The sequence below is a fragment of the Homo sapiens genome, chromosome Y (genome assembly GCF_000001405.40).
Source record: "Homo sapiens chromosome Y, GRCh38.p14 Primary Assembly".
NCBI classification, from domain to species: Eukaryota; Metazoa; Chordata; class Mammalia; order Primates; family Hominidae; genus Homo; species Homo sapiens.
Window position 1 is genome coordinate 6,378,337 of NC_000024.10, and position 144,179 is coordinate 6,522,515.

Below are 144,179 nucleotides of genomic sequence, written 5' to 3' on the forward strand. Positions count from 1 at the left end.
ATAGAGTTGGAAGCACCTTCTGTATTATCAGTGTTTTTTATTATTATTATTATTTGCAGGTGAAGTTGAGAGACCCCTTCCACCTCACACCAGATTGTATCCTCATGTCTATCTAACCTTACTACTCATCACACTCTATGTCCCCAGATAAAATTCCAAGATGACGGAGGACTGCCACCTCATGACGTGAAACACCTGCTCCTCTGGGAACCAAATTTTAGGTAAATTCAAGGTGCACTGCCCACAGGACTGCTTGTGCCTCTCCCTGTGTTGACCATAGGGATATGAAACACAGGGTGATGCCTGCTTTTTTGATGTGGTGTGCTCCTCTTATTTCTTTTTTTTTTTATTATACTTTAAGTTTTAGGGTACATGTGCACAATGTGCAGGTTAGTTACATGTGTATACACGTGCCATGCTGGTGTGCTGCACCCATTAACTCGTCATTTAGCATTAGGTATATCTCCTAATGTTATCCCTCCACCTCCCCCCACCCCACAATATTCCCCAGAGTGTGATACTCCCCTTCCTGTGTCCATGTGTTCTTATTGTTCAATTCCCGCCTATGAGTGAGAACATGCGGTGTTTGGTTTTCTGTCCTTGCAATATTTTACTGAGAATAATGATTTCCAGTTTCATCCATGTCCCTACAAAGGACATGAACTCATCATTTTTTTTTCTTTTTTTGAGACGGAGTCTCGCTCTGTTGCCCAGGCTGGAGTGCAGTGGAGCGATCTTGGCTCACTGCAAGCTCCATCTCCTGGGTTCATGCCATTCTTCTGCCTCAGCCTCCTGAGTAGCTGGGACTGCAGGTGCCCACCACCACGCCTGGCTAATTTTTTTTGTATTTTTTAGTGGAGACGGGGTTTCACCGTCTTAGGCAGGATGGTCTTGATATCCTGACCTCATGATCCACCTGCCTCGGCCTCCCAAAGTGCTGGGATTACAGGTGTGAGCCACAGCATTTTTTATGGCTGCATAGCATTCCGTGGTGTATATGTGACAGATTTTCTTTATCCAGTCTATCATTGTTGGACATTTGGGTTGGTTCCAAGTATTTGCTATTGCGAATAGTGCTGCAATAAACATACGTGTGCACAAAAATTAATTCAAGATGGATTAAAGACTTAAACATTAGACCTAAAACCATAAAAACCCTAGAAGAAAACCTAGGCATTACCATTCAGGACATAGGCATGGGCAAGGACTTCAAGTCTAAAACACCAAAAGCAATGGCAACAAAAGCCAAAATTGACAAATGAGATCTAATTAAACTAAAGAACTTCTGCACAGCAAAAGAAACTACAATCAGAGTGAACTGGCAACCTATAAAATGGGAGAAAATTTTTGCAACCTACTCATCTGACAAAGGGCTCCCCTTATTTGTAAAACAGTGACTTTTTTTGCAGAGGTGGTTGATTTGGATGCCGGCGGTTCCCAGCCCACCTCCAAATTCACTGGGGATTTATTATACACATAAAAATAAAGAACATGGAGCCTTGCCATCCATGCAGAGCCACATAGACCACCAAAAGGTGGAGAGACACAATAAAAAGAAGCACTGGAGTGCGTTAGCCACATTCCTTTAAGCAGACTCCACTTACAGGAACACACACACACACAAAGACAGAAACACACAATACCTCACACATCAAACATTCACAACATTCTCACAGAAACACTTCACCTGGCGTCTCCTGACACTGTGTGGTTCTGCAGGAAGACCCACCTGGGAAAGAACAACCCTGAGAAACACAGGCAGGCAGTCCCTAGAAATCACAGTAGGACAATTTTCAAAAAGACTTACTCCTACAACGTCTAGTGAGGCCTGAGGAATCCTGCAGATTTTCTTGGATCCATAGGGATTTTGCATTTTATTCCTAGGGTTCTGCTTGATGTTTCTTCATGCTGGCTCATGTCTGGCCTTTCCTAGGACAATGAAATAATCCAGTGGATCCCACCTAGAAGACAGGTGAGAGTCCACTGCTGACCCATCTCCACGGAGGTCTCTATGTCTGCAAAGCCACAGGGACTTTTTGCTAGGCAATGATGACATTCATTGTGACACTAGTGAGAGCTCATCATCAGGCCAGGTGCTCTGAGACTAGCACATGCACATTTGTGAGGCAGGCTATGGCCCCTGGCTGTCATATTGGTCAGCCTGCCTAAGCAGAGGAAATTGGCACAGTCAGATCTGGCCGAATGTCGCGAAATAGGCTGCCTATGAAAACCCACTGTGGGACACTAAAATCTAGACCTCAGGTCCCCTTCAGATCATCTCCATGATCAGGCCCCTATGGAGGAGGAGATGTTTTGAGGCTATGAGTTTGTCACTAGAAACTGCTTTTCTGACTCCATTCCAGAAAGAGGCTGTGTGCAAGAATCGGGTCCCTTGTGGATTGAAATACAGTTTGTTGTATTGTAGAGGGTTCTTTGGGTGATAGAATCATACCTGAGACCCCAGAGGTGGGTTTCAGCAAATGATGGCTGGGCTCTTGACCTCAATGCCTTCCTTGATCCTGGACTTCACAGGGGCTATCTGAAAAAAGCAGAAACCAAGACAAATGCAAGTCCAATGTGGAGCAGTGATCTCACAAGTTAAACTGGCCTTTTACAGATGCAAATGAGCGTGAGTGTCTCAGAGTCCATTTGTGACCGTGGCAAGCCTGAAAAGCATGTCCAATAGTACTGTTGAGGAGTACTGTGGATTCCCCATGAAAGCAAACAAAACTCAAGACTCACCTGACAGAATGAGGTACGTTTTTCTGTAGTCCAAGCAATGTTCAATGATTACTGTTACAGGACCCAAAATTATCTTGCAAAGTTAAAACCACCACAGCCCCTACAAGGAGAAAATGACCCATAACCTGGAATGCAGCCAGCCTACACAGAGTCTCTTTTGCTTTCTGAAATTCCTGACAGCTAAATAATCTGTTGCTGGAGGCAGTCCTATCGAGCAACATCTCAATGAAAGAGCTCCTCCACAATGAGATGGCCATGCAGATGCAGTGATACAGAGGCTAGATTACCAGAAAAAAAGTGAGACATGGCTGCCTTCTTCTCATCCTCCAAGAATCATGCAGCCCTTCAATAGAAATGGGAGACAAAGTTTCATTGTTTGTGGGTCTAATGGGTATTAACAGTTTTAAAAGTAACAAAACTGCCCAGTCATTAAAATATGACAGTGTTTACAAGGAAACACTCAGGCAATGGATTCCCTTGAGGGTCGTTCCACATTAACTGGATAACATTTATTGTGGAAGTCATTGAGCCAGAACCAGAAAACCCTAGGATGATAAGAATCATGAAAATCAGGAAAAGAAGAGGCAAGTCTGTAGGCCACATCCCGCCAAGCCTCAATCCCTTCAACTCCCATTTGGCTATGGGTATGAAAGCCCTCAAATCGGGAGTTTGCCAGGATGGCCCCAGTTTGCACTCCTAATATCCACAGCATGTTGGAGCACTCTCACCTGGACCCCTGGCCATGGTGTGGACTGCTTCTGCAATTAAGGATTTACCGGGATGGAATTGAAAGCACCTTCTGTGTTACCTGTCTTCATTTGTTTTGCAGGTGAAGTTTGGGATTCCATCCACCCCTCACCAGATTTTATCCTCACCCTTATCTGAACTTATTCCTTCTCACACTCTATGTCCCAGGATTAAATCTCAAGATGATGAAGGAATACCCCCTCATGACATGAAGCACCTGCTCATCTGGGAAGCTAATTCAATGTAAATTCAAGGGGACCTAAGAACAGGACTGCTAGTGTCTCCATGGTTAGGCTGCAGGACAATGAAACACTAGATGTCATTTTTTTTTTTGGTGTGGTGTGCTTCTCTTCTTTCTAGAAGAATGGCTTTCTTTTTTTTTCTCTCCTTTTTTTTTTTCTTTTTTTGCAGAGGGACATGATTTAAACTATGGCAGGTATCAGCCCACCTCCCAATTCACTGTGGATTCATGATCCACAGAAAAATAGAAAACCTGGACCCCGCAGTCCAAGCAAAGCCACACAGACAGGGCACATAAAGGTTTGGTGACTCAAAAAAAAGAAGCAATGAAGTGCATTATCCACAGTCATTTAAGCAGACTCCACTTACAGGCACACACACATACACACACACACAAAACCACACAATGTCTCACACACACACACACAGACATCCAACATTTACAACACTCCCACAGAAACACACAGCGTGGGAACTCCTAAGGCTGCCTGGTACTGCAGGACATTTGAGTGTGGGAGAGAGCCCCTCTCCCCGCCCCGCCCTGGGGAACACAGGCGTGATGTACCTATAAATCACAGTGGGGCAAGTTTCAAAATGACTCACAACTACAATGCCTAGGCAGGCTTGAAGAATCCTACAGATTTCTTTGCATCCTTTGGGATTTCAGAATTTATTTCTGGAATTGTGCTTGATGTTTCTACAGACTCTCACATCTGCCCTCTCTTGGGATCATGGGACTGTCCTGTCTGTCTTACAGAGAAGACAAGTGGGAGTCCATGGGCAACAAAACTGTATAGAGGTGCCCTTCTTCTCCAATTCACAGGGACTTGGCATTAGGCAACAATGACATTAATTGTCACTCTACTGAAAGGTCACAGTCAGGCCTGGTGCTGTGAGACTAGCGCATGCACATTTGTGAGGCAGGCTCCGCCATCAGTCAGTCTGAGCTGTCAGCCTGCCTATGCAGTAAAAAATGGTACAGGCAGGGCAAGCCTGGTATCAAGAAAAAGGCAGCCTGGAAAAACCCAGAGCAGGACACTAAAATTCTCAAACTCAGGGCGCCTTTAGACAGTTTTTGTGGTTGGGTCTTGCTGGAGGAGGAAGGGTTTTGAGACTCTGAGGTGGTCACAGCAAACTGTTCTTCTGACTTCATTCCCAAAAGATGTTCTTTGCGACAGTCTGGTACCATAGGGATTGCAATATAGTATGGTGTGTTAAGGGTTCTTTGTTGATAGAATCATACCTAAGACCCTAAGGGCAGAGGTCAGTGAAAGATGGCTGGGTTCTTGACCTCACAGCTTCCCTTAATGCTGTGCCTCACAGAGGCTTTCTGGGAAATACAGGAAGCAACACAAAGGCAAATCCAATATGAAGCAATGGTCTCACATCCGTATTGTCACCTCTTGGGTGCAGATAAGGTTTAGACAGTGTCTCAGACACCATCTGCAGTCATGGCAAGCCTGAAAAGGGTGTCCAAAAAAAAGTCTCACCTGAGAGAACAAGCTTCCTTGTGCTGGAATCCAAGCAATGTTCAATGATTCCTGTCAGGAGACCCAAAACACCCTACAAAGTGCAAACAACCTCAGCCCCCACAATGAGACAACGACCCACAATGTGGAGTGCAGGCAGCCTATTGAAAGTCATTTTGCTGTCTGAAATCACTGGCAGATTCATAATCTGTGGTGAAAGGCAGTTCCATCCAGCAACAGTTCAATGAAAGTGCCCGTCCAAAATAAGAAAGTTGTGCAGATGATGAAACAGACTCTAGATTACCAGGAAAAACTTGACACACAAGCCTGCTTCTCATCCTACAGGAGTCATGGGCCCCTCCAATAGATGTGAGAGAACAAGTTTTCTTTTGGCAGCTGTAACATCAATATATATTTTTAAAAGTATCAAATCTTCCCAGTCCTTAGTACATGACGCTGTTTAGAAGGAAACATTCACACAATGGATTCCCATGAGAGTCATTCTCCATGAACTGGGAAACATTTAGTGTGGTAGTCACTAGGCCAGACCCAGGAAACCCTAAAACAATGAGAATCATGGAAGTCATGAAACAAAGAGGCATGTCTGGAAGCCCCATCCAACCAGCATCAATCCATTCCACCCACATTTGACTTTGGGTATTAAAGCCCACAAATCGGCAGTTTGCCAGGATGGTCCCAATTTGCACTCCAAATGTTCCTTGCACATTGGAATACTCATACCTGAACACTGAGCCATTGTCTGGACTGCTTTTGCAATTAAGGTAAAGCAGGCATGGAGTTGGAAGAAACTTCTTTGTCATCTGTCTTTATTCTTTTTTTGCAGGTAAAGTTGTGGGACCCCATCCACTTTTCACCACATTGTATTCTCACCCCATCTGACTTTATTGCTGCTCACACTCTATATCCCAGGATAAAATCACAAGACAATGGAGGTGTGCCTCCTTAGGACTTGAAGCACCTGCTCAATTCAGAACAGAATTTGAGGTAAAATTAAGGGGCCCTGCCGACAGAACTGCTAGTGTCTTTTCCTGTGTTGGCCATAGGAATATGAAACACAGGGAGATGTCTATCTTTTGGTGTGGTGTGCTTTTCTTTTTTTCTAGAACAGTGGCTTTTCTTGCAGAGGGAGTTGTTTTGGACACCAGCAGTTCCCTGCCCACATACCAATTCACTGTGGATTTTGGATCCACATAATAATAAAGAACACGGTGCCCCACTGCCCAAGCAGAAACACACAGACAGGTGACCATAAGGTGGGGAGACTTAAAAAAAAGCGCTGAAGTGCATTAGCCACATTTCTTTAAGATAACTCCACTTACATTCATACACACATAGACAGCCAGAAACACACCATGCCTCACATGCACACATATCCGATATTCCCAACACTTTCACAGAAACACACAACCCAGCAGTGCCTGACACTATGTCGTTCTTCAGGAAGCCTTACCTGGGAGACAGCAACCTTGAAAAACCCTGGTGGGCTGTACCAAGAAGTCACAGCAGAACAAGTTTCAAAAAGACTCACCCCTACAATGTCTAGGCCAGCCTGAGGAATCCTGCAGGTCATCTTGGAAACTTAGGGATTTTGCAATTTATTCCTGGGGCTCTGTTTGATGTTTCTTGAGGTTGGCTCAAGTCTGCCCTCTCCTAGGATCATGGAACAATCCCACAGAGGAGACAGTTGAGTCAACTGCTGATGCACCTCCTCAGAGGTCTCCTTCTCAACCAAGCTGCAGGGACTTTTCTCTAGGCAATGATAACATTCATTGTGATGGTAGCCAACTCTCACAATCAGGCCTGGTCCCCTCAAACTAGTGCATGCATATCTGTAGGCAACATCTTGTTCCAGGCTGTCAGAGCTGTCAGCCTGCCTAAGCAGAGGGAAATTGTACAGACAGAGCCATCCTGGTATTATGAAAAAGCTGCCTATGAACACCCACTGTGGGACCCTTTGATCCCAATATACTCCCTTTGATCCCAATAGCCCTCAATATCAGCACATGATTAACATGGCTTTAGTTACTTAAAGTATAGAAGACATTAGAAGACAATGGCAGAAACAGACTGGGTTTGCAGGCATGAATAATTCACAGTATTGGAGATAGCCCACCAGAAGTTTGTAAATAGAGATGCAGTAAGCTGCAGAGGGAACCTCAGAGAGAGTGAATGCCGAGCCTGGTGAAACGTTGACCTTCTAGCTGCGGCTATTAGAGGGGCCCCCCCAAAGTGGTGAGAGAAGGGGGGCCCTAGGAAAAATACCCAGTCTGGTCATCCATGCTTGCTGTGTAACCAGTGTCCTTGCTGTAAGGAAATAGGGCATTGGAAGGACAAGTGCCCCAGATTGAAAGGGAAATAAGGTGACTCTGAGCAGGAGTCCTCAGACAAAGATGAAGGGGACTTATTCAATCTAGCAGAAGTGTTATTGGACTGTGGGGGTCCGGGCTGATGTGCAGTAGTAACCATCCTGGTCGCCCTCTTTTCCACAAAGACTAGTAATATAATCAGATACACAGGGGTCCTGACAAAGTAAGCTTTCTGTTTGCCCTAGACCTGCACTTTAGGGGATGGGGGGGTCATTAAGTGATTCACCACTTCCTGTACATGCTTGACTGCCCCTTGCCTTTGGTAGGAAGGACTTACTTAGCAAGCTGAGAGCCACCATCTCTTTTACAAAACACAGCTCTTTACAGTTAAAGTTACTTGGAAGGAGAGTCATCATGGCCCTTATTGTTCCTAGCGAGAAGGAATGGAGATGCCTCTTAATTCAGTTAAGCTAAGATGTAAGACCAGCTCTGGCTAAGTGATGGCCAAAAGTGTGGGCAGAAAAGAACCCTCCAGGATTGGCAATTAACTAGGCCCTCTTACTCATAGGAGATAAGCCTATGGCCCAGCCAGCCAGGAAAAAACAGTCCCTAGTCCCCAGAGAAGCTCTTGAAGGTACCCAGGTCCATCTCAAGCACCTGAGGGCCCTTGGAATTATAGTCCCTTGTTAGTATCCATGGAACACTCCCTGCCTGTCTGTTCCAAAGCCAGGGATCAAGGACTACAGGCCAGTACTGGAGTTGTATTCAGTCATCCAAGCTACAGTGACTTTGCCCCAGTTGTACCTAACTCCTACAAATTGTTGGGGTTGCTGCCAGCTGAGGACAGCTGAAGGATGCCTTCATTAGCATCAGCCTAGCCCTTGAGAACCAGAAACTCTTTGCCTTTGAGTGGGAAGATGCGGGGCCAGGTGTCACCACTCAGTACACTTGGACCTTGCTTCCCCAAGGGTTCAATAACTCCCCCACTATCTTTGGGAAGGTACTGGCTCGGGACTTCCAGAAGTTTCCCACAGAGACCTAGACTGTTTTTTGCTCCAGTCTGTTGATGACCTCCTGCAGGGACACCCAACAGTAATCGGGTGCCCCAAGGGAATGGATACCCTGCTCTGGCACCTGGGGGACTGCGGGTATGAGGTGTCCAAAGAAAGCTCAGATCTGCTGACAGCATTTATGTTATCTGGGATTTACTATCCTACAATGGAGCACAGCCTAGGATCAGAAAGAAAGCAGGTCATTTGCAACCTACTGGAGACTAAAACCAGAAGGCAGATGAGAGAATTCTTAGGAGCTGTATTTTCAGTACTGTAGGAAGTCACAAAGGGAGGTAACAGAGAGAATTTTGAATGGGAGTCCCAACAGTAATGAGCTTTTCATGAATTAAAAGAGAAACTTACATCAGCCCCAGCTCTGGGGCTGCCTGACCTCACAAAGCCATTTACACTATATGTGTCAGAGAGAGAAAAATGGTAGCTGGAGTTTTTACCCACACAGTGTGCCCTGGCCAAGATTGGTAGCCTACTTCTCCAAACAGCTAGATGGAGTTTCTAAAGGTTGGCCCCCATGTTTGAAGGCCTTGGCAGCAACTGCCCTGCTAGCACAAGAAGTGGATAAACTAACTCTTGGGCAAAACCTGAACATAAAGTCTCCCCATGCTGTGGTGTTATTAATGAATACCAAAGGACATCATTGGCTAATGAATGCAAGGGTAAGTAGCTACCAAAGCTTGCTCTGTGAAAATCCCCACATAATCATTGAAGTCTGCAACACCTTGAACTCCACCACCTTACATACACCTTACTGGTGTCAGAGAGCCCAGGTGAACATAACTGTGTAGAGGTGTTGGACACAGTTTATTTTAGCAGACTCCCCATTGAGACCATTCTTGGGCATCAGTAGATTTGGAGCTGTACATGGATGGGAGTAGCTTGTCAATCTACAAGAAAAGCAGTCATACACTGCAGAGGAAACAAGCAAACTTCCACTCGATTGCCTTGGAGAACTCCCGAGCTGACTCAGAGTCTCGGAAAGCAGCATCCACCCACTATGGGGCATCAGTCACAATCCTGTTGCTCCATCAGGTACCTGACCTTGTACCTATTTATTCTAAAGAAAAGAAAGACTTTCTCCAAGCAGAGGGAGGGCATGTGATAGAAGAGGGAAAGATTCTGTTATTTGATGGAAGAATAGCCATGTCACAACTACTAGTAGCCACAGTGGTACTGGCTGTGCATGAGACCACCCACCTAGACCAAAACTCAGTGTGTCACCTTTCCACAGAAAAATGCTAGGCAAGGTCTAACCGTCTTGCCCAACATACAAGCTTATGGATTAGCCCGCTTTGAAAACATCCAAGTAGACTTCACCAAGATATCCAAATGTAGAGGTAACAAGTATTTGCTAGTTCTAGTGTGTACATACTCTGGGTGGGTGGTGGCCTATCCAACAAAAACTTAGAAAGCTCGTGAAGTACACTATGTGCTTCTCCAAGATGTCATCCCTAGGTTTAGACTGCCCTTATGAATGAGCTCAGACAACATGCCATCATTTGTTGCTGACTTGGTACAAAAGGCAGCAAAGGTATTGGAAATGACATGGAAACTACATACTGCTTATTGACCGTAGAGTTGCGGAAAGGTGAAGCAGATGAACTGGACTATCAAAAATAGTTTAGAAAAAGTGTGTCAAGAAAGAGGATTAAAGCCGGCACAAGCTCTCCCTAAGGTATTGTTTAAGATTAAATGTATTCCTTCTAAAAGAACAGGATATTCACCTTATGAAATATTATATCATAGGCCCCCTCCCATACTACGGGGACTCCTAGGCACTCATTGAGAGCTAGGTAAAATTGAGTTACAGCAACAATTACAGGCTCTAGGGAAAATTACAGAAACAATTTCAGCCAGGGTAAATGACTTTCTTCCCAGATGATCGGGTGTGGATCCCGGATCGGAAAGTAGCCCCCTTGTGGCCACAGGTGGAAAGGACACCAGGCCTTCGTCTTGACCACTCCCACAGCCACAAATGTAGAGAAAATTCTAGCGTGGATCCATCATAGCCACCTAAAACTGCAGCACCTGAGACCTGGGAGGAGAGACCAAGCCCAGATAACACCTCCAAGGTGACTTTGAAGAAGATGACAAGCCCTACTCCAGTCATACCCAGGAGCTGACTGGTCCACGCATGGCCAAAACATGAGGAAACTCATTGTAGGACTCACTTTTCTTAAATTTTGGATGTGTACAGTAAGGACTTCAACTGACCTTCCTCAGACTGAGGACTGTTCAAGTTACTGAGGTAGGGAAAAAAGTTAAAGCAGTCTTTTTGTTTTATAGTTATTATGAATGTATTGCAACTTTAAAAGGGATGACTTTGTATAACGCCACCCTGCACAAGGTATGCAGCCCAGGAAGTAACCAGCCTGATGTGGGAAAACCCATTATAACTACTTGATCCCTGTCGGAAAACAGGAGAGTATGTAATTCTAAGAATCAATGGAAATGGACTGGATCCCCAAGTAAATATTTTAGTCTAAGGGAAGGTCCACAGGCACTCTCCCAAGCCAGTGTTTACTCCCTGTATGGTACCTGTACTTTTACCACCTTAGTTCATCAAAAGACCACAGCACAAGTGCATTACATAAATCACTATCAATCTGTTTTGCAGAAAGACCTGGGTAATGAAGATGAGAAAGAGAACTCTCACTAGTGAGTGCAGCTCTCAAAGAGGGGGATGAGGAGGAAGGCTATTTCTCTTACTGTCCCCTGTTCTCTGAATAGAAGGAGGAAGTAAAAGCTGAAAAACATCAGGAATGAAATCATTGACAAGACCAGCTGGTGCCACTAATGAACAGGCCTGAGGTTAAAAGTTTAACCCACCACTCTAACCACACGTGCTATCTCTAGATCTCAATCTATTACAACCCTTTCACGTGTAACCCCTTAAAGTTGTAAGCACTTAAAAGGGACAGGAACTGTTTCTTCCAGGAGCTCAGTTCCTGAGACAGGAGTCTGCCAACACTCCCAGCTGAATAAAGCCACTTTCTTCTTTAATCCAGTGTCTGAGGGGTTTTGTTCATGGCTTGTCCTGCTACAAAGGAATGCAGCAATGGGGTTGACTGGTTCTGCAAGAAGCCCCCACCTGGGAGACAGCAACCCCAGGGAAAACAGCCTGGCTCTACCTAGAAATCACAGTGGGGTAAGTTTCAAAAAGGCTCACCCCTACAATGTCTAGGTTGAATGAGGAATCCTGAAGATCATTTTTTATTATTAGGGATTTCATGGTTTATTGCTGGAACTTTACTTGAGGTTTCTTCAGGCTGGCTCACATCTGCCCTCTCCTAGGATCATGGAACAATACCATGGATCCCACAGTGAAGACAGGTGAGAGTCCACCTTTGACACAACTCCACGGAGGTCTTCTTCTCCACCAAGCCACAGGAACTTGTTGCTAGGCAATGGTTACACTCATTGTGATGCTAGCCAGAGCTCACAATCAGGCCTGGTGCCCTGAGAGTAGTGCATGCCCATTCCTGTGGCAGCCTATGTTTCCTGTCTGTCAGAGCTGTCAGCCTGCTTAAGCAGAGTAAAATGGTACAGGCAGTGCAGCCTGGTAGCGAGAAAAAAGGCTGCCTGTGAAATCCCACTGTGGGACCATAAGTGGGGACCTCAGGGCCCCTTCATGGCATCTCCATGGCCATGTCATGCTGGAGAAGGAGGCGTTTCAAGAATGTGAGCTGATCGCTGGAAACTGCTCATCTGACTCCAGTCTCAAAAGAGGCTATGTGCAAGAATCGGGTATGATGGGGATGCAAATATAGTTTGCTGTGTTGTTGAGGGTTATTTGGATGATAGAATCATACCTGAGACCCCAGAAGCTGGGGTCAGTGAAAGATAGTTGGGCCCTTGACCTCACTTCCTCCCTTCATTTTGGGCCTCACAGGGGCTCTCTGGGAAAGTCTGGACCTAAGACAAAGGCAAGTCCAAGGTGGAGCACTGTTCTCACACCTTGGACTGACCACTCATGGGTGCAGATGAGGTTGAGACAGTGTGTCAAAGGCCATTTATGGCATGGCAAGGATAAAAAGTTGTGTCAGTACTGCTGTTTAGGGGTACTGTAGATTCCCCATGAAAGCAAAGAAAAATAAAACCTCATCTCTCTAGAATGAGCTGCCTTGTGCTGGAGTCCAAGCAATGTTCAATGATTCCTGTCAGAGGATCCAAATGCCTCCTGTAAAGTGGAAGGAACTTCAGCCCCCCAAATGAGACAATGACCCAGAACCTGGAGTGCAGCCAGCCTACCTGAAGTCCCTTTTCCTCTCTGAAATCCTGGTAACTAAATTATCTGTGTAGAGAGGCAGTCCTACTGAAAAACAGCTGAATGAAAGAGCCCCTCCACAATAAGGAAACCAGGCAGATGAAATGAAACAGAAGATAGACTACCAGACAAAAGCCAGACATGAATGCCTGCTTCTCACCCTGCAGAAGTCATGCAGCCCTTTGATAGGAGTGGGAGAGGAAGAGTTTGCTTTTTGGTGGCTGTAACAGGAATTTACTGTTTTAAAAGTATCAAAGCAGCTCAGTCATTAAAACGTGATGGTGTTTAGAAGGAAACACTCACACAGTGGATCACCGTGAGGGTTGTTCTTTGTGAACTGGGAAATGTTCTGTGTTGGAAGTCATTGAACCAGACCCAGGAAACTGTAGGCCAGTGAGGAACATGGAAGTCAGGAAAAGATGAGGCAAGTGTGGAGGCCACATTCCACCTAGCATGAATTTATTCCACTTCCATTTTGTTCCGGGTATGAAAGCCCTCAAATCGGAAGTTTGCCAGGATGGCCCCAGCTTGTACACTCACCTGAACACTGAGCCATGGTGTGGACTGCTTCTTCAACTAAGGGAATGTGGGGATGGTGTTGGAAGTACCTTCTGAGTCACCTGTCTTCAGGTGACAACCTTCACCTGATTGAATTCTCACCCCTATCCGATGTTATGGCTGCTTATACTCTGTGTCCCAAAATAAAATCCCAAAATGATGGAGGAGTGCCCCCTCAGGACGTGAAGCACTTGCTAAGCTGGGGACTGAATTTCAGGTAAATTGAAGGGGCCCTGAAAACAAGACTGCTACTGTCTCTGTCTGGGTTGGCCACATAACAATGAAACACTAAAGATATCTATGTTTTTGTGTGGTGTGCTCCTCTTGTTTCTAGAAGAATGGCTTTGTGCTTTGTAGGGGGAGATTATTTGGACATGGGTGGGTTATGGCCTGCCTCTCAATTCACTGAGACTTATGATGTGGCTCAAGCAGAGCCAAAAGGGTTGGAGACTCAAAAAACTAGCCCTGAATTGTGTTAGCCACATTCATTTAAGCACTCTCCACTTACAGACACACACACACAAACACACACACACACAAAATGCCACACACATGCAGGCCTCCAACACTCACAACACTCCAACAGAAACACACAGGCTGGCAGCTCCTGAGGCTTCGTGGTTGTGCAAGAAACTTACCCTGGCAGAGAGCAACCCCAGGGCATACTGGCAGGCTTTACCTGGGAAGCACGGTGGGGCAAGTTTCAGAAAGACTAACCAATACAGCATCTAGCCAGTCCTAAAAAATCCTGCAGTTCCTTTTGGATCCTTAGCAATTTTGTGGTTTATTCCTGGGGCTATGCCTGATGTTTCTTTAGGCTGGTTCATGTCTGCCCTCTCCTAGGATCGTGGGACTATCCCGAGGCTTCCACAGGGAATAAAAGTGAGAGTCCACTGCTGATGCACCTCCACAAAGGTATCCTCCTCAGCCAAGTCACAGGGACTTGTCGCTGGGCAAATGTGACATTCATTGTGACTCTAACCAGAGCTCAGATCTAAGCCCTAGTGTCCTGAGACTAGCATTAAAATTCTCTACCTTAGAACCCCTTTGGGATGTCTGCATCTTTGGGTACCACTGGAGGAGGACGCGTTTCAAGACTGTGAGGTGGTTGCTTAGGAGAGCTCTTCTGACTCCATTCCTGAAAGAGCCTTTGTGCAAGAATCAGGACCCATCTAAATTGGAATATAGTCTGGTGAGTTGTTAAAGGATTTTTGTGTAATGGAATTATACCTGAGACACCAAAAATGAGTGTCAGTAAAATATAGCCAGTCCCTTGATCTCATTGCTTCCCTTCATCATGGTCCTCACAGGGGCTCTCTGCAAAAGGCAGGAAACATGAAAAAGGTAGGTCCAATATCAAGAAGTTCTTACACCGAACTGGAGTGTCATGGGTGCAGTTGATACTGTGAAATTGTCTCAGAGGCCGTTTTTGGCAATTGCAAGCCTGAAAATGGTGGCCAGTATTTCTGCTGAGGGGCAATGTGGGCCCAGCATGAAAGCAAAGAAAAATCAAGGCTCACCTGTGAGAATGAGTGGACTTGTCCTGGATTTCCAGAAATGTTCAAAGATTTCTGCCAGAGGAACCAAAAGCCTCCCACAAAGTGCAAACAACCTCAGATTTTACAACAAGCCCATGACACAAAACCTGGAACACCACCAGCCGACCAAAGTCTTTTTGCTCCCTGAAATTCTGCTTGCCAAAAGAACCATTGTGAGTGGCAGTCCCATACAGCAAAAGCTCAATGAAAGAGTCTGTTTACAATGAGAAAGGAAGTGCAGATGAAGTGAAACACAGCCTTGGTTACTAGGTGAATCCAAACACGGCTCCCTGCTTCTCATCCTACGGGAGTCAAGCAGCCTTCCAATAAAAGTGGGAGAACGAAAGTTTCCTTGTTGGCAGCTGTAATGGGAATTGATGCTTTAAAAATAAATACAGCTGCCCATTCATTAAAATGTGACAGTGATTAGAAGGAAACACTCATGCAATGGATTCCAATTAGTTCGACCTCCATGAAGTGGGAAAGGTTTAGTGTTGAAGATTTTGAGCCACATGCAGCATGCCATAGGCCATAGAGGAACATGGAAGACATGAAAAAAACAGGCAAGTGTGGAGGCCATATTTCACCCAGAACTAGTCCATCCCACTCCCATTTGGCTTTGCCTATGAAAGCGCTCAAATCTGGAGTTTGCCAGGATGTCCCCAGTTTGCACTCCAAATGTTCTCTGCATGTTGGAGTACTCCCACCTCAACAATGGGCCATGGTGTGGACTACTTGTGCAAATAGTGGAATGTAGGGATTCAGTTGGAAGCATCTTCTGTGTCATTTGTCTTCACCTTATTTGCAGGTGAAGTTGTGAGACCCCATCCACCCCTCACAAGATTGTATCCCCACCCTGTCTGACCTTACTGCTGCTCAAACTATCTGTCCAAGGATGAAAACCCAGGACAAAGGAGGAGTAACCCTCATGATGTGAAGCACGTGTTCACCTGTGAATATAACCTGAGGTAAATTCAAGGGTTGTTGTAGACAGGATTGCTATTGTCTCTCCCTGGGTTGGCCACATGACAATGAAAACCTGGGAGATGTCTGCTCTTGGGTGTGGTTTGACTCTCTTCTACCTAGAAGAGTTGCTTTTTTTGCAGGGCATGGTGACTTGGACAGCAGCATGTCTCGGCCAGCCTCCCAACTCACTGCAGATTCATGATTCACAAAAAAATAAAGAACATGGAGTTCTATGTCCCAAACAGAGGCGTACAGGAAGACAACAAAAGGTTGGAGACTCAACAAAATGAAGTGCTGCAGTGTGTTAGCCACATTCCTTTAAGCAGACTCCATTTACAGGCACACACACACACACACACACAAATGTACAAAGTCAAACACACAGGCAGACATCCAACACTTGCAGCACTCCCACAGAAACACACAGCCTATCAGCTCCTGAGGCAGTTTGGTTCTGCAGGAAGCCACACCTAGGAGGGAGCAACACCAAGGAACACAGGAGGGCTGTACCTATACATCACAGTGGGGCAAGTGTCAAAAGCACTCACCCCTCACTCACTCACAGGGGTGAGGATACAGTGCCTAGGCAGGCCTGAAGCATCTTGCAGACCCTTTTGGATCCTTCTGGAATTCATGGTTTATTCCTGGTGCTCTTATTGACATTATTTCAGGCTGGCTCATATTTGCCCTCTCCTAAAATCAGGAGACTATACAGTAATTCCCACAGAGAAAACAGGTGAGAGTCCACCACCGACAGCACCTGTAAAAAGGTCTTCTTCTCCGCCAACCTGCAGGAACTTGTCTCTAGGAAATGGTGGCATTCACTGTGACGCTAATCAAAACTCACAGCTCAGTCTTTGTGCCTTGAGACCAGTGCCTTCGCATTCAAGAGGCATGTTCTGGGGCCTGGCTGTCAGAGCTGTTAGCCTGACCAAAAAGAGGAACAAAGAAAAGGCACTGTGATAAACCACTGCTGGACCCAAAAAGTCTAGGCCATAGGGCCCTTTTGGGCAGTCTCTGAGGTCGAGTTCCACTGAAGGAGAACTCATTTTGAGACTGTGAAGTGGTCGCTGCAATCAGATACTCTGCCTCCATTCTGGAAAGAGGCTGTGTGCAAGAGGCAGTTCCTATGGGGATTGTAATACAGTCTGGTGAGTTACCGGGCCTCACAGGGGCTCTCGGGAAAAGGTAAGAACCACGACAAAAGAAAGTCCAAGATAAAGCATTGTTCTCACACCTTAAACTGGCTGTTCTCACACCTTAAAATGGGTGCAGGTGAGGTGGAAACAGTTTCTCAGTGGCTGTCTGTGGTGAAAGCAAGCCAGAAAAGGGTGTCCAGTAGTGCTGATGAGGGGCAATGTGGAACCCTCATGAAAGCAAAGAAAAATGAAGGCTCATCTGAGCAAATAAGCTGACTTGTGCAGGAGTCCAAATAATGTTCAAAGATTTTTGTCAGAGGACCCAAAAGCCTCCTACAAAGAGCAAACAACATCAGCCTCCACAAGGAGAAAAAGACCCAAAATCTGGAGTATAGCCAGCATACGCAAAGTCCTATAGGCTTCCTGAAGTTCCTGGCAGCCAAAAGATCTGTAGGGAGGAGGCAGTCCCATCCAGCAAAAGCCAATGAAATATCCACTCCACAGAGAGAAAGGACTTGCAGATGAAGTGAAACAGAGCTAAGATTACCAGGCAAATGCAGACATGGCTGCCTGCTTCTCATCCTAAAGGAATCATGCAGTCTTCCAATAAAAGTGGGAAAACAAGAGTTTCTATGTTGGTGGATGTAATGGGAATTTATGCTTTTAAAAGTATCACAGCTGCCCAGTCATTAAAATGTGGCAGAGTTTAGAAAGAATCCCTCATGTAATGAATTCCCAAGAGAGTCATCCTCTGTGAACTGGGAAACTTTTAGTGTGGAATACGTGTAGCCATACCCAGGAAAACTTAGGCCAAAGAAGATCATGAAAGTCAGGAAAAGAAGAGGCAAGTGTGGCAGCCACATTCCATCCAGCATCAATCCATCACCCTCTCCTTTGCCTTTGGGTATGAAAGCCCTCACATTGGGAGTTTGCCAGGATGGCCCCAGTGTGTACTCAAAATTTTCCCCATACATTGGAGTACTTCCACCTGAACACCAGGCTGTTTAGCTGGAAACAATCTCTGTGTCGTCTGTCATCCTTTTTCTTTTTTTTTTTTTTTTACAGGTGCAGTTGGGGTATCCCATGCACCTCCCCAGATTTCATCTTTACTCCTATCTGACATCATTGCTGTTGACACTCTATGCACCAGGATGAAATCCAAAGATGATATTTGAGAGCCCCCCGACCTAAGACATGAATTATTGGCTTGGCTGGGAATCGAATTCAAGGTGAATTCAATGTGCCCTGTGCACAGGACTGCTAGCATCTCTCCCTGGGTTGGCTGCAAGACAATGAAACACTGAGATGTCTCATTTTTGGTGTGGTGTGCTCCTTTTCTTTCTAGAAGAGTGGCTTTTCTCACACACACAATGCCACACACACACTCAGACATCCAACATTCACAACACTCCCACAGAAACATACAAACCAGTTACTACTCAGACTGTGCTGTTGTGCAGGTAGCACCAACTGGGTCTGCAGGTAGCCCAAGCAGACCCACACAGAAAAGCCACCAAAAGGTTGGGAGATGTACATACAGCAAACACTGAAGTGCATTAGCAATATTCCTTAGGCAGACTGCACTTACAGTCTCTCACACACACACACATACAAACACACAATGCCACCCACATGCATGTAGACATCCAACACTCACAGCACTCCACCAGAAAGGTTGGCAGACTAAAGAAGAAGTGCTGAAGTGTGTTAGGCACATTATTTTAAGCACACTCCACTTACAGACACATAAACACGCACATACACAAACACACAATGCTACACACACACACACAGCCATCCATCACATGCAAGACTCTCATAGAAAAGCAAAGACTGGCAGCCCCTGAGGCAGTGTTGTTCGGAAGGAATCCCAACCTGGGAGACAGCAACCCCAAGAAACACAAGGGAACTGTACCTAGAAATCACGGTGGTGCAAGTTTGAAAGAGACTCAACCCTACAAACTTCTGGGTAGTCCTGAGAAATCCTGTATATCCTTTTGCATCCTAAGGGATTCTGCAGTTTATTCCTGGAGGTGTACTTGACTTTTCTTCAGGCTGGCTCATGCCTGCCCTTTTCTAGGATCATGGGACAATCCCATGAACACCACAGAGAAGTCAGGTGAGAGTCCACGGCCGATGCATCTCCAAGGAGGTCTCCTCTGCCAAGCCACAGGGCATTGTCACAAGGCAGCAGTGACATTCATTGTGATGCTAGCCAGCACTCACACTCAGGCCTGGTGCTCTGAGACTAGCACATGTGCATTTCTGAGGCAGGCTCAGGCACTCATCAGAGCTGTCAGCCTGCCTAAGCAGAGGAAAATGGTACAGGCAGAGCCTGCCTGGTATAGGGAAAAATGCTGCCTGCAATAACCCACCACTGGACATAAAAATATAGATGACAGGGCCCTTTCAGGCAGTCTCCAAGGTTGGGTTCTGCAGAAGGAGAAGTCACTTTGAGACTGTGAAAGGGTCGCTGCAATCTGCACCTCTGCCTCCATTCCCAAAAGAAGATGTGTGCAAGAGTTAATTCCCATGGGGATTGAAATACCATCTGGTGAGTTTTTGAGGCATCTCTGGGTGATGGAATCATCATTGAGACCCAAGAGGTGGGTGTCAGTGAAAGATGGTTAGGCCCTTGACCTCACTGCCTCCCTTCATCCTGGGCCTCACAGGAGCTCTCTGGGAAATACAGGAACCACAACAAAAGCAAGTCCCAGATAAAGCATTGTTCTCATATCTCAAACTGGCCTTTCACAGATGCAGATGTGGTTGACAGAGTATGTCTGAGGTGGTCCATGGCAATTGCAAGACAGAAAATGGTGTCCAGTACTGCTAATGAGGGGCAATGTGGACTCCCCTTGAAAGCAAAGAAAAATGAAGGCTTATCTGAGCAAACAAGCTGACTTGTGTGGGAGTACAAGCAAAGTTCAAAGATTCCCATCAGAGGACCCAAAAGCCTCCTGCAAAGCGCAAACAACATCAGCCCCCACAAGGACACCATGATCCACATCCTGGCATGTAGCCACCATATGCAAAGTCCTTTTGGCTTCCTGAAATTCCTGGCAGTGAAAAGATCTATAGCAAGAGGCAGTCCCATCCAGCAAGAGCCAATGAAAGATCCACTCCACAGCAGGGAATGACATGCAGATGAAGTGAAACAGAGCCAAGATTAGCAGGAAAATGCAGAACACAGCTGCCTGCTTCTCCTCCTACAGGAATCATGCAGCTCTTTGATAAAAGGAGAATAAAAATTTCTGTATTGGCAGTTGTAACGGGAATTTATGCTTTTAAAAGTCTCATATTGCCCAGTCATCAAAATGTGACAGAGTCTAGGAAGAAACACTGATGCAATGGATTCACATGAGAGTGGTCCTCTGTGAACTGGGAAACTTCTAGTGTAGAAGATGTGGAACCAGACCCAGAAAACCCTAGGCCAAAAAGGAACATGAAGACACAAGTGTGGTGGCCACATCCCACCCAGCATCAATCCATCACACTTTCATGTGGCTCTGGGTATGAAAGCCCTCACATTGAGAGTTTGCCAGGATGGCCCCAATTTGTTCTCAAAATGTTCTCTGCATGTCCACCTGAACACCAGGCTATTTACTTGGAAGCAGCTTCTGTGTCATCCATCTTTATTTTATTTTTTTCAGGTGATATTGCAAAACCTTATACACCCTTCACCAGATTTTGTCCTTACTGCTATTTGACTTTATTCCTGCTCATACTGTATGTTCCAGGATGAAATCAAAAGATGATGGAGAAGTGCCCCCCGCCACAAGATGTGAATCACTTGCTCAGCTGGGAACTGAATTCAAGATTAATTCAAAGTGCCCAGTGGACAGGACTGCCAGTGTCTATGCCTGGGTTGGCCTCATGACAATGACACACTAGGAGATACCTCTTTTTGGCATGGTGTGCTCCTCTTCTTTTTAGAAGAGTGGCTTTTTTTGAACACACAATGCCACACACACGCTCAGACATCCTACACTCAAAATACTCCCACAGAAATACACAGCCCAGCAGCTACTGAGGCTGCATTGTTGTGCAGGAAGCACTACCTGGAGAAAGTCCCACATCCCAAGCAGAGAAACACAGGCCACCAAAATGTTGGAAGACTCAAAAACAGAAAGCACTGAAGTGCATAAGTAATATTCCTTTAAGCAGACTCCATTTATAGTCACACACACACACACAATGCCACACAAAGATGCAGACATCCAACACTCGAAATCCTCCACCAGAAAGGTTGGGAGACTAAAAAAAAAAAAAAAAAAAGAGAAAGACAAAGGGCTGAAGTGGGTTAGCCACATAATTTCAAGCACACTCCACTGACAGGTGCACACACACACCCAATGCCACACACAGATGCAGACATCCAACACTCGCAACACTCCCACAGGAAAACACAGCTCAGCAGCTCCAGAGGCTATGTGATTCTGCAGGAATCCCAACCTGGGAGAGAGCAAGCACAAGAAACCCTGGTTGGCTACACCTAGAAATCACAGTTAGGCAAGTTTCAAAAGACTCATGCTTACAACATCTAGGGTGGCCTGAAAAATCCTGCAGAGGTTTTTGCCTGTGTGTAAGCAAGGTGGCATCCTAAGCAGAGAAAAATGGTACAGGCAGAGTAGGCCTGTTTTTAATAAAAAGGCAGTGTGTGAAAACCCACTGTGGGACCCTAAATGTCTCGACCTGAAGGCCCCTTTGGGCTGTCTCCATGGTCAGGTCCCACTGCCGGAGGAAATATTTTGAGATAGTAACCTGTTCGCTGGAAACTGCCCTTCTGACTCCATTTTTGAAACAGGCTGTGAGCCATAATCTGGTCCCATAAGAATTGGAATATAATCTGTTGTGTTGTTGAGGGTTGTTTGGGTGACAGAATCATACCTGAGAACTTAGAGGTGGGTGTCAGTGAAAGAAGGTTGGGCTCTTGACCTCACTGCATCCCTTCATCCTGGGTCTCTCAGAAGCTCTCTGGGGAAGGTAGAAACCACAACAGTGGCAAATCCAATGTAGAGGAGTGTTCTCATACCTTGGACTGGTCTTTCACTGTGCAGTTGAGGTTATTCTTACACCTCAGACTGGCCTTGGACTGTGCAGATAAGGTTGAGACAGTGAAACACTGCGAGATGTCTGTTTCTGGTGTGGTGTGCTCCTCTTCTTTCTAGAAGAGTGGCTTTTTTTGTGGGGGGAGTTGATTTGGACAATTGTGTGTCTTGGCCCACCTCCCAATGCAATGCAGATTCATGATCCACAGAAAAATAAAGAACATGGAGCCCCAAAGCACAAGCAGAGCAACAGGCAGGCCAACAAAGATTGAAACATACAAAAAAAAAAAAAAAAGCAGCAGCACTGAAGTGCGTTAGCCATATTATTTAAGCAGACTCCACTTACAGCCACAAACACATTCTCAAACACGCAATGACACACACACACACATATCCAACAGTTGCAACACTCCCACAGAAGAACATAGCCCAGCAGCACCCGAGGCTGCATAGCTCTGCAGGAATTCCCACCTGGGAGAGAGCAATCCCAGGGAACATAGACAGGCTGTACCTAGAAACCACAGTGGGGCAAGTTTCAAAAAGACTCACCCCTACAATATCTAGGCAGGCCTACAAAATCTTGCAGATCTTTTTGGATGTTTAAGGATTTTGCGGTTTATTTCTGTAGCTAAGCTTGATGTTCCTTCACGCTGGCTAACGTCTGCCCTCTCCTAGGATCATGAGACTATCTGTGGATTTCACAGAGAAGACAGACGAGAAGACACCGCTGACACTTCTCCACGGAGGTCTCCTTTTCCACCAAGATGCAGATGCTTCTTGCAAGGCAATGGTGACATTTATTGTGATGCTAGACAGAGCTCACAATCAGACCAGGTGCGCTGAGACTAGCGCAAGTGCATTTGTGAGGCAGACTCAAGTCAGGTTGTCAGAGCTGTCAGCCTGCCTCTGCAGTGGATAATGGTACAGGCAGAGCTGGCTTGGTATTGGGAAAAAGGCTGACTATAAAAACCCGCTGCAGGACCCTGAAAGTCTTGACCTCAGGGACCCTGCTAGCCATTTCCTTGTTCAGGTCGCGCTGGAGGAAGAGGTGTTTCGCGACTGTGAGGTGGTCGCTGGAAACTGCTCTTCTAACTCCATTAGCGAAAGAGGGTGTGTGCAATAATTGGGTCCCAAGGGGATTGGAATATAATCTGGTGTGTCGTTGAGTGTTCTTTGGGTGACAGAAACATACCTGAGACACCAGAAGTGGATGTCAGCAAAAGATGATTGGGCTTTTGAACTCAATGGCTCCCTTCATTCTGAGCCTTGCAGGGGCTATCTATGAAAGGCAAGAACCATGACAAAGGCAAGTCTAATGTGGAGCAGTGTTCTCACATCTTGGAATGGCCTCTCACTTGTGCAGATGTAGTTGAGACAGTGTCTCAGAGGCCATCTGTGGTGATGGCAAGCTTGAAAATGGTGTGCAGTGCTGCTGTTGGGGGGCACTATGGATTCCCCAAGAAAACAAAGAAAAACCAAGGTTCACCTAAGAATGAGCTGCCTTTGCTGGAGTCCAGGCAATGTTCAAGATTCCTGTCAGAAACCAAAAGCCTCCTGCAAAGTGCAAACAACTGCAGCCTCTACGATGAGACAATGATCCACAATATGGAGTGCAGCCAGTTTATCAAAGTCCCTTTTACTCTCTGAAATCCCTGGCAGCAAAATAATCTGTGGCAAGTGGCAGTCCTAGCCAGCAATAGCCCAGTGAAAGGGCCCCTCCACAATGAGAAGTCCATGCAGATGAGATGAAACAGGGGCTAGATTATCAGGCTAAAGCCAGACGTGGCTGCCTCCTTCTCATCCTAGAGTAAACATGCAACCCTGTGATAGAAGTGGGAAAAAAAACAGATTCCTTGTTGGTGGGTGTAACAAGAATTTACCGTTTTAAAACTATCAAAGCTTCCCAGTCTTTAAAAGGTGACAATGTTTAGAAGGAAACACTCATGCAATGGATTCCCAGGAGGGTTGTTCTCTATGAATTGGGAAACATTTAGTGTGGAAGTCATTGAGCCAGAAAGAGGAAACCCTAGGTTGATGAAAAACATAGAAGTCAGGGGGAAAAAGGCAAGTACGGAGGCCACATCCAACCCAGCATCAATCAATACTCCTCCCATTTGGCTCATGTATGAAGGCTCTTAAATTGGGAGTTTGCAAAAATGGCCCCAATTTGCCCTCCAAATATTCCTTGCAGATTAAAGTACTCCCACCAGAACACCGAGCCATGGTGTGGACTGCTTGTGCAATTAAGGGGATGCAGAGATGAAGTTGGAAGCACTTTCTGTGTTATCTGTCTTTATGTTTTGCTGGTGAAGTTGGGAGACCACTTTCACCCCTCACCAGATTGTATCCTCACCCCATCTGACCTTATTTCTGCTCACAATCTATGTCCCCGAATGAAATCCAAGATGATGGACAAGATCTTCCTCATGACATGAAGCATCTGCTCAGCTGGAGACTGAATTTGATGTAAATTCAAGGGGCCATGCACACAGGTCTGTGAGTGTCACTTTCTGGTTTGGACTCAGGTCAATAAAACACTGGGAGATCTCTTTTTTTTGGTGTGGTATGCTCATCTTCTTTCTAGAAGAGTGGCTTTTGTTGCAGGGGAGGTGATTTGGATGCTTGTGTGTCTCGGCCCACCTCCCAATTCACTGCAGATTCATGATCCACAGACAAATAAAGAACATGAATCCCGGCAACCCAAGCCGAGCCACACAGACAGGCCACTATAAGGATAAGAGACTCAAAAATAAAAGAAATGCTGCAGTGCATTAGCCACATTCCTTTAAGCAGACTCCACTTACAGGCACGCAAACACACACACAAATACACAATGCCACACCTACCCACAAAGACAACCAACACTTGCAACATTCCCACGGAAACTCACTGCCTGGCAGCTACTGAGGCTGTGTGGCTCATCAGAAATCCCCACCTGGGAGAGAGCAACCCCGGGTAACACATGCATGTTGTACCTAGAAATCACATTGGGACAGGTTTCTAAAAGACTCACCCCTACAACCTCTAGGCAGGCCTGAGGAATCCTTCCAAATCCTTTTGGATCCCTAGGCAGTTTGCCATTTATTCCTGGGGCTCTTCTTGACCTTTCCTCAGTCTGGCTCTCATCTGCCCTTTTCTAGGACTATCCTGTGAATCCCACAGAGAAGACAGGTGTGGTTCCAATGCCGGTGCACCTCCAGGGAATTCTCCTTTTCTACCAAGCTCCAGGCCTTCTGCCATGATCATGAGACTATTTGTGGATTTCACAGAGAAGATAGGTGAGAGTGTACCACTGACACACCTCCACAGAGGTCTCCGTCTCCAGCAAGAGGCAGGGACTTGTCACTAGGCAATGGTGACCTTTTTTGTAACTTTTGCCGAAGCTCACAATCAGCCCTGATACCTTGAGACTAGCACATGTGCATTCATGAGGGTGGCTCAGGCGCCTGACTGTTGGAGCTGTCAGCTTGCCTAAGCAGAGGAAAATAGTACAAGCAGAGATGGCCTGGTATCAGGACAAAGTCTGCCTGCGAAAACCAACGGCTGGACTGTAAAATTTGCAAAGTCAGGGCCCCTTCAGTTCATCTCCATGATTGGTTCCCGCTGGAGAAGAAGGCATTTCAAGATGGTGACATGGTCTCTGGAAACTGCTCTTCAGACTCCATTTCTGAAAAAGTCTATGTGCAAGTATCGGGTTTCATGGGGATTGGAGTATAGTCTGGTGAGTTGTTGAGGATTCTTTGGGTGATACAATCATACCTGAGACCCCAAAGGTGGGTGTCAGAGAAAGATGGCCGGTCTCTTGGCCTCACTGCCTCCCTTTATTTTGGACCTCGCAGGAGCTCTCTGGGAAAGGCAGCAACCTCAAAAAGGCAAGTCCAAGAAGGAGCAGTGTTCTCACATCGTGGACTGTCTTCTCACAGGTGCAGATGAGGTTGAGACAGTGTCTCCAAGGCTGTCTGTGGCCATGGCAAACCTGAAAAGTGTCAAGTACTGCTGTTGATGGGCACTATGCATACCTTATGAAAGCAAAGAAAAATCAATGCTCACCTGAAAGAACAATCTGCCTTGTGCTGCAGTCCAAGCAATGTTCAAAGATTCCTGTCAGAGGACCGAAAAGCCTCCTGTAAAGTGCAAACAACCTCAGCCCCCACGTTGACACCATGGCTCACAACCTGGATTTTGGTGAGCCTACCCAAAGTGTCTTTTGCTCCCTGAAATCCCTGGCAGCCAAAAGATCTGTGATGAGAGGTAGTACCATCCAGCAACAGTCCAGTGAAAGATCCCTTCCACAATGAGAAACGACATGCAGATGAAATGGAACAGTGCCTAGAATGTCAGCCAAAAGTGAGATATGACTGCCTGCTTCTCACCCCAGAGATCTTGCAGCCCCTGATAGAAGTGGTAGAACAAGAGTTTCCTTAATGGCAGCTGTAACAGGAAATCATGGTTTTAAAAGTATCACAGCTGCCAAGTAATTAAAATGTGACATTGTTAATATGAAATACGCACACAATGGATTCTCATAAGGGTCATAATCACTGTATGGGGAAATGTTTAGTGTCGAAGACGTTGAGCCAGACCCAGGAAACCCTAGGCTGATGAGGAGCATGGAAGTCAGGAAAAAAAGAGGCAAGTGTAGACGCCACATCCCAGCCAGGATAAATTCATGGTACTCCCATTTGGCTTTAGTATGAAAGCCCTTAAATTGGCAGTTTGCAGGATGGCTTCAGTTTGCACTCCAAATGTTCCCTGCACCTTGTAGTACTCCCACCTGAACACCGGGCCATGGTGTGGACTACTGTGTCATTAAGGGAATGCAGGGATGCAGTGTGAAGCACTTTCTGTCTTCTGTCTTCACCTTTTTTGCATGTTAAGGTGCAGGTCCTCATCCACCCCTCACCACATTGTATCTTCATCTCTCTGTGACCTTATTGCTACTGATATTCTCTGTTCCAGAATGAAATTCCAAGATGATGGAGGGGTTCTCCTTCACGATGTGAAGCACCAGCTTGGCTGGGAACTAAATTCGAGGTACATTTAAAAAGCCCTGCAGACAGGACTGCTGCTGTCTCTCCCTGGGTTGGCTGAAGGACAATAAAACACTGGGAGATGTCTGTTCTTGAGGGTGGTATGGCCTTCTTCTTTCTAGGAAAGTGGTTTTTTTTGGGAGAAGGAGGTGTTTTGTTACCTGGCGGGTCTCATCCTGCCTTAGACTTCATTGCAGATTCATAATCCATAGAAAAAGAAAGAATACAAAGCCCCGCAGCCTGAGACAATCCACTAAAAAGTTGGAAGACTTAAAAAAAAGGGGGCTGCAGTGCTTTAGCAACATTACTTTAAGCAGACTCCCCTTACAGACACCACACACACACACACACACACACATAGACACAGCCATACATACACGCAAACATCCAACACTCACAACACTCTCACAGAAACACAAAGTCTGGCAGCTTCTCAGGCTTTGTGGTCCTGCAGGAAGCCCCACCTGGGAGACAGCCACCCCAGGAACACAGGTGGGCTTTACCTAGAAATCACAGTGGGGCAAGTTTCACAATGACTCACCCCTGCAACATCTAGGCAGGCATTAGAAATTCTACACATATTTTAAATCATTAGGAATGCTTCAGTTTATTCCTGAGGCTGCCCTTGAGGTTTCTTGAGGCTGGCTTCTGTCTGCCCTCTCCTAGCATCATGGGACTGTCCCATGCATTTTACTTAGAAGACAGGTGAGAGTCCACTACCAATGCCCCTACATGGAGGTTTCCTCCCTCAATCCACAGGGACTTGTCACTAGGCAATGGCGGCATTTATTGTGACACTAGTCAGAACTCCCAAACAGGCCTTTTGCACTGAGAGTAGAGCATGCACATTTGCCAGGTAGATTCGGGCCCCTGGCTGTCAGAGTTGTCAGCCTGCCTAAGCAGAGGAAAATGATATAGACAGAGATGGCATGCTATCATGAAAAAGTCTGTCTGTGATAACCAAGTGCAGTACCGTAAAATTATTGACCATGGAGCCCCTTCACGATGACTCCATGGCTGGGAACCACTGAAGGAGGAGGCTTTTCCAAACTGAGGTGGTCTCTGAAGACTGCTCTTCTGACTCCATTCCTGAAAGAGGCTGTGTGCAAGAATCAGGTTCCATGGAGATTGGAATATAGTCTGGTGAGTTGTTGAGGGGATTTTATGTGATGGAATTATACCCGAGACCCCAGAGTCAGCTTTCAATGAATGGGGCTCGGCCCTTGACTTCATTGCCTCCTATCATCCTGGGCCTGGCAGGGGATCTATGAGAAAGGCAGGAACCACGACAAAGGCAGGTCCAAAGTCAAGCAGTATTCTTACATGTCGAACGGGTCTCTCACTCATGTAGATGATGTTGAAAAATGTTCACAGAAGGTGTCTGCGGAAATTGCAAGTCTGACAATCATGTCCACTAATGCTGTTGAGGGGCAATGTGGACCCAGCCTGAAAGGAAAGAAAAATCAAGGCTTGCTTGAGAGAAGGAGCTGGCTTGAGCTGGAGTATAAGAAACTTTCAAAGGTTCCTGTCAGAGGAACCAAAAGCCTCCTGAGAACTGCAAACAACCTCAGCTCTCACAATGAGACCACGAACCACAAGCTGGAAGGCAGCCAGCCTATGCAAAGTCATTTTTGCTTTCTGAAATCAGTGGCAGCAAAATCTGTATTTAGAGACATTCCCATCTAGCAACATTCAATGCTATATGCCCTCCACAATGAGACAAGACTTGCAGATGAAATAAAACAGAACATAGATTACCAGAAAAAAAGCTAGATACGTCTGTCTGCTTCTCATCCTACTGGAATTATGCAGCCTTTTGATAGAAATGGGAGAAGAACTGTTTCCCAAGGGCCAGACATGGTGGCTCATGCCTGTAATCCTAGAACTTTAGGAGGCTGAGGTGGGAGGATCATGAGGTCAGGAGATTGAGACCATCCTGGCTAAAATGGTGAAACCCCATCTCTACTAAAAATATAAAAAATTAGCCAGGAATGGTGGAAGGCTCCTGTAGTCCCAGATACTCGGGAGGCTGAGGCAGGAGAATGGTGTGAACCCAGAAGGCAGAGCTTGCAGTGACTGGAGATCATGCCACTGCACTGCAGCCTGGGCAACAGAATGAGACTCTGTCTAAGGAAAAAAAGAAAAAGAATTTATTTGTTGGTGGCTGTAATGGGAATTTATGGTTTTAAAAGTATCACAACAGCTCTGCCATTAAAATGTGACAGTGTTTAGAAGGAAGCACTGATGAAATACATTCCCATGAGGGTCATCCTCTGTGAACCAGGAAACGTTTATTGTGAAAGACATTTAGCCAGACCCAGGAAATTCTGGGCCAATGAAGAACACGAAAGTGAGGAAAAGAAGAGGCAAGTGTGGAGACCATATCCCACACAGCATCATTCCATCCCACTCCCCCTTGGCTCCCTGTACAAAAGCCCTCCAATAGGGAATGTGCCAGCATTGCCAAAGTTTGCACTAACATTGTTTCCTGCCACTTGGAGTAGTCACACCAGAACACAGGGCCATGGTGTGGAATCCTTTTGCAATTAAGGGAATGCTTAAATGCAGTTGGAAGCACCTTCTGTGTCATCTGTTTTTACCATTTCTGCAGGTGAAGGTGTGGGACCCCATCCACCCTTCACCAGATTGCATCCTCACCCGCATCTTACCTTATTGCTGCTCAAACTCTGTGTCCCAGAATGAAATCCCAGGATGATGGAGGATTGCCCCCTCACAACGTGAAGCAGCTGCTCAGCTGGAAACTGAATTCAAGGTTAATTCAAGGAGCTCTGCAACATGACTGGTAGTGTTGATTTTTGGGTTGACTTCAGGACAATAAAACATTCTCCAGGAATCATGCAGCTTTTCTATAGAAGTGAGAGAACAAGAGTTTCCTTGTTTGTGGCTGTTGCATGAATTTACAGTTTTAAAAGTATCACAGCTGCCCAGTCATTAAAACATGGCAGTGTTTAGGGGGAAATACTCACACAATAGAATCCCATGAGGATCATTTTCCATGAACTGGGGAATGTTGAGTTTAGAAGACGTTGAGCCAGACCAAGGAAACTACGCCAATGACGAACAAAGAAGTCAGGAAAAGATGAGGCAATTGTGGAAGCTGCATCCCACCCAGTATCAATCCATCCCACTCACATTTGGCTCTGCGTTTGAAAGCCCTCAAATTGAGAGTTTGCCAGGATGGCCCCAGTTTGCACTCCAAATGTTCCCTGTGTGTTAGAGTACTCCCACATGAAAATGGGGCCATAGTGTGGACAGCTTGTGATATTAAGGGAATACAAGGACAAGGATATAGTTGGAAATAACTTCTTTGTCATTTGTCTTCACCTTTTTTCAGGTGAAGGTGTAGGACCCCATCCACCCCTCACCAGATTGTATCCTCACCCCTATCTGACCTCACTGCTGCTCACACTCTCTGACCCAAAGTGAAACCCCAAGACAATGGATTAGTGCCTCCGTACAAGGTGAAGCACCTACTCAGGTGGGAATCAAATTTGAGGTAAATTCAAGGGGCCCTGTGAACAGTGCTACTGTCTATCACTGGGTTGGCTGCAGGATTAAAACACACTGGAAGATGTCTGTTCTTGAATGTGGTGTGCTCCTCTTCTTTGTAGAAGAGAGACTGTTTTTACAGGGAAAGGTGATTTGGACCTCTGCCAGCATCCCAATTCACAATAGATTCATTATCTACAGAAAAATAGAGAACATTGAGCCCTGCAGCCAAAACAGTGACACCAACAGGCCACCAAAATGTTAGGAGACTTGAAAAATGAAGTGCCACAGTGCGTTAGCCAGATTTTTTTTAAGCAGACTCCATGTACAGGCACACACACACAAACAAAAAAACACCGAAAGCCACACACACACAAGCAGACATCCAGCACTCCCAATGCTCCCATAGCAACACTCAGCCCTGCAGCTTCTGGGTTGTGTGGTTCTGCAGGAAGCTCCACCTGGGAGAGGGCAGCCATGGGGAAAACAGGCTCTACATAGAAATCAGAGTAGGGCAAGTTTCCAAAAGACTCACCCCTACAACGTCTAGGCAGGCCTAAGGCATTCTGCAGATATTTTTGGATCCTTAGGGATTTCAGGGCTTATTCCTGGCTCTGATTGATGTTTTTTTTTCAGTTTGGTTCACCTCTGCCCTCTCCTGGGATCATGGGACTATACTGTGAATCCCACAGAGATGGCAGGCGAAATTCCAACACCAATACCCACCCCCCGCCCCCACGAAATTCTCCTTTTCCGCCAAGCCATAGGGACTTGTCAGTAGTCAATGGTGGCATTGACTGTGACGCTAGCCATAGTGCACATCTCATGCCTGGTGCCCTGATACTAGCACATATCCCTTCATGAGGCAGGTTGTTGTGCCTGGCTCTAGGAGATGTCAGCCTGCCTAAACAGAGGAAAATGGTACAGACAGAGCTGATCTGGTGTCAGAAATAATGCTGCCTGTGATAATTCACTGTGGGACTCTAAACTTTTGAGCTTAGGGCATCTTTGGGCCATCTCTGGGTCGTTCCCTCTGGAGGAGGAGACATTTTGATACTGTGAGGTAGTCGCTGGAAAGTGCCCTTCTGACTCCATTCTTAAAAAAGGCTGTGTGCAGGAATCGTGTCCCATGGGTATTGAAATATAGTCTGGGGAATTGTTGAGAGGTCTTTGCATGATGGAATCATACCTGAGACCCCAGAGGCAGATGTCAGTGACAGACTACCAGGGCCTTGGCCTCACTGCCTCCCTTCATTTTGGGCCTCACAAGGTCTCTCTGGGAAAGGTAGGAACCACGACAAAGACAAATCCAGTGTGGAGCAGTGTTCTCACACATCGCACTGGCCTTTCATAGGTGCAGATGATGTTGGGACAGTGTCTCAAAGGTTGTCTGTGGTGATTGTAAGCCTGTAAAGAATGTCTATTAGCACTGTTGAGGAGAACTGTGGACCCCCCATGAAATGAAAGAAAAATCAAGACTCCCCTGATTGAATGAGGTTACTTGCCCTGGCATCCAGGCAATGTTCAAATATTCCTGTCAGAGAACCCAAAGCCTTCTACAAAGTGAAAACCACCTGAGCCTCCACAATGAGAAAACAACCCACAACCTGGAGTGTAGCCAGCCTACCTGAAGTTTCTATTTTTCCCTGTAATCCCTGGCAACCAATAGATATTTGGCAAGAGGCACTCCCACCCAGCTATAGCACAGTGAAAGAAACCCTCCACAATGAGAAAGGATGGGCAGATCTAATAAAACAGATCCTAGATTACCAGAAAAAGCCACACAGGGCTGCCTCCTTCTCATCCTACAGGAATCATGCAGCTCTCCGATAGAAGTGGGAGAAACAGAGTTTCCTTCTTGGCCACTGGAATGTGAATTTATTGTTTTAAAATTATCACAGCTGCCCAGACATTAAACTGAGACAGTGCTTAGAAAGAAATAATCACACAATGGATCCCCATGAGATCATCCTTGTGAAGTGGAAATGCTTGTTATGGAAAACTTAGATCCAGACCCAGGAAACCTTAGGTCGATGAGGAACATGGAAGTCAGAATGCAAAGATGAAAGTGTGGAGGCCACATGCCACCAGCATCAATCCCTCCCAGTCCCATTTGGTTCTGGGTATGAAAGCCCTCAAATATGGAGTTAGCCAACTTGGCCCCAGTTTGTACTCCAAATGTCCCCTGCACGTTGGAGTACTCCCGCGTGAACACAGGGCCATGGTATGTGCGGCTTGTGCAACTAAGAGAATGCTGGGATGCAGTTGGAAGCAACTTCTGTGTTATCTGTCTTCTTTTTTTTTTTTCTTTTTTTGCAGGTGAAGGTACAGCATGGCATCCACCCCTCACCAGAGGGGTATCCCCACCCCTATCTGACCTTATTACCTTATTGCTGTTCAAAGTCTCTATCCCAGACTGAAATCCCAAGACAATGGAGAAGTTCCCCCTGATGATGTGAAGCACCAACTCCTCTGGGAATCAAATTCGAGGTAAATTTAATAGGCCCGGTAGAGATGAATGATAGTGTCTCTCCTTGGATTGGCTGAAAGACAATTAAACACTGGTATATTTCTGTTCTTGGTTGTGGTGTTCTTCTGTTCTTTCTAGAAGAGTGGCTTTTTTGGCAAAGGAAGGTGATTTGGACAGTGGTGTTTCTCAGCCAGCTTGCCAATTCACTGCAGATTCATGATCCTCAGAAAAATAAAGAATATGGATCCCAGCAGCCCAAGTAGACCCACACATACAGGCCACTACAATGTTTGGAGACTCAAAAAAAAAAAAAGAAAAAAGAATCACTGCAGTGCATTAGCCACATTCCTTTAAGCAGACTCCACTTAACAGGCACACACACACTCAATCACACATACACACTACCACATACATGCAGATTTCCAACATTTGCAACACTCTCACAAAAACACACAGCCCAGCAGCTTCTTAGGCTTCTTGGTTCTGCAGGAAGCCCTGCCTTTGAAAGAGCAACCCCAGGGAACACAGGCAGCCTGTGCCTAGAAATTACAGTATGGTAAGTTTTAAAAAGACTCATCCCGACAAAGTCTGGGAGGCTTGAGGCATCCTGCAGATTCTTTTGGATCTGTACGGATTTTGTGGCTTATTCCTGGGGCTGTGCTTGACTTTTCTTCAGGCTGACTCACCTGCTCCCTCTCCTTAGGCCCATGGGACTATCGTGGGAATCCCACAGGGAAGATAGGCGAGAGTCCACCGCTGACTCACCTCCACGGAGTTCTTATCCACAAAGTCACAGGGACTTATCCCTAGGCAATGGTGGCCTTCATTGTGATGCTAGCTGGAGCCCATAGCTCAGTCCTTGTGTCTAAGAGTATGCAGGCTTTCGTGATGGGCTGTCAGACCTGTCAGCCAGCCTAAAAAAAAAAGAAAAAAAAAGATACAGGAAGAGCCGGCACGGTATTGAAAAAAATGCTGCCTACAATAACTCAATGAGGGACCATAAATGTCTCAACTGTAGTGCCTCTACAAGTCATTCCTGTGGCCAGGTCCCACTGGAGAAGGAGGTGATTCGAGACTACGAGGTGGTCTTTGGAAAGTGTTACTCTGATTCCATTCCTGAAAGGCTGTGTGCAAGAGTCTGGACAGATGGAGGTTAGAATATATTCTGGTGAGTTGTTGAGGGCTCTTTGGGTGGTGGAATCATACCTGAGAGACCAGAGGTGGGTGTCATCAAAAGATGGCTGGGCTCTTGACCTCACTGCCTCCCTTCATGCTGGGCCTTGCAGAGGCCCTCTGGGAAAGGAAGGAACCACGAAAAAAGCAAGTCCAAGGCAGAGCAGTGTTCTCTGACCTCGAGCTGACCCCTAACGGATTCAGATGAGGTTGAGACAGTGTCTCAGAGCCCGTCTGTGATGAATGCAAGCCTAAAAAGGGTTTCCAGTAATGCTGTTGAGGGGCACTGTGGACCCAAGATGAAAGCAAAGAAAATTCAAGGCCTGCCTGAGAGAACCACCTGACTTGTGCTGGAGTCCAAGTAACATTCAAAGATTTCTGTCACAGGACCCTAAATCCTCCTGCAAATTGCAAACAGCCTCAGCTGCAACAATGAGACCATGACCCACAAGCTGGAGCTCAGCCAGCCTGCCTAAATTCCCTTTTGCTTTCAGAAATCCCTGGCAGCCAAAAGATTTGTGGTGAGTGGCACCCCCATCCAGAAACAGCCCAATGAAAGATCCCCTCCACAATAAGAAAGGACATATAGATGAAATGAAATAGAGTCTAGATTTCCAGGCAAAAGACAGAAATGCCTGCCTGTTTCTCATCCTAGAGAAACTGTGTAGCCCTCTGATAGAAGTGGGAGAACAAGAGTTTCCTTGTTGGTGGCTGCAACGGGAATTTACAGTTCTAAAAGTATCACAACTCTCCAGTCATTAAAACGTGACAGTGTTTAGAAGGAAACATTCACTCAATGAATTCCCATGAGGGTCGTCCTCCATGAACTGGGAACATTTAGTTTGGAAGAAATTGAGCCAGACCAAGGAAACCCTATGCTGAAAAGGAACACGGAAGTCAAGAAAACAAGAGGCAAGTGTGGAGGCCACATGCCACCCAGTATCTATCGATTGCCCTCCCATTATGCTTCAGATATAAAAGCCCTCAAATTGGGAGATTGTGAGGATGGCCCCAGTTTGCACTCCAAATATTCCCTGAACGTTGGAGTACTCCCACCTGAACAATGGGGATTGTGTGGACTGCTTTTGCAACTAAAGGAATTTGGCAATGCAGTTGGAAACACCTTCTGTGTCATCTGTTTTAAACTTTTTTGCAAGCTAAGGTGTGGGACCCCATACACCCCTCAGCAGATTGTATCCTCACCCCTAACTGTTCTTTTTGCTGCTCACACTCTCTGTTCCAGAAAAAAAATCCCAAAACGATGGAGGAGTTGCCCCTCATGACATGTAGAACCTGCTCTCCTGGGAACCAAATTCTAGGTAAATTCAAAGGGTCTTGTGAACAACACTGCTATTGTCTCTCCCTGGGATGGCCACAGAACAATGAAAAACATTGTGATGTCTATTCTTAGGTGTGGTTTTCTCCTGTTCTTTCCTGAAGAGTGACACTTTTGCAGGTGGAGGGGACTTGGACCCTAGCAGGTCATAGCCAGCCTCTCAATTAACTGCATTCATGATCCACAGAAAAATAAAGAACACACATACCAAGTAAAACAGCAGAGACAAGTCACCAAAATTTTTGGAGACTCAAAAAAAATGCTATAGTGCAATAGCTACATTCCTTTAAGCAGACTCCACTTACAGACACACACATGCACACACACACAAACACACAATGCCACAAACACACATGCAGATTTTGAACATTTGCAACACTCCCACAGAAACATACAGCCTGGTCTCGCCTGAAGCTGTGTGGTTCTGCAGGAAACCCCACATGGCATAGAGCAACAATGCACAACACAAGGGGGGCTGTAACTAGAAATCACAGTGGGGCAAGTTTCAAAAACACACCCCTACAATGTCTAGGCAGGCCTGAGGAATCCACTTCTGCCCTCTCCTAGGATTGTGGGACTATGCCATGGATTTCACAGAGAATAAAAGCAGAGTCCACTGCAGATGCACCCCCATGAAGGTCTCCTTTTTCCACCAAGCCTCAGGGCCTTGTTGCTAGGCAATGATAACATTCATTGTGATGCTCAAAAGAGCTCACAATCAGGTCTGGTGCCCCAAGACTAGTGCAAACACATTCATGAGTTAGGTTCACTTACCTGGCTGTCAGAGCTGTTAGCCTGCCTAACCAAGGAAAATGGTACAGCAGAACCTGCCTGGTATCAGAAAAAAAGCAGCCTGTGAAAACCCATTGCTGGACCCAAAAAAGTCTCCATCTCTGGGCCCCTTCGTCCGTCTCTGTGATCGGGTCCCATTGGAGGAGAAGGCATTTTGAGATTGTGAGGTGGTCTCTGGAAACTGCTGTTCTGACTCCATTCCCAAAAGAGAATGTGTGTCAGAATCAGGTCCCATGGAAATTGGTTTATAGTCTGGCGTGCTGTTGAGGGGTTTTTGGGTGATAGAATCAGACTTTGTTGAGGGTTTTTTGGGTAAAAGAATCATACTTGAAACCCCAGAGGCGGCACTTGACCTGTTCTTACACCTCAGACTGGCCTCTCAAGGGCACAGATGACATTGAAACAGTGTCTCAGATGTCATCTGTGGTGATGGCAAGGGTGAACAGTATGTGCAGTAGTGCAGTTGGGGGACACTGTGGATCCCCCATGAAAGCAAAGAAAAATCTAGGCTCGCATGAGAGAACAAGCTGCCTTGTGCTGGAGTACAGGCAATGTTCAACGATTCCTGTCTGAGGACGCAAAAGCCTCCCACAAAGTGCAAAGAACCTCAGCCCCCAGAACGAGACAACAATCACAACATGGAGCCCATCCAGCATACACAAAGTCCCTTTTGCTGTCTAAAATTCCTGGCAGTTAATTAAACTGTAGAGAGAGGGAGTCCCATCCAGGAACAGCCCAAAGAAACAGCCCTCCCACAATGAGAAGGCCGTGAAGATGAAATAAAATAGAGACTAGATTACCAGGCAAAAGCTAGACATGTTTGCCTGCTTCTTATCCTTCAGAAATCGTGCAGCTTTCTGATGCAAGTGGGAGAACAAGGGTTTCTTTGTTGGTGACTGTAATACAAATTTACAGTTTTAAAAATATTAAAGCTGTGCAGTCATTAAAATGTGACAATGCTTAGAAACCAACACTCACACAATGGATTCCAGTGAGGGTCATTCTTCATGAACTGGGAAATGTTTAGTGTGGAAGTTGTTGAGCCAGACCCAGGAAACCCTAGGCCAATGAGGCGCATGGAAGAAAGGAAAAGAAGAGGCAAGTGTGAAGGCCACATGCCACCCAGCATCAATACATTGCACTCCCATTTGCCTCCGTGTATGAAAGACCTCAAATCCAGAGTTTGCCAGGATGGTCCCAACTGGCACTTCCAATATTCCTTGCACATTGCAGAACTCCCACCTGAACATTGGGGCCATGGTGTGGACTGTTTGTGCAATTAATTAAATGTGAGTACAGACGTAGAATCACCTCCTGCATCAATTGTCTTCATTTTTATTGCATGGGAAGTTGTGGGACCCCTTCCACCCCTCATCTAATTGTATCCTCACTCCAGTCTCACCTTATTCCTTCTCACACTCAATGTCCCAGAATGAAAACCTAAGACAATGGAGAAGGGACCCTTCATGATTTGAAGCACCTGCATGGCTGGAAACTGAATTTGTGGTAAATTCAAGGGCACCTGCAGACAGGACTTTAATTGCCTCTCCCTGGGTTGGAAGCAGGGCAATGAAATGTGGCAGATGTCAATTTTTCCACTTTTTGTGGTGTGGTGTGTCCTTCTTCTTTCTAGAAAAGTGGACTTTTTTTTCAGGAGGAGGTGATTTGGATGCCAGTGGATCCTTGCCCGCCTCCCAATTCACTGCGGATTCACGATACACAGAAAATTTAAAAACATGGAGCCCCGCAAGCCAAGCAGAGCCACACATAAAGGCCAAACAGAAGGTTTGGAGACACAGAAAAAGAAGCAGTGAAGTGTGATAGCCACATTTCTTTAAGCAGACTGCACATACAAGCACAAACACAGAGACACACAATCACACAATGCCACACACATACACAGACTTTCAACACTCACAACACTCCCACAGAAACACACAGTCTGGCAGCCTCTGAGGTTGTGTGGTTCTGCAGGAAGCCACACCTGGCATAGAGCAACCCTGGGGAACACAGGCGAGCTGTAACTAGAAATCACATGGGGGCAAGTTTCAAAAAAACTCACACCTACATCTAGGCAGGCCTGAGGTAAACAGCAGATCCTTTTGGATTCCTAAAGATTTTGCAGTTTATTCCTGGGACTATGCTTTCATTTCCTCACACTGTCTCTCATCTGAAATCTCCTAGGATCATGGGACTATCCCGCGGATTCTGCAGAGAAGACAGGTGACAGTTCACCATGGACAAACCTCTACGGAGGTCTCCTTCTCTGACAGGAGGCAGGGACTTGTGGCTAGGCAGTGGTGATATTTTTGGGATGCTAGCCAGAGCTCACAGTCTGACCTGGAGAATAGTGCATGTGCATTCATGAAGCAGGCTCGGGCACCCAGCTCTTACAGCTGTCAGTCTGACTAGCAGAGAAAAATGGTAGAGGCAGAGCTGGCATACTATCAGAAAAAATGCTGCCTGTGAAAACCCACTGTGGGTCCCCAAAAGTCTCAACCTCAGGGCCCCTTCAGGCAGCCTCTGTGGTCGGGTCCCACTGGAGGAGGATGCATTTCAAGACTGTGAGGTTGTCACTGGAATCCACTCTTCCAGCTTCATTCCCATAGGAGGCTGTGTGCCAGAATCGAATACGATGGGGTGTCAGTGAAAGATGGCCAGGCTTTTGACCTCACTGTCTCCCTTCATCCTGGGCCTTGCAGGGATTCTTTGAGAAAGGAAGGAACCATGAAAAAGCCAAGTCCAATGTGAAACAGTACTTTGGACTGGCCTCTCATGGGTGCAGATAAAATTGAGACCATGTCTCAGAGGTTGTCTGTGGCAATGGCAAGCCTGAGAAGAGTGTCCAGTGGTGCTATTGAGGGGCACTGTGGATTCAACATGAAAACAAAGAAAAATCAATGCTCACCAGAGAGAATGGGCTGCCTTGTGATGGAGCCCAGAAATTTTCAATATTTCCTGTCAGAGGACCCAAAACCCTGCTGCAAAGTGCTAACAACCTCAGTCACCACAATGAGAAAATGACCCAAAACCTATAGTGCAGCCAGCCTACCCAAAGACCTTTTTGCTTTATGAAATCCCTGGCAGCTAAATAATTTGTGGTGAAAAGCAGTCCAATCCAGCAGCAGCCCAATAAAAAATCACTTCCACAATCAGAAGGTGGTGCAGATGAGATGAAACAAATGCTGGATTACTGGGCAAAAGCCAGACATGGCTGCCTGATTTTCATTCTTCAGGAATCATGCAGCCCTCCAATAGAAGAGGGAGAACAGGAGTTTTCTTGCTGGCAGCTGTAATGGGAATTTATTGTTTTAAAAGTATCTAAGATGCCCAGTCATTAAAACATGACTGTTTAGAAGGAAACACTCATGCAATGGATTCCCATGAGGGTGATTCTCTGTGAACTGGGAAATGTTTAGTGTGGAAGTCATCGAGCCAGTCACAGTAAACCCTCAGCCAATGATGGACATGGAAGTCAGGAAAAGAAGAGGCAAGTTTAGGGGTCACATTGCACACAGCATTAATGCATTCCACCCCCATTTGGCTGAGATATGAAAGCTCTCATGTGAGAAGTTTGCCAGAATGGCCCCAATTTGTATACCAAGTGTCCCTTGAAGGTTGAAGTAATTCCACCTGAAACCAGGACATGGTGTGGACAATTCCTTTGCAGGTGAAATTGTGGGACTCTATCCACCCCTCAGTAGATTATATACTCACCTCTATCTGACCTTATTGCTGCTCACATTCTATTTCACAGGATGAAATCCCAAGACAATAGAAGTGTGTCCCTTCATGATGTGAAGCATCTGATTGAATTCGAGGTAAATTCAAGGGGCCTTGAAGACAGGATGACTAGTGTCTCTCCCTGATTTGGCCACAGGATGAGAAAACACTGGGATATGTTTGTTTGTGTGTGTGTGTGGTGTGCTCCTCTTCTTTCTAGAGAGGGCCTTTTTTTATTTCAAGGGGAGGTAATTTGGATGCCGGGGGGTCTCAGGCCACCTCCCAGTTCACCATGGATTCATGATCAACAGAAAAATAGAGAACATGGAGCCCTGCAGCTCCAGCAGAGCCACACAAGCCAACAAAAGATAGGAGTCTCAAAAAAAAAAGAAATGCTGGAGTGTGTTAGCCCCATTCCTTTAAGCTGACTCCACTTACAGGCACACACACACAAACACACACAGACACAAACACACATGCAGACATCCAACACTTGCAACACTCCTACAGAAACACACAGCCCAGCAGCTCTAGAGGCTGTGTGGTTCTTCATGAAACCCCACCTGGGAGACATCAATCCTGGGGAACAACTGGGGGCTGTATCTAGAAATCACAGTGGGGCAGTTTCTGGAAGACTAATTTCTACAATATCTTGGTGGAACTGAGAAATCCTGCAAATACTTTTGGATCTTTGGGGATTTCACAGTTTATTCCTTGGGCTATGCTTGAATTTTTTCAGGCTGGCTCATGCCTGCCCTCTCCTAGGATCATGTGTCTATCCCATGGATCCCACAGAGAAAACAAGCAAGAGTACAACACCACTGCACCTTCACAGAGGCCTGTTTCTCAGCTAAGTAGCAGGGACTTGTCACTAGGCCACGGTGACATTTAATGTGATGCTAGCCAAAGCTCACAATCAGGCCTGGTGCCCTGAGACAAGCATGTGCATATTCGTGATGTCAGCGTAGGAACTTGTCTGTCAGAGCTGTCAGCCTGCCTTAGCAGAAAAAAATGGTACAGGCAGAGCCAGGTTGGTATCATGAAAAAGGCTGCTGGCAAAAATCCACTGTGGGATATTAAGAGTCTCAACCTCAGGAATGCTTTGGGCCATCTCCGTTGTCAGGTTTCTCTGGAGAAGGAGGTGTTTCATGACTGTGAGTGAGTCTCTGGAAACTGCCCTTCTGACTCCATTCTGAAAAGAGGCTGTGTAAGAATCAGGTCGCTTGGGGATTGGAATATAGTCTGGTATGTTGTTGAGGGTTATTTTGGTGATAGGAACTTACCTGAGAACCCAGAAGTGGGTGTCAGTGAAAGATGGCTGGGCTCTTGACCTCACTGTCTCCCTTCATCCTGGTCCTTGCAGGGCCTCTCTGCAAAAGGCAGGAACCACGACAAAGGATAGTCCACAGTAAAGCAGTGTGCTGACACCTGGGGCTCACAACTCACAGGTGCAGATGAGGTTGAGACAGTGTCTAAGAGGCTGTTTGTGGTGATGGTAAGCCTGAAAATGGTGTCCAGTACTACTGTTGAGGGGCAATGTGGATTCCCCATGAAAGCAAAGAAAAATCAATGCTCACCTGAAAGAATGAGCTACCTTGTGATGGAGTCCAAGCAATGTTCAATGACTCATATCAGAGGGCTCAAAAGCCTCTGACAAAGTGCAAACAATCTCAGTCCCCACAACAGGACAATGACACACAACCTGGACTCAGCCAGCCTACCTGAGGTCACTTTGGTTCTCAGAAATCTTTGGCAACCAAATAATCTGTGGCAAGAGGCCGTTCCATCCAGCAACAGCCCAATGAAAGAGCCCCTCCGCAATGAGACTGCAGTGCAGAAGAAATAAAACAGAGGCTAGATTACCAGACAAAAGCCAGAAATGGCTGCCTGCTTCTCATCCTACAGGAATCCTGTAACCCTCTGGTAGAAGTGGGAGAAACAAGAGTTTCCTTATTGGTGGCAGTAATGGGAATTTATGGTTTTAAAAGTATCAAAGCTCCCCAGTCATTACAACCTGATAGTGTTTAGAAGGAAACATTCATGCAATGAATTCTCATGGGGGTTGTTCTTCATGAACTGGGAAATGTTTAGTGTGGAAGTCGTTGAGCCAGACCCAGGAAACCATATGCTCATGAGAAACATGAAAGTCAGGAAAAGAAGAGGCAAGTCTGGAGGCCACATCCCACCCAGCATCAATCCATTCCACCTCCATTTGACTCCAGGTAAGAAAGCCCTCAAATCTGGAGTTTGCCAGGACGGCCTCAATTTGCACTCCAAATGGTCTTTTACTGTGGAGTACTCCCAACTGAACAGTGGGCCATGGTGTGGAATGCTGGTGCTTAAAGTAATGTGGAAATGGAGTTGAAAGCTCCTTGTTTGTCATCAGTATTCATATTTTTTTACAGGTGGGGTTGCAGAACCCCATCCAACCCTTACTAGATTGTATCCACACCCCTATCTGACTTTATTTCTGCTTACACTCTATTTCTCAGGATGAAATCCCAAGATGATGGAGGCTTTCCCCCTTATGACATGAAGCACCTGCTTGGCTGACAACTGAATTCGAGGTTAATTCAAGGGGCCCTGTGGACAGGACTGACAGTGTCTCTCCTTGGGTTTGCCTCAAGATAATGAAAAACTAGGAGTTGTCTGTTTTTGGTGTGGTTTGCTCCTCTTCTTTCTAGAAGAGTGGCTTTTTTCACAGGGGTGGTGATTTGGATGCCGGGGTATCTCAGCTGCCATTGAATTCACTGTGGATTCATGATCCACAGGAAAATGAAGAACATGGAGCCCCAAACCCCAAGCAGAGCCACATAGACTGGCCACAAAAAGGTTGGAAAACTAAAAAAAAAGAAGCACTGATGTGTGTTAGCCATATTCCTTTAAGCAGACTGCACTTAAAAGCACACACACACAGACACACACCAACAAGCACACAATGCCACACACACATGCAGACATCCAACACTTGCAACAGTCCCACAGAAACACACAGCCTGGCAGCTCCTGATGCTCAGTGGTTCTGTAGGAAGCCCCACCTTGGAGTGAGCAACCTCGGAGAACAGAAGAAGGATGTACCTAAAAATCACCTAGGGGCACTTTTCAAAAATTCTCACCCCTACAGCATTTAGGCAGGCCTAATGAATCCTGCATATCATTTTGGATTATTAGGGATTTTGCAGTTTATTTCTGGGGCTCTGCTTGAGGTTTCTTCAGGCTGAATCATGTCTGCCCTTTCCTACATTCATGGGACTATTACATGTTGCTGGCAATGGTGACGTTCATTATGGTGCTAGCCAAAGCTCACTTTCAGGCCTGGTGCTCTGAGAGTGGTGCTTGCTTGTTCATGAGACAGGTTGGGCACCAGGCTGTCAGAGCTGTCAGCCTGCCTAAGCAGAGGAAAAGGTTACAGGCAGAGATGGCCTATTGTCAGGAAAAAGGCTGCATATGAAAACCCTCTGCAGGACTGTTAATGTCTTGACCCCAGGGCCTCTTCCAGCTGTATCAGTGGTTTGGTCCTGCTGGAGGAGGAGGCAATTTGAGATTGTGATGGGGTCTTTGGAAACTGCTCTCTGACTCAATTTTCAAAAGAGGCTGTGTGGAAGAATCAGATAGCTATGGGGACTGGAAGATAGTCTGCAGATGAAGGGAAACAGAGCCTAGATTACAAGGCAAAAGCCAGACATGGCTGCCTGGTTCTCCTCCTTCACGAACCCTGCAGCCCTCTGATAACGGTGGGAGAACAAAAGTTTCCCTGTTGCTGGTTGTAATAGTAGTTTATGATTTTAAAAGTATCACAGAAACTCAGTCATTAAATCGTGACAGTGTTTACAAGTAAATACTCACACAATGCATTTTTATGATGGTCTTCTGTGAACAGGGAAGAGTTTAGTGTGGAAGATGTTGAGCCAGATCCAGGAAGCCCTACACCAATGAGGACAATGGAAGTCAGTAAAAGAGGACACAAATGTGGAGGCCACAACCCACCCAGCATCAATCTATTCCACTTCCATTTGACTACAGGTATTAAAACCCTCAAACCAGGAGTTTTCCAGATTGGCCACAATTTGCACTCCAAATTTTTCCTGCAGGTTGGAGTACTCCCACCTAAACACCAGGCCATGTTGTTGACTGATTTTGCAATTATGGGAATGTGGGGATGGAGTTGGAAGCACATTCTGTGTCATCTATTTTCACCCTTTTTGCTGGTGAAGGTACGGGACCCCATCCACCCTTCACCAGGTTGTATACTCACCCCTATCTGACCTTATTGCTGTCACACTCTCTGTACCAGCATGAAATCTCAAGATGATGGAGGATTGCACCCTCAGGACATGAAGCACCTACTTGGCTGGGAACTGAATTCTAGGTAAATTAAAGGGGCTATGCAGACCAGAGTGCTAGTGTCTGTGGGTTGGCTGCTTTATAATGCAACACTGGGAGATGTCTGTTCTTGGGTGTGGTGCTCTCCTCTTCTTTGTAGAAGAGTACCTGTTTTTTTGGCAGGGGCAGACGATGGGGAACCCGGCTGGTCACAGACAGCTTAACTAGTCATTGCTGATTCCTGATCCACAGAATTCATTTACATACACACACACAGACACATACACAAACACACAAAGCCACACACACATGCTGACATCCAACACTCGCAACACTCCCACAGTAACACACAGCCCAGTAGCTTCTGAGGCTGTGTCATTCTGCAGAAAGCCCCACCTGGGAGAGAGAAACTGCTGGGAACACAGGAAGGCTGAAGTTGGAAATTACAGTGGGACACATTTCAATAAGACTAACCCCTACAATGTCTAGGCAGGCCTGACAAATTCTGCAGATCCTTTTGGATCTGTAGTGATTTTGTGCTTCATTCCTGGGGCTCTGCTTGACATTTCTTCAGGCTGGCTCACATCTACCCTCTCCTAGGATCATGGAACTGTCCCATGGATCCCACAGAGAAGACAGGTGACAGTGCACCACCATTGTACCTCCACAGAGGTCTCCTTCTCTACCAAGCCAAAGGGAATTGTTACTAGCAAAGCTGGCATTCATTGTGACACTAGCTACAGCTCACAGCTCAGGTCCATTGCCCTAAGACTAGCACATCCACATATAGTGACTCAAACTGGAGCACCAGGGTGTCAGGGCTGTCAGCCTGCCTAAGCAGAGGAAAATGGTACAGGCAGAGCTGGCTTGGTATCAGGATAAAGGCTGCCTGTGATAACGCATTGCAGTACCCTAAAAGTCTCAAACTTAGGGCCCTTATATGCCATCTCCATGGTCAGATCACATGGGAGGCAGAGCCGTTTCAAGACTGTGAGGTTGTCTCTGGAAACTACTCTTCTGACTCCATTCCTGAAAGGGGTTTTGTGAAAGAATCATGCCCCATGAGGATTGAAATATATTCTGGTGAGATGTTGAGCAGTCTTTGGATGATGGACTTATACCTGAAATACCAGAAAAGGGTGTCAGCAAAAGATGGCCTGGCACTTGACCTCTCTGCACTCATTCATCCTGGGTTGGGTAGGTGCTATCTGGGAAAAGCAGGAACCAAGACAAAGGCAAGTCCAAATTGAAACAGTGTTCTCATACCTCAAACTGGCCTCTCACAGGTGCAGATGTGGTTCAAACAGTGTCTCAGAGGCCATCTGTGGTGATGGCAAGCCTGAAAAGTGTATCCAGTAGTGTGGTTGAGTGGCAATGTGAATCCCCCATGAAAGCCAAGAAACATCAAGCATCATCTGAAAGAACGAGCTGACTTGTGCTAGAGTCCAAGCAATGTACCAATATTCCTGTCACAGAAATAAAAAGCCTCTTTCAAAATGCAAACAACCTCAGACCCCACAACAAGACAATGACCTAAAACCCGATGTGCAGCCAGTCTACTCTATAACCATTTTGCTTCCTGAAATCCCTGGCAGCCAAAATATCTGTGGCAAGAGGCATACCCATCCATTAACAGCCCAATGAAAGAACCCATTCACAATGAGAAGGAGGAGCAGATGAAATGAAGCAGAGGCTAGATTACCAGGCAAAATCTAGACACAGCTACATGCTTCTCATAATACAAGAATCATGCAGCCCTCTGAGAGCAGAGGGAAAAGAAGAGTTTCATTGTTGGTGGCTGTAATGGGAATTTAGTTTTAAAAGCATCAAAGCTGCCCAGTTATTAAAACGTGACAGTGTTTAGAAGAAAACACTCACTCAGTGGATTCCCATGAGGGATGTTCTCCATGAACTCAGAAATGTTTAGTGTAACAGTTGTTCAGCCAAACCCAGGAAACCCCAGGCCAATGAGGAACATGCAAGTGAGGAAAAGAAGAGGCAAGTTTGGAGGCCACATCCCACCCAACATCAATTCATTCCACTCCCATTTGGCTCCGGGTTTGAAAGCCTTCAAATCAGAAGTTTGACAGGATGGGCCGGATTTGCACTCCAAATGTTCCTTTCACATTGCAGTGCTCCAACTTGAACCCACATTATGGTGTGGACTACTTGTGTAATTAAGGGAATGTGGGGGTTGAGTTGGAAGCACCTTCTGTGTCATCTGTCTTCATGTTTTTTTTGCAGGTGAAGTTGTGGGGCTTCATCCAACCTTCACCAGATTGTATCCTCACTCCTACCTGACCCTATTCCTGCTCACCCTGTATGTCCCAGGATAAATGCCCAGACGATGGAGGAGTGCCGTCTCATGACCAGAAGAACCTGCTTGGCAGTGAACTGAATTCTTGGTAAATTCAAGGGGCCATGAGGACAGGACTGACAGTGTCTCTTTCTTGGTTGGCCACAGGACAATGAAACACTGGCAGATGCCTGTTTTTTTTTTTCTTTTTTTTTTTTTTTGTTTTGTTTTGTTTTGGTGTGGTGTGCTCCTCTTCATTCTAGAAGAGTGGCTTTTTTTGCTGTGGTAGGTGACTTGGATGCTGGTAGGTCTCAGCCCGGCCCCCAATTCACTGTGGATTCATGAGCCACAGGAAAATAAAGAACATGGAGCCCTGCGGCCCAAGCAGAGCCACACAGACAGGCCACCAAATTTGTGAGACTCAATTAAAAAAAGAAGCACCAAAGTGTGGTAGCCACATTCCTTAAGCAGACTCCACTTACAGGCACACACAAACACACACACAAAAAAAACAAAGCCACACACCCATGCCAACATCCAACTCTCACAACACTCTTTCAGAAACAGTTTGTCAGCTCCTGTGGCTGTGTGGTTTTGCAAGAAGCTAATGTGGCATAGAGCAACCCCAGGCAATACAGGTGGCCTGCTCCTAGAAATCACAGTACTGCAAGTTTCAAAAAGACTCACACCTACAAAGTCTAGGCAGGCCTAAGGAATCCTTCCGATTTTTTTGGATCCTTAGGGATTTTGAGGTTTATTCCTAGTGCTGTGGTCGATGTTTCTTCAGGCTGGCTCTCATTTGCCCTCTCCTAGGCTCATGGGACTATCCTGTGGTTTCCACAGAGAAGACAGGCAAGAGTTCACCAACCACGCAGCTCCACGTAGGCCTTTTTCTCTGCAAAGATGAAGGGACTTGTTGCTAGGCAACAATGACATTCATTGGGATGCTCACTAAAGCTCAATATCAGTCCTGGTGCCCTGAGACTTGTGCATGCACATTCGTGAGGCAGGCCCAGGTGCCTGGCCATCAGACCTGTCAGTCTGCCCAAGCAGAGGAAAATAATACAGGCAGAGCCAGACTGGTATTGGGAAAAATGCTGCCTGTGAAAACCCACTGCAGGATCCTAAAACTCTCAACCTAAGGCCGCCCCTTTCTGGCCACCTCTCTGGTCAGGTCCTACTGGAGGGAGAGGCATTTCCAGACTGTGAGGTGGTCACTGGAAACTGCTCTTCTGAATCCATTCCCAAAAGAGGCTGTGTGCCAGAAATGGGTCCCATGGTGATTGGAAAATTGTCTGGTGTGTCGTTGAGGGTTCTTTAAGTGATAGAATCATACCTGAGACCCCAGGTGTGAATGTCAAAGAAAGACAGCCTGGCTCTTGACCTCATTGCCTCCCTTTATTTTGGGCCTTGCAGGGGCCCTCTGGGAAAAGCAGGAACAACAACAAAGGCAAGTCCAAGGTAGAGCAGTGTTCTCATAGCTCATACTGGCCTCTCACAGGTGCTGATGAGATTCAGTGTCTCAGAGGACATCTGCAGTGATGGCGAGTCTAAAAAGGGTGTCCATTAGTGCTGTTGAGGGGCACTGTTGAATCCCAGTGAAAGCAAAAAAAAAATAAAAAATAAAAATATGAAGGCTTGCCTGAGAGAACAAGCTGCTTTGTGCAGGAGTTCAAGCTTTGTTGAATAATTCCTGTCAGAGGACCCAAAATCCTCCTGGAAAATGCAAACAACCTCAGCTCCCACTATGAGACAAGCATCACAACCTGGAGTGCAGCCAGCCTAACCAAAGTCCCTTTTGCTCTCTGAAATCCCTGGCAGCCAAACAGAGGCTAGATTACAAGACCAAGGCAGACACGGCTGTCAGCTTCTCACTTTTCAGGTATCATGCATCTCTCTGATAGTAGTGGGTGAACACGAGTTTCCTTATGGCAGCTGTAACAGGAATTTATCGTTTTAACAAATTCAAAGCCATGCAGTCATTAACACATGACAGCGTTTAGAAAGAAAAATTAATGCAATGGATTTTCATAAGTCCCATTCTCCATGAATTCTGAAATGTTTAATGTGGAAGTCGTTGAGCCAGACCCAGGAAACCCTAGGCCTATAAGGAACATGGAAGTCAGGAAAAGAAGAGGCCATTGTGGAAGCCACATCCCAGACATCATCAATCTATTCTACTCACATTTGACTCTGGGTATAAAAGGCCTCAAATCCAGAGTTTGCCAAGATGGCCCCAATTTGCAGTCCAAATGTTTTTTGCACATTAGAGTACTCCCACCTGAACACTGGGCCAAGGTGCAGACAGATTGTGCAATTAAGAAAATGAGGGGATGGAGTTTGAAGAACTATCTTTGTTACCTGTCTTCATTATTTTTTTTTTTTGCAGATGAAGTTGCAGAACCCCATCCACTCCTCACCAGATTTTATCCTCACCCCTATCTGAACTTTTCCCTGTTCACATTCTAGGTCCAAGGATGATATCCCAAGATGATAGAGGAGTTCCCCATCATGACATGAAGCACATGCTCAGCTGGGAGCCAAATTCTATGTAAATTCAAGGGGTCCTGCATACAGGACTGCTAGTGTTTCTTTCTGGGTTGGCCACAGAACACTGAAACACTGGGAGATGTCTGTTTTTTGGTGTGGTGTGCTTCTCTTCTTTCTAGAAGTGTGTTGTTTTTTTTTGTGTGTGTGTTTTTTTGTTTGTTTGTTTTTGCAGGGGGAGGTGATTTGGACATTGGCGGGTCCCAGCCCACATCCTAATTTACTGCAGATTCATGATCCACAGAAAAAAAATAACACAAAGCCTCGCAGCCGAAGCAGAGCCACAGAGACAGGCCAACAAAAGGTTGGGAGATCCAAAAAAATGAAGCTCTGGAGTGTGTTTGCCACATTCCTTTAAGTAGACTCAACTTACAGGCACACATAGACACACACAAACACACTCATACACAAATACACAATACCAAACACACACAGACATCCAACACTTGCAACACTCCTGAAGAAACACAGCACTTGGTAGCTTCTGAGGCTGCATGGTTTTGCTGGAATCCCCATTTGGGTGAAAGCAACCCGGGGGAACATGTGGGCTGTAACTAGAAATCATAGTGAAACAAGTTTCAAGAAAACTCACCCTTACATCATCTAGGCAGGCCTGAGGAATCTTGCGATCTTTTGGATCCTTAGGGGTTTTGCCGTTTATTCCTGGGGCTCTGTTTGATGTTTCTTTCAGCTGGCTCATGTCTGCCCTCTTGTAGGATCATGAGACTGTCCCAAGTATCCCACAGAGAAGACAGGCAAGAGTCCACAGCTGACATGCCTACAGCGAGGTCTCCTTCTCCCTCAAGAGGCAGGAACTTGTCTCTAGGCAATGCTGACATTCATTGTGATGCTAGCCAGAGTTCACAATGAGAACTGGTACCCTGAGACTAGTGCATATGCATTCCCGGGGCAGGTACAAGTGCATGGCTGTCAGAGCTGTCAGCCTGCCTAAGCAGAGAAAAAATGGTACAGGTAAAACCGGTCTGGTGTTGTGAAAATGTTGCCTGCTAGAAGCCATGGTCAGACTCTACAGTCTCGACCTCAGGGCCCCTTCAGGCCATCTGCATGGTTGAGACCGGCTGGAGGAGGAGGCATTTTGAGACTGTGAGGTGGTGGCTGGAAACTGCTCTTCCTACTCCATTCCCAAAGGATGCTTTTTGCAAGAATCGGGTCTCATGGGAATTGGAATTTGGTCTGGTGTGTTGCTGAGGGTTCTTTGGGTGAGAGAATTATACGTGAGACCCCAGAGATGGGTGCCAATGAAAGATGGCTGGGCTATTTACCTCACTGTCTCTCTTCAGCCTGGGCCTTGATGGGGCCCTCTGCAAAAGGCAAAAACCATGACAAAGAGAAGTCCAACATGGGTCAGTGTTCTCACTTCGGTCTGGTCTCTCACGGGTGCAGATGAGGTTGAGACAATGTATCAGATGCCCTCTGTGGTGATAGCAAGCCTGAAACTGACCAGCAGTGCATTTGTAGGGTACTGTGGATTCTCTATGAAAGAAAAGAAACATCAAAGCTCACCTCAGAGAATGACCTGTTTTGTGCTGGAGTCCAAGCAATGTTCAATGTTTCCAGGCAGAGTACCCAAAAGCCTCCTGAAAAGTGCAAACAACCTCAGTACTCACAATGAGACCAAAAACCACAACCCGGAGGGAGTCAGCCTACCTGAAGTTCTTTTCATCCTTGAAATCCCTGGCAGCCAATAGATCTGTGGTGAGAGGCAGTCCCATCCAGCAACAGCCCAGTGAAAGACCTTGTATACAAAGAGAAAGGACTTGCATATGCAATGAAACAGAGGCTAGATTTCCAGGCAAAAGCCCAACATAGTTGCCTGCTTTTTATGCTACAGGAATCATGCATCCCTCCAGTAAAAGTGAGAGAATAAGAATTTCTTTGTTGGTGGCTGTAATGAAAATTTACAGTGTTAAAATCATCACATCTGCCCAGCCTTTAAAACGTGACAGTGTTTAGAAGAAAACACTCATGCATTGGATTCCCATGAAGGTCGTCCTCCATGAACTGTGAATTGCTTAGTGTGGAAAGTGTGAAGCCAGACCCAGGAAATCCTAGGCCATGAGGAACATGGAAGTCAGGAAAAGAAGAGACAAGTGTGCAGGGCACATCCCACCTACCATCAATACATCCCACTCTCATTTGGCTCAGGGTATGAGAGCTCTCAAATTGGGAGTTTGTTAGAATGCCCTCAACTTGCACTCCAAATGTTCCCTGAACATTGTATTACTCCCACCTGAACACCGGGCCATAATGTGAACTGCTTCTGCAATTAAAGGAATGTGGGGATGCAATAGGAAGCAGCTTCTGCGTCATCAGTCTTCACGTTTTTTTTGCGGGAGAAAGTGCGGGAGTCTATTTACGCCTCACCAGATTGTATCCTCACCCATATTTTACCTTCTTTCTGCTCATACTCTCTGTCCTAGAATGAAATCACAAGTTGATGGAGGAGTGCCACATGACGACATGAAGCCTCTGCTTGTCTGGGAACCAAATTCAAAGTAAATTCAAAGGGCCCTTCAGATAGTTCTGCTAGTTTCTCTCCCTGGGTCTGCCGCAGGACAATGAAACACAGAGATATTTGCTTTGGAGTGTGATGCGCTGTCTCCTAATTCACTGAGAATTCATACTCCACGGAAAAATAACGGAGATGGAGCCCTGCAACCCAAGCAGAGCTACACCAACAGGCCACCAAAAGGTTTGGAGATTCAAAAAGAGGAAGTGTTGCCGTGCGTTATCCACATTCCATTAAGCAGACTCCACTTACAGCCACACACAAACACATAAACACACACACACACACACACAAACACACAAAGCCACGCAGATATGCAGACATCCAACACTTTCAACATTTCCACAGAAACACACAGCACGGCAGCTTCTGAGTTTGCGTGCTTCTGCAGGAAGCCCTAACTGAAAGAGAGGAACTTTGGGGAACACAGGTGGGCTGTACCTAGAAATCACAGTGGGGTAAGTTTCTTTTTTTTATTGTACTTTAAGTTTAAGGTACATGTGCACAATGTGCAGGTTTGTTACATATGTATACATGTGCCATATTGGTGTGCTGCACCCATTAATTCATCATTTACCATTAGGTATATCTCCTAATGCTATCCCTCCCGCCTCTCCCCACCCCACAATTCCCAGTATGTGATGTTACCCTTCCTGTGTCCACGTGTTCTCATTGTTCAATTCCCACCTATGAGTGAGAAAATGCGGTGTTTGGTTTTTTGTCCTTGTGATAGTTTGCTGAGAATGATGGTTTCCAGCTTCATCCATGTCCCTACAAAGGACATGAACTCATCATTTTTTATGGCTGCATAGTATTCCGTGGTGTAAATATGCCACATTTTCTTAATCCAGTCTATCATTGTTGGATATTTGGTTTGGTTCCAAGTCTTTGGTATTGTGAATAGTGCCGCAGTAAACAAACGTGTGCATGTGTCTTTATAGCAGCATGATTTACAATCCTTTGGGTATATACACAGTAAAGGGATGGCTGGGTCAAATGGTATTTCTAGATCTAGATCCCTGAGGAATCGCCACACTGACTTCCACAATGGTTGAACTGTTTACAGTCCCACCAACAGTGTAAAAGTGTTCCTATTTCTCCACATCCTCTCCAGCACCTGTTGTTTCCTGACTTTTTAATGATCCCCATTCTAAATGGTGTGAGATGGTATCTCATTGTGGTTTTGATTTGCATTTCTCGGATGGCCAGTGATGGTGAGTATTTTTTCATGTGTTTTTTGGCTGCATAAATGTGTTCTTTTGAGAAGTGTCTGTTCATATCCTTTGCCCACTGGTTGATGGTGTTGTTTGTTTTTTTTCTTGTAAATTTGTTTCAGTTCATTGTAGATTCTGGATATTAGCCCTTTGTCAGATGAGTAGGTTGCAAAAATTTTCTCCCATTCTGTAGGTTGCCTGTTCATGCTTATGGCAGTTTATTTTGCTGTGCAGAAGCTCTTTAGTTTAATTAGATCCCATTTGTCAATTTTGGCTTTTGTTGCCATTGCTTTTGGTGTTTTAGACATGAAGTCCTTGCCCATGCCAATGTCCTGAATGGTATTTCCTAGGTTTTCTTCTAGAGCTTTTATGGTTTTCATCTAATGTGTAAGTCTTTAATCCATCTTGAATTAATTTTTGTATAAGGTGTAAGGAAGGGATTCAGTTTCAGCTTTCTACATATGGCTAGCCAGTTTTCCCAGCACCATTTGTTAAATAGGGAATCCTTTCCCCATTTCTTGTTTTTGTCAGGTTTGTCAAAGGTCAGATAGTTGTAGATATGCGGCATTATTTCTGAGGGCGCTGTTCTGTTCCATTGGTCTATACCTCTGTTTTGGTACCAGTACCATGCTGTTTTGGTGACTGTAGCCTTGTAGTATAGTTTGAAGTCAGGTAGCGTGATGCCTCCAGCTTTGTTCTTTTGGCTTAGGATTGACTTGACTATGCAGGCTCTTTTTTGGTTCCATATGAACTTTAAAGTATTTTTTTTTCCAATTCTGTGAAGAAAGTCATTGGTAGCTTGATGGGGATGGCATTGAATCTATAAATTACCTTGGGCAGTATGGCCATTTTCATGATATTGATTCTTCCTACCCATGAGCATGGAATGTTCTTCCATTTGTTGGTATCCTCTTTAATTTCATTGAGCAATGGTTTGTAGTTCTCCTTGAGGACATCCTTCACATCCATTGTAAGTTGGATTCCTAGGTATTTTATTTTCTTTGAAGCAATTGTGAATGGGAGTTCACTCATGATTTGGCTGTTTGTCTGTTATTGGTGTATAAGAATGTTTGTGATTTTTGCAAGTTGATTTTGTATCCTGAGACTTTGCTGAAGTTGCTTATCCACTTAAGGAGATTTTGGGCTGACATTATAGGGTTCTCTAGATATACAATCATGTCATCTGCAAACAGGGACAATTTGACTTCCTCTTTTCCTAATTGAATGCCCTTTATTTCCTTCTCCTTCCTGATTGCCCTGGCCAGAATTTCCAACACTGTGTTGAATAGGAGTGGTGAGAGATGGCATCCCTGTCTTGTGCCAGTTTTCAAAGGGAATACTTCCAGTTTTTGTGCATTCAGTATGATATTGGCTGTGGGTTTGTCATAGATAGCTCTTATTATTTTGAGATATGTCCCATCGATACCTAATTTATTGAGAGTTTTTAGCATGAAGGGTTGTTGAATTTTGTCAAAGGGCTTTTCTGCATCTATTGAGATAACCATGTGGTTTTTGTCTTTGGTTCTGTTTATATGCTGGATTACATTTATTGATTTTCATATGTTGAACCAGCCTTGCATCCCAGGGATGAAGCCCACTTGATCATGGTGGATAAGCTTTTTCATGTGTTGCAGGATTCGGTTTGCCAGTATTTTATTGAGGATTTTTGCATCAATGTTCATCAAGGATATTGGTCTAAAATTCTCTTTTTTGTTGTGTCTCTGCCAGGCTTTGGTATCAGTATGATGCTGGCCTCATAAAATGAGTTAGGCATGATTCCCTCTTCTTCTATTGATTGGAATAGTTTCAGAAGGAATGGTATCAGTTCCTCCTTGTACCTCTGGTAGAATTTGGCTGTGAATCCATCTGGTCCTGGACTTTTTTTGGTTGGTAAGCTATTAATTATTACCTCAATTTCAGAGCCTGTTATTGATCTATTCGGAGATTCAACTTCTTCCTGGTTTAGTCTTGGGAGAGTATATGTGTTGAGGAATTTATCCATTTCTTCTAGATTTTCTAGTTTATTTTTGTAGAGGTGTTCATAGTATTCTCTGATGGTAGTTTGTATTTCTGTGGAATCAGTGGTGATATCCCCTTTATCATTTTTTATTGCATCTATTTGATTCTTCTCTCTTTTCTTCTTTATTAGTCTTGCTAGCAGTCTATCAATTTTGTTGACCTTTTCAAAAAACCAGCTCCTGGATTCAAAGCAGTGTGTAGAGGGAAATTTATAGCACTAAATGCCCACAAGAGAAAGCAGGAAAGATCTACAATTGACACCCTAACATCACAATTAAACGAACTACAGAAGCAAGAGCAAACACATTCAGAAGCTAGTAGAAGGCAAGAAATAACTAAGATCAGAGCAGAACTGAAGGAAATAGACACACAAAAAACCCTTCAAAAAACAGTGGGGTATAGGCTTCAAAAGGCTCACCCCTACAACATCTAGGCATGCCTGAGTCATCCTGCAGATCCTTTTAGATCCTTATGGATTTCATGGTTTATTGCTGAAGCTCTGCTTGATGTTTCTTCAGGCTTGTTCACATCTGCCCTCTTCTAGGATCATGGGACTATCTCGAGGATCCACACCTCCACAGAAGTCTCCTTCTCAGCTGCCAAGATGCAGAGACTTAGGCAACTATGACATTCATGGTGATGCTAGCCAGAGCTCAAAGCTAAGGCCTTGTGCCCCTGACACTAGCGAATATGCATTTGCGAGGATGGCTCATGCACACAGCTCTCAGACCTGTTAGCCTAGGCAGAGGAAAATGGTACAAGTAGAGCCAGCTTTGTATTTAGAAAAAGGCTGCCTGAGATAACACACTGCGGTACTCTAAATGTCTTCAACTTAGGACCACGTCTTGTGATCTACATGGTCGGGTCCCACTGGAGTATGAAGCATTCCAGGACTGTGAAGTGGTGGCTGGAAACTGCTCTTCTGACTTCATTTCCAAAAGAAACTGTATGCAAGAATCTGGTCCCAAGGGGATTGGAATATAGTACGGTGAGTTTCCTTGTTGGCGGCAGTAATGGCAATTTACAATTTTAAAAATATCAAACCTGCCGAGTCATTAAAACATAACTGTGTTTAGAAGGAAACACTCATGCAATGGATTCCTAAGAGGGTTATTCTCCATGCAGGGGGAAACCTTTAGTGTGCAAGTGATTAAGCCAGACTCAGGAAACTGTAGGCTGACAAGGAACATGGAAGTCAGGAAAAGAAGAGAAAAGTGGCCACATCCCATTCAACATCAATCCTTTCCACTCCCATTTGGTTCTGGGTATGAAAACCCTCAAATTGGGAGTTTGCCAAAACAGCCCCAATTTGCAGTCCAACTTTTCCTGAAATATTGGAGGACTCCATCTGAACACTGGGTCATTTTATGGACTGCTTGTGCAATTAAAAGAATGTGGGAATGGTGTTGGAAACACCTTCTGTGTCATGTAATTTTTTTTGCAGGTGAAGTTGCAGAACCCCATTTACTCCTCATCAGATTGTATCTTCCCTCCTATCTGACTTTATTGCTGCTCACACTCTATGTCCCAGAAGGAAATCCCAAAATGATGGAGGAGTGTTTCCTCATGATGTGAAGTGCCTGCTGGGCTGGGAATTTCAAGGTATATTCAAGGGGACCTGCAGACAGGACTGCTAGTGTCTCTCTGTGTGTTGGCCACAGGAAAATAAAACACTGGGAGATGTCTCTTTTTTGGTGTGGTGTGCCCTCTTCTTTCTAGAAGAGTCAATTTTCTTGCAGGGTGAGCTGACTTGGATGCCTGCAGGTATCAGCCCACCTTCCAATTCACTGTGGATTAATAATCCATAGAACACGGAGCTCTGGACCCCAAGCAGAGACACACAGAAAGGCCACCAAAAGGTTTTGAGTCCCCCACCAAAAAAGTGCTGAAATTCATTAGCCATACTTCTTTAAGCAGACTCCACTAACAGGCACACACACACACAGGCATGCATGCAAACACACACACACCAAGCCACAAACACAGAAAGACATCTAACACTTGCAGAAAACACTCCCATGGAAACACAGCCTGGCAGCTTCTGATGCTGCCTGGTTCTGCAGGAAGCCCCCACTGGGAGAGAGCAAACCTAGGGAACATAGTTGGGCTGTAACTAGAAATCACAATGGGACAAGTTTCAAAAAGATTGACCCTACAATCTCTAGGCAAGCCTGTGGCATTGTGCAGATTTTTTTTTTTTTGTATGCATAGGGATTTCTTGGTTTATTTCCAGCGCTCTTCTTGACATTTCTTCAGGCTGGCTCACATCTGCCCTCTCAAAGCATCATGGGACTATTCCTTGGATCCCACAGGGAAGACAGGGGAAAATCCACAGCCAAAGCATCTCCACGAAGGTCTCCGTTTCTGCCAAGCTGCAGGGAGTTGTCACTAGGTAAAGGTGGCATTCACTGTGACTCTAGCCAGAGACCACAGCTCAGGCCTGGTGCCCTGAGACAAGCACATGGGCATTCACGAAGCCAACTCTCAAAGCTGTCAGACTGCCTAAGCAGAGGAAAATGATACAGGCAGAGAATGTTTGGTATCGGGAAAAAGGCTGCCTATTATAAGCTACTGTGGGATCCTAAAAGTCTCCACCTGAGGGCTGCCTTCAGGCTGAGGCATTTCCAGACTCTGAGGTGGTTACTGAAAACTACTCTTCTGACTCCATTTTTGAAAGAGTCTGTGTGCAAGAATCGGGTCCCATGGGGATTGGAATATAGTCTGGTGTGTTGTTGAGGGGTCTTTAGCTGACAAAATCAAACCTGAGACATCAGAGGTGGGTGTCAGTGAAAGATGACTGGGTTCTTAACCTCACTTCCTCCCTTCACCCTGGGCCTCACTGCCGCTCTCTGGGAAAGCCAGGAACAACAACAAAGGAAAGTCCAAGGTGGAGCAGCATTCTCACACCTCGAAAGGCCAATCATGCATTCAGATGATGCTAAGAGAATGTCTCAAATGCCCTCTGTGGTGATTGCCAGCCTGAAAAAAGTACTCAGTACTGCTGTTAAGGGACACAGTGAACCACACATGAAAGGAATGAAAAATCAAGGCTCTCCTGAGAGAATGAGCCGATTTGTGCTGGAGTCCTAGCAATGTTTCAAGATTCCCATCAGAGGACCCAAATCCTCCTGCAAAATTCAAACAACGTCAGCGTCCACATACAGACCATGACCCATAACCTGGAGCACAGAAGCCTATGCAAATTCCCTTTTGCTCCCTGAAATCTCTGGCTGCCAAAAGATCTGTGGCAAGAGGCAGTCCCATCCAGCAACAACCCAATGAAAGACACCCTCCACAATGAGAAAGTACGTGCAAATGAAATGAAACAGATCGTAGTTTACCAGTTAAAAGCCAGACACGATGGCCTGCTTGTCATCCTACAGGAATCATGCAGCCCTCCAATAGAAGTGGGAGAAAAAGACTTTCCTTGTTGGTGGCTGTAATGGGAATTTATGGTGTTAAAATATCACAGCTGCCCAGTCATTAAAATGTGACAGTGTTTAGAAGGAAACACTAGGGATTCCCATGAGGGTTGTCCTCCATGAAGTGAAAACATTTAGCGTGAAAGACTTGGAGCCAGACCCAGGAAAACCTAGGCCCACGAGAAACATGGAAGTCAGAAAAAGAAGAGGCAAGTGTGGAGGCCACATCCCACCCACCTTCAATCCATCTCACTCCCACTTGGCTGTGGAGATGAAAGCCCTCAAATCTGGAGTTTGCCAAGATATCCCCAGTTGCAGTCCAAATGTTCCCTGAACTTTGGAGTACTTCCAACTGAACACCATGCCATGAGGTTGAAAGCACCTTTTGTGTCATCTGTCTTCATTTCTCTTGCAGGTAAAGTTGTGTCACCCATGCACCCCTCACCAGATTGTATCATCACCCCTATTTGACCTTATTGCTCTCCACACTCTATGTCCCAGGATGAAATCCCAAAATGATAAAAAAATGTGCCCACCCCCCACAACATATGAATCACCTGTTCGGCTGGGATGCGAATTCGAGGTTAATTTAAGAGGCCCTGTGGACTGGAATGCTAGTGTCTCTCCTGGGTTGGCCAAAAGACAATAAAACACTGAAAGATATCTCTTTCTTGTGTAGTGTGCTCCTCTTCTTTCTGGAAGGGTGGTTTATGGCACACACAATGCCACATACAGACTCAGACATCCAACATTCGCAACACTCCCACAGAAACACCCAACCCAACAACTACTCAGGATGCATTGTTGTGCAGGAAACACCATGTGGGAGAGAGCCCCACAGCCCAAGCAGAGTCACACAGACAAGCCAACAAAAGTTTGGGAGACACAAAAAAAGGAAGTGCTGAAGTGCATTACCAACATTCCTTTAAGCAGACTGCACTTACAATCACACACACACATACATGCAAACACAAAATGTCACACACACACACACACAGACATCCAACACCCACAACACTCCACCAGAAATGTTTGGAGGCAAAAAAAAAAAAAAGAAGAAGCACTGAGTACATTAGTCACATTATTTTAAGCACACTCCACTTACAGGCACACAAACACACACAATGCCACAGACACATGCAGACATCCAAGACTTGCAACACTCCTGCAAAATAAGTAAATAAATAAATAAATGTTGGGCAGCTCCTGTCGCTGTGTGGTTCTGCAGGAATCCTAATCTGCAAGAGACCAACACCAAGAAACACAGGGGAACTGTACCTAGAAATTACAGTGGGACAAGTTTCAAAAAGACTCACGCCTACAATGCCAGACCTGAGGATTCCTGTGTATACTTTTGGATCCTTTGGGATTTCACAGTATATTCCTGGAGCTGTGGTTGATGTTTCTCCAGGCTAGGATCATGGGACAATCCCATGGATACCACGGAGACTAGTGCCTGTGCATTCATGAGGAAGGATCAGGCACCTGTCTCTCAGAGCTGTCAGCCTGCTTAAGCAGAGGAAAATGGTACAGGCAGAGCTGGCCTGGCATGGCCAGAAAAACTGCCTGTGATAACCCACGGCCAGACCCAAAAAGTCTAGACCATAGGACTGTTTTGGGCAGTCTCCGGGGTCAAGTTCTGCTGAAGGAGTTGTTTTGAGACTGTGAACTGTCTTTGCAACCTGCACCTCTGCCTTCATTCCCCAGAGAGGCTGTGTGCAAGATTCCATTCCCATGGGGATTGGAATATGTCTGGTTAGTTTTTGATGGGTCCTTTGGTGATGGAACCATAACTGAGACCCAAGAGGCAGATGTCAGCAAAAGATGGCCAGCCCCTTGATTTCACTGCCTCCCTTCATCCTGGACCTCACAGAGACTCTTGGGGAGAGATAGGAACCACAACAAAATCAAGTCCAAGATAAAGTGTTTGCACACCTCAAACTGGCCTCTCACAGGTGCAAATGAGGTTGAGACACCATATCAGAGGCCGTCTGTGGCAACTGCAAGCCAGAAAAATTGTGTCCAGTAGGGCTGATGCAGAGCAATGTGGGCCTCCCATGAAAGCAAACATAAATGAAGGCTCACCTGAGAGAACAAGCTGACTTGTGCGGGAGTCTAAGCAATGTTGAAAGATTTTTGCCAGAGGATTTAAAAGCCTCCTGCAAATGCCAAAAAACATCAGCCCCCACAAGGAGACCATGGCCCACAACCTACAGCATAGTCAGCATAGAAAAAATCCTTTTTGGTTCCTGAAGTTTTTGGCAGCCAAATGATTTGTAGCAAGAAGCAGTCCCATTCAGCAAGAGCCAATGAAAGATCCACTCCACATCGTGGAAGGACTTGCAGATGAAGTAAAACAGAGCCAAGATTACCAGGCAAATACATACATGGCTGCCTGCTTCTTATCCTACAGGAATCATGTAGCCCTTTGATAAAAGTGGGAGAACAAGGTTTTTCATGTTGGCGGCTGTATCGGGAATTTACGCTTTAAAAATATCACAGCTGCCCGGTCATTAAAACGTAACAGAGTTTAGAAAGAAACACTCAAGCAATGGATTCCCATGAGGGTTGTCCTCCATGAACTGGGAAATTTTAGTGTGGAAGACATGGAGGAAGACCCAGGAAACCATTGGCTGAAAAGGAACATGGAAGTCAGGAAAAGAAGAGGCAAGTGTGGAGGCCACAGACCACCCAGCATCAATCAATCACACTCTCATTTGGCTCCAGGTATGAAAGCCCTCACATTGAGGGTTTGCCAGAATGGGCCCAGTTTGTAATGTTCCCTGAACATTGGAGTACTTTCACCTGAACTCTGGGCTAAGGAGTTGAAGGCACGTTCCATGCCATTTTTCTTCATTTTATTTGCAGGTGATGTTGCAGAACCCCATGTACCCCTCACCAGAATGTATCCTCACGCCTAAATGACCTTATTGCTGCTCACAATTTATGTCCCAGGTTGAGATCCCAAAATGATGGCGAATTGCCCCCCAAAGATGTGAATCACCTGATCGGCTAGGAACAAAACTCAAGGTAAATTCAAGTGGCCCTTTGGACAGGACTGCTTGTGTTTCTCCCTGGGTTGGCCACAGGACAATGAAACATTTGGAGATGTCTCTTTTCTAGAAAAGCTCCTCTTCTTTCTAGAAGAGTGGCTTTTTTGGCACACACAGTGCCGCGCACACACACACACACACACTCAGATATCCTAGACTACAACACTCCCACAGAAACACACAGCCCAGCAGCCACTGAAGTTGTGTTGTTGTGCAGGCAGCACCACCTGGAAGAGAGCCCTATAGCCCAAGCAGAGCCAAACGGACATGCCACCAAGGGTTGGGAGACTCAAAAAAATAAAAAAAAGGAAGTGCTAAAGTGCATTAGCAACATTCCTTTAAGTAGACTCCACTTACAGTCACACACACACAAACACACAATCGTACACACATAGTTATCCACCAGAAAGGTTTGGAGACTAAAAAAAGAAAAAAAGATGAAGAAGTGCTGAAGTGTTTTAGCCTCATTATTTTAAGTACACTCCACTTACAGGAACACACATACAGAAATACACAATACCACACACAAAGGCAGACAAGCAACATCACAACACTTCCACAGAAAAACAAATTCCAGCACCAACTTAGGCTGTGTGGTTCTGCAGGGATTCCCACCTTGGGGAGAGTAACCCCAAGAAATACAGGCAGGCTGTACTTCACAGTGGGGCATGTTTCAAAAAGATTCCCTTCTACAACATCTAGGTAGGCCTGAGAAATCCTGCAGATCCTTTTGCATCCTTAGGGATTTTGCAGATTATTTCTGGGGCTGTGCTTGACCTTTCTACAGGCTGGCTCACATCTGCCCTCTCCTAGCATCATGAGACAATCACGTGGATACCACAGAGAAGACAGGCATGAGTCCACCGATGACACACCTCCAAGGAGGTCTCCTTCTCCGCCAAGCCACAGGGACTTTTTGCTAGGCAATTGTGACATTCATTGTGATTCTAGCCAGAGCTCACAATCAGGCCTGATTCTGTGAGACTAGCACACATGCATTCATGAGGCAGGTCAAGCAGCCAGCTGTCAGAACTGTCAGCTTGCCTAAGCAGAGGTAAATGGAACAGGTAGAGCCAGCCTGGTATCAAGAAAAAGGCTGTCTCTGAAAACCCACTGCAGGATGCTAAATGTCTCAACCTCAGGGCCCCTTCGGGTCATCTCTGTGGTTGGATCCCGGTGGAGGAAGAGGCATTTTGAGGCAGTGAGCTGGTCACTGTCCATTCCAGAAAGAGGGTATGTGCAAGAATCTGGTCCCCTGGGGATAGGAATGTGCTTGGGTGTATTGTTGAGGGTTCCTTGGGCGATAGAATCATACCTGAGTATCTAGAGGCAGGTGTTAACAAAAGACAGCAGTGCTCTTGACCTCACTGCCTTCCTTGATCCTGGGCCTCACAGGGGCTCATTGTGAAAGACAGGAGCAACAACAAGGGCAAGGTGGAGCAGTGTTCTCATATCTTGGACTGGGCTTTCACCCATGAAGGTGAAGTTGAGACAGGGTCTCAGCGGCCATCTGTGGGGATGGTAAGCCTGAAAGTGGTGTCCTGTTGTGCTGTTGAGGGGCACTGTGAACTCCCCTGGAAAGCAAAGACAAATCAAGGCATACCTGGGAGAATGAGCTGCCTTGTTCCGCGGTCCAGATGATGTTCATGATTCCTGTCAGAGGACCCAAAATCCTCTTGCAATTTGGAAACCACATCAGTTTCAACAATGAGACAAGGACCCACCTCCTTGAGCATAGGCAGACTACTTGAAGTCCCATTTGCTGTTTGAAATCACTGGCAGCTAATCTGTGGCCAGAGGCAGTCTCATCTAGCAATAGCCTAATGAAAGAGCCCTTCCATGATGAGAAGCCCGTCCAGATGAAATGAAACAGAGGATAGATTACCAGGCAAAAGCAAGACATGGCTAAGTGCTCATCCTACAGGAATTATGCAGCCCTCCAATAGAAGTGGGAGTTTCCTTGGTGGTGGTGGTGGTAATGGGAATTTATGATTTTAAAAGTATCAAAGCTGCCCAGTCATTAAAACTTGACAGTGTTTAGAAGGAAACACTTATGCAATGGATTCCCATGATAATCATTCTCCATGAACTGAGAAACGTTTAGTGTAGAAGTGGTTGAGCCATACCCAGGAAACCCTAGGCCAACAAGAAACATGGAAGTCAGTGAAAGAAGAAGCAAGTCTGGAGGCCACATCCCACCCAGCATCCATCAATTCCACTCCCATTTGGCTTTGAGTATGAAAGCCCTCAAATCGGGAGTTTGCCAGGTTGGCCCCAATTTGCAGTCCAAATATTTTTTGCACATTGGAGTACTCTCACTTGAACACCGAGCCATGTTGTTGTCTGCTTGTGCAATTAAGGGAATGCGGGGATGGAGTTGGAAACACATTCTGTGTCACCTGTCTTCACTATTTTTACAGGTGTAGTTGTGGGACCCCATCCACCCTGACCAGATTGTATCCTCATCCCTATTTGACCTTATTGCTGCTCACTCTCTATGTCCCAGTATAAAATCCCAAGACTGTGGTGGAGTGCCCCCTCATGACATAAAGCACCTCCTCAGGTGGGAAACAAATTTGAGGTAAATTCAAGTGGCCCTGCAGACAGGACACTTAATGTCTCTCCCTCGTTTGGCCAAAGGACAGACAATGAAACACTGGGCAATATCTCATTTTTGGTGTGACGTGCTCCTCTTCTTTTTAGAAGATTGGCTTTTTTTGGTACGGAGAGATGACTTGGACACAGACATCTCTCGACCTGCCTCCCAATTGACTGCGGATTTATGATCTTCCAAAAAATAAAGAACACAGGGACCCATAACCCAAGCAGAGCCACACAGCCAAGCCAACAAAGTGTTGGAAGAAAAAAAAAAAGAAGAAGCTCAGAAGTGTGTCAGCCACATTATTTTAAGCAGAGCCACTTACAGGCACACACACACACACACACACACACACACACACAAACACGATGCCAAAAACACACACAGACATCCAACACTCACAACACTCCCACAGAAAAATACAGCCTGGCAGCACCTGAGACTGTGTGGTTCTGCAGGAATCCCGACCTAGGAGAGAGCAACCCCAACGAACACAGGGCAACTGTACCTAGAAATCATTGTGGGACAAGTTTCAAAAAGACTCACCCCTAAAACTTCTTGGCAGGCCCATGAAATCTTGCAGACATTTTTGGATTCTTAGGGTTTTCAATGTTTATTCCTGGGATCAGCTTTACCTTTCTTCATGCTGGTTCACATCTACCCTATCCTAGGGTAATGAGACTATCCAGTAAATCTCACAGAGAAGACAGGTGACAGTCCACTGCCCACACAACTACATAGAGGTCTTCTTCTCTGGCAAGCCACGGGCATTGTAACTAGGCAATGGTGACATTTATTGTGATGCTAGCTAGAGCTCACAATCAGGCCTGGTATCCTGAGAGTAGCCCATGCACATTTTAAGGCAGGCTCAGGTAACCAACTCTCAGGGCTGTCATCCTGACTAAGCAGAGGAAAATGGTACAGGCAGAACTGAACTAGGGTGGGATAAAAGGCTGCCTGAGATAACCCACTGCCTTACCCAAAAGGTCTAGACTCTAGAGCCCTTTTGGGCAGTCTCCATGGTCAGGTCCAACTGAAAGAGGAGTCATTTTGAGACTGTGAGGTGGTCGCTGCAATCTGCTCCTCTGTCTCCATTCCAAAAAGAGACTGTGTGTAAGAGTCTGCTCTCTTGGGGATTGGAATACCATCTGGTGAGTCTTTGAGGTGTCTTTGGGTAATGAAATCATCACTGAGACCTAAGAGGTGGGTGTCAGCAAGAGATGGACAGGCCCTTGACCTCACTGCCTCCCTGCATTCTGCTTATCTCAGGGGCCCTCAGGGAAAGGCAGGAACCATGACAAAGGCAAGTCAAAAATAAAGCATTGTTCTCACACTTCAAACTGGCCTCTCACGGGTGTAGATGAGATTGAGACATTGTATCAGAGGTCGTCTGTGGCAATTGCAAGCCAGAAAATGGTGTCCAGTAGTGCTGATGAGGTGCAAAGTGGACCCCCCATGAAAGCAAAGAAAAATGAAGGTTTGCCTGAGAGAACAAGTAGACTTGTGTGGGAGTTCAAGCGATATTCAAAGATTTTTGTCAGAGTACCCAAGAGCCTCCTGCAAAGCATAAACAACATCGGCTCCCCAACAAGGAGACCACAACACACAACGTGGAGCATAGCCAGTCTACACAAAGTTCTTTTTGCTTCCTGAAATTTCCGGCAGCCAAAAGATCTATAGCGAGTGGCAGTCCGATCCAGCAAGAGCCAATGAAAGATCCACTCCACAGTGAAGAAGGACATGCAGATGAAGTGAAACAAAGCCAAGTTTACCAGGCAAATGCAGAATGGCTGCCTGCTTCTCCTCCTACAGGAATCATGCAACCCTATGTTAAAAGTGGGAGAACAAGAATTTCCATGTTGGCAGCTGTAATGGAAATTTAAGCTTTTAAAATATCACAGCTGACAACTCATTAAAACATGACAGAGTTTAGAAAGAAACACTCATGCAATGGATTTCCATGAGGGTCTTCCTCTGTGAACTGAGAAACTTTTGGTATGGAAGATGTGGATCCAGACCCAGAAAACCTTAGGCTGAAGAGGAATATGGAAGGCAGAAAAAGAAGAGCAAGTGTATAGGCCACATACCACCCAGCATCAATCCATTACACTCTCCTTTGGCTCTGGGTATGAAAGCCTGCACATCAGGAGTTTAAAAGGATGGCCCCAGTTTATACTTGAAATGTTCCCTGCATGTTGGAGTACTTCCAGCTGAACACCTGGCTATGGAGTTGGAAGCACCTTCTGGGTCATCTGTCTTCTTTTTTTTTTTGCAGGAGATGTTGTGAGACCCCATGCACTGCTCACCAGATTATATCCTCAACACTACCTGAACTTATTGCTTCTCATTATGTTCGAGGATGAAATTTCAAGGCAATGCTGGAGTGGCCACTCACAACATGAAGCACATGCTTGGCTGTGAACCAAATATGAGGTAAATTCAAGCAGCTCTGAAGACAGGACTGCTAGTGTTTCTCCCCGGGTTCACCACAGGACAATGAAACACTGGGAGATGCCTTATTTTTGGTGTGGTGTGCTCCTCTTCTTTCTAGGAGAGTGGCTTTTTTTGCAGGGGGAGGTGACTTAGATGCCAGCATATTTCGACTTGCCTCCCAATTCACTGCAGATTCATGATCCACAGAAAAATAAAGACCATGAAGCCCTGCAGCCCAAGCAAAGCCACAATGACCACACAACAGAATGTTGGGAGATTCGAAAAAGAAGTGCTGAAGTGCATTAGCCACATTATTTTAAGCATACTCCACTTACAGGCACATACACACACACACACAATGCCACACACACACACAAACAACACTCACAACACTCCCACAGATAAACACACACTGGCAGCTACTGAGGCTGCATGGTTCTGCAGGAATCCCCACCTTGGAGAGAGCAACCCAAAAACAATCGGGATATACTTAGAAATCACTGTGGGGCAAGTTTCAAGAAGACTTACCCCTACAATGTCTAGGCAGTCCTGAGGAATCCTGCAGATCTTTTGCATCCTTGGGGATTTTGTGGTTTATTCCTGCGGCTCTGCTTGACGTTACTTCAGGCTGGCTCACATCTGTACCCTCCTGGGAACATGGGATTATCTCATGGATCCCACAGAGAAGACAGGCAACAGTCCAAAGCCAACACACTTCCATGGAAATCTTCTTCTCCAACAAGACACAGGGACTTGTTGCTAGGCAATGGTGACATGTATTGTGATGCTAGCCAGAGCTCAGAATCAGGCCTTGTGCCCTGAGACTAGCACATGCACATTTGTGAGGGAGGCTTAGGTACTGTGCTGTCAGAGCTGTCACCCTATCTAAGCACAGAAAAATGGTACAGGCAGAGCAAGCCTGGTATCAAAAAAAAAGGCTGCCTGCAAACCTCCACTTCAGGACCCTAAAACTGTCAAACTGATGGACTCTCCAGTCCATCTTGGTGATCGGGTCATGCCAGAGGCAGAAGCTTTATGTTACTGTGAGGTGGTCACAGGAAACTGCTCTTGTGACTCCATTCAGGAAAGACCTATGTGCAAGAATCGGGTCCAGCGGGGATTGGCATATAATCTGGTGTGTTGTTGAGGGTTCTTTTGGTGATAAAATAATACCTCAGATCCCAGAGTTGGGTGTTAGTGAAAGATGTCCAGGTTCTTGACCTCACTTCCTCCCTTTATTCTGAGCCTCACAGGGCTCTCTGGGAAAAGCAGGAACCAAGACAAAGGCAATTCCAAGTTGGAGTGGTGTTCTTGTACCTCGGATTGGCCTCTCACTAGTGCATATGAGTATAGACAGTGTCTCAGAGGCTGTCTGTGGTGATGACAAGCCTTTAAATGGTGTCCAGTAGTGCTGTTGATGGGCACTGTGGATTCCCTGTGAAAGCAACAGAAAATCAAGGCTCACCAGAGATCAAGCGGTCTTGTGCTGGAGCCCAAGTAATGTTCAATGATTCCTGTCAGAGGACCCAAAACCATCCTCCAAAGTGCAAACATCCTCAACCCCCAAAAAGAGACAACAACCCAAAACCTGGAGTGCAGCCAGAATAGCCAATCTTTTTTATGGTCTCTCAAATCCCTGGCCACTTAATAATCTATGGTGAAAAGCAGTCCAATCTGGCAACATCCCAGTGAAAGAGCCCCTCCACAATAAGAAGGCCATGCAGATGACATGAAACAGAGGCTAGATTACCAGGAAAATGAAGACACTGCTGCCTGTTTCTCATCCTGCAGGAATCACGCAGGCCTCTGATAGAAGTGGAAGAATAAGAGTTTTCTTCTGGATGGCTTTAATGGGAATTTATGGTTTTAAAACTATCAAAGCGTCCCACTCATTAAAACATGACAATGTTTAGAATAAAACACTCACAAATGGATTTCCATGAGGATAATTCTCTATGAACTGGGAAACTTTCTGTATGTGTGCTCCCTTTCTGTCTAGAAGAGGGGGTTAGAGTGGTTTTTTTGTTTGTTTGTTTTTTTGTTTTGTTTTTGCAGGTGGAGGTTATTTGGATGCTGAAACATTTTGGCATGCTTCCCAATCCACTGCAGACTCATGAATGATTCACAGAAAAATAAAGAACACTGAGCAATACAGCCCAAGCCAAGCCACACAGACAGGCCACCAAAAGGTTGGGATACAAAAAAATGAAAGAAAGAAATGCTGTAGTGCCTTAGCCACATTCTTATAAGCAGACTCCACTTACAGTAACACATGCACAAACACACACAAACCCAATGCCACACAGACACACAGACATCAAACACACAGATATCCAACACTCACAACACTCCCACAGAAACACACAATCCAGGATCCCCTGAGGCTCTGTGGTTCTACAAGCAAACGCAGGCAGTCTGTAGTTAGAAATCACAGTGGTGCAAGTTTCAAGAAGACTCATCCCTACAATGTCTAGGCAGGCCAGAGGAATCCTGCTGATCTTTTTGGATCCTTAGGGATTTCATGGTTTATTCCTGGAGCTGTGCTTCAGGTTTCTTCAGGCTGCCTCATGTCTGCCCTCTCCTAGGATCATGGGACTATCCTGTGGATCTCACAGAGAAGACAGGCGATAGTTCACTGCTGACGCACCTCTACAGAAGTCTCATTCACCAAGCTGAAGAGACTTGTTGCTAGGTAATGGTGACATTTATGCTGATGCAAGCCAGAGTTCACAATGAGGCCTGGTGCCCTGAGGATAGTGCATGCACATTCGTGAGGCAAGCTGGGGAGCATGGCTGTCAGAGCTATCAGCCTGCCTAAGTAGACAATAATGGTACAGACAGAGTTGTCCTGGTATCAGGAAAAAGGCTGTCTGCAAAAACCCACTGAAGCACACTAAAACTCCCGACCTCAGGGACCCTTCAGGCCATCGTGGTGGTTAGGTTCTGCTGGAGGAGGAGGCATTTTGTGACTGTGAGGTGGTCGCTAGAAACTACTCTTCAGATTCCATTCCCAAAAAAGGCTGTGTGCAAGTATTGGGTACCATGGGGATTAAAATATAGTCTGATGTGTTCTTGAGGGTGTTTTGTGTGATAGGATCATACCTGAGACCCCAGAAGTGGGTGTCATGAAAAGATGGTCGGACTCTTAACCTCACTGCCTCCCTTCATCTATGACCTTGCAGGGGCTCTCAAGGAAAGACAGAAACTACAACAAAGGCAAGTCAAAGTTGGATCACTGTTCTCACACCTCATACTGCCCTCTCTTGGGTGAAGACGAGGTTAAAACAGTGTCTCAGAGGCCATTTGTTGGGATAGCAAGCCTGAAATGGGTGTCCAGTAGTGCTGTTAAGGGATAATGTAGATTCCTCATGAAAACAAAGAAAAATCAAGTCTCACCTAAGAGAACGAGCTGCCTTGTGCTGGAGTCCAAGTAGTGTTCAGTGATTCCTGTCAGAGAACACAAAAGCCTCTTGCCACGTGCAAATATTCTCAGCCCCCACAACAAGACAATGATAGGGAGTGTAGTCAGAGTACCCAATGTCCCTTTTGCTCTCTGAAATCCCTGGCAGCTAAATAATCCCTAGCCAGAAGCAGTCTCATCTAGCAACAACCCAATGAAAGAGACCCTCCACAAGAAGAATGCCATGCAGATGAAATGAAACAGAGGCTAGATTACAAGGAAAAAGACAAACACGGCTGCCTGCTTTTCATCCTGCAGGAATTATGCAGCACCTCGATAGAAATGGGAGAACAAGAGTTTTCTTATTGGTGGCTGTAATGGGAATTTACAGTTTTAACAATCTCAGAGCTTCATAGTCATTAAAACGTGACAGTGGTTAGAAGAAAACACTCAAGCAATGGATTCTCGTGAGGGTCGTTCTCCATGAACAGGAAAATATTTGTTGTGGAAGTTGTTGAGCCAGACCCAGAACACAGGCAAGAGTTCAATGCTAACGCACCTCCACGAAAGTCTCCGTCTCTGCCAAGCCTCAGGGACTTCTCAGTATGCAACAGTCACAGTCATTGTGATGCTAGCAAGGTCTCACAATCAGTCCTGGTGCCCTGAGTCTAGCGCATGCACATTTGTGAAACAGGCTCCGGTGCCCATTTGTCAGAGCTATCAGTCTGCCTAAGCAGAGAAAAATAGTACAGGCAGAGCGAGCTTGGTATCAGAAAAAGTCGTGACTGCAAAAACCCACTGCAGGACCCTAAAAGTCTTGATATCAGGGCCCCTTCGGGATGTCTCCATGGTCAGTTTTTGTTAGAGAAGAAGGCATTTTGAGACTGTGAAGTGGTCACTGGAAACAGCTTTTCTGACTGCATTCCCAAAAGAGAATATGTGTACAAGAATCAGGTCACATGGGGATTGCAATATAGTCTGGTGTGTGGTTGAGGATTATTTGAGTGATAGAATCTTACCTGAGACCAACCCCAGAGGTGTGTATCAGCAAAAGATGGCCGAGTTCTTGACCTCACTGCCTCCCTTCATCTTGGGACTAACAGGGGATCTCTGGGAAAGGCAGTTACCATGACAAGGCAAGTACAAGGAGGAGCAGTGTCCTCACGCATTGGACTGGCCTCCAATGGGTGCAGATGAGGCTAAGACAATGTCTCCGAGGCCATCTGTGGTTATGGCAAGCCTGAAAAAGGTGAATATTAGTGCTGTCAATATTCACTGTGAAATACCCATGAAAGCAAAGAAAAATCAAGACATTTCTTAACAGAATGAGCTGCCTTGTGCTGGAGTCCAGGCAATGTTCAGTGATTCCTGTCAGATAACTGAAAACTCTCCTGCAAAGTGCAATCTTAGCCCCTCAATAAGGCAACCACCCACAACCTGGATGGCAGGAGCCTGCCCAAAGTCCCTTTTGCCCTCTGAAATCCGTGGCAGCTAAATAATCTGTGGCAAGAGGAAGTCACATCGAGAAACAGCCCAGTGAATGAGCTCCTCCACAATGAAAAGGCTGTGCAGATGAAATGAAACAGAAGCTAGATTACCAGGCAAAGGCCAGACATGGATTCTCATCCTATAGGTATTATGCAGCCATTCGATAGAAGTGGGAGAAAAAGAGTTTCTTTGTTGGCAGTGGTAATGGGAATTTTCAGTTTTAAAATATCAAGCTTCCCAGTTATTAAAACATGACACTGTTTAGAAGGAAACACTCAGGCAATGGAGTCCCATGAAGATCATTCTCTGTGAACTGGGAAAGCTTAAGTGTGGAAGTTGTTGAACCAGTCACAGGAAACTCTAGGTGGATGAGGAACATAGAAGTCAGAAAAAGAAGAAACTGTGGAGGCCACATCCCACCCAGAATCAATTCATTCCATTGCATTGGTCTCCGAATATGAAAGCCCTCAAATCGGGAGTTTGCCAGGATGGCCCCAATTTGCACCCCAAATGTCCGTTGCCCGTTGTAGTATTCCCACCTGAACACCATGCCATTGTGTATACTGCTTGTGCAATTAAGGGAATGAGGGGATGAAGTTGGAAACACGTGCTTTAAACACTGTCTTTATTTTTATTGCAGGTGTAGTTACAGGGCCCCAACCACCTTTCACCAGATTGTATACTCACCTGTATCTGACCTTATTGCTACTCACACTCTAGGTCCCAGGATAAAATCCCAACATGATGGAGGAGTGCCCCCTCATTATGTGAAGCACCTGCTGGGCTTGGAACCAAATTCAGTGTAAGTTCAAGTGGCCCTGTGGAGAGGACTGCTAGTGTCTCCCCCTGTATTTGCTGCAGGAAAATAAAACAGTGAAAAATGTCTGGTTTTTTTGTTGTGGTGTGCTCATCTTCTTTCTAGAAATGTAGATTTTTCTGCAGGGGGAGGTGATTTGGATGCCAGCGGGATTTGGCCCACCTCCCAATTCATGTGAGATTCATAATTCACAGAAAAACAAAGCACACAAAGCTTTGCAGGCTAAGCAGAGACACAGACAGGCCACCAAAATGATGGGAGGCTCAAAAAAAAAAACACTGAAGTTTTTTAGCCACATTGCTTTAAGCAGACTACATTTACAGGCTCTCACACACACACTTACAAACACACACAGAAATACACAATGCCACACACACACAGAGACATCCAACATTTGCAACACTGCCACAGAAACACACAGGCCAGCAGCTCCTGAGGCTGCGTGGTTCTGCAGGTATCTCCACCTGGGCCAGAGCAACCTTGAGGAACACAGGCAGGCTGTACCTAGAAATCACAATGGGGCAAGTCTCAAAAAGACTCACCTCTACAATATCTAGGCATATCTGAGAAATGTTGCAGATGTTTTTGGATCATTAGAGATATTGTGGTTTAGTCCTGGGACCCTTCTTGACGTTACTACAGGCTGGCTTATGTATGCCCTCTCCTACTCTCATGGGACAATCCTGTGGATAACACAGAGAAGACAGGTGAGAGTTCATGACTGATGCACCTCCACAGAAGTCTCCTTCTTTGCCAAGATGCAGGAATTTTCACTAGGCAATGGTGAAATTCATTGTGGTGCTAGTTAGAGCTCACAATCAGGCTTGGTGTCCCAAGAGTAGTGCATGCTCTACAGCATGTGCTCTACAGCATGACAGCTCTAACAGCAAGCCCTGCTGTTAGAGCTGTCAGCCTGCCTAAGCAGAGGAAAATGATACATGCAGAGCCGAAAGGTATCCAGGAAAATGCTGCCTGTGATAACCCACTCTGGGACCCTAAAAGTCTCATCCTTAGGGCACCTAGGGCCATCTTTAATGGTCCCACAGGAGGAGGATGCATTTCTGGACTGAGTTGGTCATGAAAAACTGCTCTTCTGACTCCATTCCCAAAATGGGCTGTGTGCAAGAATTGGGTCCCATGGGGATTGGAATGTAGTCTGGTGGGTTGTTTAGGGGTCTTTGAATGATAGAATCATACCTGAGACCCCAGAGATGAGTGTCAATGAAAGACGACCAGGCCCTTAACCGCAGTGCCTCACTTCATCCTGGACCTCACAGGATCTCTCTCGGGTAAGCAGGAACCACACCTAGAACTGGCCTCTCACAGGTACAGATGAGGTTGAGACAGTGTCTCAGAGGCTGTCTGTGGCGATTGCAAACCTGAAAAGGGTGTCCGGTAGTGAGTGTCACTGTTGACCCCCCATGAAAGCAAGGAAAATCAAAGATCACATGAGAGAACCAGCTGCCTTTTGCTGGAGTTCAAGCAAAGTTCAAAGATTCCTGTCAGAGAACCCTAAAGCCTCCTGCAAAGTGCAAACATCCTCATCCCACATAATGAGAACAAGACCCAGAACCTGGGATGTGGCTAGCCTACCTGAAGTCCCTTGTGCTCCATGATATCCCTGTCAGCCAATAAATTTGTGATGAGAGGCAGCCCTATCCACCAACAGCACATTAAAGACCCCCTACACAATGAGAAAGGATGTGCACATAAAATGAAACACAGACCATATTACCAGGTGGAATCCAGACACAGCTGCCTGCTTCTCATCCTACAGGAATCATGCAGCCCTTCAATAAAACTTGGAGAACAGGAGTTTCCTTGTTGGCAGCAGTAACAGGAAGTTACTGTTTTAGAATTACCGCATCGCAGCTGCCCTGTCATTGAAACATGACAGGGCAGTAAGTGTTTAGAAGGAAACACTTACTCAATGGATTCCCCCCAAGGGTCACCTTCCATGAACTGGGAAACATTTAGTGTAGAAGACATTGAGCCATACCCAATCATCCTTAGGATTATGAGGCACATGTAAGTCAGGATAGGAGTTGGCCAGGGTGGCCCCAGTTTGCACTTCAAATATTCCCTGCACGTTGGAGTACTCCCAACTAAACACCAGGCCAAGTTGTGGACTGCTTCTGCAATTAAGGAAATGTGGGAATGCTGTTTGAAGCACCTTTTGTGTCACCTGTCTTTACATTTTTGCAGGTGAAGGTGCAGGTCCCCATCCACCCCTCATCAGGTTGTATCCTCACCCCTATCTGACCTTATTGCCATTCACACTCTATGACCCAGGATGAAATCCCAAGATGATGGAGGAGTGAACCCTGACGACAGGAAGTACCTGCTCACCTATGAACAAAATTTGAGGTAAATTCATGGGGCCCTGTGGACAGGACTGCTAGTGTTTCTCCCTGGGATAGCCACAGGACACTGACACACTGAAGGATTTCTGTTCTTGGGTATGGTGTGCTGCAGCTCTTCTTTCTAGAGAGTGGCTTTTTTTGTTTGTTTGTTTGGAAGTCATTTGTTATGTGGACCTCAGCGTGTCACAGCCAGCCTCGCAATTCACTGTGGATTCAGAAAAATAAAGAACAGGGAGGTCTACAGCCCCAGAAGAGCCATACAGACAGGGCATGAAAATGTTGGAAGTCTCAAATAAAAGAAGCTCTGCAGTGTGTGACCCACCTCCCTTTAAACAAACTCCGCTTACTGGCCCGCGTGCACACACACACACACTAAAACACACAAAGCCAAAAAGCCACACCACACCTAGACATCCAACACTTGCAACATGCCCTCAGAAACAGAGCCTGGCAGCATCTGAGGCTGTGTGTTTGTGCAGAAGGCCCCACCTGGGAGAGAGCAACCCCGGCAAACACAGAGCGCTCTACCTAGAAATCACAGTTGGGAAAGTTTCAGAAAGACTCAACCCTACAACTCCCAGGCAGGCCTGAGACATCCTGCAGATACTTTTGTAGCCTTAGGGACTTTGCAGTTTATTCCTTGGGCTCTGCTTGACATTTCTGCATGCTGGCTCATGTCTGCCCTCTCCTAGGAATATGGATGTATCCTGTGGATCCCTCAGAGAAGACAGGCAAGAGTCCACCACCAAGGCACCTCTATGGAGGTCTCCTTCTTGGCCACGCAGCCAGGACTGATCTCTATGTAATGGTGACATTCATTGTGATGCTAGCCAGAGCTCATAGTCAGGCCTGGTGCCCTGAGGCGTGCATGTGCATTTGAGGGCATGCTTGCTGGCCTGGCTTTCACAGATGTTAGCCTGTGGAAGCAGAAGAAAATGGTACACATAGAGCTGGCTCGGTATCCAGAAATAGGCTGCCTGCAATAATGCACTGCGGGACCCTACAATGCTCGAAGTTAGGGCGACTTCAAGCCGTCTCCCTGGTCAGCTCCTGCAGGAGTAGGAGGCATTCAGAGACTGAGGTGGTCGCTGAAATCTGTTCTTCTGATTCCCTTTTGGAAAGAGGCTGTGTGCAAGAATCCAGTCCCATGGGGATTGGAATGTAGTCTGGTGAGTTGAGGAGGGGTCTTTGGGTGATGGAATTATACCTGAGAAACTAGAATTGGGTGCCTATGAATGATGGTTGGGCCCTTAACCTCACTGTCTCCCATCATTCTGGACCTCGCAGGGTCTCTCTATGAAGCACAGGAACCACAACAAAGGCAGGTCCAATAGGGAGCAGTGTTCTCAAACCTCGAACTGGCCTCTCACCAGTGCAGATGAGGTTGAGATAGTGTCTCTGAGGCCATCTGTGGCCATGGCAAGACAGAAAAGGATGTCCAGTAGTGCTGTTGAGGGGCACTGTGGACTTCCCAGGAAAGCAAAGAAAAATCAAGGCTCGTGTGTGAGAAAAAGATGGCTTGTGCTAGAGTCTAAGCAACATTCAAAAATTCCTGTCAGAGAACTCAAAAAACTCCTGCAAAGTGCAAGCAACACATAACAAGACACTGATCCACAACCTGGAGTGCCACCAAACCTACCCAGAGTCTGTTTTGCTCCCTGAAATCCTTGGCAGCCCATAGATCTATTGTAAGAGGCAGCCCCATCCAGCAACAGCCCAATGAAAGACCACCTCCACAATGAGAAAGGATGTGCAGATGCAATGAAACAGAGCATAGATTACCAGGCAAAAGCCAAACACAGCTGCCTGCTTCTCATCCTACAGGACTCATGCAGCACTCCGATAAAAGTTGAAGAGCAAGAGTTTCCTTGTTGTTGGCTGTAACAGGAATTTATGGTTTCAAAATTATCACAGGGGCCAAGTCACTAAAACGTGACAGTGTTTAGAAGGAAACACTGGGAAAACTTTATCGTGGAATACATGAACCAGATCCAGGAAACCCTAGGCTGACAAGAAATACGGAAGACAGGAAAAGAAGAGGCAAGTGTGGAGGCCACATCCCACCTTGTGTCTATCATTCTCACTTTCAATGGGAGCCGAGTATGAAAGCCCTCAAATTTGCAGTTTGCCAGGATGGCCCCAGTTTGCACTTCAAATGTTCTCTGCATGTTGGAGTACTCCCACCTGAACACCAGGCCATAGTGTGAACTACTTGTGTAATTAAAGAAATGTGAGGATGCAGTTGGAATCACTTTCTGTGTCATCTGTCTTCACATTTTTTGCAATTGGAAGTGTGGGACCCCATCCACTTCTCACCAGATTGCATCCTTACCCCTTCTGACCTTATTGCTATTCATGTTCTCTTTCCCTAAATGAAATCCCAAGATGATCTAGGAGTTCCTTCTCAGGACGTGGAGCATCTGCTCAGCTAGGAAGCAAATTCAAGGTAAATTCAAGGGGCTGTGAGGACAGGAATGCTAGTGTTTCCTCCGGGGATGGCCATAGAACAAGGTAATACAGAGGGATGTCCTTTCTTGGATGTGGTGTGCTCCTCTTCTTTCTAGAAGAGTAGCTTTATTTGCAGGCAGAGGTGATGTGGACTTCGGTGTGTCACAGCCAGCCTCCCACTACACTTTGGATTCATGATCCAGAGCAAAATAAAAAACGTGGAGCCCTGCAGCCCAAGCAGAGCCACACAGACAGGTGAACTAAAGGTTGGGAGACAAAAAAAAAAAAGTTGCTGCAGTGCGTTAGCCACATTCCTTTAAGCAGACACAGTGCCAAAAAAGCCACACCCATAGGCAGACATCAAAGACTCAATACTTTCACAGAAACACACAGCTCGGCAGATTCTGAGGCTGCATGGTTCTGCAGAAAGCCTTACCTGGGAGATAACAACTCTGGGCAACACAGGCGGGTTGCACCTAAAAATCACAGTGGGTAAAGTTTCATAAAGACTCACCTCTGCACACCTAGGCAGGCCTGAGGCACCCTTCAGATCCTTTTGGAACCTTACGGATTTCGCGGTTTATTCCTGGGGTTTGCTTGACGTATCTTCCAGCTGGCTCTTGTCTGCTCTCCCCTAGGATCGTGGGACTATCCTGTGGATCCCACAGAGAAGAGAGAGGACAGTCCACCACTGATGCACCTCCACAGAGGTCTCCTTCTCCGCCAAACCTCACGGAATTGTGACATTCATGGTGAGGCTAGCCAGAGCTCACAGCTTAGGCCCGGTGCCCTGAGACTAACGCATGTGCATTTGTGGGTGGCTCAGCACCTGTGTGTCAGAGGAAAATGGTACAGGCAGGGCCGGCCTGGTACTGGGGAAAAAGCTGCTCCATGTGATAACCCACTGTGGAACCCTAAAAGTCTCAAACTTAGGGCCCCTTTCCGCCGTACCTGTGATCCGGTTCCACTAGAGGAGGAGGTGTTTAGACTGAGGGGGTTGTTGAGAACTTCCTGAAAGAGGCTGTGTGCAAGATCAGGTCTCATGGGGATTGGAAGGTTGTCTGGTGAGTTGTGGAAGGTTCTTTCAGTGATAGCATCATACGTGTGACCCTACAGGTGGGTGCCAGTGAAATATGACCAGGTTCTTAACCTCACTGCCCCCACCCATCCTGAGCCTCGCAGGGGCTCTTGTTGAAAGGCAGGAACCATGACAAAGGCAAGTCCAAGGTGGAACAGTATTCTCACAGCTCTAAGTGGCCTCTCACGGTTGCAGATGAGGTTGAGACAGTGTCTCAGAGGACATCTGTGATGATTGCAATCCTGAAAAGTTTGTCAGGTAGTGCTGTTAAAGGGCACTGTGGACCCCCCATATAAGCAAAGGAAAATCAAGGCTCACAGGAGAGAACGAGCTGTCGTGTGCTGTAGTCAAAGCAACATTTAGAGATTTCTGTCAGAAGACCCAAAAGCCTCTTGCAAATTGCAAATAATCTCAGCCCCCACAAGGAAACCATGACCCCAAACCTAAAGCACAGCCAGTCTACCCAAAGTCCCTTTTGCTCTCTGAAATCCCTGGCAGCCAATAAGTCTGTGGCAAGAGGTAGCACCATCCAGTAACAGCCCAATGAAAGAGCCCTCCACAATGAAAAAAGACCAGCAGATGAAATGAAACAGAGCCTAGCTTCCCAGGCAAAAGCCAGGTACAGCTGCCTGCTTCTCCTCCTACAGGTATCAAGCAGCTGTCTGATAAAAGCTGGATAAGAAGAGTTTCCTTCTTGGCTACTGTTACAGAAATTTATGGTTTTAAAACAATCAAAGTTGCCCAGTCATTAAAACCCAATAGTATTTAGAAGAAAACACTCATGAAATGGATTCCCTTGAGGGTCGTCTTCCATTAAGTGGTAAACATTTAATGTGGAATATGTACAGCCAGACCCAAGAAACCTTAGGCTGATGAGGTACATGGATGTCAGGAAAATAAGAGGTAAGTATGGTGTCCACATCAAACCTTACATCAAATGGCCTCACTCCCATTTGGCTCCTGGTATAAAGGCCCTCAAATAGGGAGTTTGCCAGGATGGCTCCAGTTTGCACTCCAAACATTCCCTGCATATTGGGGTGCTCCCAAATGTACACCAGGCCATGGTGTGGATGGCTTGTATATTTAAGGAAATGTGGGGATGCAGTTGGAAGCACCTTCTGTAACATCTGTCATCACATTTTTTTGCAGGCGAATGTGCGGGACCCCATCCATCCCTCACCAGCTTGTATCCTCAGCTTTATCTGAAGTTAAAAGTATCTTTCCCATAATGAAATCCAAAGATGATGGAAGAGTGCCCCCTCACGGTGTGGAGGTCCTGCTTGGCTAGCAACTGAATATGAAGTAAATTCAAGGGACCCTGCGGACCGGACTGCTAGTGTTTCTAAATGGGGTGTACACTGGACAATAAAACACTGAAAGATTTCTGTTCCTGAATTTCCTGTGCTCCTCTTCTTTCTAGAAGTGTGGCTTTGTTTGTTTGTTTGTTTTGTTTTTGTGGGGGGAGGTTATTTGGACCATGGCGGGTCTCATGCCATCTCTCAATTTATGGCAGATTCATGATCTGCAGAAAAATAAAGAACACAGAACCCAGCAGCCCAAGCAGAGCCACACAGATAGGCCACAAAAAGTTTGGGAGACTCAAAAACAAAGAAGAGCTACAGTGTGTTAACCACATTTTTTAAAGCAGATTCCACTTACAGACACACACACACACACAAACACAGACAACCAACACTGGCAACACTCCCACAGAAACACACTCCCAGCAGCTTCTGAAGCTGTGTGGTTCTGCAGGAAGTCCCACTTGGGAGAGAGCAATCCTGGGGAACACAGGCATGCTGTATGTAGAAACCACAGTGGGACAAGTTTCAAAAGACCCCCTGCAACGTCTAGGCAGGCCTGAGGCATCTGCAGACCCTTTAGCATAGTTAAGGAATTCACAGATTATTCCTGGGGCCCTGCTTGATGCTTCTTCATGCTGGCTCACATCTGCCCTCTCCTAGGATCATGGGACTATCCCAAGGATTCAACAAAGAAGAGAGGCGAGAGTCTACCGTGAAGCATCTTCATGGAGGTCTCCTTCTCTGCCAAGACACAGGGACTTTTCACTAGGAAAAGTGTTATTCATTGTGAGGCTAACTGGAGCTCACAGCTCAGGGGTGGTGCCCTGAGACTAGCACATGCACATTCACGAGGCAGGCTTAGGTGCTAGGCTGTCAGAGCTAAGCAAAGGAAAATGGTACAGGCAGATCCAGCCTCATATCGGGAGAAAGGCTGCCTGCGATAACCAACTGTGGGAACCTAAATATGTCAACCTTAGCACCCCTTCCATCCATCTCCTTGGTCGGGTCCCACTGGAGGAAGAGGTGTTTTCAGACTGTTAGGTTGTCATGGAAAACTGCTCTTCTGACTTCATTCCCGAAAGAGGCTATTTGTAAGAATCAGGTCCCATAGGGATGGGAATAGAGTCTGGTGAGTTGTTGAGGGGTCCTTTTATCATGGAATCATACGTGAGACTCCATAGGTGTTTGTCAGTGAAATATGGCCAAGCCCTTGTCCCCATTGCCTCTCTTCATTCTGGGCCCCCCAGGGGCTATCTGGGAAAGGCATGAACCACAACAAATGCAAGTCCAAGTTGGATCAGAGTTCTCAAACCTCAAAATGCCCTCTCACGGAGGCAGATGACGTTGAGACATTGTCTCAGAGGTCATCTGTGGCTATTGCAAGCCTGAAAATTGTGTCCTATAGTACTGTTGGGTGGCAATGGGGACACCCCATGAAAGCACAAAAAACTCACGGCTTGCCTGAGAGAAAGAGCTGACTTTTGTTGGAGTCCTAGCAACATTCAAAGACTCCTGTCGGCATACCCAAAAGCCTCCTGAGAAGTGCAAACAATGTCAGCCTCCACAACGAGACCATGATCCACAACTTGAAATGCAGCCAGCCTACCTGAAGGCCCTTTTGCTCCCTAAAATCGCTGGCAGCCAAAAGATCTGTGGTGAGTGGCAGTTACAACCAGCAACAGCTGAAAGACCCTCTCCACAATGAGAAAGGATCTGCAGTCGAAATGAAACAGACTATAGATCACCAGGCAAAAGTCAGACATGGCTGCATGCTTCTCATCCTACAGGAATCATGCAGCCATCTGATAGAAGAGGGAGAACAAGAATTTCCTTGTTGGTGTCAGTACTGGGAATTTATGGTTTTAAATACATTACAGATGTCCAGTCATTGAATTCTGACAGTGTAATCTGTCTTCACCATTTTTACAGGTGAATGTGCAGGAACCTATCTACCCCTCACAAGATCGTATCTTCACACCTGTCTGACCTTATTGCTGCTTGTACTCTCTGTCCAAGAACAAAATCCCAAGATAATGGAGGATTGTGACAAAAAGCACCTGTTCAGCTGGGAATCAAATTCCTGGTAGATTCAAGGGGCCCTGCGGACAGGACTGAAAGTGCCTGTCCCTGGGTTTGCTGCAGAACATGAAACACTGGGAGATGTCTGTTCTAGGGTGTGGTTTGCTATTCCTCTTTCTAGAAGAGTTTTTTGTTTTGTTTTGCTTTGTTTTTTGCAGTGGTACATAATTTAATTTTGGCATGTCTAGCCAATCTCCCAATTCACTGTGGATTCATGATCCACAAAAAAAGAAAGAAAGAAAGAAAGGACATGTAATGCCACAGACCAAGAAGGGCCACACAAACAGGCCACCAAAAGTTTGACAGACTCAAAAATAAGTAGTGCTGAAGTGTAATAGCCACATTCATTTAAGCAGATTCCACTTACAGGCACACACACACACACCCACACACACAAACACAGCCACACCAACATTCGCAACACTCCCACAGAAACACACAGCCAAGCAGCTTCTGAGGCTGCATGGTTCTGCAGGAAGCTCCACCTGAAAGAGACCATCCCTAGGGAACACAGGTGGGCTGAATCTAGAAATCACAGTGGGACAAGTTTCAAAAAGACTAACCAATACAGAGAAATGCAAATCAAAACCACAATGAGATACCATCTCACACCCGTTAGAATGGCAATCATTAAAAAGTCAGGAAACAACAGTTGCTGGAGAGGATGTGGAGAAATAGGAACACTTTTACACTGTTGGTGGGACTGTAAACTAGGTCAACCATTGTGGAAGTCAGTGTGGCGATTCCTCAGGGATCTAGAACTAGAAATACCATTTGACCCAGCCATCCCATTACTGGGTATATACCCAGAGGATTATAAATCATGCTGCTATCAAGACACATGCACCTGTATGTTTAGTGCGGCATTATTCAGAATAGCAAAGACTTGGAACCAACCTAAATGTCCAACAATGATAGACTGGATTAAGAAAATGTGGCACATATACACCATGGAATACTATGCAGCCATAAAAAATGATGAGTTCATGTCCTTTGTAGGGACATGGATGAAATTGGAAATCATCATTCTCAGTAAACTATCGCAAGAACAAAAAACCAAACACCGCATATTCTCACTCATAGGTGGGAATTGAACAATGAGATCACATGGACACAGGAAGGGGAATATCACACTCTGGGGACTGTTGTGGGGTGGGGGGAGGGGTGAGGGATAGCATCGGGAGATATACCTAATGCTAGATGACGAGTTAGTGGGTGCAGCACACCAGCATGGCACATGTATACATATGTAACTAACCTGCATAATGTGCACATGTACCCTAAAACTTAAAGTATAAAAAAAAGTTCATATAATAATAGTTATGTAATGGACTCATGAGAATATAATAAAATTAACTGATAAATGTGCTTTATAATATCAAATATTAATTACATATATAATATAAAAACTGAGAAAAAAAAAGACTAACCAATACAATGTCTAAGAAGGCTTGAGGTCTTTTGCAGATCTTTTTGGATCCTTAGGGATTTCACAGTTTATTCCTGGGGCTTTGCTTGATGTTTCTTCAGGCTGGTTTGCAGCCGGCATCAATCTATTCCACTTTCATTTGGCTATAGCAATGAAAGTCCTTAAATCAGGAGTTTTCCAGGATGGCCTCAATTTGCACTCCAAATCTTCCTTGCACATTGGAGTACTCCCCCTTGAACAGTGGGGCATTGGTGTGAACTGGTTGTGCAATTAAGGGAATGTGGGGATGGAGTTAGAAGCACCTTCTGTATCATCTTTCATTTTTTTTTGCTGGACCGCATCTGCCCCTCACCAGATTGTATCCTCACTCCTATCTGACTTTATTGATTGTCACACTCTATGTCCTACAATGAAATCCCAAGATGATGGAGGGTGCCTTCTCACGACGTGAAGCACCTAGCTGGCTGGGAACCGAATATGAGGTAAATTCAAAAGGCCTGTGGACAAGACTGCTAGTGTGCTCCCTGGGTTTCCTGCAGGACAATGAATCTCTGGGAGAGGTTTGTCTTTTTGGTGTGGTGTGCTCCTCTTACTTCTAGAAGGGTGCCTTTTTTTGCATGGGGAGGTGATTTGGAGGCCAGCCTGTCTCTCAATTCATTTTCAATTAATGAACCACAGAAAAATAAAGAACACTGAGCCCTGCAGCCCAAGCAGAACCACACAGACAGGCCAACAAAAGGTTAGGAGACTCAAAAAAAAAAAAAAAAAAGGAAGGACTGAAGTTCATTAGCCACATTCCTTTAAGCACACTCCACTTACAGGCACACACAGACATACACATACTCACACAAACCCACAATAACACACACACACACACACACACACACACGCAAACATCCAACACTCGCAACTTTGTCACAGAAACACATATCCCGGCAGTTCCTGAGGCTGCATGGTTCTGCAGGAAGCCCCACCTTGGAGAGAGCAACCCTGGGGAACACAGGTGGGATGCACCAAGAAGTCAGAGAGGGCCAAGTTTCAAAAAGAGTCACCCCTACAACATCTAGGCAGGCCTGAGGAAACCTGCAGATCCCTTTGGATCATTACAGATTTCACAGTTTATTCCTGGGCCGGTGCTTGATGTTTCTTCAGGCTGGCTCATGTCTACACCCTCCTAGGATCATGGGACTATCTCAGGGATCCCACAGAGAAGACAGGTGAGAGTCCACGGCCGACGCTCCCCCATGGAGGTTTCCTTCTCTGCCAAGCTGCAGGGACTTGATGCTAGGCAATGGTGAAGTTCACTGTGACACTAGCCATAGCTCACAATTAGGCCTGGTGCCCTGAGACTAGCACATGCGCTTTTGTGAGGCAGGCTTGGGCATCTGTGAGTCATAGCTGTCAGCCTGCCTAAGCAGAGGAAAATGGTACAGCCAGAGCTAGCCTGGTATCAGGAAAAAGGTAGCCTGTGAAAATCCACCGCAGGATCATAAAAGGCTCAACTTTAGGGCCCTTTCAGTGCATCTCCACTGTCAAGTTCTGCTGGAGAAGGAGATGTTTCCAGACTGTGAGGTGGTCACTGGAAACTGCTCTTCTGATTCTATTCTTGAAAGAGACAGTGTGCAAGAATTGGGTCCCATTGGGATTGGAATATTGTCTAGTTTGTTTTTGAGGATACCTTGTGTGACGGAATCATATCTGAGACCCCCGAGGTGGGTGTCAGCAAAAGATGTCCAGGATCTTGACCTCACTTCCTCCCTTTATTCTATGCCTTACAAGGGCTCTTTGGGAAAGGCAGGAACCAGAAAAGAGGCAAGTCCAAGGTGGAGCAGTGTTCTCACACCTCAGACAGGCCACTCAAGGGTGCAGATGAGGTTGAGACAGGGTCTCAGTGGCAGTCTGTGGTGATGGCAAGCCGAAAAAAGGTGTCCAGCGGTGCTGTTGAGGCACATTGTGGATTCCCTATGAAAACAAACAAACAAAAAATCAAGGCTCACCTGAGAGAACTGGCTGCCTTGTGCTGGAGTCCAAGCAATGTTCAATTCTTCCTGTCAGAGGACCCAACACCCTCAGGCAAAGTGCAAACCACCTCATCCCACACAACCAGAAAACAACCCACAACCTAAAGCACAGCCAGCCTACATGAAGTCCCTTTTGCTCTCTTAAATAGCTGGCAACTAAATAATCTGTGGTGAGAGGCAGTCCCATCCAACAAAAGCCCAGTGAAAGAGACCATCCACACTGAGGAGGCCATGCAGATAAAATAAAACAGAGGCAAGGCTGCCAGGCAAAAGCTAGACATGGCTGCCTGCTTCTCATCCTGCAGGAATCAAGCAGCCCCCTAACAGAAGTGGGAGAACAAGAGTTTCCTTGTTAGTGGCTGTAACGGGAATTCATGGTTTTAAATATGTCAAAGCTGCCAAGTCATTAAAATGTGACAGTGTTTAGAAGGAAATGCTAATGCAATGGATTCCATAAGCGCCTCTCTCCATGAACTGGGAAATGTTTAATGTGGAAGTCCTTGAGCCAGACACAGGAAACACTAGGCCGATGAGGTGGAGGCCCACATTCTATCCAGCATCAATCCATTCCACTCACATTTGGCTCTGAATATGAAAGCCCTCAAATCAGCAGTTTGTCAGGATATCCCGAATTTGCAGTCCAGATGTTTTGTGCACATTGGAGTCCTCCCACTTCAACACTGCGCCTTGGTGGGGACTGCTTGTGCAATTAAGGGAATGAGGGGATGAAGTTTGAAACACCTTCTGTGTCATCTGTCTTCATTTTTATTGCAGGTGAAGTTGCAGGACCCATTCACTTCTCACCAGATTGGATCCTCCACCCTACCTGACCTTATTGCTGCTCACACTCTATGTTCCAGGATGAAGTCCCAAGACGATGGAGGAGTGCCCCCTCACAGCATGAAGCACCTCCTAGGCTGTCAACCGAATTCAAGGTAAATACAAGGGGCTCTGCGGACAGGACTGCTAGTGTCTCTACCTGGGTTGGCTACAGGACAATGAAACACTGGAAGATGTTTGTTTTTCAGTGTAGTGTGCTCCTCTTCTTTCTAGAAGAGTGGCTTTTTTTTTTTTGCAGGGGGAGGTGATTTGGATGGCGGTGGGATTTGGCAAGCTTCTAATTCACTGCGGATTCATGATCCGCAGATCAATAAAGAAAACACAGCCCAAGCAGACCCAACAAACAGTCCACCAAAAGGTGTTGAGACTCAAGAAAAGTAGCGCTGAAGTGGATTAGCCACATTTCTTTAAGCAGACTCCACTTACAGGCACAAACACACACACACACACAGACAACACAAACACGCTGTGCCACACACACACGCAGACATCCAACATTTGCAACACTCCCACAGAAACACACAGTGAGGCAGCTCTAGAGGCTGTGTCATTCTGTAGGAAGCCCCACCTAAGAGAGAGCAACCCCAGGGAACACAGGTGGGCTGCACCTAGAAATCACAGCGGGGAAAGTTTCAAAAACACTCACCCCTACAATGTGTAGGCAGGCCTGAATAATCCTTCTGATATTTTTGGACGCTTAGGGATTTTGTGGTTTATTCCTGGGGCTGTGCTTGACATTTCTTCAGGCTGGCTCCCACTTGCCCTCTCCCAGGATTATGGAACTATCCCATGGATCCACAGAAAAGACAGGCAAGAGTCCCCTGTGGATGCACTTCCACAGAGGCCTCCTGCATTGCCAAGATGCAGGAACTTTTTGCTAGACAATGGTGACATTAATTGTGATGCTAGCCAGAGCTCACAATCAGGAATGGTGCCCTGAAACCAGCTTATATGCATTCATGAATCAGGCTCGGGCACCCAGCTGTCAGAGCTGTCAGCCTTCCTAAGCCAAGTAAAATACTACAGGCAGAGTTGTCCTGGTATCATGAAAAGGGAGGCCTGCAAAACCCACTATGAGAACCTAAAAGTCTTGACCTCAGCTCCCCTTCAGGCCATCTCTGTGGTCAGGTCCCACCAAAGGAGGAAGAATATCAATACTGTGAGGTGGTCTGTGGAAACTACTTTTCTGTCTCCCTTTTTGAAAGAGGCTGTGTGAAAGAATTATGTCCCGTGGACATTGGAATAAAGTCTAGTATGTTTTTGATGGTTCTTTGGATGATAGAATCATACCTGAAACCCCAGGGCCTGGTGTCAGTGAAAGATGGCCAGGACCTTGACCTCACTGCCTCCCTTCATCCTGAGCCTTGCAGAGCCTCTGTGGGAAAGCAGGAGCCACAGCAAAGGAAAGTCCAAGGTGGAGCCCTACTCTCAGGCCTTGGACTGGCCACTCACAGGTGAAGACAAGGTTGAGACCAGTGTCTCAGAGGCCATCTGTGATGATGGCATGCCTAAAAAGGGTGTCCAGTAGTGCTGCTAAGGGGCACTGTGGATTCCCCATGAAAGCAAAGAAAAATTAAGGCTCACCTGAGAGAATGAGCTGCCTTGCGCTGGAGTCCAAGCAATGTTCAGTGATTCCTGTCAGAGGACCCAAAAACCTCCTGCAAACTGCAAGCAAACTTAGCCCCCAAAATAAGACCATGAACCACAAACTTGAGTGCAACCAGTCTCTGCAAAGTCACTTTTGCTCTCTGAAATCCCTGTTAGCAAAATAATCTGTGGCAAGAGGCAGTCCCATCCAGCAAGAGCTCAATGAAAGAACCCCTCCGCAGTGAGAAGGCTATGCAGATGAAATGAAACAGAGGCTAGATTGCCAGGCAAAAACCCATACATGGCTGCCTGCTTCTCATCCTACAATAATCATGCAGCCCTCCAATAGAAGTGGGAGAACAAGTGTTTTCTTATTGGTGGCTGTAACAAGAATTTACTGTCTTAAAAGTATTAAAGCTTCCCAGTCATTAAAATATGACAATGTTTAGAAGGAAACAATCACACAGTGGATTCCCATGATGGTCGTTCTCCATGAACTGGGTAACGTTTAGTGTGGAAGTCATTGAGCCATACCCAGGAAACCCTAGCCTGATGAGGAACATGAAAATCAGGAAACTAAGAGGGAAGTCTGGAGGCCATATCATACCCAGCATCAATCCAGTCCACTCCCATTTGGCTCCGGGTATGAAAGCTTTCAAATCTGGAGTTTGCCAGGGTTGCCCCAATTTGCACCCCAAATGTTCCTTGCACTGTGAAGTACTCCCATCTGAACATACAGTGATGGAGTTTGAAGCACCTTCTGTTTCATTTGTCTTCATTTTTCTGCAGGTGAGGTTGTGGGACCCTATCCACCGCTCACCAGATTGTATCCTCACACCTATCTGACCTCATTGCGGCTCACACTCTATGTCCCAGGATGAAATCCCAAGAAAATAGAGGAGTAACCCCTCATGATGTGAAGCACCTGCTCAGCTGGGAATTGAATTTGAGGTAAATTCATGGAGACCTGAGGACAAGACTGCTAGTGTGTCTCCCTGATTTGGCCACAGGAAAATGAAACACCGGGAGATATCTGCTTTTTGGTGAAAGAATCTGATTTCCTGGGTATTGGAATGTAGTCTGGTGTGTTGATTAGTGTTCTTTGGGTGACAGAATCACACCTGAGACCCCAGAGATGGGTTCCAGTTGAAGATGGCTGGACTCTAGATCTCACTGCCTACCTTTATTTTGGGCCTCGCAAGGGCTCTCTGGGACAGACCGGAACCACAACAAAGTCAAGTGTATGATTGAGGAGTGTTCTTGCACCTCAGACTTTCCACTATTGGGTGCAGATGAGGTTGAGTCAGTATCTCAGAAACGATGTGTGGTGATGGCAAGCCTGAAAAGGGTGTCCAGTAGCACTGTTGAAGGGCACTGTGGATTCACCCAATAAACCAAAAAAAAAAAAAAAAATTGGCTCACATGAGAGAATGTGCTGCCTCATGCTGAAATTTAAGCAATGTTCAATAATTCCTGCCAGAGGACCCAAAAGCCTCCTGCAAAGTGCAAGCAACCTCAGCCCCCATGAAGAGACAATTATGCACAACCTGGAGCACAGCGATTTTTCCTAAAGTCCCTTTTGCTGTGTGAAATCCTTGGCAGCTAAATAATCTGTGTAAGGCAGTCCCATCCAGCATCATCCCAACAAAGAGTACCTCTACAATGAGAATGCCATGCAAAAGAAATGAAACTGAGGCTCTATTACCAGGCAAATCCAGACATGGCTGCCTGCTTCTCATCCTACAGAAATCATGTGGCTTTCTGATAGAAGTGGGACAAGACTTTCCTTCTTGGTGGCTGTAATGGGAATTTATGGTTCTAAAAGTATTAAAGCTGCACAGTTATTCAAACCTGAGAGTGTTTAGAAGGAAACACTCATGCAATGGATTCCCATGAGGATCATTTTCCATGAACAGAGAAACATTTAGTATGGAAGTCATTGAGCCATACCCAGGAACCCCTAGGCTGATAAGGAACATAAAATCAAAAAAGGAGAGGCAAGTGTGGAGGCCACATCTTACCCATTATCAATCCTTTCCACTCCCATTTAGCTCCGGGTATGAAAACCCTCAAAACAGGAGTTTGCCAGTGTGACCCCAGTTGGCACTCCAAATATTTCTTGCCCATTGAAAATACTCTTACCAGAGCACCAGGCAATGGTGTGGACTGCTTGTGCAATTAAGGGAATGCTGGAATATATTTGGAAGCACCTTCTCTGTCATCTGTCTTCATTTTGTATTTTTGCAGGTGAAGTTGAAGGACACCATCCACCCCTCAGCAGATTATATCCTTTCCCATCTGACCCTATTTCTACTCACACTCTGTGTCCCAAGATGAAATCACAAGATGATGGAGAACTGCCCTCTCACGATGTGAAGCATCTGCTCAGCAGAGAACCAATTTGAGGTAAATTCAAGGGGCCCTTTGGACAAGATTGCTAGTGTCTCTCCCTAGTTTGGCCACAGTACAATCAAACTCTAGGAGATGCCTGCTTTTTTGATTTCATGTGCCCCTCTTCTATCAAGAAGAGTGGCTTTTTTTGCATGGGTGGGGGTGATTCGGACACCACCGCATCCCAGCCCACCTCCCAATTCACTGAGGATTCATGATATATGGAAGAATAAAGAACACAGAGCCCCACAGCCAAAGAAGAGACATCCAGACAGGCCATCAAAAGTGGTGAGGCTCAAAAAAAAAAAAATCACTGAAGTGCATTAGCCACATTCCTTTAAGCAGGCTCCACTCCACTTACAGGCACACACACACACACATGCAGAAATCAAGCACTCACAACATTCCCTCAGAAACACACAGCCCAGCAGCTCCTGCGGTTGTGTGGTTTTGCGGGAAGCCCCACCTGGGAGAGAGCAACCCCAGGGAACAAAGGCAGGCTATACCTAGAAATCACAGTGGGGCCAGTTTGAAAAAGACTCACCCCCTACAACATCTAGGCAGGCCTAAGGAATCCTGCAGATTATTTTGGATCCTCAGGGATTTGCAGTTTATTTCTGGGGCTCTGCTTGATATTATTTCAGGCTGGCTCATATCTGCCCTCTCCTTGGATCATGGGACTATCCTGTCGATTCCACAGGGAAGACATGGGACAGTCCACCGAAGACACACATCCACGGAGGTCCCTTTATCTGCCAAGCCACAGGGACTTGTTGCTAGGCAACGGTGGCATTCACTGTGAGGCTAGCCAGAGCTCACAATCAGGCCTGGTGCTTTTAGACTAGGGTATGCACATTGTCAGGCAGGCCCAGATGCCCGGCTTTCAGAGCTGTCAATGGGCTTAAGCAGAGGAAAATGGTACAGGCAGAGCCAGCCTGGTATTGAGAAAAAGGCTGCCTATGAAAACCCACTTTGGGATCATAAAAGTCTCAACCTCAAGGCCTCTTTGGGGCATCTCCGTGGTCAGGTCCCACTGGAGGAAGAGGTGTTTCAAGACTGTGAGGTCATCGCCAGAAACTTATCTTCTGCCTCCATTTCAGAAAGAGGCTGTGTGCAAGAATTGGGTCCCACGGGTCTGGAATATTGTCTGGTGTGTTGTTGAGGGTTTGTTGGGTGACAGAATCATGCCTGAGACCCCAGACATTGGTGTCAGTGAAAGATGGCCAGGCTCTTGACCTCCCCCTCTCCCTTCATCCTGGGCCTTGCAGGGGCTCTCGGGGAAAGGCAGGAGTTACAAAGGCAAGTCCAAGGTGATGCAGTGTCCTCACACCTCTGACTGGCCTCACATGGTTGCAGATGAGGTTGAGATAGTGTCTCAGAGGCCAACTGTGGTGATAGCAAGCCTGAAAAAGGTGTCCAGTACATTGTGCTGGAGTTGAAGCATTGTTCAATGATCCTTTTCAGAGGACCCAAAAGCCCCTTCTGAAGTGCATACAACCTCAGCTCCCGCAATGAGACAATTACCCACAACCTGGGGAGCAGACTCTAGACCTCACTGAGTCCCTTCATCCTGTGCCTCACAGGGGCTCTCTGAGACAGACAGAAACCACGGCAAAGGTAAGTCCAAGGGGAAGCAGCATTCTCACACCTGGGACTGGCCTCTCACGTGTGCAGATGAGGTTGAGACAGTGTCTCAGAGGCCATCTGTGGTGATGGCAAGACTGAAGAATGTGTCCAGTAGTGCTTTTGAGGGGCACTGTGGATTCCCCATGAAAACAGAAAAACTAAGGCTTGACTCAGAAAAATAGCTGCTTTGAGCTGGAGTCCAAGCAATGTTCAATGATTCCTGTTAGAGGACCCAGAAGCCTCCTGCAAAGTGCAAAAAAACCTCAGTCCCCATAACAAGACAATGACCCACAACCTGGAGCACATCCAGCCTACCCAAAGTCCCTTTTGCTTTCTGAAATTTCTGGCAGCAAAATAATCTGTTGTGAGAGGCCATCCCTTCCAGCAACAGCCCAGTGATAGAGCTCCTCCACAATGAGAAGGTCATGCAGTTGAAATGAAACTGAGGCTAGATTCCCAGGCAAAAGCCAGACTTGGGTGTCAGCTTCTCATCCTATGGGAATCATGCAGCCCTCCAATAGAAGTGAAAGATCAAGAGGTTTCTTGTTGGCAGCTGTAATGGGAATTTACAATTTTAAAAGTATCAAACTTGCCTAGTCATTAAAATGTGACAGTTTTTAGAAGAAAACACTCAGGCAATGCATTCCCATGAGGGTCACACTTTGGGAACTGAGAAACATTTAGTGTGGAAGTTGTTGAGCCAGACCAAGGAAGCCCTAGGCCAATGTGGAATATGGAAGTCAGAAAAAGAAGAGGCAAGTGTAGATGCCACATGCCACCCAGCATCAATCAATTCCACTCCGATTTGCCTCTGGGTATGAAAAACCTCAAATCAAGAGTTTGCCAGGAGGGCCCCAATTTTCATTCCAAATGTTGCTTACATAATGAAGTACTCCCACCTGAACACTGGGCCATGGTGTGGACTGCTTGTGCAATTAAGGGAATGCTGGGATGGAGTTGGAAGCACCTGCTATGTCATCTGTCTTCATTTACTAATTAATTAATTAATTTATTTATTTTTGCAGGCAAAGTTGCTGGACCCAGTTCACCCCTCACAAGATTGTATCCTCACTCCTCTCTGACCTTATTGTGGCTCATACTCTATGTCCCAGAATGAAATCCCAAGATGATGGAAAAATATCCCTTCATGATGTGAAGCACCTGCTCAGCAATGAAATGAATTTGAGGTAAATTCAAGGGGCAACCAGAAGTTTGGAAGACTCAAAAAAAGAAGCACTGAAGTGCATTATCCACAGTCCTTTAAGCAGACTCCAGTTAAAGGCAAACACACACACACTCACACACACACACACACACACCCCTAAGCACACAATGGCACACACACATGCAGACATCCAACACTCACAACATTTTCACAGAAACAAGCAGCCTGGTAGCTCCTGAGTTTGGTTGGTTCTTCAGGAAGACCCACCTAGGAGAGAGCAACACCAGAGAATACAGTCAGGGTGTACCTAGAAATCACAGTGGGGCAAGTTTCAAAACTACTCACCCCCACAACATCTAGGCAGACCTGAGGAGACTTGCAGATCTTTTTGATCATTAAGGATTTCACGGTTTATTCCTGGAGCAGAGCCAGCCTAGTACTGGGGAAAATGCTGCCTCAGAAAACTCACTATCAGACCATAAAAGTCTTCACCTCAGGCCCCCTTTGGGCTGTCTCCGTGGTTGGGTCTCGCTGGAGGAAGAGGCATTTTGAGACTGCGAGGTGATCATTGGAAACTGCTCTTCTGGCTCCATTCCAGAAAGAAACTGTGTGCAAGAGTCAGATCCCATGGGGATTGGAATATAGCCTGGTAGGTTGTTTAGAATTTTTGGGTGATAGATTTATACCTGAAACCTGAGACCACAGAGCCAGGTGTCAGTGAAAGATAGCCAAGCTCTTGACCTCACTGCTTCCCTTTATCTTGACCTCACTGGGGCTTTCTGGGAAAGGCAGAATCCAAGACAAAGTTAAGACTAAGGTATTACAGTATTCCCACACCTCAGACTGGCCTCTCACGGGTGCAGATAAGGTTGAGACAGTGTCTTAGAGGCCCTCTGTGGTGATGGCAAGCCTGAAAAGGGTGTCCAGTAGTGCTGATGAGGGGCACTGTGGATTCCCCAAGAAAGCAAAGAACAATCAAGGCTCACCTGAGAAAATGAGTGCCTTTTGCTGGAGTATAAGCAATGTTCAATGATTCTTGTCAGAGGACTCAAATCTTGCAAAGTGCAAACAACCTCAGCCCGCACAATGATGCAATCACCCACAACCTGGAGTGCAACCAGCCTACCCAAAGTCCCTTTTGCACTTTGAAATCCCTGACAGCTAAATAATTTGTGGAGAGAGGTAGTCACATCTGGCAATAGCCCAATGAAATTGTCTCTCCACAATGAGAAAGGATATGCAGATACAATGAAACACATCCTAGATTACCAAGCAAAAGCCAGACACACCGGCCTCCTTCTCATGCTCCAGGAATACACTGTCCTCTGATAAAAGTTGGAGAGCAACAGTTTCTTTTCCCACAACTGTAATGGGAATTTATGGTTTTACATATATCAAAGCAGCCCAGTCATTAAAATGTGACAGTGTTTGTAAGGAAACATTCGTGCAACGGATTCCCATGAGTGTCATCCTCTGTGAACTAGGAAACATTTAGTGTGCAAGACATTTAGCCAGACCCAGGAAACCCTAGGCAGATGGGGAACATGGAAGTCAGGAAAAGAAGAGGCAAGTGTGGAGGCCACATCCCACCCAGCATCAATCCATCCCACTCCCATTCGGCTATCATAATGAATCTGGGGTTTGCCCAGATGGCCCCAGTTTGCACTCCAAATGTTCCTTTCATGTTGGAGTACTCCCAGATGAACATGGGGCCATGGTGTGCGCTGCTGATGCAATTAAGGGAATGCAGCGATGGAGTTTGAAGCAACTTCTGTTTCATCTGTCTTCACCTTTTTTGCAGTTGAAGGTGCTGGACCCCATACACCCCTCACCAGACAGTGTCCTAACCCCTCTCTTACCTTATTGCTGCTCACACCCTCTTTGCCAGAATGAAATTCCAAGAAAATGGAGTGTCCCCTGTTGACTTTAAGCACCTGCTCGGCTGGGGATGGAATTCAATGTAAATTCAAGGGGTCCTGCAGAGAAGACTGCTAGTGTCTCTCCTTGGGTTAGCGTGAAACACTGAGAGATGTTGGTCTTGGGTATGACGTGCTGCTCTTCTTTCTGGAAAAGTAAATTTTTTTCAGGGGGAGGTGATTTGGACTCTGGCTCATCTTGGTCAGACTCCTAATTCACTACAGATTCATGATCCACAGAAAAATAAAGAACACGGAGCCTTGCATCCCAAGCAGAACCACACACACAGGCAAACAAATGTTAGGTTACTCAAAAAAAAAAAAAAAGGAAGAAGAAGTGCTGCAATGCATTGCCCACATTATTTTAAGCAGACTCCACTAACAGGCACACACTCCCACACACACACCCACAAATACACAAAGCCACACACACAAGCAGACATCCACTACTAGCAGCACTCCCACAGAAACAGCAAGCCAGCTTCTGAGGCTGCATGGTTCTGCAGGCAGACACATCTGGGAAACAGCTACCCTAGGGAACACAGGTGGGCTATATGTAGTAATCATTTTGAGACAAGTTTTAAAAAGAGTAACCCCTGAAACATGTAACCAGGCTGGAGGCAACCTGCATATCCTTTTGGATCCTTAGGGATTTCACGGTTCATTCCTGGAACTCTCCTTGATGTTCCTTCGGGCTGGCTCACATCTACCATCTACTAGAATCATGGCACTGTCCTGTGTATCCCACAGAAAAGACAGGCAAGAGTCCACCACTGACACACCTCCACAGAGGTCTCATTCTCCACAAAGGTGCAGGGACTTGTCGCTAGGCAATGGTTCCATTTATTGTGACACTAGCCAGAGCTCACTGCTCAGGCCTGGTGCTTTAAGACTAGCTCATGCACATTCATGAGACAGGATCAGGTGCCTGCCTGTCAGAGCCATCAGCTGCCTAAGCAGAGGAAAATGGTACAGGCAGAGCCGTCCTGGTATTGAGAAAAAGGTTGCCTGCATGACCCTAAAAGTCTCAAACTTATTGCCCCATCGGGTCGTCTTGGTGGTGGAGTTCTGGTGGAAGAGGAGGTATTTAGAAGCTATGAGGTGGTCACTGGAAACTGTTGTTCTGACTCCATTCCTGAAAGAGACCATGTGCAAGAACCAGGTCCCATGGGGATTGGGACAGGGGCCAGTGAGTTGTTGAGGGTTCTTTATGTGATGGAATCACACCTGAGACCCCAGAGGCAGGTGTCTGCAAAAGATGGCTGGGCTCTTGACCTCACTGCCTCCCTTCATCCTGGGCCTTGCAGGGGCTCTCTGGGAAAGGCAAGAACCACTACAAAGGCAATTTCAAGGTGGAGCAGTGTTCTCTCACCTCGAACTGGCCTTGCCTATAGGCAGATGAAGTTGTGACAGTGTCTCAGAGGCCATCTGTGGCAATTGCAAACCTGAAAATGGTGTCCAGTAGTTCAGTTGATGGGCAATGTGGAATCCCTAGGAAAGCCAAGAAAAATCAATGCTTACCTGAGAGAACAAGCTGCAAAATGCTGGAGTCAAAGCAATGTTCAATGATTCTTGTCAGAGGACTCAAAATCCTCCTGCAAACTGCAAAAATCTTCACCCCCAACAATGCAACCATGACCCACAACCTGGAGCTCAGCCAGTCTCTCTGAAGTCTTCTTTGCTGTCTGAAATTCCTTGCAGTCAAAAGACCTGCAGTGAGAGGGAGTCCCATCCAGCAACAGCCCATTGAAAGAGACCCGTGACAATATGAAAAGACGTGCAGATGAAACGAAACAGAGCCAAGATTACCAGGCAAATATTAGACACAGTTGCCTGCTTCTCATTCCATATGAATCAAGCCACCCTCCGATAGAAGTGGGAAAACAAGAGTTTCCCTGTTGGCAGCTCTAAAGGAATTTACAGTTTTAAAAATATTAAAGCTGCCAAGTCATTAAAATGTGACAGTGTTTAGAAGAAAACAATCACACAATGGATTCCTATGAGGGTCATCCTTTGTGAACTGGGAGATGTTTAGTATGGAAGACAATGAGCCAGACCAAGGAAACCCTAATTCAATGAGGAAGATCGAAGTCAGAAAAAAAAAGAGCAACTGTGGAGGCCACATCCCACCCAGCATCAATCCATCCCACTCCCATTTGGCCCGGTGTTTGAAAGCCCTCTAAGTGCACAGCCCCAGTTTGTACTCTACATGTTCATGGCATGTTGGAGAACTCCCACTTGAACACCGGGCCCTGGTGTGCATGGCTTGTGCAATTAAGAGGATGTGGTAATGCAGTTGCAAGGAACTTCTGTGTCATCTGTCTTCACCTTTTTTGCAGGTGCACTTGCGGGACACAATCCACACCTCACCAGATTGTGTCCTCTTCTCTATCTGACCTTATAGCTGCTCACACTCTCTGTCCCAGAATGAAAGCCCAAGATGATGGAGTAGTGCTCCCTCATGACATAAAGCACCTGCTTGGCTGGTCTCATGTATTGATTAATCATACCTATAATTGTTAACATTCATTGTGAAACATAATGTTTCATTTTTCTTCCTTATTCTCCACCATTTGTTTTCTTCTCAGATTAGTTATAGTTTGTAAATTATTTTGTCAAACATATGCAATAAGGTAACACCGCAGTATTGCAGAATACACTGCATTGGAAACAGATTCATATTGGAATGGGAAAACATCCCTTATTACCTGCAGCTGGGAGATCAATAAGGATGGGATCTGGGGTTCTGACCCCAGGTACCATCTATGGGTGAATGCTTACACTTCTTGAATCCCTAGCGGGCATGTGTTACACGGTGCTAATTTAGTTTATCCATCTGTAGGCTACTAGTGTTAATTCAATTAGACACCCTGCCTTACTGCAAGGACAGAGGGCTTTCCACATCCTGAGCTTATCTGCTTTGCTGTACCTGAAAAATTGGCTCACACATGGGCTTGGAGAATAAGTGCAAGGTTTCATTGATTGGAAGTGCTCAGCATATGGATGGGGAGCCAGAATGGAGATGGAGTGGGAACGTGGTTTTCCCTTGGAATGGGACAGCTCAGAGCTGTCCTCCCACATCCCCATGAAACCTTGTGTTCTGTGGTGAGTGGCCTGCTGCCTCAGTCGTTGTGTTCTCCTTGCTCTGGTGTCCTCTCGAGGTCCAGTTGCTGTGTCTTCTTGTGCTAATGGTTCCTCTCGATGTCCAGCTGCTGTGTATCTGCCTGCTAGTGTCTCAGGGTTTCTTATAGCACAGGATGGGGGTATGGCAGGCCAGGGTGGTCTTGGAAAATGCAGCACTTGGGCAAAAAAACAGAAACACATGTCCTCACCAACTGGGGCAAGAAAATAGAAGTGTGTGTCCTCACCTAGGTCAGTGAGCACAGGCGTGATGGTGGATCCCTAGCCAAGAACCACACCCTCCTCTACCAGGCACTTCCCTGCCCTCCTTCCATATCATTATATTTTAAAATTTAAAACTCCAAAATAGCACCTTTAGAGAAGACAATTGGAGAAAATGGCATTAGAAGAGCCAGTCTAGGATTAGGCTCGCTGAATGCAAAATGGAAACACAGATAGCATGTCCGGCAGGCATGGAATCACTGCAGAAACATATCTCTTACTGAGAAGGAAAAGGAAACAAACTGGCTTCTCTCATCTTCTTGTTCTCTTATCTCTGCAGTGTCACCCCTTGACTGAACTGAAAGAGGAAGTAATTTTTATGGGAGCCTAGGATCCCTACCTCCCAGAGGCCAGGCCTCTCTATTACAGAACAGTGCCAGGGAGACGTGAGTGATGTAGCTGTGGGCATGCAAACCCAGGGCCTCACACAAAGGAGTATCAAAGACAAATACAGTATCAAGGGATGAAGAGAGAATTACTCTCAGGAATGATTCATGCTTGATATTTGTGAAAAGACCAAAAAGTAAAACAGCTTATGAGGTAGTAAACATAAAAAGAACATAAAGAAAAGCAGGCAAAAATGGTAAAGTCCAGGCTATTTACCTTTCCTTTATAGGATTTTGAAAATCCCTTCTGGAATCCTTTTCCCAATATCTTCCATTCATGGATTCTTTCAGGAAATATTTATTGAGCTAGAATGGTCTAAGCATTCGGCAGATGGCATCATATACACTGTTGTACTTCTATCATTGATAGAAAGAATGTTTCTTTTTTTCTACAATGCTTTTCTCCCAAACATTCTTCTTGAAAATTTGTGTCCTTACAGATGCTGTCACTTGTTGCTGTTCTAAGAAGGTTCCCCACACCCCTGTAAACCCAGTTAAGAACTTTCTTCCTCTCCAACTAAGTTACTATATTGCATATATTGTAACACTTGTCAGAGTACATTCCAATTATTGCTCTTCTCTTCATTCTCAAATTAATATTTTGAAGGAAAATCTATGAACACAATGGCTTGACATTTCTCAATATTTATTGTATAAAAGGTTATTAGATATTTATATATATATTTATCTTAATTTTTGGAAAACAAAATAAACAATGTTCACTGCCCAATCCCCCATGAACTGCTCAACTTTAAACAATGTCTAGGATTTTAGAGCAATTATACAAACTTTCAAAAAACACCTGAAAGTGTTTCTATTTTAATTTATTTTGCTTTTTATATTGAATTATTTTGTAGAGACAAAGTTTTGCCTCAAGGCCCACGCTGAAGTGCAGTGTGTGATCACTCCTAACTACAACCGTGAACTCCTGAGTAAATAGAACAACAGATGTGTGCCATCATGCCCAATTTAACCAATTAAATAAGTAGTTACACTTTAGATATAGTTTTTGCTGTGTAGCCTGTGCTGATGTCAAACTCTGGGTTTGAAGCAGTCCTCCCTTCTCCGCCTTCCAGAGAGTTGTGATTCCAGGTGTGAACCACCAGACTTCAAAGAGGAAATTTTAGATTTTAGAATATTGCAATATATTAGACTTAATTTCTTCTTTCAACTTTACATTTGCAGTGACACTTCATAATAATTATTACTTATGGTGAGAATGTGATTTCTTATATTTGGTCACCAAATTTTGAAATCTTTATTCTGTTTACTTAAACCCTAATAACTTGTAGTCAACTGAGCTGAAAGTCAAGTACATGGGTGTTTTTTTTTTTTGCTGAGGCTGTGAAGACAAATGTAGAGATGCATTAAAAACCAAAGACTTTATATATATATATATATATATATATATATATATATATATATAGTCTTTATATATATAGTCTTTATATATATATAAAGTCTTTATGCTTTACATATATAGTCTTTATATATATATAAAGTCTTTATGTGTATATGCAGTCTTTATATATACATAAAGACTTTATAGATATACAGTCTTTAGCATATATATGTGTGTACATATACTTGTGTGTGTACATATGTGTGTGTGTACACATATATATATATGCTAAATGTGTGTATAGCATATATATATATATATATATGCTAAAGCTTTATCCTGGCTGGTGAAGCATCATACATGGCATGGATAGTTTTATAAAATACCCTGAAATACATGCTTTAGTAAGCAATTTAGCACTTGCAATTTCCCAACTTTGCTTTCAGCAGAAGTTAATGATGTATGTCACTTCAAGTAAGTAAATGAATGTTTGAATTGCTGTGAGTTATTTTACTCATTTCTCAGCTAACCACTTAACTTATCAAAGATCTTTACTTGTACAATATCATAAATGATAGATATTAAAAATTAATCAACAGGATTTATCTAAGTAAAAGCTGCCATCTAATATGATATTTTTCAGTAAGATGATAGCAGTAATTATGCCAAAAAATAGTAATTCCCCTAGTTTGAGCCCAGGTGACAGAGCAAGACTCTGTTCACATCTCTTTTCTGGGTATGTGCCAACTCTGGTCTGCTTTAATTTTAGTCAACTGCAGCAACTCATATATCATTTTAGGTCCTGGCCTACACTGATCTTTAATCACTGACTGTGTCTGTGTCTGTCTGTATGTTTTGTGTGTTATCATATTTTATCTGAAGGAGCTAAATAATGGTGCTATAGTGGTTTCATAAACATAAAGCATTCCAGGAACACAATATTGCTTATCAACTGAGCTTTAAAACAGATATGAGGCAGGACATGGTGGCTCACAACTGCACTCCCAGCAATTTGGCAAGCCAAGGTGGGTGGATCTCTTGATGTCAGGAGTTTGTGATAAGCCTGGCCAACATGGCAAGATCCCATGTCTAATATCATAGCAAAGCTAGCCGGGCTTGGTGTCCCATTGATATAATCTCAGCTATGTGGGAGACTGATGCAGGAGAATCCACTGAAACCCTGAGACAGAGTTTGCAGTGAAGTAAGACGACACCACTGCACTCTATCCTGGGCACCAGAGCCAAGACACTGTCTCAGTGTCTAAAATAATAAAATAGACAGGACAGATCACTGAGAAGAGAAATGCATAACACTGGGTGGACATTGTGGCTTATGACTGAAATCCCAGCATTTTGAGAGGCTAAGGTGGGTGGATGACTTGAGGAAAGGAGCTTGAGACCAGCCTGAGCAAATATTGTGAAACCTGGTCTTTACTAAAAGTACAGAAAAAAAAAGCCAAGATTGGTGTCACTTGCCTGCAGTCATAGCTACTTGGGAGGGTGTGACTGGAGAACTGCTGGAACCCAGGATGGGAAGGTTGCAGTGAGCTGAGATCATGCCACTGCACTCCAGCCTAGGCAACAGAGCAGGATTCCATCTAAAAATATTAAACAGAGATACAGAGTTAGAGGAAAGAAAGAAAGAAAAAGAAAGAAAGAAAGAAAGAAAGAAAGAAAGAAAGAAAGAAAGAAAGAAAGAAAGAAGGAAGGAAGGAAGGAAGGAAGGAAGGAAGGAAGGAAAGAAAGAAAGAAAGAAAGAAAGAAAGAAAGAAAGAGAAAGAAAGAAAGAAAGAAAGAAAGAAAGAAAGAAAGAAAGAAAGAAAAAGAAAGAGAACGAAAGAAAGACAGGGAGAAGGGAAGGAGGGAAGAAAGAAAGACAGGGAGAAGGGAGGGAGAGAAGGAAGAAGGGAGGGAGGGAAGAAGGGAAGGAAGGAGAAAGAGAATGAAAGGCATAAAACCAAAAGGAAATGAATAAAAATAAAAACTTACGATTTTGCTCATTATCCACATGAATTTCAAACTATGTTTAAAGTAATATTTTATGTTTACAATAATATTAGTAATATTTAGGTCTCCGGTGGACTAACAGAAATTTTAAAATAAGCACCTATATATTTTCAAAATTACTCATTTAATTATGAGTATTGTCAAAATTACTCAAGTAACTAAGCTTCTTGGAGGAGCTGAAACCTAGTTTTCAACAAATTTAATTGACATATGTCATCAAATTGCATACTATTGGGGCAAGGTAGTCTATATTATGCTGCCTAATCTATGCTAAATTAAAAATGAAATCAAATCTGCAAAAGATTTTCCATTTACTATTACTAGTAAAGGCTGTTTTGTTTCCTGACTTGTGGAGGGTTTTATTTCCACAGTTTTGATGGCTCTGGCAGAAACCTTCCTGGTCCAAACTCACGTCCTATCATCACAGTATATACATGTTCAGGCATTAAGAAGAAAGAGCATCCCATCTTACTGCTTTCCTGCACTGGTTCCCATGCACAAGCCAATGTGCTATGTTAGTGACTATCAAATATTCATATATTTGATCAAGGAGATTTGTGTTTCCGAACAGTAAAACAAAAATACTATGATCAGTTGTATTTTTATTATTTATTTACTTAGAGGCAGGGTCTTGCTCTGTCAACAGGCTGAATTATACATCACTCTGGTCTCAGACTTTTGGGCTCAGAGGATCCTCCAACATCGGCCTTCCAAAGTTCTGAAATTACATACTTTAGCAATTGTATCCAGCCTCAAGTTTAGAGATAAAGGCTAACAAATATATTGTAAACCATATAAATAAACCTAATTGCAGGTTATCTGGAGAGCTGTAAGAAACCACTGAAAAACTGCCATTGTGGACAAGGCTGCTGACAACAATGTCATGCAAGCAGAGGAACGGGTCTTTCCCCAGTAAGCCTTCAGATAATACCAGAGACCAGCATGGCATTTCCATTGCTGCTTTTAGAGAAAACATGAAACAGTGGTGTGCATTTTGTGTGTGTGTGTGTGTGTGTGTAAGCATACATACAAAACCAGTTGAACAAAATAGGATCACCCACATAATGGAATATGATACAACTGTTTGTAGATATGGTAGAATGCGTCCTGAATCTATCAGTTTCTCAGCTTTTTTTTTTTTGGCTGGTAGGTTATTTATTAGTAATGATCCAATTTTGGAAATTGAGATTGGACAGGCTGGAGCTAAGACTGGGTCCACTTTGATTCTGTTGTGGAACAGAAAATTGCATGGCTGTAATTTTGGCTGTGATTATTACTGGAATGTTTCTGTACAGATGGGCTAGTTTTCTGCCTGCAGCAGGAGGCCTTGGGGCTGAAAATCAGCTCCCTTGACATCTGCTGTTGAACAGATCACTTAGGGCCTGCTCTCAGCTAAGAAAGTTGCATATTGCCCAGAAAGTTTCCCAAAGATTATGTAGTTCTCTGACTTAGGGAAGGCCCAAAGCTGAAAGTGGGTCCTCCCCATAGGGGAAAAAAACTGGAAAGTCTAGATCCATTTCCTGCTGGATAGAGCCTGGATAGGCTACATTCATTGGCTCAGACAGGCAAGTTCCCCAGCAGGGTAGCTGCTTCCCAGCAGCAGAGGGAGGGGCTGAAGCTGAGACTGGGATTCTTTTTCTCAATAAAGTCATGTCTTCTACAGATTCTAATGCCCCAGTGATTTCCATTAGATATATCAGAAGTGAACTTCCTTCCAGGGGTACCAAGGCTTATTATATAAGCTACTTGGCCACTGGGTCCAGGTAGAGCCAGAAACTTTATCTTTAACCACTAAGTTGTCTCTGATTTTCAGCCTGGGGATTGATGGAACACACAGGGCTAGGATGGTCAAAAGTATATGGCAGCTGGGATTGGGTGGGGTCACATGCCCCTTCTGTGGATAATCACCTAGTTGCCTCTTTGTCACAGCTTGGGAAGTTTTGCAGAGAAAGCCAGGTTGGGATATGGAAGTTGGCTAATGATTTGAGCATGGCAGATGCATCAACCATGGTTGGTTGCTGCAGAGTGATGCTGTTGCCTAGTTTCCCTGATGGTGCACCTCTGCTGGCTGGAATGCAAGTGTAAGATTACTTTTATGGTCAATGTGAGCCCCATCCATGTAGTTTGTTTCTAACTGACCCCGGTTGTCTGATACCCTCAATATTTCCCACTGGGTAAGACTAGAGAGAACATCATGTGAAGAATTGCAAAATGGAAAAGAAAAGCCTGAGTGTACATTTTCAACTCTCTCCATTCTGAAGAAACTGTGAGTCTGGGAAAAATTTTGTGTGCAACACCATGCTGGCTTGGGGAGGAAAAAATTTAAAACATCAAATTAAAATTATTCTTTTATCCTTTGTGTGTGGCTATTCTCAGTTCTAGTCAAAAAAGGTGTCATATATTCAACCTCAAGTTATAGAATCATTCACTAAGGTATCCTTATCTAAGGATAGTTGTGAGCTGAGTTTTTTGCTGGAGAGGTAGGAATTAGCAGAATCATAGAATGCCTGTTCTGTCACACCAGACCCTAGAAACAGCCAAGTTAAAACACTGGTCCATGCTGAGCACAGTGGCTCATGTCTGTAACCCCAGAACTTTGGTAGGATGAGGAAGGCATATCATGAGGTCAGGAGGTCAAGACCATCCTGGATAACACAGTGAAATCTCCTCTCTGCTAGACATACAAAAAAAAAAGAATTAGCTGAGCCTGTTGGCATTTACCTGTAGTCCTAGCTACTTGGAAGGTTGAGGAAGGAATATCTCGTGAACCCAGCAGATGGAGGTCAAAGTGAGCTGAGATCATGACACTGCACTCCAACCTGGGTGACAGAGTGAGACTGGATCTCAAAAAAAAGAAAAAAGAAAAAAAAACCTCATCCAAAGGGAGGAGTGTAAAACGTTGGGGTGCTTCATGGAGAACCTGAAAGTTAGAGAAAGCCAAGGTTTGGATTTAAGGAATATCTCATGGGACCATCAAAAACCACTTCTTTGTCCCCTATGGAACGCAAGAAATAGTGAATGCTGAGGTACACTGTTTACCGATAAAGGCACATTATCAGCCAGAGATACATGGTTAAGTCTTCTTGTGTTCCTATGAAAGGATGAGACTGGAAAGTTTATAAAGAAAATAGCTTTCATTGATTCCTTGTTCTGCAGACTGTAAAAGATGTGTGTGGTGCCAGCATCTGCATCTGGTGGGAGCTTCACGAGGCTTCCACTCAGCACAGAAGATAAATGAAAACAGGCATGTCATATGTGGAAAGAGCAAGAGAGAGAAGGGGAGATGGTATCAAGCTCTTTTCAACAACCTATTTCTATATAAGCTTCATTGTGGGAATTAATACAGTAGAAAACTCACTTATTAACCATGGCCAGGGTGCCACGCCATTTATGAGGGATCCAGCACCATGACACAAACCAACACCTCACCTTCGTGCTATTTACAGTGTGGAGGACCACATTTCAGCCTGAGGCTTGGAGGGACAAATGTCAAAACTATAACAATAGGCAAGTTTAAAAATCATGCAGAGTTATGGTAAGACGATCATTTTTTCTCTTTAGTATCCTGGGACTACAAAAAGCTGGAATTCATTAGTTTCCAGAGATTAGAAAGTTAGTATTGAAACTCTTAGGCAGCAACCTAGATGTCAGGGCCATAGTTGGGTAGTTTGACTTCTTGGAAGGAAAATTTGGAAGCTCAGTATATTGCTAGAGTGAGTGATGATGAAGGCTGATGAGAAATGCCTATGTGCTTGCTCTCAGAGGACCTTGACAGATCCAAAAGTCAGGAGGATTACGAGCAAGATACCTGGGCAGAAGTTATAAAAGTCAAGACATGGCCAGGTGTGGTGGCTCAAGCCTGTAATCCCAGCACTTTGGGAGGCTGAGGTTGGGGATTACCTGAGGTCAGGAATTTGAGACCAGCCTGACAAACATGGTGAAACCTTGTCTCTACTAAGAAATACAAAAATTAGCCTAGCATGGTTGTGGTCACCTGTATTCCCAGCTAAACAGTAGGCTGAGGCAGGGGAATCACTTGAGCCCAGGAGGCGGGGGTTGCAGTGAGCCAAGATCATGCCATTGCACTCCAGCCCAGGTGACAGAGCAAGACTCCATCACAAGAGAAATAAGAAAAAAAAAAGTCAAGGTGTTAGATGTACAATCTAAGTTCTTCAAGGTATAAAGTGGGAGCTGAGCTTTCTTGACTGCTTGAGATCCAGTAAGCCAGGGAAAAACAGTTTCAGAAGTGCTTGAATGTCTATTTAAATCCCTATTTTTTTCTTGGAGGTCCTAGGGAGAGGTGAAGCCACCTGGACTTCCTGGATCAAGTGGGGACTTGAAAAAATTTTCTGTCTGCTAAGGGATTGTAAATGCACCAATCAGCACTCTATAAAAATGCACCAATCAGCACTCTGTATCTAGCTAAAGGATTGTAAATGCACCAATCAGCAGGACGTGGGTGGATCCAAATAAGAGAATAAAAGCTGGCCACCTCACCCAGCAGCGGCAACCTGCTTGGGTCACCTTCCATACTGTGGAAGATTTTTCTTTCACTCTTCACAATAAATGTTGCTGCTGCTCACTCTTTGGGTCCACACCATCTTTACAAGCTGTAACACTCACCACGAAGGTCTGCGGCTTCATTCTTGAAGTCAGCGAGACCAAGAACCCACAAGAAGGAATAAATTCCAGACAGGTTATGGTGACCACAAAGGGACTATCGCCTATCACAAAGCAGTGAGTACCATCGGACCCCTTTCACTTGTTATTCTGTCCTATTTTTCCTTAGAATTTGGATGTTACATACCAGGCACCTGTCAGCCAGTTAGAAGTGACTAGTGTGGCTGCTGGACTAAAGACACGGGTGACAGACTTTCTGGGAAAGTGCTCTGTAACAACCCCCAACTCTTCACAGTTGAGAGAATTGGTTTGCCTGGAAAGAGCTTCTGATTTCCCTGTACTTCTGGGCTGAGGTGAGGGTCAACAGAGAGGAAAACCATTCTGCTCCAGGGTCCCAAGAGCAAATTGGTTGACCCTGTGGCCATGAGCAGAACTCTCAAAGTCACGTTGCACAAGCGAGACTCACCCATCTATCCTATCTATCCTGACCTCTGACCTTTGCACACTGGATCCTAATGCCTGTCAGACAAACTTCCTCTTGCCTCTTCTCCAAGGCTATTCCTGATTCTAAAAACCACTCCCTGTCTCTCGTGGTTTTCTAGCACCAGACAGAAAAACCACTCCCTCTCTCTGGTGCTTATCTAGAACCTATAAGAATGATTTCTGCTATAAACTCCAGGACTCTATTCCCTTCTTTAGGCACCCAGGCTCACCAATCAGAAAGACATAATTTTTGCCCAAAGCCCTGTCAGTGGTCTTGGGGGACTATCTTATCTAGAATTTTAGGATCACTCCTCAGAATAGCAGGCCTAACAAAGCTACCCCTGAAGCTAGGATATGGGGAGCTTCAGAAATCGTATCCTTCCTATTCAAGTGAGGACAAAAGTCATCACTCTTCCAACCCTGGAGATCCCTTCCCTCCCTCAGGGTATGGCCCTCCACTTCATTTTTGAGGCATAGCATCTTTATAGGACAGGAGTGAAGTCCCAATACTAATGAGAGAATGCTTAGGACTCTAACAGTTTTTCAAGAATGAATCAGTAAGGGCCACTAAATCTGATTTTTCTCATTCCTCTTTGTGGTCTAGGAGGACAGGAAATAGTGCAGGTTTTTGAGAGTGTGTCGGTAAGGGACAATAAATCCAACCTTCCTCGGTCCTCCTTGTGGTCTAGGAAGGAAACTAGTGTTTCTGCTGCTGCGTCTGTGAGTGCAACTATTCCAATCAGCAGGGTCCAGGGACCATTGCAGGTTCTTGGGCAAGAGGTGTTTCTGCTGCTGCATCAGTGAGCACAACTATTCTGATCAGCAGGGTCCAGGGACCATTGCAGTTTCTTGGGCAGGGAGAGAAACAAACAAACCAAAACTGTGGGCAGTTTTGTCTTTCAGATGGGAAACATTCAGGCATCAACAGGCTCACCATTGAAATGCATCCTAAGCCATTGGGACCAATTTGATCCACAAACCCTGAAAAAGAGGTGGCTCATTTTTTTCTGCACTATGGCCTGGCCCCAATATTCTCTCTCTGGTGGGGAAAAATGGCCACCTGAGGGCAGCATAAATTACAATACTATCCTGCAGCTTGACCTTTTCTGTAAGAGACAAGGCAAGTGGAGTGAACTACCTTATGTCCAAGCTTTGTTTTCATTGAAGGAGAATCCACAACTATGGAAAGCTTGACATTTACATCCCACAGGAGGGCCTTTCAGCTTACCCCCATATCCTAGCCTCCATATAGCTCCCCTTCCTATTAGTAAGCCTCCTCTAATCTCCTCCTCCCAGAAGGAAACAAGCAAAGAAATCTGCAAAGGACCACAAAAAACCCTGGGCTATCGATTCTGTCCCCTTCAGGCTGTAGGGGGAGGAGAATTTGGCCCAACCTGGGTACAAGTCCCCTTCTCCCTCCCTGATTTAAAGCCAATCAAGGCAGAGCTGGGGAAGTTTTCAGATGATCCTGATAGGTACATAGATGTCCTGCAGGGTCCAGGGCAAAACTTTGACCTCACTTGGACAGATGCCATGCTATTGTTAGATCAAATCCTGGCCTTTAATGAAAAGAATGTGGCTTTAGCTGCTGCCCAGGAGTTTGGAGATACCTGGCATCTTAGTCAAGTAAATGATAGAATGACAGCTGAAGAAAGGGACAAATTCCCTACCCGTAAGCAAGTCATCCCCAGTATGGAACCCCACTGGGTTCTCAACTCAGATTATTGGGACTGATTTCACACACATCTGTTGACCTGTGTTCTAGAAGGACTAAGGAGAATTAGGAAAAAGCTCATGAATGATGCAATGATGTCCATCATAACTCTGGCATAGGAAAAAAATCATTCTGCCTTCCTCGAGCAGCTACAGGAAGGAAATAGCTGTATTTCCTTAAGGAAATATTCTTACCTGTCACCTGACTCCCTCAAGAGTCAATTGATCCTGAAAGATAAGTTTATTACCCAATCAGCTGCAGATATCAGGAGAATGCTCCAAAAATCAGAGCTGGGCCCTGAACAAAATCTGGAGGCTTTAATAAACCTGGCAACCTTGGTGTTCTATTATAGGGACCAAGAGGAACTGGCCAAAAAGGAAAAGTGAGATCAGAGAAAGGCTGCAGCCTTAGTCATGGCCCTCAGATAAACAAACCTTGGTGGTTCAGAGAGGACAGAAAATGGAGCAGGCCAATTGCATGGTAGGGTTTCTTACCAGTGTGGTTTGCAAGGGCACCTTAAAACAGATTGTCCCACAAGAAACAAGCTGCCTTCTTGCCCATGTCCACTATGCCAAAACAATCACTGGAAGGCTCACTGCCCCAGAGGACAAAGGTTCTCTAGGCCAGAGGCCCCCAACCAGATGCTCCAACAACAGGCAGGAGGGTGCCTGGGACAAGCACCAGCTCATGTCATCAGCCTCACTGAGCCCCAGGTACATTTAACTGTGGAGGACCAGGAAATTGACTTCCTCCTGGACACTGGTGCAGCCTTCTCAGTGTTAATCTCCTGTCCTGGACAGCTTTCCTCAAGGTCCGTTACCATCTAAGGAATCCTGGGATGGCCTGTAACCAGGTGTTTCTCCCACTTATTCAGTTGTAATTGGGAGACTTTTCTCTTTTCACATGCTTTTCTTGTTATGCCTGAACGACTCATACTTTATTAGGGAGGGACATACTGGCCAAAGCTGGCACTATTGTCTACATGAATATGGGGAAAAAGTTACCCATTTCTTGTCCCCTGCTTGAGGAGGTAGTCAACCCTGAAGTCTGGGGGATTAGAAGAAACAAACTCAAGCTCCAGCCTTAAGCCTTCCCACAGGACAAAACTTCTCTTTATATGTCACAGAAAGAGTAAGAATAGCTCTTAGAGTCCTTACTCAAACTCTTGGGACAACCACACAACCAGTGGCATACATAAGTAAGGAAATTGATGTAGTAGCAAAAGGCCATCCTCACTGTTTACTGGTAGTAGTGGTGGTGGCCATCTTAGTGTCAGAGGCTATCAAAATAATTCAAGGAAAGGATCTCACTGTCTGGACTACTGATGATGTAAATGGCACACTAGGTGACAAAGGAAGTTTATGGCTATCAGATGACAGCTTGCTTAGATAGGAGGTACTACTCTTTGAGGGACATATGCTTCAAATATGCATATGTGCAGGCCTCAACCATGCCATTTTTCTCCTAGAGGATGGGAAACACTAATCGAGCATGACTGCCAACAAATTAAAGTCCAAAATTATGCCTCCCAAGAAGATCTCTTAGAAGTCCCCTTAGTTAATCCTGACCTTAACCTATATACCAATGAAAGTTCATTTGTGGAGAATGGGATATGAAGGTCAGGTTATGCCATAATTAGGGGTGTAACAGTACTTGAAAGCAAGCCTCTTCACCAGAGACCAGCCCCCAGTTAACAGAACTAGTGGCACTTACCCAAGCATTTGAACTGGGAAAGGGAAGAATAAATGTGTATATGGATAGTAAATATGCTTATCTAATCCTACATGCCCATCCTGCAATATGGAAAGAAAATGAATTCCTAACCTCTGGAGAAACCTCCATTAAATATCATGAGGAAACCATGGAGTTATTGAATGCTGTGCAAAAGTCCAAGGAGGTGGCAGTCTTACACTGCCAAAGCCATCATAAGTGGAAGGAGAGGGGAGAACAGCAGCATGAATGGCTGGCAGCGTCAGAGAAAGACCAACAGACAGGAAAGAAACAGAGAGACAGAGGAAGAGACAGAAAGTCAGGAGAGAGAGAGAGAGAGAGAGAGAGGAAGGGACACACAAAGAGGGATTCAGAGAGAAAGAAAGAGAAAGAGAGAGACAAAGTCAAAGACAGAAGGAAAGAGAGGAAGAGACAGACAAAGAAAGAGTCAAAGAGAGAGAAAGAGACAGACAGTTAGAAAGAGACAAAGAGAGGAAGAGATAGGCAAAGAGGGAGTCAGAGAGAAAGAAAAAGAGACAAAGTCAAATACAGAAGGGAAGAGAGAGACAAAGTCAAATACATAAGGGAAGAGAGAGAGGAAGAGACAAACAAAGAAGGAGCCAAAGAGAGGGAAAGAGATAGAAGTGGTAAAGAAAAAACAGTGTACCCTATTCCTTTAAAAGCCAGGGTAAATTTAAAACCTATAATTGATAATTGAAGGTCTTCTCAATGACCCGGTAACACACCAATACCACCTTGTTGTCAGTGTAAACAAGGGCATAGCCTGAAATCACTAAGGCTACTGACAACCCCTAGCCCTCCTATTAAAAATGTTAAACACGGCAGGTTTCCTAACAGGGGATCTAAGTCTTAACTAATTACCATACAAAAGTCCAACCAGACCTATGAGGAGCTCCCTTCAGGACAGGATGATAGATAGTTCTTTCCAGGCAATTAAGGGGAAAAGACAGAATGGGTATTCAGTAAGTGATAAGGGAACACTTGTAGAAGCAATTAGGAAAATTACCTAATAATTTGTCTGCTCAAACATGACAGCTGTTTTCACTCAGTCAAACCTTAATGTACTTACAGAATCAGGAAGGAGCCATCTATACAATTTCTAAGTTAATAGGGACTGAATGAGGTCTTATTAATAGCAAAGAATAATTGAAATCCCAAAATTAGAAGGTTTTCAACGAAAGTAAAATTTGCTAAAAGTTAGCAGTGTAACATGTTTTATCCTACTACCTCACACTCTCAAAGGATTTCTCAGACAGTTTGTGAAAAATAACAAAATCTATCCTTTCTCTGCAATCCAAAATAGACTCTTTGGCAGCAGTGACTCTCCAAAACTGCCAAGGCCTAGACTTCCTCACTGCTGAGAAAGGAAAGCTCTACAACCAGTCAGGGATAGTATAAGATGCCGCCCGGCATTTAAAGGAAAAGGCTTCTGAAATCAGACAATTCCTTTCAAACTCTTATACCAAATTCTGGTGTTGGGCATTATGACTTCTTCCCTTTCCAGGTCCCAGGACAGCCATCTTGCTATTACTCGCCTTCAGGCCCCTGTATTTTTAACCACCTTGTCATATTTATTTCCTATAGGATCGAGGTTACAGGTGGTCTTACAAATGGAACCCCAAATGAGCTCAACTAACAACTTCTACCAAAGACCTTGGATCATCCCTCTGGCCCTTTGGCTGGCCTAGAGAGTTCCCCTGTAGAGGACACTAACACTGGAGGGCCCCTTCTTCACCTCTACCCAGCAGGAAGTAGCTAGAGTGGTCATTGCCCAATTCCCAACAGCAGTTGGGGCATTGAGAGGTGAAGACAGCTGGACTTCATGGGTCGAGTGGGGACTTGGAGAACTTTTCTGTTTAGCTAAAGGATTGTAAATACACCAATCACCACTCTGTAAAATCTCACAAATAAGTGCTCTGTGTCTAACTAAATGATTGTAAATGCACCAATCAGCACTCTGTAAAACGGACCAATCAGCACTCTGAAAAATGGACCAATCAGCAGGATGTAAAACGGACCAATCAGCACTCTGCAAAATGGACCAATCAGCAGGATGTGGGTGGGGCCAAATAAAGAAATAAAAGCCAGCCACCCCACCCCAGAGTGGCAACCCATGCAGGTCCCCTTCCATGCTGTGGAAGCTTTGTTCTTTCACTCTTCACAATAAGTCTTGCTGCTGCTCACTCTTTGGGTCCACACCAACTTTAAAAGCTGCAATAGGCCGGGCGCGGTGGCTCACGCCTGTAATCCCAGCACTTTGGGAGGCCGAGGCGGGTGGATCACGAGGTCAGGAGATCGAGACCATCCTGGCTAACACGGTGAAACCCCGTCTCTACTAAAAATACAAAAAATTAGCCGGGCGTGGTAGCGGGCGCCTGTAGTCCCAGCTACTCGGGAGGCTGAGGCAGGAGAATGGCGTGAACCCGGGAGGCGGAGCTTGCAGTGAGCCGAGATCACGCCACTGCACTCCAGCCTGGGCGACAGAGCGAGACTCCGTCTCAAAAAAAAAAAAAAAAAAAAAAAAAAAAAAGCTGCAATACTGGCCAAGAATGTCTGTGGCTTCATTCTTGAAGTCAGCAAGACCAGGAACTCACCAGAAGGAAGAAACCCTGGATGCATCTGAACATCTGAAGGAATAAACCCCAGACACACCATCTTTAAGAGTTGTAACACTCAACTTGAAGGTCCAAGGTTTCACTCTTGAAGTCAGAAAGACCAAGAATGCACCAGAAGGAAGCAACTCTGGAAACAATATGCCCAACTCAGTGTTTCAAGGCTATAATCACAACACGTTCAGAGGCCAAGGAAGGAGGACACTTAAACCTCAGAGTCTGAGACCAACCTGAACAATATATCCAAAGCATTGTCCTTACCACACACACACAAACACAAAAGTGGGGCACAGTGGTGTGTGTCTATAATTCTATCTACTTGGGAGGCTGAAATGGAAGTCTCACTTATTTGAACCCAGGAGTTCAAGGCTGCAGTGAGGTACGATGGTGCCAATGCAGTCCAGGCTGGACAACAGAGTGAGACCCTGTGTCTAAAAAAAAAAAAAAAAAAAAAAGTGCTTGAAATGAAGGATAAGCTATGTATTATTTATATATTTGTTGATTTTGATTTGGAGTCTTGCTCTGTCACTCAGGCTACAGTGCAAGGTGCAATATCAGCTCACTTCAGCCTTAGGCCCACAGGGTCAAAAAATTGTCCTGCCTGAGCCTCCCAATTAACTATAACATACTACAAGCATGGGCCGTCAAGCCCAGATAATTTTTTTTATTTCAGGTAGAAATAGGGTTTCATAGTGTTGGCCAGGTTTGTCTCAAACCCCTGACCTAAAGTGATCTGCAAGTCTCAGCCTCCCAAAGTGCTGGAATTAAAAGACTGAGCCATCACACCTGGACAGTAACATACACAAGACTAGGGAGTTTTATCTTTTCACTTCGTCCTCACAATACTACATTATAGGTGAATGAAAACACAACTTCATAACATGAAGAACTCACTTGAAATTCAAAGTTGGTAACTTCTGTCTTTAAAATTATTTCCACACTTACCCTCTAAAAATTGATGATCTTGTCAAAATTTTACGAAGAAAATGCTTCCTCCTTGCAGATTAGTATGTTAATTGTAAGAATTATGGACTGTAAAACTTCTGGAACTTCATGTATTTCATTTCTTTAGGGTGTATAATCAGGAAAGCAGAGAAACCTGGTCTCTACTAAAAATAAAAAATTAGCCAGGCATAGTGGTGCATGCCTGTAATCCCAGCTACTTGGGAGGCTGAGGCAGGAGAATTGCTTGAACCCAGGAGGTGGAGGTTGCGATGAGCTGAGAAGGTGCCATTGCACTCCAGCCTGAGAAACAAGAGTGAGACTCCATCTCAAAAGAAAAAGGAAAAGAAAATAATATTTTAATTGCTTATGCTTTCAAAGATAGATGATATTAAAGGCTGAAGAAAAGGCTGAGCACAGTGGCTCACTCCTGTACTCCCGGCACTTTGGGAGGATGAGGTGGGTGGATCACCAGAGGTCAGTAGTTCAAGACCAGCCTGGCCAACACCTTGAGATCAAAGAGGGGAAGGGGGTGGGTTAAATTGTGGTTGCTTAGAAGGAATACAATCTAGTGTTCAGTAGCCCAGGATGATTACACTTAATAATGATTTATTGTATATCTGAGAAGAATTAAAACAGCGAAGGTGGAATGTCACTCATACTAATAAGTGATATGCCAGACTCAGTGGCTCACAGCTATAATCACAACACATTGTGAGGCCAAGGAAGGAGGATCACTTAAGACTGGAAGACCAGTCTGAACAATATATGGAAGCATTGTCCCTACCACACACACACACAAACACAAGAGCTGAGCATGGTGGTGTGTGTCTGTAATTCCAGCTAAGTGGGATTTTTCTTTTACCTATCCTTAATTCCATAACCACCATCTCTTGACAACATATGGTCATTTCTCCATGAAGTGATTGGCTTCTCGAGTGGAGGACCTCCATAATTCTCTCTTCCATTAAATTTAATGCTAAAATGAAGGAACATAATGTAAGAACACCAAATCTGAAACATTATTTTCTCTTCTCTCAAACAACTTTTTAAAATTATTTCTTCTATGTCTCCACTCTTTTTTCCCTAAATTACTAGAAAATCATGACACTGTGAATGTTTCTTATGGCTTTGGATAATCCCATGGCTCCTGCAAGGCTAGTTCTAACAAAGCTGATGGCAGACATAAATTCTTTGGTAAAGGTTCATTTGTAATAGTTAATTACAACTTAGTTATGATTTTCCTTTTTATATGAATTACTGATGACTACTAATGACACATGGAAAAATGTAAAACCATCAAACTCTTCACTGATTTTCAAATTTACATACATTGTCCTTTCTCAGCTGAAGAAGGTAAATTTTCCCATGCTGTTCAGTCCATCTCACACACACAAATACTGCTACCTTTGAATGACTGCATGCTAAACTTTTACATAAAATTTCTCCTTTATCTCTAAGTGGTTGGCTTTATCATAAATGTTGACAAATTAAAGTATACTAGTGAATATTTTCTAACGATGACCAAGATTTACTTATACTGCAATAAGCAATACTGTTAAAGGGATCATGACAACATTGTTGTTATTTCAAAATAGAAAAGACTCTCCTTTAATATACTCTTCACGTGCTATTACTTAGAGGTCCACCTTTCACTTATGATATGTTCACCAGCTAATTTTCCTATGGAAATGTGTTGGCTTGTGTATCCTGAATTCAATAAATACCTAACTTCACTGATACTCTACACATGAAATGTTAAATTTAAAATGGCAGTTTTCAATTTCCTCCATATTAGGATGGAGGAATAAGTAACAATTTTATTTTGTTCTGCTAAAAGTCATCGCTAAGAACTTTGATTTATTGTCTTGCTTTCTTCTGTTCAGTCTGCAATCTTACAATTCTCCTTCTCAAAAATATTATTTCTATTCAATCCTACTGCTCAACTCATGTTGCTTAGTTCTAAATTCTCTCCTCAAATAATTTTAAATCTTACACTAAGGTCTTGTGTTAATGTTTAAACATCCAGGTACAATCTTAATTATTGATTTACATTCCATTGTATTTCACAACTCTGCACTTCTGTGATATCCACTTAATTTAAGAATATTAGACTCCTTCATGTTTACCTTTGAAGCCTTAAATTTATTTTTAAATAATATTTAAGCCCAGTGCCTCTTTTTCTGCCAAATGCTCTTGTAGTTTTTTTGAACCTTTATATAAGCATTAAAAATGCCTTGTGCATAAGAAATATTGAGGTCTCGGAACCGAGATGCCAGGCTCACTGGCCCACACTGTGGGCCAGTGTAGAAGTCTGAGGCACCTGGATTGCTTGAGCCTAAGACTTTAATGTCAGTTTTGATAATGTGGTGAGATCCTCTCTCTACAAAAATATAGGGAAAAAATTTAGCTAGATGTGGTGGTGCATGCCTGTAGTTGCAGCAACTGAGAAAGCTGAAACAGGACAATTGCTTGAGCCCAGGAATTTGAGGGTGTAGTAAGCCATCATCTCACCTATGCACTCTGACCTGGGAAGAGTAAGCCTCCATCCTAACGGACTAAGTTTTAATTGTTTATAAAGATTTTCTACATATTATAATCTTGCAAATTCACATTTGTCTAAAGTAATAAAATTAACATTTCTACATGAAAGAAGTACAATTCAAGCAATAAAAGTCTGTTTAGAAAATCTAGTAAGAAACTCGAGTCATAATATGTTGGTGAGAGATAGAGATGTGGGAAGAATGGAGAGTGAACTGGGAGCAGAAATCTATCAGTAAAATATCTAAGTATAATATACATAAAATATTAAAAGAAAAATGATAAATGACTGTTTTTATCATTCTGTTATGAGGAAAAATTTCCAAAGCAAATCATAAAGATAAACTAAATTCCATGCAAAGAAATTAAAATATTTACAAAATCAAAAGGTGACACATCAGGAAAATACATCATCCCTAAAATTTGTTAACATAACATTGAATTCTTACAATTCCCTTATGAAATGCTAATTTTCAGATTAGACTATGCTAAATATTAATAATCTTTAAGAATTGCATATTAAATAATATAAAAATATTTTCATATATCTACAAAAATGTAGATATATGCCAATTGCCAGGCGCTGTTACAAGTTAGAAGACGCACATTCTTATACAACGCAGAGTGTAATTGAACCCCACCCTCCAGATCAATGGAGATGAAATAATCACGAAGCTGTGTATCTTAAAATGGAGGAAACACTGTAATTTCAACTTTAAAAAACATCTCCAATTAATAAAAAATCTGGTTATTAAAACTCGAAATTAAATAGTATATTTTTGAAGGTTGGTTAATAGATAATACAAGTTAACCAATGGGTTAATTTATTTGTTTATTTATTGAGATGGACTATTGCCCTATCCCCCAGGCTAGAGTACAATGGCATTATCTTGGCTCACTGCAGCTTCCAACTCCGTATTTCCAGTGATTCTCCTGCCTCAGCCTCCTGAGTACCTGGGAGTAGAGCTGTAAGGCACCATGCCAGGCTAATTTTTTGTATCTTTAGGAGAGACAGGTTTTCATCATGTTGGCCAGGCTTGTGTGGAACTCTTGACCTCTTGGTCCATCTGTCCCATATTTCCCAAGTGCTGAGATGACAGGCATGAGCCACCTCACCCAGCCCATGATATAGATAGATAGATAGATGATAGATAGCTAGATAGATAGATAGAGATAGAGATATATAGATATATCTATGTATCTATATATATTTTATATATATGTAAAATACATGATTTGATTTTCTTTTTTATGTAAAAATTGACCCCTTATTTCTATAGCATAAATCACTCATAAATATCATTTTCAGTGACTCAGCCTCCAGTAAAGAAAGATACTTACATACCAGTGAAGCAGTAGTTCTTAGACACTTCCAGGGTCACAAACTCTTTTCAGAAATTAAAGCTCTACATTTCTTAAACTGAAAATGCTTTAAGGCAGTCTGATGTACAAACTCTCTGTATCAAAATTACTAAGCAATTGACTTGCACAGATGTTTGCACATGAATACACAAAAAAACAAATATTGCAAAATCAATCTTAAGTACTGAGATACTTTTTCCTATTTGAAAGTTTTAAATATTCCATTGTATTTTGATGATAAAACCGATATGAAGTTCTGGGCCCCAGAGTAGAAAACGCTAAAGTATAATGAATATAAATGACTTCTTCAGAAAACCGGTTTACAGGCAATCAGCATTCATAAAATCAATTCTGTTTGAAATTTGCCTTATTTCAATGCAAAGTTATTACACTTTTAAAATGAATTTTAGATATTAATTCAATCATTCTTATAATAAACCTTTGCTAGTTAGAAATAAATGAATAATAAATGTTCTGTTCATAAAGATAATAAATAAAATTGAGAAATTTTGATATCTTCAAACTTATTTTCTTTCAGTCTTATGGTTCCACCTTCATATTTTAAAACATTACCCAAGTGCCCTTCATGTGAAGGCAGCCACCCTCCTGTTCCTCCACTACTTCCTCTTGCAGATCTTAGACTTCCTGAAGGGCTTCTGTTTCTTGAAGAAGGTGGTGGTATCTGCTAACCACCACTTTGAAAATGGTTTCTTGGCTTATTCTACTTTTATTGCTTTTCCATCCAAACATTAAAAGTAGTAAGGGTACTATCAATAACATTGGCACATTTAACCTAAGCACATTTTACAAACATTTTTACGTCAACTACAGTTCATAGTTAATTAGGTGATAGGGAGATATTGGAAGAAGTATTTTTGAAGTCACATGTCTTTATTTTTTTTTAATTATACTTTAAGTTTTAGGGTACAAGTACACAGCGTGAAACTTTGTTACATATGTATACATGTGCCATATTGGTGTGCTGCACCCATTAACTCTTCATTTAGCATTAGGTATATCTCCTAATGCCATCCCTCCCCCCTCTCCCCTCCCCCCACTCCACAACAAGCCCCGGTGTGTGATGTTCCCCACCCTCTGTCCAAGTGTTCTCATTGTTCAATTCCCACCTATGAGTGAGAAAATGCGGTGTTTGGTTTTTTGTCCTTGTGATAGTTTGCTGAGAATGATGGTTTCCAGCTTCATCCATGTCTCTACAAAGGACATGAACTCATCATTTTTTAAGGCTGCATAGTATTCCGTGGTGTAAATGTGCCACATTTTCTTAATCCAGTCTATCATTGTTGGATATTTGGTTTGGTTCCAAGTCTTTGCTATTGTGAATAATGCCGCAGTAAACAAATGTGTGCATGTGTCTTTATAGCAGCATGATTTACAATCCTTTGGGTATATACACAGTAATGGGATGGCTGGGTCAAATGGTATTTCTAGTTCTAGATCCCTGAGGAATCGCCACACTGTCTTCCACAATGGTTAAACTAGTTTACAGTCCCACCAACAGTGTAAAAGTGTTCCTATTTCTCCACATACTCTCCAGCACCTGTTGTTTCCTGACTTTTTAATAATCACCATTCTAACTGGTGTGAGATGGTATCTCATTGTGGTTTTGATTCGCATTTCTCTGATGGCCAGTGATGATGAGCATTTTTTCTTGTGTCTGTTGGCTGCATAAATGTCTTCTTTTGAGAAGTATCTGTTCATATCCTTCACCCACTTTTTGATGGTTTTGTTTGTTTTTTTCTTGTAAATTCGTTTGAGTTCATTGTAGATTATCGATATTAGTCCTTTGTCAGATGAGTAGATTGCAAAAATTTTCTCCCATTCTGTAGGTTGCCTGTTCACTCTAATGGTAGTTTATTTTGCTGTGCAGAAGCTCTTTAGTTTAATTAGATCCCATTTGTCAATTTTGGCTTTTGTTGCCATTGCTTTTGGTGTTTTAGACATGAAGTCCTTGCCCACTCCTATGTCCTGAATAGTATTGCCTAGGTTTTCTTCTACAGTTTTTATGGTTTTAGGTCTAACATTTAAGTCTTTAATCCCTCTTGAATTAATTTTTGTAGAAGGTGTAAAGAAGGGATCTAGTTTCAGCTTTCTACATATGGCTAGCCAGTTTTCCCAGCACCATTTATTAAATAGGGAATCCTTTCCCCTTTGCTTGTTGTTGTCAGGTTTTTCAAAGATCAGATAGTTGTAGATATGCAGCATTGTTTCTGATGGCTCTGTTCTGTTCCATTGGTCTATATCTCTTTTTTGGTACCAGTAACATGCTATTTTGGTTACTGTAGCCTTGTAGTATAGTTTGAAGTCAGGTAGTATGATGCCTCCTGCTTTGTTCTTTTGGCTTAGCATACAAAATCAATGTGCAAAAATCAAAGCACTCTTATACAACAATAACAGACAGAGAGCCAAATCATGAGTGAACTCCCATTCACAATTGCTTCAAAGAGAATAAAATACCTAGGAATCCAACTTACAAGGGACTTGAAGGACCTCCTCAAGGAGAACTACAAACCACTGCTCAATGAAATTAAAGAGGATACAAACAAATGGAAGGACATTCCATGCTCATGGATAGGAATAATCAATATCATGAAAATGGCCATACTGCCCAAGGTAATTTATAGATTCAATGGCATCCCCATCAAGCTACCAATGACTTTCTTCACAGAACTGGAAAAAACTACTTTAAAGTTCATATGGAACCAAAAAAGCCTGCATTGCCAAGTCAATCCTAAGCCAGAAGTCAAGTGTCTTTAAAAATGCTTTAACTGAGCAAAGACTAAACCTTTGGGGAAGTAATCTAGGAACATATTTGGAGGAATAGAATTCCAGGCAGAGAACATAATCATTGAAATAATTCTGACACTAGAATTAAGCAAACAGTCATACTGTCATCATGTAGCAAGATGAACAAAGGAAAACGCTTAAGTGAGATCAAAGACAAATCCTTTTGGTTTTATTCCAAGTATAATTCTGGCTACCAGGAGAACAAACTAAGCTACAAGTGAGTATCAGAATCAAGCAGAGAGACCAAACAAATGATGATGCTTCAACAAACGTAATGGCAGAGGAGGTGATACAAGCAGTCATTTTATGTGACTGTATAAGTTGTGCTTTGCCGAATGTTACTTGGCTGATGGTGTAAATAATATTCAGATAGCGATGCTGAGTATGTAGGTGATTTTTTATTGTTACAACTTTCCTCTGAATTCCTTCTAGTATTTGACTTCACTCTTTTAACCAGAGTTAAAATTATTTATGCCTAAGTATTATATGGTAATCATTAGGTATGTACCATGTAAAAGTTCTTACTGTCCATCAAGTAATATAAAATTTACATATGATAGAAAAGTATAATTTATACTTTTAAGTTAATATCTTATAATTTAATGTATGTATAAAACCTATGTTATATAACTAATTTATAAATATGTGTTCCTAAACATGTTCAATATACGTATCTGTATATTTTATAATATATATGTATTGCATATAGATTAAATTTATACATTATATATATTTTAATTCATGTATAGTATATGTCTATATGTATTTTTTATATACTTTAAGTTCTGGGGTACATGTACAGAAAGTGCAGTTTTGTTACATGGGTATTCATCCACCATGGTGGTTTGCTGAGCCCATCAAATCATCATATACATTATATATTTCTCCTAAAGCTATCCCTCCACTAGTCCCCTACCCCCAACAGGCACTGGTGTGTGATGTCCCCTCCCTATGTCCATATGTTCTCATTGTACAACTACAAATTATGAGTGAGAACATGCAGTGTTTGGCTTTCTGTTCTTGTGTTATTTTGCTGAGGGTGATGCTTTCCAGCTTCACCTATGTCCCTGCAAATGACATAAACTCAGCCTATTTTATGGCTGCTTAGTATTCCATTGTGTATATGTGCCACATTTTCTTTATCCAGTCTATCACTGATGGACATCTGGGTTGGTTCCAAGTCTTTGCTATTGTGAACAATGCTTCAATAAACAGAAGGGTGCATGTGTCTTTATAGTAGAATTATTTATAATCCTTTGGGTATATAACCCAAAATGACATTGCTGGGTCAAATGCTATTTCTGGTTTTAGATCCTTAAGGAATCATCAGACTGTATTCCACAATGGTTGAAGTAATTTACACTCCCACCAACAGTGTAAAAGCATTCCTATTTATCCACATCCTCTCCAGCATCTGTTGTTTCCTGACTTTTTAATGATCACCTTTCTAATTGGCATGAGATGGTATCTCATTGTGGTTTCGATTTGCATTTCTCTAATGACCAGTGATGATGAGTTTTTTTCATATATTTGTTGGCTGCATACCTGTCTTCTTTTGAGAAGCATCTGTTCATATCCTTCACTCAGTTTTTCATGGGTTGGTTTAGTTTTTTTCTCATAAATTTGTTTAAGTTCTTTGTAGATTGTGGATATTGGTCTGTTGTCAGATGGATAGATTGTCCATTGTTAGATGGTAGGTTTATGGGGATAGCATTGAATCTATAAATTGCTTTGCACAGTAGGGCCATTTTCAAAATATTGATTCTTCCTATAATGAGCATGGAATGTTTTTCCATGTATTTGTGTCCTCTCTTATTTCCTTGAGCTGTGGTTTGTAGTTTTTGAAAAGGTCCTTCACATCCTTTGTATATTTTATACCTAGGTATTTTATTCTCTTAGTAGCAACTGTGTATGTGAGATCACTCATGATTTGACTCTCTGCTTGTCTGATATTGGTGTACAGGAAAGCTTGTGATTTGTGTGAGCTGAGATAGTGGGGTTTTCTAAATATACAATCTTGAGATCTGCAAACAAAGACAATTTGACTTCCGCTTATTCCATTTGAATACACTTCATTCTTTCTCTTGCCTGATGGCCCTTGTCAAAACTTCCAAAACTGTGGTGAATAGGAGTGGTGAGAAAGGGGGTATCCTTGTCTTGTGCAGGTTTTTAAAATGAAAGTTTCCAGGTGCTTCCAGGCTGTGGTTTTGTCATAAGTACCTGTGATTATTTTGAAATATGTTCCATCAATACCTAGTTTATTTAGAGTTTTTGTCATGAAGTTGTGTTGAATGTTGTCGAAGGGCTTTTCAGGATTTATTAAGATAATCATGTGGTTTTTGCCATTGATTCTGTTTATGTGATGGATTATGTTTATTAATTTGTGTATGTTGATTCTGCCTTACATCCCAAGTACGAACCTGACTTCTTCATGGTGGATACACTTGTTGATGTGCTTCTGGATTTGGTTTGCCAGTGTTTCATTGAGGATTTTTGCGTCAATGTTCATCAGAGATATTGGCCTGAAATTTTCTTATTTTGCTGTGTTTCTGCCAGATGTTGATATCGGGATGATTCTGGCCTCATAAAGTGACTTACGGTGGATTGCCTCTTTTTCTATTGTTTGGAATAGCTTCAGAAGGAATGGTACCAGCTCCTCTTTGTGCCTCTGGTAGAATTCTTCTGTGAACCGTCTACTCCTGGATTTTGTTGTTGTTGTTGTTCATAGGCTGCTAATTACTGCCTCAATTTCAGAACTTGTTATTGGTCTATTCAGAGATTCAATTTCTTCCTGGTTTAGGCTTTGGAGGCTGTGTGCATCCAGGAATTTATCCATTTTTTCAGATTTACTAGTTTATTTGCATGGAGATGTTTATAGCATTCCCTGATGGTAGTTTGTTTTTCTATGGGATCAGTGGTGATATCCCCATTATCATTTTTTATTGAGTCCATTTGATTCTTCTTTATTTTTTTCTTCATTAGTCTGGATAGTGGCCTATCTATTTTGTTGATCTTTTCAAAAAGCAGCTCCTGGCTTCATTGATTTTTTTGAAGGGTTTTCATATCTCTGTCTCCTTCAGTTCTGCTCTGATCTTAGTTATTTTTGTCTTCTCCTAGCTTTTGAATTTGTTTGCTTTTGCTTTTCTTGTTCTCCATTCTTTTAATGTTGATGTTAGTGTGCCAATTTTAGATGTTTCCTACTTTCTTTTGTGGACATTAAGTGCTACATATTTCCCTCAAAACACTGCTTTAAATGTTTCCCAGAGATTCTGGTATGCTGTGTCTTTGTTCTCATTGGTTACAAAGAACATCTTTATTTCTGCCTTCATTTCATTATGTACCCAGTAGTCATTCAGGAGCAGGTTGTTCAGTTTCCACATAGTTGTGCACTTTTGAGTGAATTTTTAAATACTGAGTTCTAGTTTGATTGCACTGTGACCTGGGAGACTGTTTGTTATGATTTCTGTTATTTTGCATTTGCCGAGGAGTGTTTTACTTCCAATTATGTAGTCAATTTTAGAATAAGTGCTTTTACTCTGAGTGTAATTCTGGCTATTGGGAGAACAAACTGTAAGCTGCAAGTGGGTATCAGAATCAAGCAGAGAGACCAAACAAATGATGATGGCTTCAACAAATGTAATGAGTATGTAGGTGATTTTTTATTGTTTGGAACCTTCCTCTAATTTCTTTCTAGTATTTGATTTTACTGTTTTAACCAGAGTTAGAATTATTTAAGCCTAAGTGTTATATGGAACTCTTGAAGTATGTACCATGTAATATTTATTACTGCCCATCAAGTAATATAAAATTTACATGTGATAGAAAAGTATAACTTATAATTTATTATATTTTAATTTAATATTTGTATAAGCCATATAAGCTATATAACCAATTTATAGATATAAGTATTCATAAACATATACAAGATATGTATCTGTGTATTTTATAATTTGTATATGTATTGCATACATAAGTAATTTATGCATTATACATTGTAATCCATGTATATTACATGTCTATAAGTATTTCTAATATATATGGTTAACTTTGTTTCCAACCATTCAAGTACAGCAAAGTCGTCCTGTTCTTTGCCTCTTTGGCAGTCACTGGGAACTGGTAGGCCTGGTCAGTTTTACCTCAGAAGCCTGTTATGACCCTGTTCTTTTCATCAGGACAGCCCAATACATATCTTGAATGAGATGGCTTATCAAGGCATCCCAGAAACCACTGGGTCCCATTTTTTTCTCTACCTTGCAATTTTATCCTGGAGTAGAAGATAGTCCACAAAACACACTTAGCTCTAACACAGGCTCTGTCACTTTGCTTTTTCATGGATTCTGAGAACAAACATGTAGGAGAAGATTAAGCACTTCCTCAGTGAACAGAAGGCACTGGAACCTTCATTCAATGTTTTTTTGGTTCAAATAATAGAGACTATTTTATGCCAATAGACCATTACACTTTCAAAGTGGTCACCTCTCTTCAGCTAGCAAATTCCCAATGGTATGATCCTGGATTTCTCCTGTTGCCAAACTGTGGGATCATCCTGATACAGCTGAATGCTGGGGTACCCCAGAAATGGACAAATCTCAATATTTCTTTTTTTCTGGACCCCAGAACTCCCAAACAGCTATTAAACCTATACCCTGGAATTTTCCTCAGAAAAATACAATAAATTATAAATATTAAGCTGTAACTGATTCAGCAAGATTCTAGATTAATACATTAGCTAGTATAATTAGGCTTCATACTCTGCAGTTAGTTAATGCTGGTAGATGGTGGTTTCTCTTTTCAAGTGGGATAGGTGGATCTCAAGTTCCTGTTAAGAGGGATACTCATCTGTCTCAAGTTCAATCTATTAATGTTCCATCTCATGGGCAACTTGTAGCTAGACCTCGGCTAGAAATTACCCCTGAAGTTGAAGCTTGGAAACAATTTTTATCTTATAAAACAGGAACAGTGATGTAGATTCAATCCAGGGAAGAGAGTAATAGAAAAAAAAATGTATCACGTAGTGCATAGAGCTAACCCTGGCACTAAACTGGTAACTTACAACTAGATTCCACCAGTACCTTTCATAGATAATAAAATTGAACTATGGGCTCATTCATCCCTCGATGAAGATTGATCTCAGCATACTACAGTAACCCATACCATTGAAACATGGTGTCAGCTAGTTTTAAATGTATTTGGATCCTCAAGAAACTATAGAAAGCTCAGATGGATACTGGATTCTCACTGAACCTGAGTCCACTCAGTTCTGGATTTCTTCTATACTGCATACTCTTCATGTGCTAAGTCAAAAGGTGACAATATTAAGGCTTGGGCGCAACAGAAAACCAGTATGATCAGGCCCTCAAATCAAATCAATAGATGTAGTCCATTTAGTAAACATGAGGCTATTATACTCAAACCCCTGATGCAGAAATGGATCTTAATACATCCTATTATGAATATAATTGAGCCCTTCCTTCACTCCAAAGTTGACATGATCAGACCCTGAAGTCAGCCTAAAACAGCCATAGTCCTTACCTGGATCTAGCCAGAATCTCAATCAGGAAGACTCTTGATTCACTTGAGAGCTGATATGATTAAACCATTGTTACAAACTGAAACTGAAAGAATGAGACTCGGCATTCAGCATAAATTTAAAATATTGAGGCCTAGAGCCCAGACTCAAGAATGGAAAGAAAAACACTGGACCCAACCAGAAGCAGATCCAGTTAGGTACTGGTCCCAAACTGGGATGGAAACAGTGGTACCCAGGCCCCAACCTGGAGATGATAGATCCAGACCCCGAAATCACACTGAAGCTGATATCATCAAACTTTTATTTCAGTCTCAATCAGAGACAGTCACACAGTGGAGAGAACCAGTAACTCTGACAGATCACCATTGGATACAGTCTGAAACTGAAATAGTGATGTTTTGGAACCAACCTGTGGCTGATAAGTTAAAAGACTGGATACAACATGAAGCTTATGCATTTAGACTCTGGGACAAGTTTGAAAGTGTTAAAGTCAAATTGTGGACCCAAGCTGAAGATGATACTTTGAGACCCTGGAATCAGAAAGACATTGGTGTAATTGACCCCTGGGTACAAGGTAAAGCTACTGTATTAACACAGTGGATGCAGGGAGTGTCTCAAGAATTACATCCATGGACACAATCTGAAACTCACACAGTCCCACTGTGGACCCAGAATGAAACTCCAATAATTTCATATCTTGGACCAAGATGTTAGCAGATACACTCACAACATGGACAAAGGCTGAATTTCAAGGGTAAACATCCTGAAGACAGTCTGAAACTGATCCAATCATACTGTGAACTATTGCCAAATCTCCAACAGTAAATCTCTGGACACGCTCTGTATCGAATGAAGTCACATGTTGGAACCAAGAAGAATTTCCAGCCTTATTTCCCTTGACAGAGTCTTATGGCTAAGACAGTCACACCATGGATCCAGGATAGATTTCCAACAATGAATCCCTGGGAAAAACTACAGCTGAAACCGTCATACAATTGATCCTTGATGAAATGTCACCAATAAATCCAAGGACAAAATTGCAGCCTGAATATCTAGAAGGAAATACCCGACTCCCATCTGAATTTAATCCAGTCTCATTGTGGACCATGGCTTATTTGCCAGCAGTAAATTACTGGATACAGTTTGATACTGAAGCAATAACACTATGAATCCAGGTTGAGTCTTCAGCAAAACATTCCTGGAAACAGTTGGAAATGGATATAATCCCACTAGGGACACATGCTGAATCACTAGTGATGAATTCATGGATAAACTCTATCTGATATGATCATGTGTATCCAGGCTGAATCACTATTATTAAATCCTTGGACAGAGTCTGAAACTGATATAGTCACAACATGGATTCTTGTTGAAACTCTAGGAGTAAGTCCCTGGTTACCTGATATATTCCTACCATGTACCCATGCTGAACATCCACAGATATCTTGGACTCAACCATGGATTATCGCTGAAACTCCAGCAATGAATCCCTAGAGAAAGGCTACAGCTGATATGGTCCTATCAGGGGAATTTCAGCCAGATATCGGGTGAAATTCACCCCCAATATTTCACATACCTTCTTTTCTATTTTCCCTAAGTGTCGGCCACTCTGAGAAATAAAGAGACAGAGTACAAAAGAGAAATTTTAAAGCTGGGTGTCCGGGGGAGACATCACATTGGCAGGCTCCATGGTGCCCCCAGAGCCATAAAACCAGCAAGTTTTTATTAGTAATATTCAAACGGGTAGGGAGTGTGCGAATAGCATGTGGGTCACAGAGATCCTGTGCTTCACAAGGTATATAGAATATCACAAGGCAAATGGAGGCAGGGCAAGATCACAGGACCAGAGGACCAGGACAAAATTAAAATTGCTAATGAAGTTTCAGGCACACATTGTCATTGATAACATCTTATCAGGAGACAGGGTTTGAGAGCAGACAACCGGTCTGACCAAAATTTATTAGGCAGGAATTTCCTCTTCCTAATAAGCCTGGGAGCACTACAGGAGACTGGGGCTTATTTCATCCCTACAGCTTTGACCATAAAAGACGGCCACCCCCCGAAGTGGCCATTTTAGAGGCCTACCCTCAGGGACACATTCTCTTTCTCAGGGATGTTCCTTGCTGAGAAAAAGAATTCAGCGATATTTCTCCCATTTGCTTTTGAAAGAAGAGAAATATGGTACTGTTCTGCCCAGCTGACCGGCAGTCAGAGTTTATCTCTCTTGTTCCCTGAACATTGCTGTTATCCTGTTCTTTTTTCAAGGTACCCAGATTTCATATTGTTCAAACACACATGCTCTACAAATAATTTGTGCAGTTAACGCAAACATCACAGGGTTCTGAGGTGACAAACATACTCCGCAGCTTACAAAGATGACAGGATTAAGAGATTAAAGTAAAGACAGGCATAGGAAATCACAAGGGTATTGATTGGGGAAGTGATAAGTGTCCATGAAATCTTCACAATTTATGTTCAGAGACTGCAGTAAAGACAGGCGTACATCAGAGAAATGCAAATCAAAACCACAATGAGATACCATCTCACACCAGTTAGAATGGCAATCATTAAAAAGTCAGGAAACAACAGGTGCTGGAGAGGATGTGGAGAAATAGGAACACTTTTACACTGTTGGTGGGACTGTAAACTAGTTCAACCATTGTGGAAGTCAGTGTGGCAACTCCTCAGGGATCTAGAACTGGAAATACCATTTGACCCAGCCATCCCATTACTGGGTATATACCCAAAGGACTATAAATCATGCTGCTATGAAGACACATGCACCCATATGTTTATTGCGGCATTATTCACAATAGCAAAGACTTGGAACCAACCCAAATGTCCAACAATGATAGACTGGATTAAGAAAATGTGGCACATATACACCATGGAATACTATGCAGCCATAAAAAATGATGAGTTCATGTCCTTTGTAGAGACATGGGTGAAATTGGAAATCATCATTCTCAGTAAACTATCGCAAGAACAAAAAACCAAACACTGCTTATTCTCACTCATAGGTGGGAACTGAACAATGAGATCACATGGACACAGGAAGGGGAATATCACACTCTGGGGACTGTTTTGGGGTGGTGGGAGGGGGGAGGGATAGCATCAGGAGATATACCTAATGCTAGATGATGAGTTAGTGGGTGCAGCGCACCAGCATGGCGCATGTATACATATGTAACTAACCTGCACAATGTGCACATGTACCCTAAAACTTAAAATAAAAAAAAATTAATTAAAAAAAAATAATAATTATATGTATTTATGATTAATATGCTTTCTTTCACCTGACATTTGGTCAATTTTGTTAATTTCTTTATTAAAAAGTTTAAAAATAAAAAAAAGACAGGCGTAAGAAATTATAAAAGTATTAATTTGGGGAACTAATAAATGTCCATGAAATCTTCACAATTTATGTTCTTCTGCCGTGGCTTCAGCTGGTCCCTCCATTCAGGGTTCCTGACTTCCGCAACAGTCCTACCAAGGAATCAGGCTGAATTTATAGAAGGAAATGCATGGACACAGTCTGAAACGTATACAGTCAAAGAGTTGATCCTGAATGATTCTCTAGCAGTAAATTCACAGACATAGACAATAGCTGATGCAGACAAGCTGTGGACCAAGCCTGAATTTCCAGCCATAAATCTCTGTACAAAGTTTCTAGGTGATAGTACATACCATGGATTCAGGATGCCTCTCCAGCAATGAATCCATTTACACAGTATCTATCTTATACAATCAAACCATGGGACCAAGATGAGTCTTCAGCAGTAAAACTCTGTACACTACCTGAATTTGATAACATTATCCTGTGGATACAAGCCAAGTCTCCAACAGTAAATCTGTGCATAGAGGATGTTACTTCCACAGTCATACCATGGGCCCAGGCTGTATCTCCAGCAGAAATTCCATGGACACAGCCTATACCTTCGATAGTCATAGCTTGGACCCACGTTGAATATCTATCAGTGAATACCTGGACAACCTCCATAGCTGATAGTATCACACTATAGAAAGGGGCTGAATTAACAGCAGGATTTCCATGAATACTGCCTTGGGCTGCTACTATCACACTGACGGCACAGTCTGAATTTCCAGCAGGAAATCTTTGGACACAGCCTGTGTATGATACAGACACATTATGGCCTCAGGCTGAACCTCCAGTAGTAGGGTACTGGACAGAACCTGTAGCTGATACATTTCGTGGACTCAGTTTGAATTTTTAACACGAAAGCCTTGGATCAAATCTGTATCTGATACACTCATACCATGGACCCAGGCTGAGTCTTCAGCAGTAAAGCATTTGACAAGGGCAATAGGTTATACAATCAAACTATGGAACCAAGTCAAATCACCTGCCATACATCTCTGGAAACAATATGAAACTGATATCCTCACACAGTGGACCAAGACTAAATGTCCAAAAGTAAATGCCTGGACACAGCCTATACCTGCTACAGTTAGTTATACCACAGAACCAAGCAGGTAAGAGTAGCAGTAAATCCCTCCACAGAGCTTGAAGCAGAAATTGTCTTACTGTGGACTCAGGCTGATTCTACAATCAATAATCTCTGTACACAAACTCTACTGATAGATTGAAACCATTGGCTAAGAATGTTTATGTAGCAGTAAATCCATGGAGCCAGTCTAAAACTGAGAAAGTTACATCATGGACCCAGGATATGTTGCCAGCAATAAGTCACTTAACAGTGGCTGTGACTGGTATAGTCACACTGCAGTACATGGCTGTATTTCTAATAATAATTCCCAGGGCAGAGGCTCTAGCTGATACAGTCATAACATGGACACAGACAAAATCTTCAGCAATCAATTTCTGGTTACAACCTGTACCTGATACAGTCACACTATGGACCTAAACAAAACATCTAAGTAATCACTTGGAATGAGGCTGAATTTCCAGCTGTAAATCCCATGATGAAGTCTAAGTCTCCAATTGTAAACATCTGGACAGTGTCTGAATCTCCAGCCCCAGGTCCTCTGTTGCAGGATGAGACTATTGATACAGTCACACCATGGACCCAGACTGAATCTTTGGCAGTAAATGCCTTGACAAATCCTGTTGCTGATACACTCACACTGTGTACACAGCCTGTAACTCCATCATTAATCTTCTTTTCACAAAGTTTACATGCTACACTGAAAACAGGGCATCAAACTGAATGTCTACCCATAAATACCTGGACAGAAGCTATAGCTTCCTAAGTTACACTCTGGACCAAGGCTGATTTTCCAGCAATAAATACCTGGACACAGCCTGTTTTTTATAAAGCTACAATTTGGGCACAGGCTGTATGTGCAACAGTAAAGGCCTGGACACAACCTTCACCTAATACAACCAGATGATGGTCCCAATCTGAATCTGCAGCACTAATTATGTGGATACTGCCTGTATCTGACACACACATAGGATTGATCCAATTTGAATCTTCAGCAGTAAATCCCTGATTACTGCCTATATTTAATAAATTATCATTGTGGACCCAGCCTGTATCTCTAGCAGTCAATCGTGGATAGAGTCAATAGTTTCCAAGTCACCCCATGGACCAAAGCTTTACTTCTAGCAACAAGTCCCTGGCCACCTCCCATATCTGATATAGTTGCACTGTGGACCCAGGCTGAATCTTCTGCAGTCATTACCTCCACACAGCCAGTATCTGACAAAATTATACTGTGGCTGCAGGCCCAGTATCCAGTAGGAATTACCTGGACACAGACTGTATCTGATATACTTACATCGTGGACATATGATGAATCTTCAGCAGAAAATCCAGGGGCATGGGCCATAGTTTCCTCAGTGTTACCATGGACCCAGGATATCCCTTCAGCAGAAAAAGCCTGGACACTAACTGTGTCTGAATCAATCATGCCATGATCCCAGTCTGAGTCTCCAGTGGTAAACACATGGACAGAGACCGCAGCTTCCACAGACACAAAGTGGACCTATGATGATTTTCCCGCTGCAAATTCTTGTACACAGAGTGATATGGGCTCATTTTGGACAATGCTTAAAACTGAAGCTAAGAAACTCTGGGCAATGCCTGAAGCTAAATTATTTATAGAATTTCATTACTGTCTCAACCTGATACCACACAACCTTTGATCCAAGATGAAAATCAAGCATCAATTTTACGGACACATCATGAAATTGAAAATATCGATGAATGGACCTTGCCTAAATTTGGAACACTTATATCTTGGATAGTGCCTATGCCTCAGGCAGCAAAACCATGGTCCAAACTTGAAGCTCTAGTTACAGAACTTTGTTTAAAACTGGAACAGAAAAAATAAAACCTTGGGCTCAGCCAGAATTTCAAACATTAAGCACATTTACTCCCTTTGAACTTGGTAAAATAGAATCCTGGGCCAAACAGAGAACTACAACATTTATAACATGGATCCAATGTGAAACTGATGCCTCCTTCCTGTGTACCCAATCTGAAGTAGGTACAATGAGACCCCAGATCATTTCTGAAGCTGCTACAGTAAAACTATGGATCTGGACTGAAACAGGCACAATCCACCCCTGGACTCAAGGTAAAACTAATACGATCCTTGTCTGATACACTACTGTATCAGGCTGAAATGCAGGCAGTGAAATGCTTGACCATGCCTGACATTAATACTCTGAGTGCTGGGTTTCAGACCCAAAACAGTGTAAGAAGAAATGGTACTCAACTTTATTCTCACAGAGTTACTACCCGGATGAAGCCAGAATGGCAAATAATCCAACCATTGAACCAATCTGAAAAGAATGCAGTCAGACCCTGGACCCAGTCTGAAGGTGATGTTCTGCAACCTTGGATCTATGCTGAAACCAATACAGTCAGACTCTGGGCCCATTCTGAAACTGATAAAATAAAACAATGGACTGAGCCTGAATCTCAAGCAATTAGGACCTGACCTGAGGCAGGTATGTTGACAAGTTGGTCCCCAGCTCAAAGCGCTGCAGTTTGGACCTGGACCAAATTTGAATCTCAAATGACACACTTCTGGACCCAGAATCAAATTAGCATAAATTACCCTTGGGCTCAGCATGTACCTGCTACAATCATACAATAGACTTATTCTGAAATTCATCCCTGGACCCACTCTGAAGCCAATACAGTGATAAGATACTGGTTCCAGATTCGAATTCAATAAGATCTTGGAACCAACCTGAAACTGAAGTATTCCAAATTTGGACTGTAAGTCAAGAAATGAAACCCTGCAACATGACTGAAATTGATACAGTCACATCTTGCTTATAGACTCAATGTGATACAGTTAGAACCTGGATTCATCCTGAAAGTTAGCTGCTCTCTCCCTGGCCCCAGACTGAAGTTGGTATATTTTGGCCCTAGACTCAGCAAAGAGTTGCTACATATCCAACCTGGACCCACCTGAAACCCAAGCAGTGAGATCCTGGATCAAGCAGGAAACTGATATAGTCAGATCTTCATTTTACATTCACATGAATAAAGGCAGATCATGGGCTTATTCAAAATCTCAAAGAGTCAGTCCCTGGATCCAGCTGGTAGTTGATATAATTCCATCTTTTATCCAGTCTGAATCCTTCCTACTAAGATTCTGGCCCAAGGTTCCATCTCCAGTAGTCAAAACATGGACCTTGCTTATGGGAAGAACACTCATATCTTGGATACTGCCTGTAACCTAAGCAGACAGACACTGGATCCAGTCTGAAGCTGATATTATTGAATCCTTTGGTGTTTTTAAAGCTGGCATAGTAAGAACCTGGATCCAGCCTGAAACAGAAATACTAAGACCCAGAACCCATTATAAGGCTGATATAAGTGCATAGTTTTCTCCTCCTGAAATTGAGTCTGAGAGACACTATTAATGAGTCATTTTGGCTGCTTGTCTAAACGTGCACTCTTTTTGCCTGTAAAAAACTGTTTCTTTCCCAGATCAGTATTTTATCTCTCTGTTAACTGAGATAACTGCCTCAGAAAGCCAATATGAAATCAATTATCTCCAACCAAGCCAGCTTACAAGCATTTGGCTTCCTGGAAGAGCTGTTTACCAGCACTAAAGCAGGAAATTAAAAATTATCCAAATAAAACAATGCCCTGATGTCCCAGGTACCTCTCTTATCTCTCTTTCTTCCTCCATTTTCCTTCCTCTTTCTTATTCTCTTCCATCTCCATGTACACTGTGCCCTTCTTGTTCCGTCTTTTCTTCTGGTACATTCCCTTCATTCTTCATTTTCCCATCTTGTTCAGTTATTTCTCCTCTTGTCTCCTCTCCTATTCTCCTTTCCATAGCCTCTTCTGCTAACGCCCTTCAGAAAATATTTTCCTCAACATTTCCTGAAGAGTCCATTCTTTCTCATTCTTTTTCATTCTTGCATGCTGCTGCAGCCACACTTTTAACAAAATAACCTCATCTGATGCCTGGACAATCTGGACCCAAGTCTGAACAACAACCTCTTAGGCATTCAGAACTCAAATGTTTCCCTGGTTGAGTGTCAACTAGCTGTGATCTGGAAAGAAAGTTTGCAGGCTTTCTGGCTCTTCAGAATAGTTGTTATTTCTCATGAAACCACAGGCACCTTTGGTCTAGTCATATGTTTAAGTTATTATACCTGGTACAAAGACTCTTGTTGAACCCTAAAACCACAGTTTGTAAGATCAGAGGTTATGTCCTCAAACCTTTGCAAAACCAAAATTTATGTTATTGTATGAATCAGCACAGACATCCCAATATTGAGAGAATATCTTATTTTTGCCAGACAGGATTTGTGGGCTATGTTTTATAAACACAATTCTATTCAGAGAACAGTATTTTAAAGATAGTCTTACTTCTTAGAAAGGATTTATTATTCCACTTGAGGTATATAAATATATACACACATTATTGGATAATAGTATAATATCTTGGATATAAATAATAAGATATATATTTATATATACATTAAATTATTATTTGAAGGAAAAGCATGCAGATAACCTCTGTAGTATATCTAAACTTGTAGGATGAATAATGTATATTTCCAAGGATTTTCTCAGATTGAAGATACTGAATTTCCAAGCTTATTCCTAAAAACCTAAAATTAGATTTTAGAAATGGAAGAGTAGTAACACTAATCTCACTCTATTCCATATGTATATTCCTTCTGCAGAGTGTGGATTATGCCCTGGCAATGTCACCCTCTGTCCCAACTGCTGGGAGTCAGAAATTGGTGAATTCCCTTGGATAGTTGCTGTACCACTTTCTCTCATGTCTGTGCTGGCTCCATACTAAATGAACAGTGGTTCCTTACTACAGCTAGATGTGCCAATTTTATGTGAGTCTAAGTAATTCATCTTAAGATTAAGATATAATTATAAAACAATAACAACATTGAGATTATAAATGAATATATTTCCCTTTATTTGTGTGTGTGTATGTGTGTGTGTGTGTGTGTGTGTGTGTGTGTGAGAAAGACAGAGAGAAAGATAGATAGAGACAGGGTCTTGCTCTGTTGCCCAGGCTGGAGTTCTGTGGCATGATTCAGAGTAGCCTCAAACTACCAAGATTAAGGAATTCTCCTACCTCTGCCTCCTGAGTACCTGGGACCACAGGCACACACCAATGCATCTGGCTATTTTTTTCAGCAGAATTAAAGTCTTATCATGTTGCCCACCTGTTCTCAAATAATCCTTGAAAATAGTTTCTAGAGGAGTATTTGTATTTTAGTGCTTTCCTTTTCTGGCTCCAAGGAGTGACATGACCTAGCCATGGACCCTGGCAACACCAAGGGCCCATGACTACTTCTGCTTCCATGTCCCTTTCAGTCTACTTCTACAAATGCTTCAGCTTTTATCCCCACTCCCACTTCAATGTGGCCACATTTCATCTCTCTGCCACAGCCTCAGAGTAAGGCTCAAAAACCTGGTAGGACAAGTAAAGGAAGAAGAAAATGGAAATATAAAATAATAGAGAGAAGGAAATGGGAGCTAAAGCTCTTCCTGAGAAATGCATGAGTTTTTTATCTACCAAATCATAGAAATTATTTTCTTTTTGGCTTACAAAGGCATCTCATACTTGATATATGATACAATTCCCAGAGTATCCCCATAGATTACTCTGATATAGAACATATAACATGATTATTATACTTATCTTAAATGTATATTCTGATACTACATAAATACAATGGACTGATCAAATTCCCATGGCAAAAGATGAACTGGGTTATCATTAAGACACACTCTCCTAATACAAAGACATTTCTTTACTACCACACAGAAGCTTACATTTGTAATAGAGTTATTTTAAATTAAGTATATTTTAAGTTAAAGATATGATATTTGGAAACAGCATAGTTGGTAAGTAATGAGATGTAGGTGACGGTGTACCAGACTGCATTACATTGGGATTATCAGTTTCTCCCTTCCCCTGGCTGCTAGAAAACCTACCAGAATATTAGCAATGGCTATTTCACATTACTGTCTATCCTCTTATTTTCTTGGAAATTGAGACATCTCTTTCGGTCTCATCAATTAAACATGCTCTTAACCACAGCTATTTTATACTTAACACCCATTGCCATAGCTACGGTGAATAATACATTTAAAACATAAAGGAGGCCATAATTATTTGCTCACATCCGCCAAAGTCTAATTCAGAGACAATTACATATAAGATCTTAGTTATGCTTCCAATTTCATCTCTAGTTGCTTACCCCTTCTATAGACAGATTATCTTCACCATTTTTCTCTCCCTATTTATATATTGATGAGTATATCTTCCACTCAATTTTCTGAGGAACTCTCAAATGATTTTAAAAATATGAGCTCTTTCCTGAAACTCAGACTTGAATTTTCTATTTAAAATATTGGTTTGGTATCTTACTAACATTATAAGTTTATGAAGATAAGCCCTCTCCAATTTAGAGACAGGTGCTTTATCTCCAAATTTTTCATTATTTATCTAATATCTTCAAATCATTGCATTTTTTGTTGCCTATCTACTTCAGTGACTTCTAAGTAGCTAAAATCATAGATATATAAATGTTGCAATGGGGGAGAAAGCTGGAATGACTCCCAGTATTTTGATTAAATAAACTTAAGCTAGGACTTAAAGAAACTATGATCTTGGAAAGACAATAAGAGGCATACTTATTTTCAAGAAAAATTCATGAACACAGAAGAAGCAGAAGTTTGTCTTTGTTAGTCATATTTAACAATACTGACTCAAATAGCAGAAATAGGAGGATTTAAAACTTTAAAAAATGGTCTACAAATGGCAATTCTATTTAAATTAGCACAGTTAGCTTATTATTCCTCCTCAGCTTCAGCAGATCAGATTTCTCTTGAATACGCCATGCCTTGGAAGGCTGGGATCAACAGCTTTGGCAGTCATGTCTGCCATAGTTAGCAGCTCTTGGGTTCTCACAGCTGCCCACTATGTTAGCAACGTGTAAGATTGTGCCTGCCTCTTCTCAACTGTATAACTCATTATCCCATAATTACATTGCTGATGGTGTCTATGTCCAAATTCACTTCTATAATGCATGACCATCTCACTTATACAGATAACTTTTTTTAGGCTAAAAAGAAATTGTCTCACTGTGTTTGGCTTATAGTACCTCTGTTAGTTAATTCCTCTGCAATCCCATTGTCTATGGACTCTTTATTCATAGATTTCTGATTTCTCCGAAGATGAGCTAGGGACCTTGTGTATCATGACTAAAGCAATATACTGGAAAGCCTGATGTAGACTTAAGGTTGAGGTTTTCTTTTTTTTTAACTTTTTAAATTATACCTTAAGTTCTAGGGTACATGTGCACAATATGCAGGTTTGTTATATATGTAAACATGTGCCATGTTGGTGTGCTGCACCCATTAACTCATCATTTACTTTGGTATATCTCCTAACGCTATCCCTCCCCACTCCCCCCACCCCATGACAGGCCCTGGTGTGTGATGTTCCCCTTCTTGTGTCTAAGTGTTCTCATTGTTCAGTTCCTACCTATGAGTGAGAACATGTGGTGTTTGTTCTTTTTTCCTTGGGATAGTTTGCTGAGAATGATGGTTTCCAGCTTCATCCGTATCCCCACAAAGGACATGAACTCATCCTTTTTTATGGCTGCATAGTATTCCATGGTGTATATATGCCACATTGTCTTAATCCAGTCTATCTTTGATGGACATTTGGGTTCATTCCAAGTTTTTGCTGTTGTGACTAGTGCCACAATGAACATATGTGTGTATATTTCTTTATAGCAGCAAGATTTATAATCTTTCATGTATAATCCCAGTAATGGGATGGCTGGGTCAAATGGTATTTCTAGTTCTAGATCCTGGAGGAATGAACAGACACTTCTCAAAAGAAGACATTTATGCAGCCAACAGACACAGGAAAAAATGTTCATCATCACTGGCCATCAGAAAAATGCAAATCACAACCACAATGAGATACCATCTCACACCACTTAGAATGGCAATCATTTAAAAGTCAGGAAACAACAGATGCTGGAGAGGATGTGGAGAAATAGGAACGCCTTTACACACTGGTGGGACAGTAAACTAGTTCAACCATTGCGGAAGTTTCAGGTTTTCTAAAGAATGTACTATAATAAATATTTGCCTATGCATACAGGAATCCTGAAGACACTGCTGTGATTCTGGGCCTGAGGCACCCTGGGGCACCAATGAGAGTTGTGAAGGTGTCTACCATTCTACTGCATGAGAGATGCCAGTTGGTGAATGGGGCAGCAAGGAATGACCTGGCATTGCTACTCCTCCAAGATGTCCAGACTCCCATTTGGCTCTCAGCACCCTTGGGCTATCTGAAGAACCTGAATAGTTCAGAATGCTGGCTGTCTGTGCCACAGATTATTATACCAGGTCAGCAGTGAGTTTTCTTATTAGGGTAGCAGTTCTACAAAATGAGGTTCATATTTTTAATATTATGGTTCAAGGAAGAAGTATGATCACAATTGTATAAATTACTAATTATAAGATATTTAATGCACATAAAAAACCCAATAGGAAATTTGTTTTCATGTTATAAGTTGATGGTTCTGATGATAACTTCATAGGATTTTAGATCTGAAAACAATTATATGAGCATCTTTCTCTGTACAGTCAATTTTGTAAACTAAAGTAGAGATGATTTGCTTTCCAACTCTTTGCTGACTAAAAAAAAGGAAAAAGAAGTTTTTGTTTTGTTTTGTTTGTTTTTCTCTCTTTATGAAAAAGAAGCTGAACTTGACTTGGAATTTGGAATTCCGTAAGTAAAAATTTACTTATTACTTTTGAAGGGTGGCATTTAAAAAGTGATTAAAGAGTGACAATGCTGTCCACAGTGTCTCACTCCTGTAATTCCAGCACTTTGGGAGCTTGATCTAGGAGAACCCTTTGGGCCCAGGAATGTGATACCCATTTGGGCAATGTAGCAAGACTTCATCACTAAACAACAACAACAAATAGCCTGTTGTGGTGTTGCACACATGTAGTCCCAGCTACATGGGAGGCTGAGACAGGAAGATAGCTTGAGACCTGGAGGTTGAGGCTGCAGTGTGTGAAGATGGTGGCAATGCACTCCAACTTTACGTGGGTGACCACGCAAGAACTTGTCTCAAAAAAAGGGGGCGCTACTGTGGTGGTTCATGCCTGTAATTCCAGTATTTTGGGAGGATGAGGCCAGTGAATCACCTGAAGTCAGGAGTTTGAGACCAGTCTGACCAACATGGGGAAAACCCATCTCTACTAAAAATATGAAATTAGCTAGGAGTGGTGGTGTGTTCCTGTAATCCCAGTTACCCAGGAGGCTGAGTCAGGAGAATTGCTTGAACCCAAGAGGCAGAGGTTGCAGTGAGATCAGGCCACTGCACTCGAGACTGAGTGACAGAGTGAAACACCATCCCCAACCCCCAAAAAAATCAAGGACTAGAAAGCGAATGAAATACATAAACATGTCTTGTAAAATGGTAATGGTGACAAAATAAACTGAATTTATTTGTATAGGTTATATGTACAAGTTTAAAGTAATGATGACACAGTGATAAGACAGTTCATGGTTTTATCTCAATACTTAGTGTTTAAATGTAACATATGTTCCTTAGGATGGTTATACTCCATTTTTCTTCCTAGGAGAGAATGATGAGTTTCTAGAAATGTTAAAGGTGCAAGTGATGGAAGCTTCCAGCTGTGCCCACCTGTACCCTGACATAGGCAGTTCCATTGTTTGCTTCATTACTCAGGCCAAAGACTCAAATGCAAATGTGGTACAGAGTCAAATGTTTTTTCTATCTACATAATAGAAAATATAACTTTGTCCCTGTGTAAAAGGGTATACAGCATATGCTTAAATGAAAAATTTAAGTGAATCATTGATCAACAGGAAACCATTTTAAAAGTCTTTAATTACAGAAAAAAAATCTCTGAAAAAAATTTGTTGTTAATCTCTGAGTTTTCTTACATGGGTTGTTAATCTCTAGCCATACTAAATAGCTAGCATGCTGCACTTGAAACAAATTAGACATTATATATAATTCCCATATTCTAATAATAGTATCTTCACACCTCAAAGTTGAAAACAGTCTAACCTTTTCCTATTTCCCCAATTAAATAACTTTTTAAGGCTTAATCCTCTGATTTTTTTGTAGTAATATTTTTGAATGTATTTGATCAGGATGATTTTCTTGTGTACTTATCTGATGTCTCACTTTCTTCTAAATACATATTTTATTATCCATTTATTAGATCTAAGTTTAAGATGTTGGAACAGGAATTTAAATCCAAATTCTGCATTTGAATTTACAGGAATCAGTGAGTCCAGGAAGTGCCATTATGTGCAGACCAATATCTGGCAATGGCAGTTGGAGACATATAGGCTTCAATAGTCTCAAAGCCCTAGCTACTACAGTGAGTTCACACTTCTCCTGGATCTTATCTACTTCAGCAAAAGAAGGCCACCCACTAAACCAGGCCCTTATGCCTTGAGCGCAAACTCCTAAGTCCTCTAGTCTCCTTAAACAGCCAACCACACTGCCACTTTCTTCAATAATAATTACTGCAGCCCTGAGACTTTGGTAGCCTAGTGACTATAACTAGTGATGCTACAGTCTGCTCACAGTATGATAAAACACCAGAACAACAAAAACAAAATATTGACTTAAGCCTCCTAAAATATCTCTAAATATACCTTCAATAAATATGCTTTTTCTACATAACAACTGCTTTCTACTTACTTCCTGAACTAATGCTTGGCCTTGGATTGTTTTCATTCTTCAGATTGATTCAGAAGTGTCTATTTAACATGAAAGTGAATACAGAATTTCATGTGTCAGCAAATAAAAATTTCAAAATGATGCAAAATACAAATGTGAAATTGAATTTGTGAACTTTACTATGCTTTCAAATTATGTATTCATACCTACCCACTCACACAATTTTTTATAACTATCTGCATGTTCTCCTCAGGTGGGAGAAAAACAGCATCAGAATTCTTGAATAATTTATGAAAGACAGAATGACGACACTATACAAGGTTTAACCTATTCACAATACTGTAGTGAATGAAAACATTACATTTAAAATCCTACCAAGTGTTGAGTAAGTAAATAAAATATGTGATTTCAATCACTCTAAAATATGTGTACATGAAGAAAATAGAACAATGATTAAAACCTCAGCATAACCAGGCGACTTTTCTCCCACGCGCCGGCCTGGACCCACTTTCCCCAGGCCACTCCCGCTGCCCTCGCCCCAGCAGCCAGAGAATTCTCCGGATCTGCAATATTCCGTACCATCTACCTGGCTTGCGTAATGAAGTGAGACGTTTCATGTGTTCCTTGTGGGTCAATGGCTTGCCACACTCAGGATGTCAGTTAGGGCACAGGGCTCACATGCCAACATTTCCAAAGGTCACGCAGCCCGCGTGTGCCTGGATGCAGCGCTACCTGGCACTAGCTCTGAGGGCTTCTCAGAGTAGGCTTACCCCGGGAGGCTGGGACTGCAGGCCAGCCTTGGTTGGTGCCGCCCAGGGAGATGCGCACCGCCTCGCACTGATTGGCCGCAGGGGGAGGCTGGCGGTCTTGGCGCGGCTCCAGGTGCCCTTTGAGTGCAGTCCGTTAGGTGGCGCCTGGAAGCCAGGTGCATGCGCCCTGAGGCCCGCCCACCCACAGGCTACAGAAAGGGCAGCGCAGGGTTCCTGTGCTATGGGTCGGGCTGCACAGGCGGTGGTCTATGGGAGTCCGGAGAAGGACACCGTCTTCAGGGTGCACCGTCTTCACTCTGCCCGAGGCGCAGAGGGAGGAGGCAACCTTGAAGCAGGAGACAGTGCTGGTGTTGGATGACATAATGGCGGAGGTGGGGGTGATGGCCGAGGAGGAGGCCCTCGTGGAGCGGCAGAAGGACCAGCGGGCACAGCCTGGCCCTGGGCCCATGACCCCAGAGTCTGCACTGGAGGAGCTGCTGGCCGTTCGGGTGGGGCTGGAGCTGGTTAATGCCCAAGCCAGGAAGGCCTTTTCTCGGCAGCGGGAAAAGATGGAGCGGAGGTGCAAGCCCCACCTGGACCGCAGAGGGGCCATCATCCAGAGCATCCCTGGCTTCTGGGCCAATGTTGTATCCTTTTCAGTGTTTCTTCTGCCTTTCTAGTTGAGAGGTGCTCTTGGGGAAGTGTAAGTAACTTACGGGCAGCTCGGCATCTATCAATTTCTGAGAAACTTATACAAGTCTCAGCTAAACAGCTGGCACTGGACCACTGCCCTTTCAGCTGCCTGTTGCTGACTTCTTTCGTTAGATAATATCCCCCAGGCAGCAACTGCTTGTGTCACCCTGCCTCCACTTGATATCCTAAAGACCAATATCTACTGTTTAAAACACTTTAAGTCTTAGATATAGCATAAAGGGTTTATGGGATACAAAACAACAGTCGGACACAAGAGATTGAGTCATTCTTTTTTAAACTTTTGTTTGTAAGTATTTTGTAGTTTATCTTATCGGAAGTGAGAGACCAAGAGAGTAAAAACACTGCTTCCTTTTCATCCACCCTAATGCATCTCAAACTTATGTCTCATCACTTGCTTTGTATGAGATGTCTGTATATGAACTCCCATAAAATGTTGCATAATTTATACAAGCAAATGGTCCCATGAAACAATATTAATTTTTAAAGATAAATCCACATTCAAAAGTAAAGATTTTCAAAACCAGAAATAATTTACAGAAATGCTAAAAAATGTGGCATAATTATCATAATGTGGAAATGGAAATTCAGACAAACTTTCACATTGTTACTGAGAGTACTTTTCCTTGAAGACCTACAGTTCTGGCTATCTGCATTCCAGGAATATTTTTCTTATTTTTTTATCATCTCATAACCAAATGGCCAACTAGGTTAGATTTTCCATGTTACAGTGTTTGACTGAAGAGTCAATAACCCTTGCAACAGAGAACATCCTTAGAAATTAGTTGACCAAAGTCTCAAGTTTCCCAAGGCCAGTCCTTAGGGTTCAATCTCAGACTGTAATAGTGTTTTCTGCAGAACAGTGTCTTTAAGTAGGCAGTTATTTTCACATTTATAATCTGTTGGTGGAAACTCTGGTCCTAAAGTAAGAGCAGAAGATGCATCTCTCCTTTCATGACAAGTTTGACACTCAGGAGATGATAAACTTATAGGAAAAAAATTATTTTCTCCATTTTTCTTTGGCCATTTATTCCCAGAAGAAATTAGAATAAATATATGAATGATATTTAAAAACATTTTGGAAAAAATTAAAGAATATATTAAGAAACAAAACTTTTGCCAGTATCAGTCTTCGACAAAAAAGTTAACCATTTTAACTATAAAGTATAAATGTATTTACAAATAAAGTGATGCATAGGGAAATGTTTCTTGCATTGTACACACTTTCTCCAGTGATGTCCTAGCCACTCCTTTAAAATGGGTCATTGATTGAATTACAACTATAACCTTAATGCAAATAGTACAGTAGAAAGTTTTTTAAAACAGAACACATGTACACAATAGTTGGTCTTCCAGTTGCACAGTTTCTTTTGTATGCATGTGTGTATGTCTATGTAATTTTATATACTTATAGAGATTAGATTTTGGGCAAGCAATTTAGAAGTAACCAGATTTTCTTTGTAATAAGAAGGAAAATGTTTAAATTGAAATTTTAGTTGAACAGTAAAACTGTATAAGAATT

General features: G+C 43.9%; 5 long non-coding RNA genes and 1 pseudogene across 5 annotated transcripts; 4 read left to right on the top strand and 2 right to left on the bottom strand.

Annotated features, from left to right (window-relative positions):
- The first annotated feature begins 12,064 nt into the window (after positions 1-12,064).
- Positions 12,065-33,228, top strand: TTTY1B (testis expressed transcript, Y-linked 1B). The gene is made up of 5 exons (NR_003589.1): positions 12,065-12,339; positions 15,764-15,923; positions 22,787-22,895; positions 25,252-25,389; positions 32,971-33,228. It is a non-coding gene; the product is annotated as a testis expressed transcript, Y-linked 1B (long non-coding RNA).
- TTTY2B (testis expressed transcript, Y-linked 2B) lies at positions 27,908-50,108 on the bottom strand. The gene is made up of 8 exons (NR_003590.1): positions 49,904-50,108; positions 43,992-44,069; positions 41,429-41,515; positions 33,887-34,035; positions 33,038-33,194; positions 30,129-30,207; positions 29,811-30,008; positions 27,908-28,587 (listed from the first exon to the last, which is right to left on the bottom strand). It is a non-coding gene; the product is annotated as a testis expressed transcript, Y-linked 2B (long non-coding RNA).
- A 14,989-nt stretch (positions 50,109-65,097) lies between these two features.
- TTTY21B (testis expressed transcript, Y-linked 21B) lies at positions 65,098-68,741 on the top strand. The gene is made up of 2 exons (NR_003588.1): positions 65,098-65,299; positions 68,637-68,741. It is a non-coding gene; the product is annotated as a testis expressed transcript, Y-linked 21B (long non-coding RNA).
- Positions 68,742-71,131: 2,390 nt separating this feature from the next.
- TTTY7 (testis expressed transcript, Y-linked 7) lies at positions 71,132-79,570 on the top strand. Its single transcript, NR_001534.3, has 7 exons — positions 71,132-71,168; positions 72,110-72,271; positions 74,579-74,653; positions 75,342-75,818; positions 77,736-77,849; positions 78,823-79,078; positions 79,325-79,570. It is a non-coding gene; the product is annotated as a testis expressed transcript, Y-linked 7 (long non-coding RNA).
- Positions 79,571-92,694: 13,124 nt separating this feature from the next.
- TTTY8B (testis expressed transcript, Y-linked 8B) lies at positions 92,695-95,294 on the bottom strand. Its single transcript, NR_003591.1, has 3 exons — positions 95,159-95,294; positions 94,477-94,681; positions 92,695-92,884 (listed from the first exon to the last, which is right to left on the bottom strand). It is a non-coding gene; the product is annotated as a testis expressed transcript, Y-linked 8B (long non-coding RNA).
- TSPY17P (testis specific protein Y-linked 17, pseudogene) lies at positions 142,082-142,593 on the top strand (annotated as a pseudogene).